The 144,179-nt window shown below is 42.2% G+C and overlaps 2 protein-coding genes across 5 annotated transcripts; both read left to right on the top strand.

Annotated features, from left to right (window-relative positions):
• Positions 1 to 21,645: 21,645 nt before the first annotated feature.
• On the top strand, positions 21,646 to 22,560 carry LOC116466707 (small ubiquitin-related modifier 2-like). Of its 2 annotated transcripts, XM_032753883.2 has the most exons (3): positions 21,646 to 21,820; positions 22,159 to 22,213; positions 22,277 to 22,560. In XM_032753883.2, the coding sequence occupies exons 1-3, from the start codon at positions 21,714 to 21,716 to the stop codon at positions 22,337 to 22,339; spliced, it is 225 nt and encodes a 74-aa protein (XP_032609774.1). In that variant the 5' UTR covers positions 21,646 to 21,713; the 3' UTR covers positions 22,340 to 22,560. The 2 variants fall into 2 exon arrangements, with proteins under 2 accessions (XP_032609774.1, XP_032005511.1); XM_032149620.3 differs by having other exon boundaries at positions 22,159 to 22,560.
• A 20,606-nt stretch (positions 22,561 to 43,166) lies between these two features.
• SHROOM3 (shroom family member 3) lies at positions 43,167 to 135,124 on the top strand. Of its 3 annotated transcripts, XM_032149584.2 has the most exons (10): positions 43,167 to 43,597; positions 63,989 to 64,120; positions 85,056 to 85,187; positions 94,268 to 97,433; positions 104,524 to 104,597; positions 109,692 to 110,573; positions 111,815 to 112,303; positions 114,921 to 115,071; positions 126,007 to 126,279; positions 134,143 to 135,124. In XM_032149584.2, the coding sequence occupies exons 3-10, from the start codon at positions 85,129 to 85,131 to the stop codon at positions 134,509 to 134,511; spliced, it is 5,463 nt and encodes a 1,820-aa protein (XP_032005475.1). In that variant the 5' UTR covers positions 43,167 to 43,597; positions 63,989 to 64,120; positions 85,056 to 85,128; the 3' UTR covers positions 134,512 to 135,124. The 3 variants fall into 3 exon arrangements, with proteins under 3 accessions (XP_032005475.1, XP_032005486.1, XP_032005469.1); XM_032149595.2 differs by lacking the exon at positions 63,989 to 64,120; XM_032149578.2 differs by lacking the exons at positions 43,167 to 43,597; positions 63,989 to 64,120 and adding an exon at positions 70,178 to 70,258.
• The last annotated feature ends 9,055 nt before the right edge of the window (positions 135,125 to 144,179 follow it).

Genomic DNA, 144,179 nt, shown 5'->3' with positions numbered 1-144,179 from the left:
CAATGTTCTTCTTTATGGTAACTCCATATCTGCTATCCCAAAACTTCAATTCTTTCATCCTTCTCAGACCAAACAGAAAACATCAAATAGTTTTTAGACTTTACCACCTTCCAATCTTTAAGAATAGTCTTCATTTCCTTGCTAAATTGTTTGTTTTCCCGGTTAAGGTCTTTGATTCCATCTTCACCTATTATTATCCCCATGTCATGATCCAGCATTTTGGACTGTTAAGGTCCCTCTTCTTTGATATGCCCTAAATTGTCCATGTTGCTCTCAGACTGTGACATTTATCACATAACACAGTACTTCAGGGAAGACTAGATAAGGACAACCATTTACCTTGCTCTTGATGGTCTACTTCTATTAGGTGGGCTAAGCTTAAGATTTCATCCAATTCTTTAAAAGCAGGGGAATTAAGGAACTTTATTCTGGAAAGTTTGTAAAGAAATCAACCGGTCATGGAATGGCAATTATGAAAAGCACAAAAAATAGCATATGTTGGTAAGCATGCAGAGAAAAGGCAACTCTTATACACTGTTGGTGGGAGCGTAAATTAGTCCAGCCACTATGGAAAATAGTATGGCAATTTCTCGAAAAACTGAAAATAGAACTACCCTTTGACCCAGCAATCCCACTACTGGGTATCTATCCAAAGGAAAAGAAATCATTATATCAAAGGGATACCTGCCCTCACATTTTGAGCACTATTCACAATAGCAAGATATGGAATCCTAAGTGTTCATCAGCAGACAAAAGGATAAAGAAAATGTGGTATATATACATAGTGGAATACTATTTGGCCGTGAAAAAGAATGAAATCATGTCATTCGCAGCAACATGGGTGGAACTAGAGGTTCTTAATATTAAGTGAAATAAGCCAGGTAGTGAAAGACAAATATCATCATATGTTTTCACTCATATGTGGGGGCTAAAAAAGTTGATCTCATGGAGGTAGAGAGTAGAGTGTTAGATATTAAAAGGCTGGGAAGGGTAAGTGAGTGAGCGGTGGTGATAAAGAGAGGTTGGTTAATGGATACAAACTTACAGTTAAAGGAATAAGCTCTAATGTTTGACAGCAGAGTGGGGTGACTATAGTTCAAAACAATGTATTGTGTATTTCACAGTAGCTAGAAAAGAAGACTTGGAAAGCTCCCAATATGTAGAAATGATGAATACTCCAGGTGACAGATACTGTAAATACTCCAACTTAATCATTACACATTCTATGCATGTAACAAAATATCACATGTACCCCGTAACTATGTACAGATATTATGTATTAATAAAAATAAATAGAAATCAACTGGTCAATTTATTTTTCTTCAAACAATAATACAGGAAGCCAGGTGGAGTGGATCATACCTGTAATCCCAGCATTTTGAGAGGCCAAGGCAGGCAGATCGCTTGAGCCTAGGAATTCAAGACCAGCCTAGGCAACATGGTGAAACCCCATCTCTACAGAAAAATACAAAACTTAGCTGAATGTGGTGATGTGCACCTGTAGTCCTAGCTGCTTGGAAGGCTGAGGTGGGAGGATTGCTTGAGCCCTCGAGGTTGAGGCTGTGGTGAGCAGTGATCATGTACCCCAGCCTGGGAGACACAGCTAGACTCTGTCTCAAATAATAATAATACAGAAAAAAACTATGGACCTAGATATTTTATTTTGTGTATCATAATGTCTTTCTTACATACCAGTTTTTATAATAATATTTATCCATGATACCATCTATAAGATAGGAATTGTGTAAAAATAACAATGCTAGCTATGCACAGTGACTCATACCTGTGGTCCCAGCAATTTGGGAGGTGAAGACATGAGGCTCACTTGAGACCAGGAGTTCAAGACCACCCTGAGCAACATAGTGAGACCCTGTCTCTACAAAAAATTTAAAAATTACCCAGGCATGGTGGTGCGTACCTGTGGTCCCAGCCACTGAGGAGGCTGGGATGGGAGGATTGCTTGAGTCCAGGAAGCTGAGGCTGCAGTGAACTATGAGTGCACCACTGCACTCTAGCCTTGGTGACAGAGTGATACCTTATCTTTCAAAAAAGAATGAAAGAAAAACAAAAAACCAATACTTAACTTTTCTTAAGTGTCTGAGTAACAATCCCTGTGGTACCAAATATTGTGGCCTGTTAAAAGTAAGAGATGAAATATTGTAGAGTATTTCTTTATGCCAGTGATTCTTTGAAATGGATGGCTAGGCTGTTAAAGACCTGCATTTTTTTTTTAGCAGCCACCTCCTCACCCCACCCTTTACTGCCATCTTGAAGGAGTCATGTTTATATGAATTTGTTCAGATCGCTTTGAAAGAGCTCACTACTTCCCTCCTCCACTGAGGATTTAGGTATCCACTCCAGATCCAGATTCGGTTTTGTATCACTAGAAAAAATGTAATAGAGTAGATCTATATGAAAAGGCTTTCCTTGATTGGAAACTGTGACCATGTAGATGTAAGATTTGATTATAACTTTAGACTTAACTGGAAAAGTTACTGCTAGAATATACAAGGCAACATGTGGTGGTGGATATATGAAGGTGGAAAAATACATTAGATGTCCTTATATCATTTTTTAAAAAGCATATGATTGGGGGTGCTGTATAGGAGAGTATCACGGAAAATTATCACATATAGGAAACTATCATCAAAATTAACAGTGCCCCTCAGCCATTGACCAAATAAAAAAAGGAGGACAAAATTTTTTAAGACAAATGAACTTTAAATAAAGGCCACTAATTATAGCAGGGAATGTGTTGGATAAGAGTAGGTATATGTAATTATATAGTAATTATGTTGAAAATGTAATCACATGCCACCGGCTAGCTAGTTAACCATTTTGCTGGGGGATGAATCCACCCCCAGCAACCATCTCCTTCTGATCTCAGAGACCCACATTGACTTTGTTAGAATGTGTGATATGGTTTCTTCTTAGAAGGGTGACCTTTTCCTGGCCAATTAAAAGGTGCTGCTTTGAGGATATTGGAACCCATACTCAAAGGGATAAAAGGAAATTGAAACTTCTATTAAAAGGAGCTAATGATGCCTGGAGCAGTGGGGATTAAAAAAGAACAAAGTCAGTCTTAAAAAGATCCCCCAAATCAAAGAGCTGCTTCTCTCATCAAATACCAGAAGAAAGCAAAATGATTTTTAATGAAAAGTGGGGCAATGGATTCAGCCTTTTCCCTGGATCCTGGGGCTTCAATCAAAACCAGTGAGTAGTTTTAAGCAAAATTCTTTGAACATTTGGGATAATTATGCTACATAAATTTGACATGGTGTTGTAAAAAGTAAAGTAGCTTTTCTCCCATATTAGATAAATAGTCAAGAAAAATATCAGAAGGATAACTCTAAAAAATCATACATATAAGACTGCTTTATAATTGATTCCCCATCTGACACAGAATAATTCCTGGGTTAAAATCTAGCATTTTGATGATAAAAGTATAGGAAATCACCATCAAAATTGTCCTCTGGTGGACAATTGTTAGGTGATTGCTGTGATTGTAATTAGCACAAACTTGGTATGTTATACATGCCTTAATACACTTTATCACCATCTGCATTAGTCTACTTGGGCAGCCATAACAAAATACCACAGACCATGTGGCTTAAACAACAGAAATGTATTTTTGACAGCTCTGGTGGCTGTAAAGTCCAAGATCAAGGTTCTTGCAGAATTCAATTTCTGGTGAGGGCATTCTTCCTGGCTCGCAGGTGGCTTCCTTCTCCTTATGTCCTTACATAGCTTTTCCTAGGTGGATGTGCTTGGGGAGAGTTAAAAAATGAGCTCTCCAATGTCTCTACTTATAAGGATACTAATCCTATCTGATCAGGGCCCTACCTTTAAGACCTTATCTCCAAATACGGCCACAGTAAAAGTTAGGGCTTCAACATGAGAATTTGGGGAGTATATAAACATTTAGTCCAGCAACTCAAAACTACAATGAGATATCTCACCCAAGTTAAAATGGCTTATATTCAAAAGACAGGCAATGACAAATGCTGGTGAGAGTGTAGAGAAAAGGGAACCCTCATACACTGTTAATGGGAATGTAAATTAGCACAACCACTGTGGAGAACAGTTTGGAGCTTTCTCAATAAACTAAAAAGAGGTCTACTATACCGTCTAGCAATCCCACTGCAGGGTATATACCTCAAAGAAAGGAAATCAGTATATCAAAGAGGTATCTGTACTTCTGTGTTTGTTGCAACATTCTTTTTTTTAAGTTTACTTATTTATTTATTTATTTATTTGATGGAGTCTTGCTCTGTCACCCAGGCTGGAGTGCAGTGGTATGATCTCAGCTCACTGCAACCTCTGCTGCCTGAGTTCAAGCGATTCTCCTGCCTCAGCCTCCCAAGTAGCTGGGATTACAGGCACATGCCACCACACCCGGCTAATTTTTGTGTTTTTAGTACAGATGGGGTTTCAGCAACTTGGCCAGGCTGATCTTGAACTCCTGATCTCGTGATCCACCCGTCTGGGTCTCCCAAAGTGCTGGGATCATAGGCATGAGCCACCGCGCCGGCCTCAACATTCTTTACAATAGCTAAGATTTGGAAGCAACTTAAATGTCTATCAACAGATGAATGGATAAAGAAAATGTGGTACTTATACACAATGGAGTACTATTTAGCCACAAAAAAGAATAGAACCAGTCATTTGCAACAACATGAATGGAACTGGAGATCACTATGTTAAGAAATAACCAGGCACAGAAAGCCAAACATTGCATGTTCTCACTTTTGTGGGATTTAAAAATCAAAACAATTGAGCTCATAGACATAGAGAGTAGAAGGATGTTACCATAGGCTGGGAAGGGTAGTGGTGGGCTGGGTGGGGAGGTAAGGATGGTTAATGGGTAAAAACAAAATGGAAAGAATAAATAAGACCTACTATTTGAAAGCACAACAGGGTGACTATAGTCAATAAAAACTTAATCGTATATTTTAAAATCACCTAAAGAGTATAATTGGGTTATTTGTAATTCAAAGGAAAGATGCTTGAGGGGGATGGATACTCCATTCTCCATGATGTGGTTATTTCACATTGCATGCCTGTATTAACACATCTCATGTACCCCATAAATATATATATAGTCCATACCACCATCCAACAATAAGCAAGAAGTCAGGGAATCTCTGGGCTTGTCAAGTAGCTGGGTTTCCTCCACACTTGGATATCAATGGCTAATGTCTTTGCCACTTAAATAATAATTGGGAGGGTGGCTGGCAAGCAGTCAGGAAACCTAAAAGCCAGCTAGTGCTGCATTTTCTATTTGTTTGAATTATAAATGAATTAGTTGTCCAAGCCAAAGAGCATAACCAGTAGAAGCCTTCCCCTTACAAATTTGCTTGAACTCCCAAAAGATATATTTAATGGCATTGTAACCAATGGGGAAATTCTCTGTCATAAACCATCAGTTTTGCACATGGGTCATCTATACAGCAAATCGGGGTATTTGCAAAGGAAGCTTCACAGTGTCCAGCTTTACTGCCCCTGCACTTCAGCCTGCCATGGTTTTAATGGTAGCTAAAATCATTATTTTAGAATTGAAAATATTTTCTAGAAAGCTGGTCATTCCTACTTATACTGGGACCCAAAGCTACCTAAGGGGCCCAGGATGCCTCATCTCAGCTTGGAAATTCTAGAATTAATTATGTGTTCTAGGATGAATTAAGTGGTGTTAAATTCAATTCCAAAAAAGGACACAACCATTTCTGTCCTCATATGTATTAGGCTGAGGCAAACTTACCCAGTGTTGGTAGTTGGTTTTGGCAGTTTAATAATTTGAGCTAGATAAAGAAAAAGGGGGTTGTTGAGACAAGAAAGATGGCTCTTCTCAAAAGTAAAAGACATCTGGACTGATAAGAGGGCAACTGAGAGAGGAGCTAAAGATAACCAAGAGAAACTGATCATAAATTTGCCTCAAGGTTCAGACAGGGGGTCATGCATTTGAATTATATGGGGTCATGGTGGCAGCTTTAGAACTTGTGTCCTAATTCTGATGCCTCTAGGCAGCCTCTGTCATCGTGCACCCATCTCCAAACATTGGGAGGTTGAATATGCATGTATGAAAATAATTGCTCAGTATAAACATGTATTATAGGTTACACATAGTTGATGGGACTATGAAGTCCCTGAGAAGTAGCTCAGCCTGTGTCCCATATCACAGGCTCCTGCCTTAACTGTGCTATGTCAAATAGCCAATAAAACTCATGCAACAGCATAAAAGTTTTAATTTTTACATTTCCTTATGATCCCAGGGAGACCAGGCCTTCCTGGAGAGGGTATTCCAGGATATGAGTTCATGCAAAGTAAGAGATGTAAGAGATACACTTGAGTCTCCCTCTCTCTCTCTCTCTCTCTCTCTCTCTCTCTCTCTCTCTCTGTGTGTATGTACGTGTGTGGTGTGTATAAGTGTGTGTGTGTATATATATACATATACACACATATATAAAACATATATATATATAACTCAAAAAACGCTAGCTGGTGAGCTAGTATATGTTTACCCTTATGATCCAGGCATTCTAGTTTGTTGTCAAGGGATGTAGACCTGGAGCAGATATATCACGGTGTGGTGAGACAAGAGATAGGAGGAGAGGGCCATGCATCATATTCCATTGATTCTGAGTAGGACTTTTGCTATATTTACAGTCTGACTTCAAAGCTAGAACTGATCTCCCTTAAGTCTGAGGCTGTGAAATGAGCTCATATTATGCAGAATTGCTCAATAAACTTAAAGAAATATACCATACAATGATATGGTTTATATCAAGTATGATGATCATTTCCGCCACTTGTACCACTAAGCGGTCAGGGTTAAGAATCCTATATTGAGTTCTTCCATGTGCCAGACCTTGTTCTAGATCAGGATTTTTTAGCCTTGGTGCTGTTACTGTTTGGGGTTGGATAGTTCTTTGTTGTTGGGGTCTGCCCTGGCCCTTGAAAGATGCTTAGTAGCATCCCTGGCCTTTATCCACTAAATGGTAGAAGCATAGCCCCCTCCCCCAGTTGTGACAACCCAGGTGTCTCCAGACATTGCAGGATGTCCTCTGGGAGTAAAATTGCCCCTGGTTGAGAACCAGCATTCCAGATACATGACATGTGGCATGACATGTGGTGTATGCAAAAAGCATGAAATGCAGAGTCACATTCTTGTCTTCATTTCTTTATTCATTTTATTTAATTAATTTTTTTGAGACAGTCTCACTTTGTCACTCAGGCTGGAGTACAGTGGCACCATCTCAGCTCACTGCAAGCTCCGCCTCCTGGGCTCAAAGGATCCCCCCACCTCAGCCTTCCGAGTAGCTGGGACTACAGGGCCATGCCACCACATCTGGCTAATTTTTGTATTTTCAGTAGAGACAGGGTTTCTTCATGTTGCACAGGCTGGTCTCAGACTCCCAGACTCAAGTGATCTGCCCACCTCAGCCTCCCAAAGTGCTGGGCCTATGGCTCAGCTGAGCCACCATGCTCAGCTCGTTCATTTTATTTATTGAGCCTTTGCAACATGCCAGAACTGTGCTAGGTGATGGGGATACAAAGATGAGTAAGGCATGGTTTTTGCCTTAAGTAGAAGACTCTAGTAATGGAGAAAAACTCATATATAGATAAATTACCAATCAGTGTGGTAAATGTAACAAAATAGACATGATAACAGGCTTGGGTAGAGAGTTCCTAACCCAGCTGGGCAGTAGAAGCTGGAGGCATCAAGAAAAGCTTTCTCGAGTTGCCTGGCCTGAACTGAGTCTTAGATAAGTGGGTGGAGGAGGTGAGGACACTGAAGCAGAGGCATAATTCAGTGTTGCAGAGTTAACGTTGAAGCGTAAGATAAGACACAGGTGAAAAAGACTGGTGTGTGTTGAGTGTTGGGAAGGGAACGTTAAAAGTCTGCAGAGGTAGACAGGTGACCTTTTCTGGCGTTCTGAGAGTTTATACTTTATTCTAAGAGGTGGGCAGCCATTGAGAGGCTTCAACTAAGGAAGTGACATGTTTTTGTTTAAACCGGTTGTTTTGGCAACCTCTACCTGCTGGACTCAAGGGATCCTCCCACCTCAGCCTCCCAAGTAGCTAGGAATACAGGTGTGTGCCACCATGCCCAGCTAATTTTTGGATTTTTTTGTAGAGATGGGGTTTCACCATGTTGCCCAAGCTGCCATGCAGAGAATGGATTAAAGGAGCACAAGAGTGAAAGCAGGGAGACAATTTAGAAGGCCAAGAGGTAATAAGGGCTTGAATTAGGGTGATGGGAAATAGGGGACAGGATTTGGGAAATATTTTGGAGATAAAACAGTATGATTTAGTGACTCTTTTGATGAGGAAGAGGGGGAGGGTTCAAGGATGATTGCCTCTCACAGTTGGGGTGCCACCACCATTGCCTATCCTATAGGGAATATATAGTGATGGTAATTATTGTATTATGCTATTATATTAACTTATTATCCCCACTTTGCAAATGATAAAATTAAGGCTCAAAGGAGAAAGTTGCTTGGCCCAAAGTCACACAGCTATTGACTTGAGATCTATTTGACTATCTGACTTCCAGCCTATCATACTATGTGGCTTTGGCTAAGTACGGATTAAAGTGGTGAAAATGAATCATTCAGAAAGTGTCAGCTTGGTTACTGTTGGCCTTTGTGCTTGGCCAGTGCTCAGTATTTGTTGAAGAAGGGAATGATTTTAATGAAAATTATACTAATATATTTACATATCATTTTCATGTATTTCAAATTAGAATGCATGAGGGGAAAAATAAATAGCTTATCCAATATTACATGCAAATATCCCCCACCCAAGCTGCAGCTTTAGTCTCTTCTCAGGTTCCTGCAGCTACAAGTGAAGTCTTGAGGTCGCCTAGTCCTTTGTTCTGCCTCTTTGTTTAATCACTCACCATGTTCTCTTTAGACACAGAGCTAAGGACACAGGTATAGCAAATACTTGTTAAATGATTCAGTCATCTATATATTTTTAGCATCACCATTACATTCTGGACCAATAAGAGGACCTTCAGTCCTATTGTCATTTCTATCCAAAAATATTAAATGTGACCAGGACCAAGAAAGACTGTTAGGCAGGAAAAAATGGAAAAATGTCATTGGGCTAAAAGTGGAAAGTTATGGATATTGTTAAGATAAACACAAAGAAATTCCTGTGTTACTTTTCTCTAGGGTTGCTCCCTTAACCTTTCCATCTCCAAGTCCAGACTTCAAAGCTACAAGAAAAAACAAGATACAACAGTGTAGGATTAGCTGCCCAATTTACTTATATTTTAAGAAAGTGTCCAAAAAGGCCAGTTAAGCCTGTCTGACAGCAGTGACAGGTCTCATCGTCAGAAATTTCAAGAATGATTATAGCCTGTGACCTGTGATGGCTCCAAAGGCCATAGGAATTGCCAGGGGATGTCACTGGTATTTATCTCTCAGGATCACCTTCCTTCTCACTGCTGGGGGCGTCAGTTCTGGACCTGGATGGAAAAGGATTCCCAGTACCCCAGTTATATAGCTGCTTACATCTGTTATCTGTGCATGTGAGGTTTTATACTAGACCAGAAAATGGAGAGACAGTCACGATTTTGTATTCATGAAATTAGAGACTCATGGAGACCATTCTGCTGTGGCCCGTTCTTACCCTGCTGTATCAGAGATTCCTTGGTCTGGAGTCAGGGACTCAGGCATGGTGAGGGCACCAGGAGAGCCAGCAGGGAGTTCATTTCTTATTCCTGCTACTCCTGCTTCAGTTCCAACTATAAGGAAACTCATGGAAGTATTTTTAGTGCATTTGTGGTACCAGAGCCCCTTACCATTCCCAAGACAAGGCTTGACTTTCCATCCCATAGTATAAGCAGAATCTTGTACTGTGGTTCCTCTTAGGAATTACTGCTGGGCAGTAGGTTATTAATAGTAATAGTTCACACCCAGTCCAATTTAAAAGAAACAGATTGTTCCTTTAAAAAATCTTCTCTGAATTTAAATTACAGGTATTTATAATATTTCTCCACTTCTTACCTAGACACTGGATATTCCTCCAGGTTAAATGCCCTTGGACTATATTTTTCTTTGCCTGCTGGATTTTATTCACTCTTTATATCTCAGTGTCATAGGCCCTTTCTAACCCTCACTGAGTTGCATAGCACCCGGAAAAAGCCCTTCTTACTTGATTGTAATATAATTGTCTGTGAAAGACCTTAACATTTCTTTGGGAGCAGAGATGGTTTGCATTTATTGTAGTATCTCCAATAAGGCACATGCAGTGGGATGTCAAAGAAGGCTTGAACTGAATAGGAGCACATCCTAACTTGCAGGGGTTTTGCAGGCCATTAGACGTGGATCTGTACCAATGTCTGTCTCTTACCAGCTGCATAATGGAAACATTACTTACTCTTGCTGAACCCACATGAAAAATGGAAATAATCATCTTACCTTCAAGAGCTGTGAAAAGTCAAACATAGTTCCTGGCACAAAGTAGGTGCTGAATAAATACACATATTCGCCAGGCACGGTTGTGCATGCCTGTAATCCCAGCACTTTGGGAGGCTGAGGCAGGTGGATTACCTGAGGTCAGGATTTCGAGACCAGCCTGGCCAACATAGTGAAACCACTGTCTCTACTAAAAATACAAAAAATTAGATGGGCGTGGTGGCAGGTGCCTGTAATCCCAGCTACTCAGAAGGCTGAGGCAGGAGAATTGCTTGAACCCGAGAGACGAAGGTTGCAGTGAGCCGAGATCATGCCATTGCACTCCAGCCTGGGCAACAAGAGCGAAACTCTGTCTCTCTCTCTCTCTCTATATATATATATATATGTGTGTGTGTGTGTGTGTGTGTGTGTGTGTGTGTGTGTATATGTACGTGTATATATATGTATGTGTATATATGTATATATGTATATGTACACATACATATTCATTTGATCATTATACTAGGTTGAGGATTAAGTTCTTTCCAAAACATTTATGCAAGGCCGTTGATAGATGGTGAGAAGTCTTAATCTAAGTATCAACGTATTTTCTAAAATAATTTTGAACATTGTGAGAGGCAGAGTGAAACAAACACAGTATTTGAAGTCAAAAGACTTGGTTTGATTCATTTTGTGACTTTTCCTCCTGGTAAGTGACATATACACTCATTTATAGCCATTCATGATGTTCAAAGCTATTTGCTTTAACTTGTTCCTGAATATGCCTGCTCATTGCTAGTGCTAACATTTTTAAATGGAATATCAGTTACTCATTTATAATTGCTTTCTTTTGGTTCAAAGTGTGCTCTGCTCTCCTAAAGTTCGCAAATAGTGAGAGTGCTGCTGTTTGGGGGTGGGGGGTCCCCTTGGAGTTTAGGTTCTGTTTCTGTGGTACAACAGTGACATCCATTGGCCTGTTATGCTAATTATAGAAGAAACCTGCTTTGCTCTGTGACTGTTGGATTTTCTGATATAAAGATACAAAGAGAACAAACTGTCTCTGGGCCCAAGTAAGACAAGCTAGTGGTCAACACCTGGTCCCCTGCAGACTGGGCTGGTTTCAGGACCCTTCCCAAGGATACATGTTCTAAGATCAGTGCCAGCTGGGTGTTCCCTTCTGGTCAAGTGGAGACACTCCTGGAACTGGTCCTCTCCATGGAGTTCAGTACATTCATTGGGCTGTCGGGAAACCATTGGTTTGGGCTCCAGCATAAGCCAGGGCAAATCACTTTGCCTCTGGACTTTTCCACATTGATAAAGTGAAGTTGATAGCAATACCTGCTTTGTAGTTACCAAAGTGCTCTTCCATGCATTTTATAATAACTTCCCAGAATCCCACAACAATTGTGAAAATTAGGAAAGCACAGATCAGATCTGCTTAGCATCCACCGACTGTGAGGATGTGAAGCTGAACACCAAATGACAGGGTTTCAAACCTCAAGCCTTGGTGACTTATGTTTGCTGCCTTAGTTGGAATTAACAAAATCATTACAGAAACTCCTGCTTCATTTCTGGAAGAGCCCTCAGGGGAGGTTCTAAAAATGGAAAATCAAAGGAAAGGCTATGTGGCTGGATGTGAGAGATTGGGCAATGAGTCAGTATCTTTAAGTAGAAAAAGACTTACATCGCTGGTTTCCATCTCCAGAAAGAACATAACAGGAAATAGCAAGACTAAAAATATTTATTTTTGCCTAGTATGTGTCAGATACTCTGTTAAGCATTAAGAATGGAGGATAAACTAGACAAACTGTTTCATACCATCCAGAACCTCACTGTCAAGTGAGTGATACAGAGCAGGAACAGTGAACTATATGTAATAGCGTGGTAAATGTTACATCAAGCATTCCTGCAGGATGCTACCCTTCCAAACCCCCTCCCATGTGTGTATGTGTGTGTGTGTGTTTGTGTGTGTGTGCACATGCCCGCATGTGTGCTTGGTAGGATCCAACTAGTGACTAACGTAAGTACCTTTGGATGCATAAACAGATGAATAGTGTCAATTCAACTGGAAGCCAAAACATCAAACATTTTTCAATATCAAAACCAAGCAGACTGCAAAACTGACACATCAGATACATACCACACACAAAAACAAAACCCAAGGATTCAATTGCACTTTGTGTCATTTCATAGTAAATCTTTTTTTGGAAACAATTAGGGAATTTGTAACTAATTTGTGGTGGATGTAGCGAAACCCGCCACTGACTCACTGGTAAAGCCTTTTCAAAACACTTTTATGATTAAACAAACCAAAAAAAAAAAAATGGCCCGTCTAAAAATGGACCTCATTCAGATCCCATTCTTCCTTCTCGGTTGGTCCCCTAGCATGAAAAGCTTGGTTCTGGTGTCCCCTCTGATTAAATTGTCTCATTGGAACCCTCATTGTGAATACTCAAGGCCCATCCTTCAGCCACCTCTCCACTCCCTCAAAGCACTTCCCAATGTGAACTGACTCTTCCTCACTAGAGAGCCTCAAGTGGATGGATCACTCCCCCCTTACAGGTGGAACTTTCTGAGGACAGAAGCCAACAGCAGACCCCAGGCACCTTGCCAAGAGGCCAGGCCCCATGACTGAGTTCTTTACTCCCCCACCATCTAGCCATCTGGGCTCCTTTGGAAAAAGTACAGCCCACAGTTTAAAACATCACTTCTCATATTGGTCATTTGAGTTTAGAGCCATATGTTAGACAAACTGAGATTTTAGCCTACAGTTGTTGGCTCTCTTTGAATTCTTACGTATATGTAACAAGCACCAAAGTATATGTCAGGAATCCAGTGAAGTTGCTGTGGGCTTTGAGAAGCCTTTATTTATTTATTTATGAGATAGAGTCTCGCTCTGTTACCCAGGCTGAAGTGCTGTGGCATGATCTTGGCTCACTGCAACCTCTGCTTCCCAGGTTCAAGCGATTCTCCTGCCTCAGTCTCCAAAGTAGCTGGGACTATAGGTGTGTACCACCACACCCAGCTAATTTTTGTATTTTTAGTAGAGATGGGGTTTCACCATGTTGGCCAGGCTGGTCTCGAATTCCTGACCTCAGGTGATCCACCCTTCTTGGCCTCCCAAAGTGCTGGGATTACAGGCGTGAGCCACCGCGCCCAGCCTGAGAAGCCCTTTTTTACAAAACAAGAAAAGATGGGTTCGTTTTGACTGAAGCAACCCATCTAAAACATGCATATCCTAAATAAACCAAGACTGAAGCTGCGCAGGGGTATTCCCAGAGGCTGTGCTCAGATGCTGGGTATCACACGGAGGCCACCAGCCTCGAGAGTGTGAAGCTCACTACCCCTCCCCACCTCACACGCACCTCTCTCACACACGTCAGGGCACTGCCACCCACCTCTGTGCACCCCAGCCCCCTCCAGAGCCCTTCTTGCGTGGGAAGCTCCAGCACCATCAGCATCTTCACCATTCATCTTTTAGCAATTTGTACTTGGGCATAGAATAAACCCACAGGGAGCCCTTTGCAGGACTATCTGATTAAGTGCATAGAGTGATTTGAGGTCCTCTGTAGAGGTCTCACTGCCCAAAAATCTTTCACCCAACTGCTTAGGGTCCCATATCCCTCTATGAGGGGCTCATCCATTTGAGTTAACTCTTACCCTGTCTGTTTTTAAATAGCTACCCCTAGGAGAGAGTCATCAACACCTCAGTGATAACTAGTCTATCACATACTGGTTGAATTATTTTTTTAATTTATTTTAATTACTTTTTTTTTGAGATGGAGTCTTGCTCTGTTGCCTGGGCTGGAGTGCAGTGGAGCAATCTCGGCTCACTGCAACCTCCGCCTCCCAAATTCAAGTGATTCTTCTGCCTCAGCCTCCTGAGTAGCTGAGATTACAGGCGCCTGCTACCACACCCAGCTAATTTTTGTATTTTTAGTAGAGACAGCATTTCACCATGTTGGTCAGGCTGGTCTCGAACTCCTGACCTCAGGTAATCCATCTGCCTTGGCCTCCCAAAGTGCTGGGATTATAGGCGTGAGCCACTGTGCCTGGCCTGACGAATCATTTTTTTTCATTTGTGGGTGGTTGTTTTGTTTTTTGAGACAGAGTCCCACTCTGTCACCCAGGCTGAAGTGCAGGAGCACGACCATAGCTCACTGCAGCCCTGAACTCCTGGTCTCAAGTAATCCTCCCACCCCAGCTTCCTGAATAACTGGGACTAACAGCATGTACCACCATGCCTGCTTAATTTTTTTGTTTTTTGTAAAGACAGGGTCTCACTATTACCCAAGCTTGTCTTAAACTCCTGGCCTCAAGTGATCCTCCTGCCTCAGCTTCCCAAAGTGCTGGGATTACAGGTGTGAGCCACTGTATCTGGCTTAATTTGGTTTTAAAGATATTTTTATTGAGAGATAATTTATATAAAATATGTGAACCTTAAGTATTCCAGTTCCATGAATCCTGACAAATGTATTCACTTGTGTAATCTACATCCCTATCAAACTATAATCCATTTTCATCACCAGATAAAGTTTCTTTGTGCCCCTTTCCAGTCCACTCTGCATCTCCAGGCACCTACTGTTCTGATTTACTTCACCACAGATTATTTTTTTCTATCCCAGAAATTTGTTAAATGAAATAACACAATATATACTCTTTTTTGTTGGTATTTGTCACTCAATGTAAGGTTTCTGAAATTTATCTGTGTTGTTGCTTGTATTAATAGTTCATTGTTTATCCATTCTCCTACTGATGGACATTTGGACTGTGTCTAGTTTGGGGCTATTATGAATAAAGCAGCTATAGATATTAGTGTACAAGTATTTTTGTAGACATATGTTTTCATTTTTCTTGGGTAAATACCTAAGAGTAAAATGCTACCTCATAGGGTGGATGTGTGTTTGATTTTCCATACCATTTTCCAAAGTGTGGTACCATTTTGTTCCATAACCTTCCCAACATGTGGTGCTGGCAGTTGTGTTAGTTTTCTATTGCTGCATAACAAATTATCACAAATGAAGTGTCTTGAAGCAGCATTGATTTATTAGCTCACAATACTCTAGGTCACGGTAGTGCATGGCACCATTGGGTTCTCTACCTAAGACCTCACAAAGCTGAAATCAAGGTGTAGACTGAGCTGGGCTCTTATCTGGAGGCTCTAGGGGATTCTACTTCGAAGCTCCTTCTTGTTGTTGTTTGAATTCAGTTCCTTCTTGTTGTTTGAATTCAGTTTCTTGTGGTTGTAGGATGAAGTCCCCATTTCCTTATTGGCTTTCACCCAGAACTGCTCTCTCTGCTCCCAGAGGCAACCTGCATTTCTCCTCACATGGAACCCCAGACACCCATCTTCAAGCCTGCAAGACGCATTGAATCCCCCTCGTGCTTTGAATCTCTCTGCCTTCCTCTTCTACTGCCAGGCAGAGAATAAAAACTGCTTTTTAAAAGACTCACCTGCCTGGGCCAAACCTACCCGAATAATCTCCTGTATCTTAAGATTCATTGACTTGGGACTTTAACTGCATCTGCAATTTCCCTTCACAATCAATGTTTGAATGACTAGGGGACAGGAATCTTGGGCCATCTTCAGAATTCTGCCTACCATAGCAGTCCATGATGAAGCCCTAAAATCAGGATCACTTTTCATTATCCAGTTGCCTAAGAATCCACGTATATTTTCCTTCCTTCTAAAGAAGCATACCTACTGTAGGTTCAATAATTGCAATCCTGTGGTTCAAGCTACTTGAGAGGCTGAGGAAGGAGGATTGCTTGAGCCAAGGAGTTCGAGGCTGCAGTAGGCTGTGATTGCAACGCTGCGCTCCAGCCTGGGCAACAAAGCAAGACCCTATTTGAGGGAGAGGGAGAGAGAGAGAGAGAGGGAGAGAGGGAGAGAGAGAGATTCACAGAGTTGGTTACTGACAGCCATGTCTCTAGGTTCCTAGCCTAGTGCATTGTCTACTACACTCTAATCACTTCTTGCTTCTAGAGAGTATCTGATCCTATAAGGGGACTTCGCGGTTTGGTAATTTAAATCACCATAAAAGTCTCTGGAAATCTAGAAAACATTTATTGAAAATCATGCATAGATAGCTCCAAATCAAAATTTTTAAACTGGCTAAATCTATTCCAAGAAAAGTTATGTTTTGTCAGCTTAAAACCAACTGGGTAGGGAAGGAGTCATTGGGTCTGGCATGTTCAAACCTAGATATGAAGATCTTAGGATTTCTCGGTTGTGTGTTTGAAATCTCACTCAACCTGCATTTCTCCCTAATAGAGAATAAGTAATCATAGGCCTGACATTCAAGATACTCTCATAAGCCTTTTATTTTTCAAGATGGATTCCAGAGAAGTTGGTTGTGAAGCTACACAACTTGCTAAGTCAAGACTAGAATCCAGGTCTCCTTGTTGCTATACACCAGAGGTAATAACCAGCAGCAAAGAAGCCCAATCTCTCGTGAAGCTGTGCTTTGTTTGGCCCATAGATTGTTGTTGTTCTTGTTGATTTAGAGATAGGGCCTCACTATGTTGCTCAGGCTGAACTCCTGGTCTAAAGTGATCCTCCTCCCTCAGCCTCCTGGGTAGCTGGGATTATAGGTGCACACTGCTGTGCATAGCTTTGGTTTTTAATTGGATTGATTTCTAATATTTAAAAATTGGAAAACTTTACATAAACATCCAGATGTCCAGGATTTTTCTGAAAAGTTGGGAACTCAGTAACAGTGGTCCCACTTTCTGCAGTGTAACAGTTGGGTTAGAGTGGTCCTTTAAACAGGACACAAGGCCTTCAGTGGCCACAGTTCCAACTGGTTCACTTTCCCCATTTACCCTCTTGGTCTCTGTAGGAACTTGAGTCATGACACCTGCCTCACCCCAAGCTGCGGTTCTGAGATACCTTGTCTGACTGTTCAAACAATTTCTTATCTGGCCTATACATACCAAGTATGTTTGGCTCTCATTTCCTGGCAGTTGAAAATAATAAACCAGATTTTCAAAGTGGGTGAACTACTTGCTGGCTGTAAGTCTGGCTTCATTGAAAGAATACTTTCTCTGTAGGCCCATAGTCAGTTACCACATGGGATCCTCCTGGCTGTCAGCATTCATGTAATTTCAAAAAGTGTCCCTTTCCTTATGTGCTAGCTGACTCCTCAGAAAGTTCTGACTTTCGGTGAATAAAACATCTGATATTTGTGAAGTCAAAGAGTTTGCCTAGAAAAGCCACTTTCTCATCTAAAGGGCTTACTGAACCTAACTTCTTTGGAGAACATCTGTGTAGCCATATGAAATTAATGCAGGCAATTGTTAATTGATCATTCTTCTTGAGTTTATGCAGCCAGAATCTTTCATTGATTAATAGTTGTGATTCTCAATCTCAGCTGCACATGACAATGATCTTGAAAGCTTTTAAAAATAATGATGTGTGTGCTACAATTAAAATAGTCGTGATGATGATGATGCCTGCCATTCATCCCCAGAAATTCTAATTCAGTTGGTTTGAGGTTGGTCCCGGGCCTCGGGGTCTTTATGCTTTTGTTACTGTTGTTTGGTTTTATTGTGGCAAACACACACACACGCATACATGCATACACACATACATTAAATTTGTCATCTTAACCAGTTTTAAGTGTATAGGTCAATAATGTTAAGTGTATAGTTCAATAATGTTAAGTATATCAAAGTTATTGTGCAATGGAGCTTGATAACTTTTTTATCCTGCAAAACTGAAACTCTATACACACCAAAAACTCCCCATTTCCCTCTTCCACAGCCTCTGGTTGCGCCTTGGTTTTAAAGTCTTCCAGGTGGTCGAGCCCGGTGGCTTTTGCCTGTAATCCTAGCACTTTGGTAGGCCAAGGTGGGCAGATCACTTGAGCCCAGGAGTTTGAGACCAGCCTGGGCAACACAGTGAGACCACGTCTCAAAAATATATATATTAAAAAAATAAAGGCTTCCAGATAATTCAGATGTGCCTCCAACCTTGACTTGGAGGGAAGGATTCCCACCTCAAAGGGGTTCTAAGGATTTTACAGTTCTTACCAGGGTTTCCACAGCTGCCAATACCATCTACAAACAGGTGGGATGGGTTTTTTGTGTACACAGTAGTACCAGGACTTCTGATGAACTTGAGTGCAGTTAGCTTCTGCCTCAGGCCTCGAACTCTGGAACCACCTCAACTTGGCTGCAGCTTTGCCTATGAAGTACTCATTCATGCCATGTGGCCTGGCTGGGATCCATGGGTTTTTTTATCTCCTATCTCTCTGCCATTTATAGCTTGTGTTTGATTTCTTGACCCACCCTTAATACCAGTTGAGGGTGGGGCACCTGGGAAGGTGTACCAGGAAGCTGTGGCATTCCAAGAGTTCTTTGGACTTAGACTGTCAGAAGAACCAGTCATCTGGAAGAGAGCCCAGATCCATATGGACTTCCTGCACCAGCAGTGGTGAAATTCAAGGCTTTGCCTGGAGTGCTGGACTGTTCTATGGATTTGGCTGCTTTTTATCACATCTACAATAATTAAAATGGTATTTTGTGATGTTTGTGGCTGTTTAAGCTTACTTATTTTATTAACTTGATTCCTGGCACTTTCATCTGTCTCTCATGATCCCAATAGAATAGAAACATTGCCCTGTTCTGGTATTTTCCATGACCTGCCTGTTGTGTTCATCTGTGGAAAACAGTTGTTTTTAGAAACAGATTCAAGTTGATGGAGCTAGGACCTGGCTTGCATCCTTTTTTTGTAGCATAAAATTCAAAACCTCTCTCTCCTCTTTGCTGGTGTATGTCTAATCTTTCTCTCTGCCATCAGGCGTGACATCCTGACCCCACGCCATACCTTCATTCCCTGATAAGTGCTGCCCTGGTAAGTTCCACTGCATCAGTGCTGACCTACCTGACCTGGCATACTACAGAAATCTTTAAGTGCATTAGGACGTCCCAGCTGAACACTTTTATCACAAAAGCAAACAAGACTGAGTCACCTTTAGGACCCCTATGGATTACTGGGAAAAAAAGAAAATTTTATGAGGAAAATTTGGGGCTGAAGTGTTGTTGACTTACGGTGGTACCTCTAAAGTCCTTTAAAAAAGAGTAATTTTCTGCATTGTCAGTCTAGTGTTTAAGAAAAGTCCAGTGATACCCCAGTGTCAAAGCTGCAGAAAGTTCTGGCCTCACTCATTGCAGCTGGAGCTTTGTAGTTTTAATCTTGGACTTGTTCATGTGATTACTTCTATTCAGATTCATCAATGGATTACAGCCCGCCTGGTGTAATCATGGCTCACTGCAGCCTCTACCTCCAGGTCTCAAATGATCCTCCCACCTCAGCCCCCTGAGTAGGTGGGACTACAGGCATACACCATTATGCCCAACTAAGTTTTAAATTATTTTTTGTAGAAACAAAGTCTCACTCTCTTGCCTTAGCTAATCTTGAACTCGTGGGCTCAAATGATCCTCCCTCCTCAGCCTCCCAAAGTGCTGGGATTACAGGCATAAGCCATCATGCCCGGTCTGTTATGTATTCTTCACAACGTTTTTTTAAAAAGAGGAAATGCTAAGCAAATAGATGTTATTAAAATTGTAGTACAAACCAAAAGGAGAATGTGGGATGATGTTATAAGAAGTATGATAAAGATCTTTCAATTCTTATATCTTAATTTCTTAAAAAGAAATACAGAGCAAGCAGGGACTCAGAGATATCTGCATACCCATGTTCATAGCAGCATCATTGATGATAGACAAAGGGTGGAAGCAACCCAAGTGTCCATGGAAGGATGAATAAATACACAAACTGTGGTATAAACATTCAATGGCCTATTATTCGGCCTTAAAAAGGAATGAAATCCTGTTATAGAATATGGCATAGGTGAACTTTGGGGATGTTATGCTAAGTGAAATAAGCCAGTCACAAAAGGAAAAATACGGTGTAATTCCACTTATACAAGTTACCTAGAATAGTCAAATTCATAGAAACGGAAAGTAGAATGGTGGTCGGCAGTGGCTGGGGAGTGGGAGGATTGGACAATTGTTCAGTGAGTACAAAGTTTCAGTTTTACACGAGGAAAAGAGTTCTGTGGATGAATGCTGGTGATGGTTGTGTATGTACTTAATGTCCCTGGACTGTACACTTACATGTGGTTCAGATGGTTCACTTTAGGTTACGTAGGCTGTTTTTTGTTTTGTTTTGTTTTGTTTTAGACAGCTTCTCGGTCTGTCACCCATGCTGGATGCAGTGATGTGATCATGGCTTACTGCAGCCTCAACCTCCAGGGCTCAGGTGATCCTCCCACCTCAGCCCCGAGTAGGTGGGACTACAGGCATATGCCATCATACCCAGCTAATTTTTAAATTATTTTTTGTAGAAACAAGACCTCACTCTGTTGCTGGTCTTCAACTCATGGGCTCAAGTAATCCTTCCTCCTCGGCCTCCCAAAGTACTGGGATTACAGGCATGAGCCATCATGCCTAGCCTGTTATGTATTCTTTTTTTTTTTTTTTTTTGAGACGGAGTCTCGCTCTGTCGCCCAGGCTGGAGTGCAGTGGCGCAATCTGGGCTCACTGCAAGCTCCGCCTCCCGGGTTCACGCCATTCTCCTGCCTCAGCCTCTCGGAGTAGCTGGGACTACAGGCGCCCGCCACCACGCCCGGCTAATTTTTTGTATTTTTAGTAGAGTTGGGGTTTCACCGTGGTCTCGATCTCCTGACCTCGTGGTCCGCCCGCCTCGGCCTCCCAAAGTGCTGGGATTACAAGCGTGAGCCACCGCGCCCGGCCGCCTGTTATGTATTCTTTACAATAATTTGTTTAAAGGGGAAATGCTAAGCAAATAGAAGATGTTATTAAAATTATTGGCCGGGCCCAGTGGCTCACGCCTGTAATCCCAGCACTTTGGGAGGCCGAGGCGGGCGGATCACGAGGTCAGGAGATCGAGACCATCCTGGCCAACATGCTGAAACCCCGTCTCTACTAAAAATACAAAAAAATTAGCTTGGCGTGGTGGCGCCCGCCTGTAGTCCTAGCTACTCAGGAGGCTGAGGCAGGAAAATCGCTTGAACCCGGGAGGCAGAGGTTGCAGTGAGCCAAGATCGCACCACTGCACTCCAGCATGGGCAACAGAAGGAGGCTCCGTCTCAAAAAAAAAAAAAAAGTTTTTGTGCAGGTGCACACAGGGTGGGGGGAGGGAGCACATAATGCCACGCACCCTCTCCCTCGTCCAGCACTGCAGCCTCCTTCTGCAGTTCCTGGTGCTGCTTGTGTGCTCGTTTGGTGAGGACCTGGTACCTCTTTTGTGAAGTGGCAGCTGAGGAGACTCCGGAGCTCGCCATGGCCGGCGAAAAGCCCAAGGAAGGAGTCAAGACTGAGAACAACGATCATATTAATTTGAAGGTGGTGGGGCAGGATGGTTCTGTGGTGCAGTTTAAGATGAAAAGGCATAGGCTGGGCGCGGTGGCTCACGCCTGTAATCCTAGCACTTTGGGAGGCCGAGGCAGGCAGATCACCTGAGGTCAGGGGTTCGAGACAAGACTGGCCAAAATGGTGAAATCCCGTCTCTACTAAAAATACAAAAAAAAAAAAAAAAGCCGAATGTAGTGGCACACGCCTGTAGTCCTAGCTACTCAGGAGGCTGAGGTAGGAGAATTGCTTGAACCCAGGAGGTGGAGGTTGCAGTGGGCTGAGATCACGCCATTGCACTCCAGCCGGGGTGACAAGAGTGAAACTCTGTCTCAAAAAAAAAAAAAAACAACACAACAAAAAAAAAAACTAAGAGGCATACGTCACTTAGTAAACTAATGAAAGCGTATTGTGAACAACAGGGATTGTCAGTGAGGCAGATCAGATTCCGATTTGACAGGCAACAAATCAATGAAACAGACTTACCTGCACAGTTTGAAATAGAGGATGAAGATACAATTGATGTGTTCCAACAGCAGATGGGAGGTGTCTACTGAGAAGGGAACCTGCTTCGTTACTCCAGAACTCTTTTCTTTTCAGACCAACATGACATTCTCAGTTAGAGAACTGCAATTTGATTCCACCACATCCTGACTACTACAGTATAGTTTTCTCTATTATTTAATTTCCCCCTTCCCCATTCCTTTATTGTACATAAAGTAACTGGTATATGTGCACAAGCATATTGCATTTTTTTAACTAACCAGCCAATGGTATGTTTTGATTGACATCACATGGAGACGGGATAGGGAAAAATACTGATTCTGTGAAAATGCCCCTTTCTCCTTTAGTGGCGTGCTCATCCAGCTCTTATCTTTCTATTCCAGTAAGTTATTTTGCTTTTACTGTTTTAACAAAAAAAAACCAACCGAAAAATCCTTGTATACCTTGTTCAATTGGAGAATTTTAACGTTTTTCATGTATCCTTGTTAAACTAAGGACGGTTTTGTAACTCTTTTGTATGTAGCTGTTACATGTAGGGGAATCTGTCTTTAAGTAGGGATAAATTACTCTAAAACAAACAAAAAAAAGTAATCTTATGGCTTGGCTCAGTGGCTCACACCTGTAATCCTCGCAGTTTGTGAGGCCAAGGCAGGCAGATCACTTGAGGTCAGGAGTTCGAAACCAGCCTGGCCAACATGGTAAAACCCTGTCTCTACTAAAAATACAAAAAAAAATTAGCTGAGTGTGCCTGTAATCTCAGCTACTCGGGAGGCTGAGATGGGAGAATCACTTGAACCCGGGAGGCAGAGGTTGCAGTGAGCCAAGATTGGGCCACTGCACTGCTACAGAGCAAAACTCTGTCTCAAAAAAAAAAAAAAAAAAGAATCCTAGATACTTTTCCCTTCACATGTCTTGTTTAAATAAACTTTTTGCTTAAAATTAAAAAAAAAATAATTGTTGTGCAAAGCAAAACGAGTATGTGGGATGTTACATGAATTTCTCTTTGGTCAGATTTATATAGAGGTGAGCCTAAGTCACAGAGAATTGCTTTTATTATGCCTGAGGCATGTATCTTAAACATGGGACATGCTGCTCAAAAATGGGCCTAACTTTGTTAGATGTTTTAAGGAAACTAAGGTTCCACATCCATGTGCCTACCTGCCAACTGGGCACACCCACACCATATCTCATAGGCACTTGCCCCAGACTGAGGTAATCTTTCTCATTAAAACTGCTCTCTTTCTAGTCTTCCCCATTTCTGTGAATTAGGTATCATCAGTTGCCAAGCTTGAAATCTGGGCATCTTCCTTGCCCCCTTTGTTTTTCTCACAACCTCCCACATCTAATAAAAATTAACAAGGCCTCTGTCTGTCCACTCCAAGACTTTTACACAAATGTTCAAAGCAGATTCATTCATCATAGGCCAAATGTAGGAATAATCCAAGTGTTCATCAACTTGTAAATGGATAAATGAAATGTTGTATTTCTATACAATAGAATACTATTCTACAATAAACAGGAATTAACTATTGAAACATGCTACAACACAGATGGACCTCAGAAACATTATGCTAAGTAAAGGAAGCCAAACACAAAAGATTACATATTGTGATTCAAGTTATTTGAAATATCTAGAAAAGGAAAATCTATAGAGACAAAAAGGAGATCAGTGATGCCTGGGTTAGGGGTGGGAGCAGGGACTGGGCATGAGGGAATTTCGGGGATGATAAAAATGTCCTAAACCTGGATTATAGTGACGGTTGCAAAACTCTATCCATTTACTAAAAATCATTGAATTGTATACTTTTTTTAAAAAAGGCATTTTATTTGAAAAATAACTTAGATATTTTATATTGAATCAAACAGATTTATTATAGAAAGAAAAGCAAAGGGCATAACTGTATAAATCAAGAAAGAGATTTTGGTTAGGTGCAGTGGCACATGCCTGTAATCCTAGCACTTGGAGAGGCCAAGGCGGGTGGATCACTTGAGCTCAGGAACTTGAGACCACCCTGGGCAATATGGCAAAACCCTCTCTCTACTAAAAATACAAAAATTAACCGGGCATGGTGGTGCATGCCTGTGGTCTCAGATACTTGGGAGATTGAAGTGGGAGGATCACTTGAGCCTAGGAGGTCACAGTGAGCTGAGATCATGCCACTGCACCCCAGGCTGGGTGGCAGAGTAAGACCCTGTTTCATAAATAAATAAATAATAAATAAATACAAAAGAGTTTCAAGAAAGATTAACAAGACCTATCCACTCCACCTTCTAATTTGTCTCCCTATCCTCACCTCCCTTTTAATCCCCTCTGCTATTACCCTAGTTTAGCCTATTTATTGTTCAACAAACATTTGGCCACCTACTATGTGCCAGCCACTTTCCTAGATGCTTGAGGTATAGTAAACAAACCAAGCAGACCCCTGGCCTCATGGAGCTTACATGCTGGCAATAGAGGGGCCAGCATCACCTCCAGGTGTACTCCCATGACTGTGCCCTAACTGTTCTCCCTACCTCTGGCCTTGTCCCACTCCATCAGTGTCCAATACAACCATAGTGATCCTTCAAGAATGCAGATCTGATCCTGTCCCTCTGCTTAAAAACTTCCAATGGCTTCCAGTTGCCTTTTGGATAAACTTCAAACTCTTAACCAGGACTTGACTGTAGCTGTGTATCTGGAGCCGGCCCGGCCTTTGTGCCCAGGCTGGGTGTGCCAACCATAGCCACTTCCTCCTTTGTGCTCTCCTCCATCCATACTGGTATCTTCCCTTTCCTGGGTCTGCCAGCCCTCTTCATTCTCTTTGCTAACCCTAGAATCCTTTTGCAATCCCTCAGTTCCAGTTTAGGGGGCCTTCCTATAGTTCCCCAGCCTACCAGACAGATTTCATCACACAGTTCCCATGGAAAAGAGATGCACAATAAAACATGTTAATAAAACACGTTAGGTGAATGAACACCCGGAAAGAAACATCGAGAGAGAGAGACAGGTTGAGCCAATACAGGTTGAGTATCTCTTATCCTACATGCTTGGGACCAGAAGTGTTTTGGATTTCAGATTTTTTTTTTTATTTTGATATTTTTGCATTACACGTTTACCAGCTGATCATCCCTAATCCAAAAATCCAAAATCTACAGTGCTCCAGTGAAAATTTCCTTTGAGCATCACATCAGTGTTCAAAAAGTTTCAGATTTTGGAGCAGTTTGGATTTCAGATTTTTGGACTAGGGATACTCAACCTATATTGACTTTTGTTACTTGTATGATAGCATGGCCCCCACATTTAAGGGAAAGGGTGTTTATCAGAGTTAGGAAACAGGAGCTTTATATACAATTTCCATGAAGGACACAGTGAGAAACAAAGTCAAGACGATTTACCCCTCTAAAAAAAAATGAACATAGCAAGATTTTCCGGTCTAATTCTATAAATGAGATTAACAATGAAATGATATACATACAAAGTGCTAAGGTCATTTGGCTAAAAGAAACTAAGGTAATATTTTCAGAGAGAAAAGAAAACCAGAGAATACCTCTATCCCTATTGTTGGCATTGAGGATATTGCTTCAGTAGGCATATATCTTAAATGTTTTAATTAAATTCTTTTTACTGGAACTTACTCTGTTACTTCAAATTAGGGACCAAAAAAAAAAAAAAAAAAAAGAATACCCTGTTTCTCTCTGCTTACCAGCTTCTTTTGATAGGGACAGTAAGCTCAAACTGTGTGGCAAGTTGACTTGAAACTTAGTTATTCCCCAAAGAAAAGCTACTGATATTTCACCATTTTGTAAAGGATACAGGCATTTTTTTTTTTTTGGACATGGAGTCTCGCTCTGCCACCCAGGCTAGAGTGCAGTGGCGCGATCTCAGCTCACTGCCAGCTCTACCTCCTGGGTTCAAGCGATTCTCCTGCCTCAACCTCCCGAGTAGTTGGGACTACAGGCGCCTGCCACCACGCCAGGCTAATTTTTTGTATTTTTAGTAGAGACGGGGTTTCACCTTGTTAGCCAGGATGGCCTCAATCTCCTGACCTCATGATCCGCCTGCCTTGGCCTCCCAAAGTGCTGGGATTACAGGGTACGGTGGCTCATGCCCAGCCGGATACATGCATTTTAATTTGGTGAAAAAATATTACTTGCATTAAGGGGATTCTGCTTCATTGCCTTAAAAAAGTTCTCTTCCCCACAAATTTCCAAACTAAAGGGAGCATACATCAAAACAACATTTGCTGTTTGTCGCTTTGATCAAGAAACACCCATTTCAAAAACAAACTCAAAACTAGGCCAGATTTTTTGAAAAGTCCCTTCCCAAATTAAATCAGTCAATATAAACAGCTTAGCCTCCCCACTGGATATGAAAGAAAAAGTGGGATGGGGGTGAGGGTGGGTAGGTAGCCCAGGTAATAAGTAATTGAGCTGGGTTCCTTAAGCTTCTCATTTTGCCTGTTGCCATGACTGTCTTCAACTGTTAGCTCTCTGAATCTCTATCAGACTTGAGTTGGAATCACACTGGGTGATTAGGGACTTAATATAGTCTTATTTGGGTCTTCAAAAGCTTCTTTTGCCATTATATATTATACCAAGGTAATTTAAAAAATAATCATATTGGCCAATGGTTTAGAAAGAAAGATTTTTTTTTTCTGAAGAAGATCCACAGTTTTCCTCTCTGTTTCTGTAAAGTCTTATATTTTTCTATTTTTTGTCCTTTTTGTCTATATAAAGAGAAAGGATATTTAAGATTAACTGCTAGGCAGCTTGCTGAGAGAAAAAAGCCAAGGGTGGAGGAGTGGGGTGGGGTTTAAATAGCAGCCAAATTGAGCAATAGTGTATTTTCCTCTTCAGAATGAATTAGGCTATTTTCTTCTTTTTCATAATCGTTCTTTACTGTGTTTTTGTTAAAAAAAATTTTTAATTGTGATGAAAACCACATAACATAAAATTTACCACCTTCACCACTTATAAGCGTGCAATTCAGTAGTGTTAAGTATATTCACATTGTGGTACAACAGATCTCCTGAACTTTTTCATCTTGCAAAACTGAAACTCTATATCCATTAAACAACCCCCGTGTCCCCACTTTACTGTTGTTTTTTAAAAATATTTATTTATTTATTTTGAGACAGGGTTTCACTTTGTTGCCTAAGCTAGAGTGCAGTGGTGCAATCGTAGCTCACTGTAACATTGAACTCTTGGGGTCAAGTGATCCTCCTGCCTCAGACTTCCAAGTAGCTAGGATTACAGGTATGTGCCAGCACACCCAGCTACTTTTTTTTTCTTTTGTAGAGGCAGGGGTCTTGCTATGTTGACCAGGCTGGTCTGGAACTCCTGGCCTGAAGCGATCCTCCCACCTCCACTTCCCAAAGTGCTAGGATTACAGGCATGAGCCACCATACCCAGCCTTACTGTTGTTTTTAAATTAGAGTTAAAAAGTTGGACTTTTCTGGCCGGGTGCGGTGGCTCACGCTTGTAATTCCAGCACTTTGGGAGGCCGAGGTGGGCGGATCACAAGGTCAGGAGATCGAGACCACAGTGAAACCCCGTCTCTACTAAAAATACAAAAAATTAGCCGGGCGTGCTGGCGGGCGCCTGTAGTCCCAGCTACTCGGAGAGGCTGAGGCAGGAGAATGGTGTGAACCTGGGAGGCGGAGCTTGCAGTGAGCCCAGATTGCGCCACTGCACTCCAGCCTGGGCGATAGAGCGAGACTCCGTCTAAAAAAAAAAAAAAAAAAAAAGTTGGACTTTTCTGATTCTGTATAATGTTTTCATCAATTCATATGTCAAGAAGTCAAAATCTTAAAGTATTTTTAATATAAGAGATACCTGTTTTCTATGAACAGTGATCTTATATTTCTGCAGGTTATTTATCTTGTCTTCTCTCCTACACATTTTCAAGTAGGTGAGAGAGGAACTCGTTTACATCCTTGAACCTTTAGCCACCTCTCTGACTCCTCATAACGTGAGGATCGAGGCTGAGTTGTCCTCTAATAGCAGGAAGCAGAATAATCCTTTTTTCCTAGATCATATGTCAAATTTATTTTCTTCTCTCTCTTTCTTTCTTTTTCTTTCTTTTTCTTTCTTTCTTTCTTTCTTTCTTTCTTTCTTTCTTTCTTTCTTTCTTTCTTTCTTTCTTTCTTTCTTTTTTTCCTTCCTTCCTTCCCTCCTTCCTTCCTTCCTTCTTTCTCTTTCTTTCTTTCCTTCCTTCCTTCCCTCCTTCCTTCCTTCTTTCTCTTTCTTTCTTTCCTTCCTTCCTTTTTTTTTTTGTTTTTTGTTTTTGTTTTAACACAAGGTCTTGCTCTATTGCCCAGGCTTCCACAATCTCAGCTCACTGCAACCTCCGCCTCCCCAGGCTCAAGTGATCCTCCCACCTCAGCCTCCCAAGTAGCTGGGACTACAGGCACACATCACCATGCCCAGCTAATTTTTGCATTTTTTGTAGAGCCAGGGTTTCTCCATGTTGCCCAGGCTGGTCTTGAACTTCTGGGCTCAAGTGATCCACCTGCCTCGGTCTCCCAAAGTGCTGGGATTACAGGCGTGAGCCACCACACCTGGCCATGTCAAGTTTCTAGAAGCCATTTCTTACCTTCTCCCCACTCATCCTCCCCATTACCCCCACTCTTCAGCAACTGTGGCATACTAGTCTCTGGTCTTAGGGTTCATACCGGCTGCCAGGGGCCCTTCGTGGGTTGGCTCCAGTTTTCTGAAGTCTGGCAGTTAGTTAATAAGAAAACGAGGGATATAAATCATGGGCTTAGACAGTTTCCTCTGGGTATGCTTTTAGGTTCTGTCAGATTTATTCGTTCCCTTCAGATATGAATATGAACATAGACCAGAGATAAACAAGGTGGGGTGAGTGTAGAGAGTGGGAGGGAAGCTCAAAGTCCAGATGCTTATTAGCACCGGTGAAAACACACCCATTTATGAAGAGCAGGGATCTCGTGCTGGATAAGGGGACAAAAAGCAGAATTCTTAACCTGGCAACTACCATACTGACAGAAGCAGGGTTCTCACCCATTAATTCATGATATTGAAGTACCATTGGTATTTCTAAAAACAGTTTTCAAAGCATTATTTGTTTTGTGATCTCAGTAGTTTGAAAACTCCAAAGGAATGTTTATTGGAGATCTATTATCTACCATGCCTTGTACTAGACACTGTAGGTACCCAGATGAGTAAGAAAGATGTAGCCCCTTCCCTCAAGAATCTTACTGTCTAGTTGTCAAAATCCTGGAGTATATTATAAGTAGAGGCCAGGCATGATGGCTGATGCTCATAATCCCAGCACTTTGGAAGGCCAAGATGGGAGGATCACTTGAGGCCAGGAGTTCAAGACCAGCCTAGGCAACATAGAGGCCCCATTTTTATAAAAAATTTAAAGATTATCTGGTCATGATGATGTGTGCCTGTAGTCTCACTTACTCAGGAGTCTGAGGCAGAAGAATCCCTTAAGCCCAGGGATCCCTTCGAGGCTGCAGTGAGCTGCGATCATGCCACTGTAATCCAGTCTGGGTGACAGAGTGAGACCCTGTCATCAATCAATCATTAGATACGTAGTTAGAGGATAGATAGATAGGTAGGTAAGTAGATAGATGATAGTAGAGAAGACTGAGAGCTGATACAGGCTGAGGAACAAAGTCAGGGGACCCTAAAGTTATTCAAGGGATTAAACAGGATAAGGAAAATAAAGCACTCAGCAGACTGCCTGAGACACTGGTCAATAAAGGGAAGTTGTTGTCAGTAGCAAGAATAATATTCAGATAAATTAGCTCCAGGAGTAGATCTCGTTGGGAATACAGGGCATACGCATATGCTTCTCAGCAGTTTTATGACAAGTACCAAAAATTTCGTTCATAAATTCAGGGAAAAAATGGCTGGAGCAACTGAGAAAAGATCTTGGAAGAATGGGACTTACAAAAACAAAGGGGCACAAGGAGGATAGCCTAGCCTTATAACAATGAGATGATGGACATGTGTCTAGTGTTCTAGGAACATGAATTCAACCATACCTGTATGTGCTATTCACCATGTGGCATCAGATGAATGAGGCAGAATCCCTGCTCCTAAAACACTTTTCATCTAGGAGGGAAGATTTTTGTTTTAATGGTATCAATAGCTTTATTAAAGTTAAAATGTGATAAAGTCCATAGTAGATAATTGAATGATGCAGTTTTGAACACTTAGAAGAGGGAGAAGTTGCTTTTAGATGAGGATCAGAGGCATTTCATTGAGAAAGGAATATATTTTGCAGGTCCTGGGAGATTGACTAGAATTTCCATAGCAGAGATTGGCATTAAGGAAAGGATCGAAACCCAGACAAAGGAAAATGGAGGAGGGAAGCCAGGGCATGCTTGTAAAATGGTAATTATTCGACTCATTAAAGGTCGTTAGAAAAACTCTGACCCTCAGAAATCCAGACCATCCTGGCTAACATGGTGAAACCCCGTCTCTACTAAAAATACGAAATATTAGCCGGGCGTGATGGCAGGCACCTGTAGTCCCAGCTACACGGGAGGCTGAGGCGGGAGAATGGCGTGAACCTGGGAGGCGGAGCTTGCAGTGAGCCGAGATGGCGCCACTGCACTCCCGCCTGGGCGACAGAGTGAGACTCTGTCTCAAAAAAAAGAAAAGAAAAAAGAAAAACTCTGACCATTATAGCTTAGCCAATTAGGATGAAATCAGGCAAAGTTATGTGAAAAGGTACAATTTTTAAGGAAAATTTGAATAAATTCCCATTTACTGAGGAAAAGTCATTCTGGAGACATCTGGGGCTTTGTCCATCCCCCATTAGACTTACGAGGTAAAAAGGATTTGTAAGTAGCTTGGTTTTTCTTAGTGCCCCGAATGGGAATAAAGTCTTTGCCTGCACAGAATGAATGTGTCCACTTTCCTTTACCTTCTAGGAGATAGCAAACTTTGTCCTCTTATTAAAACAGTTTAACCTACAGCACATCTTGGTTATCCAGGGTGGTGTGAGAGAAAAGCATGGGCTTTGGGGTTGGGCAGACTTCTCTGAGTCTTCATTCTCTCCGTTCTTTACTGTTGGACCTTGGGAAGTTACTTAAAAGCTGAGCTTCGTTTTCTCTTCTATAAAACAGGACTGATAATACCTACCTTAAGGTATTATTGTAAAACTTAGAAAAAAAGTATATAAATAACCAGGCGAGGTGAATGACCAGGCAGCACAAAATACATGGTGGCTGCTTCTCTTACCAATAGACAATGGTGCAGCTCTTTGTGGGCAAGTGTGTCTGTCTGTATTGCCATGATTTTTAGTCTACCATCAAGAAATGGCAGCCAAGAGCCTGCTAGAATTTGCTCAGGACTCTGTTATCTTCTTGCCTTTGGCCAATACAAGCACATGTTGGACACCGCCCAAATGTGCTGACTATAAGAATTTTAAAAATATATTTTTTCCCCCATCTTATCTTCTCGTTTCTAGGCAAGAGTGCTAAAGTATGTGGCATTAATACTCACATCCGGCTTGGAGTAGAACAGTTTCCTGAACACCTACGGGGAGAAAGTTGTGCTTAAAAGCAAATAAACTGGAAAGTCAAGAAAAATTTTCCTCTTGCTTGAATCTGCTTGTGAAAGTCTAAAATAAAATGTGTGATTTGAGGCAAATGAAAGAGATCCTAGAAAATTAAGTACTCTGAAGAGTTATCATGGTGGTTACTGGCTAGAATCCCTTTTAGAAGCACGTTGTTTATAGGTTTTTAAAGAATAAGAGAGGTGAATTAGCTTTTTTAAGTCAATAATTAAAGTGAGACTGCCAAAAAAAGTAAACAGGAGCTACATTTAATTTCTGTTTTTCCTTTGAGAGCCAAGGAGGCCAGCACTTCAAGTCCAATGAAACTGCCAACTAGCTAATGGAAAATTTTTCTTTTCAAACATAAATATTAAGGTTTACAAGTAAAGATAAGGGTTTTTTTGTTGACATAGAGCACTAAATAAGACTTAGCCCCTTTTAGAAAATTTGTGGACATTCAATATCATATTGTCTGGACCTCAGTAGGAGTAAATCATCAAAGGAAGTCATTTGCATTTCAGGAACCCCAATTAATTTTACCCTAGCAACTTTTCTTGCTTTTATCTCTTGAAGTTTCACTTTCATAGCACTTTGGGTTTTCTTAAAGCAGTGTATGGCAATGTTGATGACATTTAAATATTTATATGTAGTCAAGACTTCATATACCAAAGTAGTCTTAAGAAGACAAGTCAGTCGGATGGGTGTTTTGATGCTATGAATAAAAGTAATCACAGGTCCTTTTTGAAAGGCCCAAAATTCTGATAAGACGCAAAGACATGAAGTGCCAAATCAATAAGCAATTTTATTTTTTATTTTATTTTTTTTAAGACGAAATCTCGCTTTTGTTCCCCAGGCTGGAGTGCAATGGTGCGATCCTAGCTCACTGCAACCTCCACCTCCCAGGTTCAAGCAATTCTCCTGCCTCAGCCTCCCGAGTAGCTGGGATTACAGGTGCCTGCCACCATGCCCGGGTAATTTCTTGTATTTTCAGTAGAGACGGGGTTTCACCATGTTGGCCAGGCTGGTCTCAAACTCCTGACCTCAGGTGATCCGCCTGCCTTGGCCTCCCAAAGTGCTGGGATTACAGGCATGAGCCACCGCACCCGGCCTAGCAATTTTTTTTAAAAGTAATTTTAGTTTTGTTGTTGATGTTTTTTATTGTTATGAATAAATCATTGGTGTCTTTGATGATTCTCATGGTCAGCGAAGCTGCTCTTAGCAATAAATAAGTGATAAGTTTGTAGCAATGGAAAAACATGATTCTATCAGTCATTAAAACAGATTTCTACAAGTCACTTGTTCAACTTGCATGCCAATTTATGACAGTGTCACCCTTCTCTATTTCTAGTTCTCCTGTCTCCTTACTTATCACATAAGATTAGAGTCAGATACCTCAATCTAGTCTTAAAAGCCCCCACCCACTGCCCTCCAGGCATGCTAGTGTCTTCCATCCCAGGTCTACTCTTGGCCTAGTCTTTCTTCCTTTTCATCTCGTTATCTCCTACCCTGTTTCCCTGGCTCTTTTTCCCCACCCAGTCATCAGGCAGCTTCTCAGTCAGGGAAGCAGTATTTGTTAAAATACAAATTGCAGGCCAAGGATAGGAACTGTACCGAATTCCATGCCTAAATCTTCTATGCTTCCCCTTCCTCATAGCTCCCCCAAGCCTTTACTTATCTTCATCTATGTCGTTAAAACATGAATATTTTTCTAGAAAAAAAAAAAGCTTCCATTAGAACATATGGGATTATGCCCCAGAAAAGATTTCAGTCCTCAAGTCTTGTGCTTTTTGGACATCATCAATTAAAATACTCCCTTGTCTCAACGGAAAGTAATATTCTCACTTCTGCTCAGGCACAGGTTAGGTTCTGAATGCCATCCAGCTCAGCCTGTCCATCCTGCACATACCACCTCCTCGTGCTCCCCAGGCACATTCTCCTCGGTGACAAGGACATACCAGTATTTGAATGCACTCCAGTTGAACCCATGCTGTTAAGGACCTGTCACTTGTGGAGTTTTACCTTTCAGGATTCTGGGCCATCAGTACTCATTGTCACCTAGATCACATGTCTTTTTCAAAGAGTCAAATGCCCTTCACATACTAAGCACACTTCATCTTCTTCCAGAAGGTTGTTGCCACTAATAGGAGGTGGCAGCTGTTAGTAATTCACGTCAACCCTGTTGAGAGCTTCAAGGTTGAAAAGGAAAAACACTTTCTCCAGCGCAAACAACCAGAATCAGTTTTAAGCCGGTGAGGTTTTGTTGTTTGGATTGCAGCTTGACCTATACATTTTTTTTTTTTTTTGAGACGGAGTCTCGCTCTGTTGCCCAGACTGGAGTGCAGTGGCAAAATCTCGGCTCACTGCAAGCTCCGCCTCCCAGGTTCACGCCATTCTCCTGCCTCAACCTCCTGAGTGGCTGGGACTACAGGCGCCTGCCACCACGCCCGGCTAATTTTTTGTATTTTAGTAGAAACAGGGTTTCACCGTAATGGTCTTGATCTCCTGACCTCGCGATCCACCCGCCTTGGCCTCCCAAAGTGCTGGGATTACAGGCGTTAGCCACTGCGCCCAGCCAGACCTATCCCTTTTACGAGTGAATTTACAAAGTGGATTTTCTTCTCTGAAATTTTGCTTGGGGACCAAAATTTAAATAAATATCATAAGTGAAAGACATTACCCTATTTCTCCCACATAATCATCACTCACCCCCATACATGTTAAGTGTTGCCTGATTAATAAGAGCTAAAATTCAATAAGTACTTCCTTTATAGCAGGGACTGTCCTAAGTGCTTCATATAAAGTATTACGTCTAGAACTTCAGCAACTCTATGATTCAGATTCAATGTTTAGCTCCCATTTTATAGATGAGAAAGCTGCTTCATGGGTTAAGTGGTCAACACAAGGTCACATCATAAGCGCTGCAGCCAGGACTCAAATTTACCTATTCTGCTTCAGAGACTACACTTTCAACCATGATGCAATGCTCTCTCAACTGAAATGGGATTCCACCTTGGTAGCAAAGTCATTATGATCAAAATCAATGAGCCTGGCACCTCCCATTCAATATCCTCCCCATGCTGTCAGCATGACTTCTTGAGCAACGCAGATCTGATCACGACACTGGTATAAAAGTTTTAGTGACTTCTCTTTGCCTACAATATAAAGTATAGATCTTGAAGATGGCCTAAAGGGCCGTTATCTTCCATCATCTGCCTCTCCATCTATATCAACTGCCACCTGCCCATGCCCTAGTGATGTCAGTTGCAGTTCCACAACTGGCCTATGCTGTTTGATGCTCTGAGATCTTCAAACTTTCTGCCCTGAACTATTCCTCCCTCCTCTTAGTTAGCAAGTTCATGCACATCCTTCAGGACCTCTCCCAAACATGTCCTGTGCATCCTTCCCTGACATAAATATCCTCTCCTCTGTTTGCTACCAACACATAGAACTATTTATCAAAATTATCATAGCCACTATTTTCAGCTCTCATGTGCCAGGCATAGTATTGAACACTTGGCATGTTTGCTGGGTACAAATATTGAACCACAGACATAATTAAGGGGGAAATGTAACTGTTTCTTTAAAAAAAAAAAAAAACTGACCATAATTTCTATTTTGAGACCTCATTCAGCTGGGAGACAGAAACTTAGTATCAGCCAATTCAGGATCCCCTCTAGCTCCTGGGGTTGCAGCTAAATTGTAAGAAGCTTAGGCAGAGTCTAGGGTGTGTGTGTGTGTGTGTGTGTGTGTGTGTGTGTGTCTGGATGAGATTGAACCTTTGGTATCCTTGTCACCATTCCCCATGCTAGTGTCTGGTTGGTGTCTGGTGTCGGGTTGTTGGTATCTGTAGCCTTTTCAGATGGATTAGGAATCTGTGCCATCTTGGATTAGCAGAAACAGTTTGCCTCTCCTGAACCACTGTAGACTGGAAAGACTGGTGGAAGGCACGGCACTCTCTCCAGCCCAGGTGCGCCACACGGACCTTTCTTTCATTCCCACTCCATGCTGGGCTCCCAGGGACTCTGGGACTGAGTCAGTTCTCCGGAGTCTTGCCTGGGACCAGGGCCCACATCCTTTGTGCCCTCAACAATCTCCACCTCTCTGGAGCTTTCATCTTGCCCCACATAAGACTCCTAACTCCCCTCCACTTTCCCTCTGGCTCTCCTTGCCTTTCTTCGTCAGTCCTAGAAAGCTGTAATGTCTGCTGAGAAGAAAAACTGGCTCTAATTGAGTATTCTTGCACATCTTAAGTTGGGCGCATGGATTTCTTTGTTCTATGAGTTCTATTGTGTTCCCTTGTTTTTCTTTGGTCAGTGAATGACACTGACTGGGAAGAAAGATGAAGGTTACTGGAAAAGTCAATGTTATGAATAAGCAGTTAATATCTCACTGTTACCTTGGCCCCAAACACACACACTGAATTTTTATAAAAACCTTCTGTGGAAGATGTAATTACCATTTTCACAGAGGAAAAACTGAGGCTTAGTGAGATCAACTGACCTCACCCCCAGCAGGCAAGATCTTGAATTCAGTCCACACTTTTGACCACCACACTCCACCATCCTTAGCACATGGGACTGAAATAATTTCTTTAGATACCTGGGTTTTCCACTACACTGTGAGTTCCTTGAAGTTAGGGTTGGACCTCATCCATCTTGATATCCCTATCCCTGGCATATAACAGGTTCTCAGTAGGTGGCAGTTGAATTGAAATTGGTCAAGGAGAGAGAAAGGAAGATAAGAAGGAAAAAAAAAAAGGAGAATGAGAAAATTCCCTTATCTTAAGCTATTTTGAAACTTCCTAAATGATACTCTGCCAGCTAAAATAAAAGTGGAATGAAAAGTTTGATGATTATCTAAGTCACGTCTAGCACTGAGCTCTCCTTATATTATGCTGTCAAATTATTCTAGCCATAGAAATTAATTCCTTGTTTCCAGAAAAGAAAAGGGTATAATGTGGTTGGTGACATAGCAACGACAAGTGAGGAAAATGTGCATATGTGAGCAGTGACCAGTGTGGACAGTTTTTACCAGTCAATGCAGTAATAGCTGATTTTTATTTACTTTTCTAGACAGTGCTATCCAAGATGCTGGTGGCATATAAATCTGAAAACTTGTGGAATTTCAAGCTTTCCATTAAAATTTTATCTGAAAGCCCTTGTTTTACCACATTACATAAAAGCCTCTGATAACAAATATCATATTTATTTGCTCATGAATGTAGGTGAAGGGTAGAAGTTTTAGGCTGTGACATGCCCAAGTTACAGTCAACGTGGTTTTGCTGAATAGTTTTTTTTTCCATAATCATCTATATGCATGTGTTTTATTTTTTTTAAAAATTTTATTTGATGTTGTAACAGATAACTAGAACACAACATAAATGAAACCGTAAAGTTAATCATTTCCCTGCCCCACCTTTCCCAGGTAACTTATAGTAACAGCCTGGGGTGTGTTCTCCTTTGGTCATGTAATATTTGTGTTCTCGCACAAATTCTCATTCATAGAAGTTTGCTTTTTCTCCTTATAATGTTTCTCCTGACCTCCCTCCCTGCCTTTACCCTCCAGCGAATTTCCCTCATTCTTTCACCCTTTCTCTTCCCCATTCCTCCTCCATCTCTTTTCTCTCTCTTTCTTCCCCTTCTCTATTTTTCATTTTCTACCTTTTCTTCTTTCTCTGTTAGCCTTGGAGGACCCAGGCTCTTGGAAAATTGCATTTATCCTCAAGGTGAGACATTTCAGTTGGGTTTTGACTCTGAACATTTTTCTTGGGTTGTCTTATGCCTCAGCATAAGAAAGGAATAGAAAAGGGTAGGCAGAAAGTCAAATATTCAGTTAATCAAAATTAACTTATTTGATGGAACTACTTTAGAACCCAGGATGCTGTTTAAAGTTATTCAAATCTTTATTATACAAATGTAATTCAAAGAGTAAATCATGGTTCTTGTTTTAAAAAAATCCACAAAGTCTATAGAAGTGTTTAAAACAAATGATAAATTTTTATTTGTCCGCCAGAATTCTTCTCCCTGCAATGCCACTCTCCAAGAAGAGTTTAGCATTTCCTCCATGAAGTTTTTCTGGATATTTATAAAACATGTAACAAATATTGTATGTACTGGTGGATGTAGACAGCAAATGGGAAGCTTTTTCACTAGATAATGTGGACATCTCTCCATGTCAGCACATATAGGACCCCCTTCTTTCACTTTAAATGCTGCATAATATCCTTTGCAATTAATTTAACTATTTTCTACATGAACATTTAGGTTGCTTCCAATTTACAGGATGCATTTCTAATCTTTCAACCAAGACTTCCCAAAAAGAATGCTGTCAATTCTTGTCTGTTTAATGACTTGGGGCTGCTGACCTGAGTGACTGTTATTTAACCAGTGACCCCCATAGCCTTGACAGGGTCCTTTGTGTCCCGTGTTCTCTATAAGGACAAGAACTTGCTGGCTACCTTCACCCTCTGAGGCTATCCCTGTCTCATTCTGCTAGTATTGTTGCTCTGTTCTTTCCTAACCTTTTTGCCTCTGTTTAAACCTATACAGGTTTGATATAGGCTCCATGCGCATTGTAGTTGACTGCTGTGCTAACATACTTTGGTAGCATAGATAGTGAATAACTCTCACCTACCTAGCTCTCCTCTCTCTTTTCTTTGGGCTCTCACCTGTGCAAGATAGCTTTCGGGATAACAGCCAGGATGCATTAAGGCCTTTACTTGGGACCCTAGTCCTGGGGCTATAAAGAACAACAGAAAACCTGGAGGTGCTTTGGTCACTGTGAAACAGCTGGCAAACAAAGAGACCTTATCCAGAGAGAGGGTGAGGCTGGTATCAACTCAGATGATCTGGGGGCTCACAGGCCTATTTACGGGAAAAGACTGTGATAGAGATGTTAAAGGTACTCGAAAAGACAAAGTAACTCTGAGACGCTGAAAAAAATTATAGAGTTTTCCTCCTTCATGTTCACTACATGAAATAGATCGTTTCTAAGGGGTTGGCATGGCCTTAAATGCAGTTCCCTAAAGTTCCCATTTTAACATCTTCTTCTAGGACACCTAGGATGGTTGTTCACTTGTTTTTCATTTTGTTGTGAGTGGTTCCAAAAACGAAAATATTTATTAAAGTGAATATTATGCTAGAAGTTATGTATTGTTCACAGTAAACCCCAATACCCATTTGAGAAAGCAGCACATCATTTGTTCCTCCTAATATTTTCTCTCCTAAGCAAACAATCTATATTTCAAGTGTGTTCTTTCTTTGTAGTGTGTTGTTTATATTGGTCATTAAACAGTTCCTAAAACTGACTTTCAACTTACACATAGACATTGTTTCTCTAAGGTATCAACATTGAAAAGAACAGTATAGAGCAGGGGTGTCCAATCTTTTGGCTTCCCTGGGACGCACTGGAAGAAGAATAATTGTCTTGGGCCACGCATAAAGTACACTAACGCTAACGGTAGGTGATGAGCTAAAAAACACAAAAAAAATCACAAAAAAATCTCATAATATTTTAAGAAAGTTCATGAATTTGTGTTGGACCACATTCAAAGCTATCCTGGGCCACATGCGGCCTGTAAGCTGAGAGTTGGAAAAGCTTGGTATAGATGAACCAGGGAATTTATTGTATGACTGTGGCAAGAAAGAGTTAATAATTATTTAGCAAAGATTCTTACATTTCAAATAATTGTTTTTCACATCAAAGCTTTAGTTGGAATAATAGATGGAATGTCAAACTGAATTGGTAAGAAATAATGGTAGCCTATTTCTAAGTAAAATTTAATAATATTTTAAAGTATAGGCTGGGCACGGTGGCTCACGCCTGTAATCCCAGCACTTTGGGAGGCTGACAGAGGCAGATCACTTGAGGTCAGGAGTTCAAGACCAGTCTGGCCAACATGGTGAAACCCATCTCTATTAAAAGTACAAAAATTAGCCAGGCGTTGTGGTGTGCACCTGTAATCCCAGCTATTCAGGAAGCAGGAGAATCGCTTGAACAAGGGAGGCAGAGGTTGCAGTGAGCTGAGATTGCACCACTGCACTCCAGCCTGGGCAACAGAGCGAGACTCCATCTCAAAATAAAATAAAGTATAGAAGTAAGTAATGATAGACTTTTTTTTTTTTTAGAGGCAGGGTCTTGCTCTGTTGCTCACACTGGAGTGCAGTGACATGACCCTAGCTCAATGCAGCTTCAAACTCCTAGGCACAAATGATCCTCCTGCCTCAGCCTCCCTATTATTAATAGCTAGGACCACAGGTACATGCCACCACGCCTGGCTAATTATTTTATTTTTATTTTTTGTAGAGATCGTGTCTCCCTATGTTGCCCAGGCTAGTCTTGAGCAATCTTCCCACCTCAGCCTCCCAAAGTGCTGGGATTATAGGCATGAGCCCAGCCTCAGACAATTTCTAAGTGAAATTTAGTTGAATATTTTAAAGTATAACATATGTTACAAAACCAAATTGCCATAATATATTTTTAAAAAGCTAAACTTGTGAATAAATTCAGAACCCAAATAATGTATGATTTCTAGATGTAGTCTTTTTAAATATACAATTAATTAAATGTATTAGACTTAAATTGAAAATGTATTAGACTTTAAATTAAGATGAAGTAATTCAAAGTGCTGAATCTAGAATTTAGAGATGTATGACAATAATCTGAAATTTCTAGAGCTTTTTGTCTGAAAAAAGATACTAATTCTCACAGGTCCCTCCCAACTAATCAACTGTAGTAAAAAAACAAACTTCTAAATATCTATATGTATACAATATGAATCAGACCCTCTGAATATACTAGATCCTCAATAAGCATACTCTAATTTGATGTGATTTTAAATATTTTTTTACAGGTTATTATATTTATCTTACACTGACATTTGGATTTGTAGGTTGAAATGTTTAAGAGAGAAGGGAGGAAACTGACTTGGCATAAATGCACACAGTGCTGTTCTGGCTGCCAGTGCTGAGGGTTCTGTCACTAACTCTCTGTTTTTGACTCAGGAGCACCTGTGGGACCTTGCACACCTCAATCTGGTGTACGTCTGTGCAGGTGGGTGCTGTGCTGCTCTACCGTGTTGGGGACTTATTCCAGTCTCTCTGGTCTTTCCTTCCCACAACACACTCCAGCACCAGAGGTGGCTTTGGCGAAGGAAAGGGAGCAAAAAATGGTAACCTATTTAAAAATGTCTTTCGAAAAGTGTAAATTTTAATGGCACGTGAATCATCTGTCCATTAAAATGTTTAAAATAAAAACTTTTAAACAAAAGAAAAAATGTACAAATTACAAGTTCCAGACTGGCCATGCACACACTTTTTAAGACAGGCTGTGCACTTTTTTCCTATGTGTAACTTTCTCACAAAATATTTTAGCATTTTTAAAGCTTTATTTCTTCATTAATATATTTGATTTTAATAAAATTTAAAATGCTTTCGATTCTAATGTGATGCATTATTTCTGAAAGCAGTCTTAATACAGGAACTAAAGGGCAGTGTGATTTTACAGAGAACATTTTTGATAGTGGCTGGGAGTTTACACATACACACACTTGATATGTGTAACTATTTCAGGTCATTCTTTCATCTTGTGAAGGAAGGGACAGACCACTTTGCAGAAGGAGAAGTGAGGCACCAGTTGAGGAAACTAACCCCCAGCTCATGCAGAGAGACATTAGCATAATTTTGTATTGTTGCTGAAATTTCTTCATGTCTTACTTTTGATCCCATGAGACAAGTTGTTTGCTTCCATCTAAAAATATCAGATGATGCCTCTACATTGCAGATACAAGTTAAAAGTGTTTTTCCAGAATCTATGTTACGAAGGAAGCCCAGGGACCTCTGGTCATAGTGATGAAGTTCACTGGTGTAACATCCATGCTGTGTGGGAGGTGAGATTTGGACCCAAACTGTGTTTTTAATCACCAATTTACAGTGATGTTTCACAAAGAAGTAGAGGGATCTGTTCCACCGTTATGAGATTTCACCTGACCCAGAGCACTTAGAAAACAAGATAAAGCAGCAGCAGGAGAGGAGACCTTATCTGTTCTGCCCACAGAGCTCCTGGCTGTGTTCTCCAGCTAATACTTCTTACTCCCCCCCACACGCAGTGGCAGCGGCCATGTGCGTTATAAACTGCAAGGGCTGACCACTTCTTCAAAGCTTAAGTTCTGGACATCACCTCCCTCTCCCCCAAACAAGATTCCCACAGGACATGAGGACACAGAACAAACCATATTAACCTCTCTGCTTCCAATGCCTAGCAACAATGTTTGTGGTTACCCCATGACTGCGTGACAGGTGTGTATGTGTTGATACCTGCTTGTGATACCATAGGTAAAACAAAATACAATTTTAAGGAGGATAACACTTTATGGCAGGGAGGAGCCTGCCCATGAAGATTTCAATAAAGAGGTTTATTCAGTGGTTGCCGTGGCTGCTAATGCTCCTGCACTCTATCAGGATATAAGAACACAGACAAGTAAAGACAAATGTGGTATCAGCTGTTTGGTAAGGGAGGTTTCTATTTCCTACCTAGTGAGGTCTTCTCTGTGTCTATATGCATATTTATTACCTTAAATATAGAACCTGGACATTTTACAACAGGGATTATGCTTGAATTAGAATAAAGCCAATTTCAAACCTTACTGTTGCTTTCATCTCAGGAGATGACACGTGAGAGCAATTAAGAGAGGACTCTGAGGGGAAAAAATTCCTACCTCCGTTGAAAGAGGCTGGAAGAACCCTTGAAGAAAGATGAAACTTAAACTAGCACCATCCCTTCCTTTAGAATATTAACTGGACGCCTATATCATAAATGCAAAATAAATGCAAATGGATATATTTTCTAAAATTCCAAAGTTTGCAAAGCTGAATCCAAATCTCTCGAAATTACAGTCATGACGACCGAAAGAATCACATCTCTTGTCTAATCAGGGACAATGCTTATGGAAACAAAAACAGGCCCGGAAGGGAGGCTTCAGCCGCATTCACCACCACCTGCATCTCTGCTGTGACTTACACTGAGAAGGGAGCATGCTGAGAAAAAGGATGGTTATTTTCCTTGTAATGCGAGCTTTTTTTTTTTTTTTAGCTGTGAACTTTTTACCTTGCTTCATTCATGCTTCATTTGATCAATTACTAACTGTATAGCCTCTGAAAAGCGAGCGCGGGCTTCTTAAAGTTGATATTTTGCTTTTGGATTCCTCTGCATTTTACAACGGGAGGAGGGTAATTAAGGCACCTTTCTGATTGACTGGGCAGAGGGACTGAGGGTGTGTGCTTCGGTCCCCTTAATACCGCAAGGACCCGAGGACCGCAGAGGGGCGACGCTTCCACCCCAGAATCCGTTTTCAAACCTTAGGGAGCCTTCTTTGCCATTGAAATGCAAATCCGGTCCTGAGCTCCCGGGCCAATCCGGGAGGCTTCCTGTGGGATTACCTGGTGGCGAGCGAGCGCCGAGCCAGCACCGAGCCAGCGCGGCCCCTCGGGTGCGGCGGGCGCGGGGTGGACTGCGCGGGCCCGGGCGGGACGAGAGGTGGGCGAGCGCCCCGCACCCTCGGCGCCCCGCGCGGGATCAGCGTCCTCCAGCCGCGCTGTCCCGGCCCATCGTGCAGCTGTAGCCGGGGCGCGGTGGCGCGGTGGCTCAGGGCGCTGCTGGGCCGCCCATTGTTGAGCGCGTTGGGCCCCGCCGGCGATGCCCCGCGCCGCCTCCTCGGAGCGGCGGCGAAGTTTGAACTTGGCGTCGGCCTGGAGCCCCGAGCATTCCGGGGGCGGCGGCCGCGAGGCGAGCGGCGATGGTGAGTGTGGAGGGCGGCTGGGCACGGAGAGGGAGGCGGGGGCCGGCCGGCTGCTTTCTGGAGCGCGTCTATTTCGGGCTCTGCGGCGACTCTGGAAAGCCCTGTCTCGAGGATGGCTCCCAGGGGCTTTCACGGCCAGCACCCCGGCTGATGGGGGCAGGTGGCGTGCTCCGAGGGTCTCCTGACACTCCTAGGCCTTGGCTTTTTATTAGAGAGGCAGTAGCTGCCACTCCAAGAGGAAAATAATTGTTGATTATTGACAGCATGAAAACTTTTCGGAAGAAATGATCTGTGAAATATTTTAATTTTGATAAATTGCTTCCCACCAGGGCCCCTGCTGAGTTGAGAACTCCTTGCCTTTCTTAATTTTACTGGATTTGTTTCTGTAGGAAAGGCTCCTGAAGTGCGTTGAGGGGCACGCCTACCCCCAACCCCCACTTGCTCCAGATCTTAAGACAGTTACTTAAATAGTGTGTTCCTTGTTCTGCAGCAACACTTAAATCATGAAAATGAAATTATACCTGACGCTCGCTTTACTCCGAATTGCCAGAGGAATAAAAGTTTTGCTGGTGGGGCAGGGGAGTGATTGCAAAATTTCAACACCTGGAGCGCTCTCTGGGGGTGGGATATATTTCTCTTCCTCTAGGATGTATTTTGGCATTACCTTTTTGCCCTCTCCCTTTAAATTGTAGTGTTGTTGTGGCGCACTGTGTGCACGGGAGCTTCTGCACTGGGAGCAAATGGGTGCCCTGCATGCGGGTCATCTCCATGGAGAGATTGCTGTGATATCGGGGGTGCAACAGGAAGTCCTAGCACAGAGCCTTCTAGAGAGAGTTCTGTGCATTTTCTGTTTTTAATTAGTTGTTTTAAAGCCTAGTTAAATGTCCATTTCCAGTTAAAAGCACCCTGGTCAGATATATGGCTGGATCTTTCCCCCAAATAATTTCACCAGAAGTTGATTTGCATTTTAAATTTATTTTGATCGTTATCTTTTTTTCTGATTATAAAAATATTACACAATCATTGCAGAAAAGGTGTAATATACAGAGAAAGAAATAAACTCTTATAACAACATGTATGTTTTGTTTGCTAAGACCTAGTTTTTCACAGAATCCTAGTCATTTGAAAACTTTTAAGCTATGGACTTTTTTTTTCCCCATTGCTAACAATCCTGGTTTAGGAACTAAAGCTAGGAACTGACAAGGAAATAAACTTACTTAAAAAAATGTTATAACCAACAATAACTTATTCACATTGCCCATGAGTTGGAACAGAATTTATTGTGGCAATTTCTCTTGAATCAACTTCCCACATCTGCTCCTGGCAAATGGTTTCTGTTTGTACAGCCTATTTTGTAAATACATCTCTCTACCATTAAGGCGAGGTGCCCAAACACATACCCCTTTCCAGTGCTTGTGGCTTGGCTCATATAGTTAATATGTTTATTGGCTTCTGCATCAGAACTTCCCCACCATACATTTGATAAAACCCTGGAGAAGGTTACCAAGGGATGTTGTAGAGAATTCACTTCCCTGGAGATTTTAAGAATGGGATAAACATCCATCTGCCTAGGATGGCTTCAGTGCAGTACTGTCTGGATAAAGGAAGACTAGGTCACTACTCTGAACCTCAAAATTGAGGAATTCTAAAATTTGTTTAGAATTCCTCAATTTTGACCTGGGACCAGGTCCTCCGTGACCTGGGACCAAAGCAAATTAAGGTTGCCAAAAGTACCTGAGCCCAGTAGGAGGTGGAGCCCTGTTTTGATTTATGTGAAACAAAGGTCTTCCTTTGGTAACAGATATGTTAAATTATTCTTAGGAGTTACCAATCCTTTTCTATTATGGATAGAAAATCAACAATGATTTAACTGCTTTCTGGGAAGGTATAGGTGAATTACAGTATAAATTCTGTGATTTTAAAGTACATGAACTGATTCATGGGAATTAAAAGTTTTGCCTCAAAGGTGGGCAGGGTGTGTGTGAGGAGTGTGCCTGAGTTTTCTCCACTTTTAACCTAGTGTTATTTTTAGAATCCTGTCTTATATGTTAAATCCGGTTGCATTTTTAAAACATCAACATTCTACTGTCTCTTCAATGTTTATTCTTGCTTTCCCTTTTCATGCAGAACCCATACAGACCTTTGACCAAAATCAATTGTTCTTTTAAGTTCTGTTCGAGGTTGTTTTCCTGGAGTCCAGCAGTGCTGAGGTTTTGCTGGTGACTTCCAGAAGGTCAGGATTTCGTGGGTTGCCGCTTCTTCTGACTTTCTGTTTGACAGAAGTATCCTGTAATTCTAACCACTGTGTGACCTCAATTGCCTTGACACCTTCCTCCCCTTCTGTAGTATCACTTGAACAGGAGCTGTTTCCTCCTGCAGGATCACTGAGAGGGGTTCACTTTCTAGGGAAGGTCATGTCAGAAAGAAGATTGGGAGGTAGAGCCTGGTGGCTGGGCAGTCTTCACCTTGCCTGAATGAGCAATGCCTCCATTTCTTCATGCATGTCAGAAACTAGTTTTCTTATGCTGTTGTAACACCCAAAGAAGGAATAGGGGCATGAACAATGGTCATTCATTTATTCAGCAATCATTTACTGTGTGGGAGGCATCCCAGGAACTGGCGATGGGTTCCCTGCCCTCAGGAACTCGTCTTATAAGAGGCAAAATAAAACATGTTAATAAGCTAGTGCCATTCTGAAGGTGTAGAGTACAGGGGTTAAGAAATTAAGTTTGTTGTAAAGTTAAATATACACCAACCTATGACCCAACATTTCCACGCCTAGGTATTTACCCAAGATATGTGAAAACAAATGTCCACACATAGCTTGTACGGAATGTTCATAGCAACCTTATTTATAATGACCAATACCTGGAAACAACCCTACATCCATCAACAGGAAAATGGGTAAAGAAACAGTGGCACATCCATACAATGGAATACCACTCAGCAATCAACAGGAATGAACTCTTGATACAAAAACCTGGATGAGTCTCAAGAGCATGTTAACTGAAAGAAGCCAGATACAAAATAATAATAAGCAATTCTATTCATGAAGTGCTAGAATAGGCAAAATTAATCTATGACAGAAGTCAGTGGTTGCCGGTGGGTAGGGATTGACTAGAAAGAGATAAGAAGGGATTTTCTGGAATGATGGAAATGTTTTATGTTTTGTTTTTTGCGACGGTTTCATAGGTATACACAATTATCCACCCCCATCGAACTGAACACCTAAGACCTGTGCATTTTATTGTATGCAAAGCATTACCTGAATTAGAAGAAAAACTTAGGTTCTAGAGTTAGACAAGAGTACACACCCCACATCTGCCTCTAGGCATATATTACCCTGGACAAGATATTAAATAAATGCCTCTGAGCTGCAAGACATCGGACAATAATAGAACATCTTCATAGGGTTTTTGCAAAGATTGAGTTAATGACTGAAGATACTTAGCTTAGTAAGAACTCAATAAATGTCAACTACTATTTCCAGGCACTGTGATAAATATAATATGTGATTTTGGAGTTGATGAAAAAGTATTTACACTTTTGTGAAAGCCATATCATTTAAGATTATCAAGGATCTTATATTAACTGGTATCCTTACCATTATTACTATGCATACCTTCATTTTGATAAGTCTTTTTTTTTTTTTTTTTGAGACAGAGTCTTGCTCTGTTGCCCAGGCTGGAGTGCAGTGGCACAATCTTGGCTCACTGCAGCCTCCGCCTCCTGGGTTCAAGTGATTTTCCTGCCTCAGCCTCCCGAGTAGCTGGGACCACAGGCGCATGCTACTACACCCAGCTATTTTTTTTGTATTTTTAGTAGAGACGGGGTTTTACCATGTTGGCCAGGATGGTCTCGATCTCTTGACCTTCTGATCTGCCCGCCCCAGCCTCCCAAAGTGCTGGGATTACAGGCGTGAGCCACTGCACCTGGCCCTTGATGAGTCATTTTTTTAAGGTTGTGGGGATTTAGAATGTGAAGTTCTTGTGTACGTGATCAAATACTACTGGGGTTTGGTTTTGCCAGCAGAAGTAAACTCCAAAGAGAGGAACTACGCACTAGGCAAACTCCTTTTTTTTTTTTTTTTTTTTTTCCTCCTGAGGACTGATTTAATGATGATTGTCGAAGGTGAGCTCCCAGATGAGGCTCACAACATCTTCTGGGAATCCAAATGAAAGGTTAACATACTATATTCTCTTCCCAAAGATGTAGATAGAAAAAAAAAAAAACTCGATCTCTCTATCAAAATTAATGTCATGCTTTTCAGTAAAATGCTTTGGACAGAGTGGTAAATTTATAATAGTTTATTTAATCTATTAAGCTTCAATGATTTAATTTAAGTTCAACAAAGCATTTGGGAAAGATGTTATATATTTTGCCAACTCCAAGTGAGGCATTTTGTTGTTGGGTTGGTTTAATTCATTCAGTAAACATTTGTCAAACATTTACTGAGAACGCATTAGCCTCTGGGAATTCAATGATGAATAATAAGACATTGTACCCTCAAGGGTTCATAGACACTCCAGCCACAAGTGTGAATGTGTACACATTTCTTTTGGAATTTTTCTCAGAACAGAGAGGTCTGTCTCAGGCTAGTCTTTTTGTTTGTTTTTTTGTGTTTCGTTGTTTGTTTTAAAAGCTCCTGCTTACAGTGGAGGTTTAAAATCCTGCTTCTTTTAATTGATGTTATTTTCTTAAACATTGGCGTTTCTCATTAAGGCTTCCCTTGTTATTCCTTACTAAAAATAGCAAAAACAAAATGGTCTTATATAAAGGCAGTTGAGTACTGTGCAAGTAGAATGACCTACGTTTGAATCTGAGCTCTGCTACACTAGTAATTTGGAGAGTCCTTTAAGCTGCTGTTTCCTCATCTGCAAGATGGGGATAATGATACCTTAAGAGAGGTATTAATATTTATTAGGTTAAGGCTGTTATAAGGATTAAGTGGCAGAATACATGTAAATAGAACTAGGCTGGCACCTGATAGGTGTTAATTCCTAACATTTATTGAGTACTTACTAGGAGTCAAGCACTGTCTAATACTTTTTGTGTTGGCTGATTTTATCTTCCTCACACTCCTGTGAGGCAGGCACTGTTACTATCCCCTTTTAAAAGTGAGGAAACCAAAATCACAGGTTAAATAACTTGCTGAGGGCATGGAGGTGCCAGGGTTAGTACCCAATACCATCCTGTCAATTAATGGATGAGGTCCATAATAGATGTCAACTATCTTTCCCTTTTAGATATGATTGTTTTATACCAATAAGTGGAACTAACTAGTGCCCTGCTATGGCTGCATGCAGATTAATACTGGTCATGGGGGATGGTTGACTCCTTGAATATGTTCTTAAATGGTTAATGGCTCTACCACCTTTGGGGGTTTGTGGGATGCTTGTAGGAAAGGCTCTAAAGAACATGTCTTTTCTTTTCCCAGCCCCTCACAAGTCCACCTGGCAGGTGGCCCTCTCTGACATTGTCCTTTGCTCCTTACCCCCAGTGACTCCAATTAGGAAGTCAGTCGATTTATTTGTGAACAAAAAATTGGAGTATCATGGCTGCCCGTTAGAATTTGACTTATGCTTTGTGAGAGGTCTATGTAGGGATTGACATAGATGCAATATCTTCTTGGTCTCCAAAAAAATAGCAAGGTAAGAAATGTGCCCCAGAGCACTGTTACAGTAAGAAGAAAAGTCTACCATTGATCCTGGATAGTTCATATTTCCTATTTCCACTGGCATTTTCTCAACTCCCAGATTCTGGAGAACCTTGAGCTAAAACTTTAAATAAAAATAAGTTCCAAATGGTAGGTTGAAAACCCTACCGATTTAATGAAGACGAAGTCACCTTGACCAATTCATTAAAATAATGTATAGATGCCCAGGGGAAAATGTAATTAAATAAATATGGATCCTAGTATCTGTTCCTATATGAGCCTTTTCACTTAATTTGCCCCTCAAAGTCCTGAGTGTTGTGCAAGATACTCTGGATTATTGGTCCTGACATCAAAGCCTCTCCATTGCAGCGTGGGGTTAGCTAGGCAGCCAGAATCTCAGGACCATTTCCTCAACCCCTCAAGTGGTGCTATGGTGGTCTATTTCCAGACCCATCGAAGAAGCCCCTCAGCAAGCAGAGACCTTTGGAGACACTGGACTGAAACCAGATGGTGCAGAAAGAAGCCCCTAAGCAAAGTGTTGCTTGCAGCTCTCTATTTGAAGGAGTGCCACTGTGTACCAATTCTGTCCATCAAAATGAGCCGTATTATTTTGGGGCAAAATGACTGGGAAATGAAATTATTAGGACTCTGCTCTCTGATGGGGAAAAAATAAATCTGAAAGAAGAACCTACAAGGATCTTAGCTGTGTGCTTGTCCCTGACACTCTCGAGGCCTTGTGCCAGGCTGCTTTGCTGTGCAAAAGCTCCACTTCAGTCTTTTAGTCTGACTCACAATAGATGCACATGGTTGAAGTTAGGAGAATTGCAGGACTGTCACTTGAAGTCCCTCTCAGCCTCTTCACCATCGCCTCCAGCCTCTTTCCCTCTAACATTAAGCCCTTTGTGTCGGTTCCCATGGTTACCTCCTCACTACTGGCAGCTGGAATGTGATAGTGAGAGGAGGCTGCCTCCCCTACCGAGCCAGGTCTGGCTAGGGCGGAGGCCATTGATCCGCAGCTGGATTCGTGAAATGGGGTCACAGTCCAGTATCTTCTCTTTGTCATGGGTTCTGTACCTTTCCCAGGCTTGACATATCAGGGTTGCAGTGGGAGGGGACATGGTGGGTGATGGACTGCTCACAGGACATGTCCTGCCATAGGCTGGCCTGGCCTGGCTGTCCCTGACCTGCCAAACTCCTCCCTGAGGTCACCCTTCCATGTGTGAATGCCCATTGAGGGGGAAGGGGCTGCTCTGCTTGGTCAGATAAAAATGATCACTCACTTCCCCTACCTGCTTTCTGCTCAGATTCTGTTCCCAATACCATCTGTTCTTAAGTTAGCCAGCATTAACAAGGGTGGGCTCCAGTCTGGAAAGAATTTGCATCAAAGGCATGTTTTCACATCCAGCGTGGAAGACCAGGCAGGCTCTGGGAACTGGGGGATAGCATAGGGATTCAAGGTTCAAGATGAGAACAAAACTAGCTGAGAGGTTTTTGTTGTTGTTGTTTTTATAAGAGACAGGGTCTTGTTCTGTTGCCCAAGTGAGGTGCAGTGGTGCAATCATATCTCACTGCAACCTCGAACTCCTGGGCTCAAACAATCCTCCCACCTCAGCTTCCTGAGTAACTAGGACCACAGGCACATGCCACCGCACCCAGCTAATTAATTTTTTTTTTTTTGGTAAGAGATGAGGTCTCGCTGTGTTGCCCATGCTGGTCTCAAATTCCTGGCCTCAAGTGATCCTCCCACCTTGGCCTCCCAAAGCACTGGGATTAAGGTGTCAGCCACTGTACTCTGCCCCGAGAGTTTGTCTTGAAGCTATTTCCTGACATACTATTTGGAGGCTTCTTAAATTCCTTCTCATTTAGAGTCTGGTGGGCCCCAGAGTTGAGGCAGGACTTAGAATTACAGGTGGAAATTAAGCAGCCCTGGTGGTGAGGGTGAGGGGAGGTAGTTCCTAGTAGAAAGCACCAAAAATCAACACTCCTGAGGAATTCAATACTGGAAGAATTGTTATGCTCTTCTTGGGACAAGGCAAATCTGTTTTCAGAGATCTTTCAGCCCTGTAGGTATCTAACTAAGCACTTAAGTGATGCGATTGTGGGAGAAGGCAGTTAAGGGCACACTCTGGAGCCTTATAATAGGTTGGGTCCAAGCTTTACCACTTCCTTCGTGATCTTGAGCAGGTTATTTAAGTTACGTTTGCTTCAGTTTCTTTTTCTGTGAAATGAGGACAGCATTTCATGGAGTTGCTATAAAGATTAAATTTGTTATGTAAAAATACTTTGCATGTTGTACAGCCAGCACAGGCGCCAATTGTAATGTTTTTAAATGTTTTGAGAATGTCATGCTAAACTGAGGACATAGATTTGATCGGTCCTACTTTGTGGTATATATGTCGGTGGGTCCGGAATTCCCCTGGAGAGCACAGGAAAGTGCTGGGGTGAGCAGGAACATACAGGGTGAGGAAAAAAAGAATTCAAGCGTTTATGACACTACCCTATAGTAACTAAGAGAAAGGAAAAATGAAGGGGATAAGTAGAAAATCAGCCCATGGAACTATAGTCACAAACACCTTGAAAAGGTGTAAGCTGTAAACCATTACTTTTCCACAAATGGGCTGCAGTTTTGTACCTTTATGTCCATGTAAATTGTGCACCCAAAGAATATAAAGTAACCACTGGGAAAAGCTGATCCCCCTTTGGGTGATAGCAAAGGTTGGAAACATTTAGGTTTGATATTCGGAGGCATTTAAATAGCATGGAATGTCTATTATATACCCTAAAAAGCAGAACGAATCTTGGATATTATGGACACAAATGCATTTGGCACGAGCTTAAAAAAAGTGCATGTGAGCTTCTTTCTAAGACCCAATAATCCTCTTGGGCAAAGTAAGGATTAGGCCTCCCTCACAAACAAGGCAGCGAGTTCATTTTTGCTAAGATTCCTCAGCTGAGGCCAAATTTAGCAAGGGACCCATTTTTTCCCAATGAATGACAATCTTCATTTACATTTTTAATGTCCACTCCTTTAGAGAGCTCTAGGGCTGGACAACTTATTTGCATATAGATGGGAGACAGGACCCTGTCTCCTACAGACTACATTGGGACCCCCAGAGACCTTCCTGAGCCTGAGTCCCTTTACCTCACTCGCTCACAAAAGGGGAGGGGTCTCCCACCCCAGAACCTGAAGTAGGAAGGACTCCGGGGCTGAAAAAAGCTGGGCCCAAACTCATTCTGTGTTAAAGACAGCCTTGAAGATGCATTCACCAACGGCCATCCCTGCCTAGTGCCTGCGACTCCTGCCAGTGAGAGGCGGCCTCTAGGCAGCTCCTCTAGGTTAATTCTGTCATCCTTGACCTTGAGGAACCCTTTCTTTCACACCAATCACTGAGTCCTCTATATCTATTCCCAAGGAGCTCAGGTAATGCCCTATATTTCCTGTTCTTATCTGCAGAAAAACCCCTCCACTTTGGATTTAAATATTTATATTCCTCCCCAAATGTTTTGGACAATTTGTAGTTGCCCTTTTTAAGGAATTAACCCATCAAGACACCACCATCCTGTCACCCTCCCCATGGTGACTTTCCACATCCATCTCCCTTATGTAGACCATGTTGACTGAACAATGATAGCACCTGTCTTGTAGTGGTTATTAAGCCATAGGGTAGATAATACTTTGTCCCCTTTTTACAGATGAGGTCCTGAGGTTCAGAGAGAATAGTGGCCAGGAATGGCAGAGATCAGATTAGAACCCAGGTTGATCCAGCTACAAATCCTGTGTGTGCCTCCCCAACAAGACTGGAGGTCAGAAGCTTTTATTCTACACCGATTCCAACTTGGAGCCTGCGTGTAGAACATGCTCATCCCTTGTTGATGTAGGTATGCAGATCATGTTTTCTCACTTGGGATTTGCCATGTAGGCCCTCCCCCTGCTTTTTACCTTTGGTTCATCAACTGTTAAAGGTAAAGGGACCCCCAGGCTCATCTGTACTAACCTCCTCATTTTACACCTGAGAAAATAGGAGCCCAGAACATGAAAATGACTTGCTCATAGCAATACAGAGAGGGCCTAGTGCAGGTGTCCTGGCTGCAGGTCCAGTAATGTTTCCTGCTATAATAGGGTGTGTATATAGGGCCTTTTAGAGTGTCCACTTAACCATCCGTGCTCCCTTCCCTGGTGTTTTGTGGGAACAGGGAAGAAGGATTACCAAATCGACTTTCCTGCTTTACTTCCACCATGCTTGTTGCATGTTCTCTTTCTTGCTCCTTTCCACAAGTAGCTCCTTTCCAAAGTGCTTTTCTGGAGATGATTAATGGTACTACACCATGCAGCATAGTCTAGGAGAGGCATGTCAGAGGTATTTGGACTGGGATGTGTTCTATGTGACCCCAACTTTCCCCTTTCATGAGACTCCCCTGATGCAGGATGTTAGCCCTTTGTGGCTTCAGCTGAGGGTCTGAGCATTGGCTGAGTTATATTCACACTGATGTGGTCCAAGCAGAATATCAGCAACAGAGCTGTACTCTGGGAAGACAGTAATTCCCATTCGAATGAGACAGGATAGATAACTGCAGGGAACCCACCAGGAAGCCGGCCTCGTGTCCACTCGGCATATTTTTATTAACCAAATACTTATTGGGCATCATCCAAGGAAGAGAACCATATGGGGCCAAGGAAGAAAGGAGAATCTCAAATAAGATTAAGACTATTACATCATAGTTAAGAGCATAGACTTTGTCATCAGCCAGATCTGGAGTCAAATTCTTTTTTCACCAGCATTTGGACAAACTTCCTGCACTTCTCTGAGTCTGTTTCCTCATGAATAAAGTAGGGACTAATAGCAGAAAGTCACCTGCCTTCAAGGTTGGCTGTAAGGATGGTAAGAAGCTGTGCAGAAACAGTTTGGCCCCCAGCCTGGCTCAGAGCACTCCATAAGGTAATTGCAACTTTGAGGACTGATGCTTGGATACCTGCCCTCCCTGGGGCATGTGACTGGGGGAAGCAAGTGTCTACACAGATTGTGTAAAACTGAATGACAAGGAAAGGGAGGCATACTGAGTGTGGGCTGCTCTCGTGGTCTTTGCCCAGCACTTATGGTTTCTATGTATATATTTACTCAGTTAATTTTGCCTTTCTTCCCATTAATTTATAATTCCACAAAGGGAAGGATCGTGTCTGTTTTGCCACAAGTCCAGTGCCTAATCTGATGTGTGGCCTGTGGTTAGCCCTTAGTAATAGTTGATTGAATGAATGGATGATTGGGCTAGGTATAGATGTGACTAGGCTCTGGGTTTCGGCATGAAATATCTTTTTTTTCTTTCTTTCTTAATTTTATTTATTTATTTTTGAGACAGAGTCTCACTCTGTCACCCAGGCTGGAGTGCAGTGGCACGATCTCAGCTCGTTGCAACCTTCCTCCACCTCCTGGGTTCAAGCGGTTCTCATGCCTCAGCCTCCTGAGTAGCTGGGATTACAGGTGTGAGCCACCACACCCAGCTAGTTTTTGTATTTTTAATAGAGATAGTGTTTTACCATGTTGACCAGGCTGGTCTCAAACTCCTGACCTCAAGTGATCTGCCTGCTTCGGCCTCCCAAAGTGCTGGGATTAGAGGCGTGAGCCACTGCACCTGGCCTTGAAATATCTATCTTAATATATCCTGCATCATTTCAGCAGTGTGACCGGCACTAGAAAGTTCTTGTAGGGGCAGGAATGCTGTCTGGGGGTCAGGGGTAGGGACTTCGTCATTTCTCTAGATCTAGGGACAGTTGGACTTGAGAGAGGGGTCTCATCTGAATTTCAGTCAGTCTACTTTCTTCTTCTGAAACTTCCCCTTTAAAGAGGCTTTTGGTATTAAATGTTTACTACTGTGTCAATGGACTTTTAGCATTACAGAATCCAAAGGCAGTATGGAACAAGGGAGCTTAAAAATTAGAGTATGGAACCCTGCTGTGCCGGTCATGTAGCTTATAAGTCCTGACCTTGAGTGAATAACTGTCCCTCTATGAGGCTGTCTCTGCATCTGTTAAATGGGGATAAATAATACTTGCTTTACTTGCCTTTTAGGATTATTGAGGGCCAAATGAAATAATGTTTGGGAAAGTGCTTTATAAGCTATAATCTGGTATTAAAGTAATGAATAATGGTTCGCTGTAGAGATTTGCATGGTTCTCTGGGAACACTAGTCTGTTACTGTAGGCTAATGATAGAGGATAGGGAAAGAAAGGCCTAGATTGAATTTTTTCAGGAGGTATTTATCTCTCTCTACTGATACTAGTTTCACAGAAACCCTGCTTCTTCCTCCACTGACTATTTTCAGCAGTTATTGGAGCTCCCAAAGCTCACCTACTAGTGTGGAGTCTTTCTACTGCCCAGATATGCTCTCAGGACAGGCACTTCCATTTCCTAGAGAAGATTTTCCTTTAAAAATGTAGAAAATTTAGACCCCTAGACTCATTCTATTAAGAAAAAATAAGGCTAATTTTACTATTTCCTGATAATTAAAATAATAAACATTAATTGTAAGCAATTTGCAAGACATAGAAAAGAGAGAAGAAAAATAGTACCCGTAATCCTGTCACCCAGGAGTAACATTTTGGAATACTTGCTGGTGTTTTGTTTTTATGCATATGTTTTATCTCATATGAATAACAAAAGAGTGATGTGGAAAAATGACAGACATACATAGTTTGATATGTGGTTGATATCTATCAAAGTATACAAAGCCCAGTAATCCTAAAAGGAATCTAATGGGGTAGGTAGTGGAGAGGGTGAGGCCTTTAGCCATAGCTCTTTCTACTTTTAATTTAATTTTTCTTTTCTTCTGTACAATAAGGATGATTATTGCCTCAAATGATAAGAAGATTAACTGAATTACTGTTTTTAAAGCACAAATAATCTGGTACATACCATGTGCCCAGTAAATTAAGTTTCAGTTCTATGGGTAAAAATTTAATAATTACTGCCAGGCACTGTTCTGATTGCTTCATACATATTAATTCATTCAAGCCTCACATCTACCCTTTGATGAAGGTGCTATTAGTATTCTTATTTTATAGGGGAGGAAACAGGCATAAGAGGTAAGTGACCTGCTCAAAGTCAAACACCTTCCTAGGTGACAGAGCCAGAACAGGACCCCAAGCAACTGGTTCTGGAATCCACATCGTCCATATACATTACACAGCCTGCTGCTTGTTGGAGTTGTCTTAAGATCTAGGCTCTGAGTGCTTGTAGCTAGGGGCACACCGCTTCCATGAAGATATCATCTGTTCACTATAAAGCCCTTGTGAGAGCCCTTGGTTTTCTTATGCACTCGTCCTGGGCTACTAGCTGTGTCAAAGGGCTCAGTGGGTAGAGGGACTGATGTCAGCAGTAAACTGAAGCAGATTAATATTTATTAGGTAGGTTAAAAGATTTGGCAGGTCATTTGGCTTTTTCTCCTATCTGCCCTTTCCTCATCTTTCTGCAAGGTTGACATAGAGGTCATTGGCTAAGATCTAGAGATAGTTAAGCTTACGGTTTCAGAAAGAGTCAGAAATATGCTGAATGTTACTGGGGTATATCGTACACCTGGATTTGTTTGGCACGTTTCGGGGGGAAATCAAGTGAAAAAAAAAACAGCAGCCAGAGCAGGAGGTGCAAATGGACAGAGGTTTGAGACATACAAAGTGCATCTCTGCAGAGCTGAAGGGTTATGTATGGCCTTCCTGTAATAAAACAAGCTGCAGACCAGGGTAGGTAGGCTTTAAGTACAAATGAATGGCATGCCTATGACTAAAACACTAGATAGGATACAGGCCTGAGGGCATGCAGAGGGAGCTTCCTAGATGGTAAATAATGACTTAAAAAGCAAAAAAGATGAGTAATGAGAGGACAAGACCCAGAAGGTTAAGACTTAAATGTGTAAGTTACAAAAGGTCAGTAGCAGGAACAGGGGGGCCTTTAAAAGAAAGGGTAATTCATTGAGAATGTCTGTGAAACGGCTGATCAATGGTCAGTCATCAGAAAATGAAGAGCACCTATGTTTGGCTAAGAACAGAAATCTGTGCCTGAGGGCATCACTTCTTAATATCTTCAGACACTGAAAAAGCCTCTAATCTAAGGCCTTTTCAGCCTCCTGGAGACTCAAGAAAAAAGTGCTGAGAAACCTACAACTGTGGCATTAGAGACCTGCGAACCCAAGAGAAGGGGGATGACAGGATGGAGATGCAATAGTAAGGCTAACTTCATGGATGAAGGACACACAGAGTAGAAGAAAAACTTGAAAACCAAGAACATGGCTTTAAATAAGACAAATTGCCACATAAATGAGTGTACACACCCAGCATAAATCAAAAGGAATTTCTCCAAAGGATTCTGAGGACAAACTTAGCCCTGAATAAATGCATCTTGTCTACTTAATCACAAAAACCATTCTGACTGCCTCCAAACATAAGGCAACAAAATTGCACTGAGCCATACCGGCTGTTTGTCGAAGGGGCTCAGCCACAGTCTCCCAACTCCCAACTTTTCTTATCTGTCCCAAGAAAGCCTGCCACTAATGAGATGGATCAAAAGTTAGGGCCAGATTCTATTTTCAAGAAGAAATCAACTCAGAGCCTGATTTGATCAGTTACTTCTAGTTCCTTCTAGAAAGTAACTAGAAGAAAAGAAGATCCCACATTTCCCAAAATGGATATTATGAAGAGTTTAATACCCTTAAGGATTTAAGGACATAGAACTTTGTTTTGGATGCATTACAATTATTTCCTTTACCGATTCCTATGATTCATTCAGCAAATATGCATTGTGTGCCTACCATGAGCTACTCACTGTGCTAGGCCTTAGGTGTATAGAAGTTTCAAAAAACAAGGCTGAAGAAAAGCCAGAGGTGGACCCTGACCTGGCTGAGCTTATGTCTTGACGACAAAGCAGACAATGCACAAGTGAACAATTTCATGTGGTTGTAAGTGCAGTAAAGGGAAAGATCGGGTGCCAGGAAAGATCGGGTGCCAGGAAAGAGTATTTGCATTAGATAAGGCAGTCTCTGAGGAGGTGATGTTCCAGTTGGGAGCAGAAACTAAGGAGTGGTCAGCCAAGTAATGAATTGGGAAGAATATTCCAGGCTTAGAGAACAGCATGTGCAAGAAGCAAAGATCTTGGCAAGTTTGGGGAGCCTAAGGAAGGCCAGTGAGGTCACGATGCAGTAAGGGGAAAGCTTAAAGGAGGGGCAGGAGCCATGTCACCTGAGACCTCGCAGGCCAAGTAGGGGAACCTGGATTTTATCCAAAATGCATAGGGAAGCTACAGGATTTCATTAAGGAATGACATCATCCATTTACATTTTTTGAAAGGTGGTACTGGCTGCTGGGTAGACACTGGATTGGAGGGGACAGAAGTGGAAGCGGGAAGCCAGTGAGGAAGCATTCCCTCCTGGATGAAACATAACAAAAAAGGAGAAAATGGCTGATTGTAACAGACAAAACCAAGCACTTCCCTAAGGTTGTAACAGACCATGCCAAGGAGACACGATTCCTCCATCTCACCCTCCCCTTTAAGGATAAAATAGAAAAATGCAAACTCAATAGAAACCAGGAAGCAAAGGGACCTAGAGAGACCATGCCTGCTGGCTCAGTTCCTTGTCGTTTACTCCAGTTTCCTCAGCCTTCCCTAATTCGTACAGTGTTCAAGAGAGCCCTAAGGAACCGAATTATCTGGAACGCTTTCTTCTTGTATTGGCTGAAACTCAGTTCAGAAAGCAGTTAATGGGTACTATTAAAATACCAAATAGGTTGGGCATGGTGACTCATGCCTGTAATCCCAACACTTTGGGAGGCCAAGGTGGGTGGATCACTTGAGCCCAGGAATTTAAGACCAGCTCAGGCAATGTAGTGAGACTCCGTCTCTACAAGCAACAACAACAAAACATTAAAAATCAGCCTGACATGGTGGTGCATGCCTGTGATCCCAGATACTTGGGAGGCTGAGGTGGGAGGATCACTTGAGCCTGGGAGGTCAAGGCTGCAGTGAGCCAAGATTGTACCACTGCGCTCCAGCCTGGGTGACAGAGCAAGACCCTGTCTCAAAAACGAAATGAAACAAAAAACAAAAAGCAAATAAGAAAGCAGTCAGTATATATTCTGGTGGCAGGCAGAGCAAATATGAATGTCCTCATCATGTGAAGTAGAAGAAATATGTGGGTGGCTGGCCTGGCTTTCTTGTTTAACTGTCTGGAAGAAGAAAGATCATACTGCAGTATATTTTTTTAGCCTCTGCTAAACTTCCTCAGGTCAGCTTTGATTCCTAGCTCATTACTCGTCATGGTAATATTGAGATACAGATACTGGAGAACAGCAAGAAACATAAACATAAAACAGCTCCAAGAATTGTCTTGTTAGTTTTGCCAACAAGTTAACTTGTGAGTTAAAAGGAGATAGGAGGGAAGAAAGGCTGCAGATCTGTTGAACATTTAGCAGTACAGTCAACCCTTGAACAACACGGGGTGGGGGGTTGGGGATGCTAACCCCCTAGAGTCAAAAATCCATTTACAACTCTTGACTACCCTAAAACCTAACTACCAATAGCCTACCGTTGACTGGAAGAGTTACAGTTGATTAACATATTTTGTATGTCATATGCATTACGTACTGTATTCTTTCAACAAAGTATGCTAGAGAAAAGAATGGTTTTTTGTTTTGTTTTGTTTTGTTTTTTGTTTGTTTTTGAGATGGAGTCTCCCTCTGTCACCAGGCTAGAGTGCAGTAGTGCCAGCTCAGCTCACTGCAACCTCCACCTCCTGGGTTCAAGTGATTCTCCTACCTTAGCCTCTCGAGTAGCTGGGATTACAGGCGCATACCACCACGCCAGCTAATTTTTGTATTTTTAGTAGAGATGGGGTTTCACCATGTTGACCAGGCTGGTCTCAATCTCTTGACCTCGTGATCCACCCACCTTGAACTCCCAGAGTGCTAGGATTACAGGTGTGAGCCACCGCGCCCGGCGGAAAAGAATGTTATTATATTAAGAAAATCATAAGGAAGAGAAAATACATTTACTATCATTAATCAAAAGTGGATCATCACAAAGGTCTTCATTCTCATTGTCTTCGTGTTGACTAGGCTGAGAAGTAAGAGGATGGGTTGGTCTTGCTGTCTTGGGTGGCAGAGATGGAAGAAGAGGTGGAAGGGAAGACAGGAGAGGTGGATACAGTTGTTTGAAAAAAAATCTGCATGTAAGAGGACTCGCGTAGTTCAAACTTGTGTTGTTCAAGGGTCATCTGTACTTTATTCATTCAACAAATATTTATTGAGCAACTCTCTGTGCCAGGCACTAAGCTGAGCTGGTTTATGTTTGTTGACCTGTGGAAGAGAGGGACCAGCAAGCAGGCAACCAGCAGCCAGTGTGAATTGCACTTTGAGGTGCACATCTATAGCCAGTGTGCCGCACTGCTAGCACACAAGGGGCCACCTCACCCCGACTTCCACAGTTCCTCTGGGTAGCTAGCAGAGGAAATGATGTCGAAATTGAAACCTGAAGGATGAGTGCGGGTAAGCCAGGAGAGGATGGTACCTTTAGGGATCTGGAAGTAGCCCAATAGGCCTGGAGAGTGTATAGTTTATCCCAATATGTTTCACTTGAACTGGATTCATTGATTTCCAGGCTTCTACAATTTATCATTGGTTATCTTTAAGTGAGACATTGTAGCTTTTAGTATCTTTTAAGTAAAAATGAGCTCATTTGGTAATATGTTTAGTTAATGGCTCTACGATCACCATTCCCTACCAAATCCGGGTTAGTAATGGTAAAGCCTACAAAATCTGTGGCATAAATTGAACATTTTTGAAACCTGCCAAACTGAAAGGAAGGAGAGTGAGTGGTTGACAGTCCCAAGGGAGTATGATTCCATGTGTGGTTTGAGCAAATTTACATAACTTTTCTGAATCTCAGGTTGTCAATCTGTAAAATGGGACTTAAACCCTCATTCATTCTCTCCTTCATAACAAAGTTGTGGGAATAATATCTGGCACAAGGGAAAGCACACTTTTTTTTTTTTTTTAAGAAAGACTTGGCATAATCTGCCTGAGTCATGTATAACCATTGGTGCACCAGTGGGGCACCATTCCCCGATGAGATCAAAGCACATTGCAGACTTTGTCTATGGCAGTCTGTTTTGAGGCTAAGTAGTAACTTGAGGTGGGTAAGAAAATGTGCATTCTAGAGACAGCATGAGTTCAATGTACAGGTAAGGTGTTCAATGTACAGGTAAGGCAGAAGGAAGGAAGGGCAAAGAAACAATTCCAGGGCCCTGGTTTCTGGGATGACAGGCTTCCCAGCACTCATGCCAGGACTATTTTCCAACTAGGTTCACTATGGGTTTTTTTTCTTTTTTTTTTGAATATAATGAATTTTTAAAATGTGTGTTTGTTGCCCAGATTATTCCAGAAAGAGTTGAAGGGAGGAAAGGAGTGCTTGGTGTGCTGGTGATTCTAGCACTCTCTCAAGCCTGATTTCTAGTTTGTGTGGTGCATCCAGACAGCTCACCCAGGTGCCCAGGCTCTTTCTGGCATCCAGAGCCAACCCATCCAGGGCAGGAGGGCGAAGATTAGGAGGGGCAAAGATTAGCCTGGAGGTTGCAATTAACAAGAATCAAAATGGGTTTCAGGATTCTCACACCCAGTTGCTAATTTCAGCTGGTCCTCTAGAGGTGACAAGCAGTAGGACAACATGGTTTGGGGGCAGTGCTGGGGTGCTGGTCTCTGCTTTTCTAGGATAGAAAGGAATCATGCATTGAAAATGCTTAAATCGATGGAATGATTTTATGTTCCTCATGCTTCCATCTCTTTCTGTTCTGCCTGCTCTTCCTGCCAGCCCTTCACTGTGACAGCCACCACTCCTAGACCTCTATCTCTAGGCATCTCCCAGGAAGGAGAAGTGGAAAGGAAAGAGAAAAGAGCTCAGTCTCTGGTGCCCAAGACATTGTGCAAAAAAAAAAAAAAAAAAAAAAATGGAGTCAAAAACTTTGGTTTACACAAAAAATGAGGAAGTTATTAAATATTTCAAAGGTTTTATGAAAGCTCAGGCCTGTTCTTGATTGTTTTCCCCCAACAAACAAAGTTTGGGTCTAAAGGGGTCCTGGAAAGGAAAAGTCCCTCCCCTGGTTGTACCAGTGGGTGGTCTTGGAGTGTGCTGTTTACACTCATAGAATCTTTACAGTCAGGTATTAGATGGCGAGGTATCTTTCAATCTACTTTGTAGTCACTGATTGTTCCTATGCATGCATTATATAGATGACAGAACTGAAGTACAGAGAAGACAAAGTCACAGAGCTGCTCAGTGGGTAGAGCCAGGACTCAGACTCCAGAGCTATGCTCCTAACCATTGTACGCTGCCTCATGGTTTCACTTTACAGTGGATGAGGAGCCTGAGACTCAGAATTTACTTGACCAATTTATTCGGCTCATTATTGATATAACCTCAACCAATTTTCAAACTTCAAGTCTAGCACTGTATTGAATATATCCAAAGGCAAGAACCCTAAATTCGGTGAGGAAAGTAATGTACAGAAGGAGGTGGTGGTGCTTAGACATAACTAAGGTAAACATGAAAACTTGAGCTTAGAAATGGAAACTCCCTGTTGGACTCCTGGCCATCTCCCCCATGCTGTAGAATAAAAAGAGATCCTTTCATTTGCCTTAGGATTTAGGAAAGAAAGCTCTTTCACTTCCGTTCTGTGTTCCAGGAAATAGAAGGCCAGATGGACGGGGCTTATTCTTAACAGCTGTTCAGTAATCCCTTCCCCTCTCAGCCATGGCCTGTGCAGAGGAGGCACGGCCTCATTTGTACCTTCTCCAGATTCTGTTTATGGGCCCACCAGTCAGATCTCAGAGGCTTAGAAAAATCCTTGAAGACAGAAATTGAAAATAAACCACTGGTTCCCCACAAACAGAGATGATGACAAAACTTCAAAGCCTGATGCAGGGGACAGTCTGATGAGACATCAAGAGTACAGTCAGGATGCTTAGAAATTCATGACCTGTCACTGTCCTAAGGTGAAGAAATGTTCCTGTTCCCATGGCAGAACACATTGGCCATGTAGGGCTTAAAATTTTTCTCTGACTCCCTGGGAGTATGGAGGAAGAGAGTTATGGGAATGGTGTTAGGGACTGGGGGTGGGAGGGTGGATTTAAATGGACACACAAAAGGCTTGCCTCCCAGTGCAGTGGAATCTAAACAATCTGAAATAGCTCAAGCTCAAGAGTTGGCATGTGCTTCTGAGCTGCCACCCACTGAACAGAGCAAGGCCTGTTACACTTGGAGATCCCGCTCCTTAAAGTGAACTTGAGAAGCAAGGTGGCAGAGGCTTGGTTTCAAACCACCTCGTTTGACAGTTTGCTTCAGTGAATCCAGTTTTTCCCTTATTACCAAAACCAAATTACAGGGGAGTTTGTCTTTGTAACAGTTATTATAACTTTCTTCCTTTTTGCTTAGAAAATCTGGGTTTTCTGAGACTGGGAAATGATGCTTTATTGCTTCACAGGAACATAGATAAAAAAGGAAGACGTGACACTCAGTAGTGGATTCGCCTTCATAGGGCAGAGGACTTTGTTAGGTGCAGGCTTAGAACCCTGCACTTAGCTGTGCTGCTTTGCTCTGGCTCCAGGGTTCATTTTCATGTGTTTTTTCGGTTTTTAAGATTCATTTGTGCTCCTGTCCATGAACACCATCATGCTCAGCTTCTTATTTTCCTATTGTTGACAGAGATGTGTGCGCAGACCCAGGCCATGCAGATACTAGTGTCTCTAACTTCGTCAGCCCAGAACACCTCACCTCTGGCCCCCAGCACAGGAAAGCAGCGTGGTCAGGAGGGGTTAAACTTCGGCTGAAGCACAGGTAAGAGGCACGGAAGTCGGTGCTGGCAGTTCAGAAAAAGAACTCAGTCCGAAAAGCCACTCAGCTGCTGGGAGAGGAGTTGGGGGCAAGGATGGTCAGGATACAGGCTGTTGAGAGAGAGGTAAGAGGCAGAACAAGGAGGCGAGATAGAAGCTCAGAGTTTAGAAGGTTACTGATCTTATTAATGGTAGTTTACGCACAAGGTTCTAAAGAACTGTAAAGTTCCTGGGAGGTCATTCCAGGGTCCCACAAATAGTTTGATTCAAATATCATTTCAAAAATACATTTATAATTATTTTTAAAACTATAATTTAAAACATTAAAAGTGATACACTGATGTTTAATACTTTGGAAATGATCGGTGTGCCAAATTGTACAGCAAGACTAATTCATCTTTGAACTAATCTTCATTTAAAATTTCTCAGAGGAATGTCCCAAGATTCCAATGTAAGCCTAACAAAGATTTGTAGCTACTTACCCATGTGGGTCAGATTTTGAGAGTGAATGAACCTGAGTGCTTCCCATGTGCTAGGTGTCCTGGCTTTGCATGGGATATCTCATTAAATTCTCACACCAGCCCTGTGAGGTTTGCTCTTGTAGAATAGCATTCAGCTAGGAGGCAGTGGATTCAAATTCAGCCACTACACCAATGCCTCAGCATCAGCACAACAGTGCCTACCTCATATGACAACTATAGGATTCAATGAGATATGGTATTCAAAGCACTCAGCACAAAGCCCACTCAGAGAGAACAAAAAATAAATGTTAGGTGGTGGTATAATGCTGTGTGGATATAATTATCCTCATCATTCTCATCATTATCACAGAAGTCTGTATGATATCATGAAAGGTAGTATGATAACGGGGAGTAAGATGGGGTTTGTGCAGTGTCAGACTACGTAAAATTCAAGCCTAGATTCTGCCACTTACCATAGACCCTCAGGCATGTTATAGAAGCTCTCTCTACTTCCAACTGTAAAATAAGTTTAATAACTGATCCACCTCCTAGGGATGCTGAAAGGACTGAAAGAGCCGATACATGTCAAGCACTAGGGCTGTGCCTACTATGTCATGAGTGCAACAAATGTTATCATAGCAACCAATTATCCTGATTTCAGTTTGGGAAGTTCTTTCATATAGACATGTCGACTTGCATTATAAATAAGTAGGCTGGGCTCAGTGGCTCATGCCTGTAAGCCCAGAGGTTCAAGACCAGCCTGGGCAAAATGGCAAAACCCTGTCTCTACAAAAAATATAAAAATTAGCTGGGCATAGTGGCACACACCTGTGGTCCCAAGTACTCTGGAGGCTGAGGTGGGAGGATTGCTTGAACCTGGGAGGTCGAGGTTACAGTGAGCCATGACTGAGTCACTGTGCTCTAGCCTGGGAGACAGAGCTTCAAACAAACAATATAATTTGGATTTATGCAAATCCATATTGGCATCTTTAGACTATCCATGTTCAATAATACACAAATATACATAAAAGAATTTCTTAATGTTATATAATAAAACAACACTTGTATTGGGGTGTTTAAGGTTCTTTGTTAGACTTTATTTGAAAAAAAAAATTTAAAAGAAGTTTAAACATACCAAAGGTCTAGGGAGGCCAACTGGCTGTTGTCTGAGAGTCAGGCCAACAACAGGGTGAGATTTGCCAAGACCTCTGACTCAAGAGATCCAGCCAGCAAGGATGCTCCCAGAGACATCCTAAGAAGCAGAAGCTCCGAGGTTATCACTGTTTCCTTTAGCCTCCTAGGATCTTTAAAATATAGAGAATCAAAATTTTCTCTTTAACAAGGAGGTGTCCATAGGGCCCAATAGGCTAATCTAATGTCAGTGCTAAAGTCCTCAAGGCCAGAAAATACTAGTTAGGGAGTTTCTGCTCCAGCCTGGAAAGAAAATGATCAAGACCTGAACTAAATCAATGGTGATGGGACAAGAGATGAGACAGATTTGAGATAAATTTAGGGAGGCAGAATAAATAGCAGATGAGGGTAGGATAAGGGAGAGAAAAACTAAAGAGTGACTGCTGAGTTGCTGGTATGAGGCACTTGGGGATATCTGCAGGGCCATTAGGACAGGGAAGGCGGGAATCACAGAAACTGACTGGGGGTTAACAATACCAGCAATAGAATCACATAGACATGGGTTTGAGCTAGAAACAATTAAAATATTTTATCAAACAATCCCTGAAAGTTGAGTGGAACAAACAAATGTATATCTACTTAGTATCCTAAACATAAATAAATCATCTTTATAACAAGCTGGGATTGTTCTCATCGGTGTGGTCAAAGCTGGCCGATGGCGCCATGTCTGTATGGAGAACATAAGCGACAAGCAATTTCCTTTGTAAAAAGTCATGAGCTAGATGGTGCAGACATCACTCCTGCCCTCGGCTGGAATTTTTACTCTTCATACACTAAGAATTTTACATGTATGTGTCATATCTCCACAAATACAGTCACGTATTGCTTAATGACAGGGATACATTCTGAGCAATGTGTCATTAGGCGATTTTATTGTTGCTGAACATACTATACTAGAGTGCACTTACACAAACCTAGATGGTGTGACCTACACACCTGGGCCATATGGTATAGCCTAGACTGTGGTGTAGCTCTTAGACTATGCACCTGGACAGCGTGTTGCTGCACTGAATTCTGTAGGCAATTGTCACACAATGGTAAGGATTTGCATGTCTACACAGACAGAAATACAATGTAAAAGATAAAAAGGATACACCTACATAGGGCACTCACCATGAAGGAAGCCTGCAGGAATGGCAGTTGCTCTGGGCGAGTCAGCCAGTGAGTGGTGAGTGAACATGAAGGCCGGTACTGTGCACTGCTTACTGTACACTGAGGCTACTCCAAATTTATTGAAAATTTTTTCTTCAGTAATTAACATTAGCTTACTGTAACTTTATAAACTTTTAGACTTCTAAAAATATTTCACTCTTTTGTATTAACACTTAGTTTAGAACACAGACACATTGTATAGCTACACAAATATTTTCTTTTTTATATCCTTATCCTAAAAGCTTTTTTTCATTGAATTTTTTTTCCTTTTAAACATTTTTGTTAAAAACTGAGACACAAACACACACCCTAGCCTAGGCCGAACAGAGCAGGATCATCAATACCACTGGCTTCTACCTTTATGTCTTGTCCCTCTGGAAGGTCTGCAGGGGCAGTGCATGGAGCTGAACTCTCCTGGGATAACACTGCCTTATTCAGGAACACCTCCTGTAGAACCTGCCTGAGGCTATTTCACAGTTAGCTTCTTTTTTTTAATAAGTGGGAATACAGACTAAAATAATGATTAAAAGTATAATATAGTAAATACATAAGCCAGTAACACACATTTATTATAAAGTATTATGTACTGTACATGATTGTATGTTCTGTACTTTTAGAGGACTGGCAGTGCAGTAGGTTTGTTTATGCCAGCATCAAAACCACGTGAGTGATAGCTACAGCTTCACCAGGCAATAGGAATTTTTCAGCTCCATTATAATCTTATGGAACCACCGTCATAATGTGCACTCCATTGTTGGCTGAAATGTCATTATGTGGCACATGACTGTAAATTGTAAGCCCTATGTTAGTGTACCTCCTAATTTTCCTGTCCCCCAGAAGTCTCTCTGCAACCCAACTGTTACTGATATGGGACTAACCTAGGAAATTGGAGTCATTCTCATCTAGTTACACTCAGATCCTACATCCTGTTTGTTTTGCTTTTTACTTTTTTGTTTTGAAATCATTGTAGACTCACAGAAAAGTTGTAAAAATAGTACAGAGATTTCCTGTATACCTGTCACCCAGCTTTCTCTAATGTTAACGCCCTTTATAACCGTGGTACAAATACCAAAACTAAGAAATCAGCACTGGTGTAATACTATTAGCTAACAGACTTAACTTTATATAAATTATAAACTTTACTCAGATCTCACCATTCTTTCAAACTAATGTCCTGTTTCTGTTCTAGGATCCCACATTGTGTTCCCTTATTCTCCTCTGATCTGTGATATTTCCTCAGTCTTTCCTTGGCTTTTATGACCTTGACACTTTTGAAGAGCTCTGGCCAGATATTTTGTAGAATGCTTACTATTTGGGTGTGTCTGATGTGTTCTCATGGTTACTTTGAGGTGATGGCTTTTGACAATACCACAGAAGTGATGTTTTCTTCTGTCTCATGTAAGGGTTACATGATGTCAATATGTCTCATTACTGGTGATGATTAACCTTGATTATTTGGTTATGGTGAAGTCCGCCAGGTTTTTCTATTTTAAAGTTACTATTTGTCCCTTTGTAATTAATAAATAACCTTGGAAAGATAATTTTCAGGCTATGGAAATATCCTGTTTCTCCTCAAACTTTCTTCACTGATCTTGGCATCTATCAGTGTTGTCTGTGACAACTATTACTATAATGTTCTAAATTTGATTCTTTATTTCATTTTTTCTACATTTATTAATTAGAATTCTTTAAAAAAAAGCCTATTTCTCTCCTCTACTTATTTATTCATTATTCATTCATGTCAGTAAGGACTCTTTCATATTTATTTTATCCTGTGGGTTATAATTCAGTACTACTGTTATTTATTTTGTTGCTTAAATGGATCTAGTTGTGGCCATCAAGAGCTCTTTTGAGCTGGCTCTGGTCTAAGTCCTGTTTGGAAATGTGGAAAAGGATGAGGTAGTGATGCCTTGTCCTTACACAAAAGACTGCAGACCATGATGTGCTGTCATCTTCTTAGGAGTCTTATAAATGTTGAAGTGGGAGGTTGGTGGTGGGCATTGAGCAGTTCTAATTTGTGACATGTCACAGAGGCCTATACTGATTTTGGAATTGGAAAGTGCTGGGGTCACCTCATGAGCTAGTTCCAAGTCCATGAGTAACAGGTATATATATATATATATATTCATAGCTCATTCATTGTGGGGAAAATAGCCAGGAAGGATCTTCTCACTTATCTGTAAGAAAAAAGAAAAGGCAGAAGCTCAATTCCCAGGTATATATAGGAGCCAGTGAAACAACCAAGTTAAACAGAGAGAGACACTTTTAGCGGTCCAGGGCTTAATATTCTCACAGATCCAATCCCACCCTTCCTTTCCTGCTTAGATCCCTGCATTCTCTCTTATCTATCAATAGGAATTCTTATGATCTAACTTATCTTGGCAGAAACTTCTCTCTAAAATCTATAAAGCCTTGGGCTAGGGTAATGAGTCGGTAAGGGAGACAAAATGTTCTAGCTTGAAACTGAAGATTTTCCAAGCCGATGCTTTTCTCCATAAACTTCTCATTCCTTCCTCACCTTCTCCCACAAGTCATTATAAAAATAGTCTGATGTAATTGTTAAGCATTTACCCTTATATGGGGATCTCAGATCACCATGCTTCATAAAGTAAATCAAGATGAATGGATAATAGGAGCTCAGAATCTGACTCCTCTAATTCATTCTCAATTGAACAGCAAGGTTAGTTCTGTGGTGCTGTCCCTCGGCAGGGAGTTCTGTCCCTGTGCTGCTGGCTTAGTGTTTTCATGACAGTACACCTTAGGAAGATGCAGTGAGATGTTGTTATAGAACCACTGCTTCAGTTGACTCCCTAACTATGGGAGGCTTAAAGCAATTAGCACTTTTGTAGACAGTGGCATTTTTGCATATGGAGGAGGGCATGTGTTTAGCAGAGAAGATCATTTAAGGGGACTCCCTGATTTCAGTTTGATGCATTCTATCATCAGATGATTTTCCTTGCTTCCCTCCTCCTCTTGCCCACAAAAATAGAATTCCAGCATTTCTAAGCTATAGGCTATTGTTCAAGATGCCAGCTCTTCTCAGGGAGTCATTAAGGGTCACCTTCTCTTCTTCCCTCTTACAGAGCAGGAATTGAATTTTAATTGGCCAATTTACAGAGGGGACTGGCATTGAAAGTCCCTCCCACTTGCGCTGAGCTGGGCAAGTTCAAGGCGATTCAGGCCGTCCAACTGGAGGCACATGTACTTGTGAGGCTTATACCACGCTGTGGGGAGCAGAAAGAGCAGTAGCAGGGCAGAATGGCTTTTTATTCCACGCCTGAATATGACATCCAGTTGGCCAGAGGGCTGCTATCTGGGATGTTTCTGTTTGCCACAAGGTAAGTTCAGTATTATGTTAGAATGCGATTCAGAATCTTTCATTGCAGGATCGTCCACTGACAAGCCTTTAACAGCTGTCTTTTTGATGTTGTGCTATATCTGTTTATAAATAAAAATAACCAACTGCCTGTTAAGTTTAAGCCTGTTTCTCCAAATTGTTATGAATATTCTCATTATTTGAATATCTCACATGATTTGGTGTACTATTAATATTTCTGTTCGGGAATTCTCGTTCTCCTATGTATAAATACAGTCGCCCTATTTTTTATGATGTGTGTATCTTGACTGGGTTTTTATCCCATTCAAATTAACAAGTGCTTTGTGCTGTGTACTTCACGGTTTTGCTTCCTCATTTCCCTGGGGAATTTCAGAGTAACCATTGCTGTTTCTTATGGGAATGGTTATATACCTATGTACTAGTAGCCAGGTTCTCTATTCTCATTGCCAACACTTGTATAAAGAAAGGGAAGTTTTTATTTTATTTGACTTTCACTTATTCCTTCTTTGATGCTCTTCCTTTTTTTACGTAGATCTAAGTTTCTGATCTAGATCATTTTCCTTTTCTCTAAAGAACTTTTAATATTTCTTACAAGGCAAGTCTATTGGCAACAAATTCCCTCAATTTTTGTTTACCTGAGAAAGACTTTACTTCTTTCAACACTTTTGAAGAATAATTTCACAGGATCTAGAATCTATGTTGGTGTTTTTTGTTTGTTTGTTTTTCCTTTCAACACTTTCAATCTTTTACTCCACTCTCTTCCTGCTTGCATGGTTTCTGAGGAGAAGTCAGATGTAATTCTCGTCTCTGCTCCCCTATAGGTGAGGTGTTTTTCCCATCTGGCTTCTTTCAGGCTGTTTGGCGTTATCTTTGGTTTTCTGTAGTTTGAAACTGACATACCTAGGTGTAGTTTTCCTGGTATTTATCTTGCTTCATGTTCTTGGAGCTTCCTGGATCTGTGGTTTGGTGTCTGACATTAATCTGGGGAGATTCTCAGTCATTATTGTTTCAAGAATTTCTTTTCTTCCTTTCCCTCTTTCTTTTCATTCTGGTATTTCCATTACGTGTATGTTACACCTTTTGTAGTTGTCTCTCAGTTCTTGGATATTCTGTTCTGGAATTTTCTGTCTTTTTTTCTCCTTGCCTTTCAGTTTTAAAGGTTTTTTATTCAGATATCCTCAGGCACAAAGATTCTTTCCTCGGCCCTGTCCAGCATGCATGTGTGGGGCGGGGGTGTGGGAAAGGAAATCTCTGTACCTTCCACTCAGCTTTGATGTGAACATAAAACTGCTCTAAAAAAAAATTTTTTTTAAGTCTATTTTTTAAAAAAAGAAGACAAAAGGAACCTATGTGTATATTCTAACTTTCAAAGAAAAGGTACAGTCTTCTCATTCAACTTTGAGATTATAGTCATATATGAAAAGAAGTATTGATTGAGATTGCCAATTGTACATTATTTAACTCCATCACAATTGAAGATTTAAATACTTCATTATATTTTCTCTTATAATTCAAATTCAACTTTTATCCATACATAATCTTGATTTGAAATTTTCCTGCAGAATTATGCTAAATGCCAGCTCTTGCTTCTAGAGATGCCTTTACTTAAAATAGGACATGGAAAAAAAACAGGTGGATGCAACAGTCATGGTAATGTTCTAGCTCTCTAGCTGACTTGAGTATTTATTTTATTATTATAGTCATTCATTTTATTATTACACCATGTAAAAGATAAAAAAGACAATATAAACTGCTTATATTATAAAATTTGCCCATCTATATATAGAGAGATTACAGGGCTGGTTTTTCCAGTTTTATTTGGCATTCTTTCATCTGAAAGTGAGTAACAGAGAACGTTCTTCTGATTTTTATTCTCCCCAAGTGTCAGCTTCTGTGTGAGTGGTGGTAGTTAAATTCTTCTCTATTATAAAATTTATTGTGGAAATATTGGTAGGTAGGAATTGAGCTGGAGCAAGTGTTAAAGTCTTTTACATTTTCAGCTGCTCTGCCTTCAAACCTTCACTATTCTTTTTATTTCAGTTCCAGTAACATTTGGAAACTTTATTTGAATGAAGTTTCTTTGCCAGTATGAGTTGAACATATAGATTCTTTTGAGCATTATTTAACATTTTTAACTAAAATTAATGCCTTCTGTCTTTTTCTTTGTTTTCTTATTGCCTTTAATTTCTTACTTGTGGCCTTTTCCTTTAAATGAAGAGGAAGACAGTGAAATCGAGAAGTGAAAAACATAACACAAGGCATCAGACTTACTCCAAAAGAGAATTCAGTTTGTTTGGTGTTAGAGGTTTGGGAGGGATTTGTTTTTGTTTAATGGAGTGGTGTTTAGAATAAATCACCACCAAAAGGTAAGGCTTCTGCCTCACAGACACAAATGCAAAAAACACAACCCTTTCTTCATTTGTTTTGACAAGTGCAATTTAATTTATTCTTTGGCCTTGTATAAAAATTAGCTTAATTTTGAAATATGTTGGTTGGTATTTGGACTCCTTTAAACTCTCGAAGGCAATCTTTTATGGGTTTCTTATTAAGGAGGAAGGTTTCCTGCTTAGGGGTAGCCTTCTCCGGGCACTCAGCCTCACCATCTGCTGGATAGAGGGGAGAAGCTGTACACCTTTTACTGCACCCTGCTGAGCTGCTCCTCATTTGTCTGCCAGCAGGAGTCCTCTGGGAAAGCTCCCAGACATCTTCTCCCTAAAAAGCAATAGTAATTGAGGGGCACACACAATATTTCTAGCCCTCTGCAGCTATCTGAGCCTCTCTGAGATCCATGACAGTCTTGGGGGTGTTTGCATGTGCCTGTCTGTGGAAAATAACACACCACCATGGAAGTGATTTCTCCTAAGTTTTAGCAACATGTGCTATGGCACAGAGAAACAGTATGGAAGAAAATTCTAAAATCATAATATCTGATATCTGGAGAAATTTGTAGAAACCATCCTTCCTTCCTCCAACAAATAAAATGCCCAGTACCAAATGAGAGTTGAGAAACAAGAATTATTTATTGGTAATTAGAAGTTGTGCTATTCTATTTATGCTATGCTATTCTTTTGTAATTGAGTTTGTAAGTTAATAAAATGCAAAGACAGATGCTATTACACATCATAGATATTACAATGTTTGCATCAAATTCTGCTTGATTTTTATGCAGCTGTTGACATGTAGGAAGGAGAGTTGACTATTCTGATTCTCTGTGTGTGTCATTGCTGACAAAGGGAATATAAAGAGGGGAATATTGGGAAAAAGAACATTTCAACTTATTACCCCCCTGCAATTGAATGAAAAACACCCACCCCTATTGCTAGTCCCTCTCTTTTATAGTAGTGTTTTCATGCAGTAATCAATGAAATTTAATCTTCAAAAACTGTTTCAGAATGGAGGATGGGGAGGAGATGACTAGTAGCGAAGGGGATATTGGGACAGGCATGGTAGAATGGAGTAAAGTAGGATACAAGAAAAAGGGCTATATCTTTTATGCCAGTTTTGGTGTTACAGTGTTATGTCTGCATATTTGCAGACTTCACATTTACTGGTGATTCAGCTGTCAAAGTCAAAAGTCCCCAGGACATATTATCAGGATGTGACATTTAAAAAGAACTTTTCTTTCCAGAAGGGACTGTGTGTTGCCATGAGATGGTATTACCTAATGCATACCTTTCTACCTACTGAACCACTTTTTAAAGACACAGATATTAATAAGGCAATTATGAAAAGCCTTGGAAAAGTGTTTCTTAGTTTTTTTGTTTTTGTTTTTGTTTTTTTTGTGAATTCAAAAGGTCTGAGGGATAGCCTTGAGGAACCTGGAAGTAGTTATAGAAACAAGGAGTTGGCCGGGTGCGGTGGCTCAGGTCTGTAATCCCAGCACTTTGGGAGGTCAAGGCGGGCAGATCATGAAGTCAGAGTTCAAGACCAGCCTGACCAACATGGTGAAACCCCATCTCTACTAAAAATACAAAAATTAGCTGAGCGTGGTGGCGCACGCCTGTAATCCCAGCTACTCAGGAGGTTGAGGCAGGAGAATCGCTTGAACCCGGGAGGCAGAGGTTGCAGTGAGCCGAGATCGCACCATTGCACTCCAGCCTCGGTGACAGAGCAAGACTCTGTCTCAAAAACAAAAAAAAAAAAAAAGAAAAGAAATGAAACAAGGGGTTAGGGATGCTGTCGAGGGCTAAAGAATTTCTCAAAAATAATGTCTTTGCTAATGGAGTGTTGAAGGACAATGGCCACCTTTTTTCGTGTTTTGAAAGATTCTTGTTTGTTTCAACTCTTAAAAATTCTTGAGACCTTTTCTGTCTTCTGTGAACATATTATAAACATCTCGACACCATCTGGATCTATGAATGAAACAATGTTATGAGTGCAGCTCAGTGTTGTTTGACTTGGTCCCAGTTTTCCATTGCTATATGTTTTTATCATTAGTATTTGGGGCCTATCATTTTCCTATAAACAGGAAATGCTTCAAATATATATCATCTATTATACTATACTAAAGAAGATATAATCTCTCCCTGAATTCTTTCTTTCTTTCTTTTTTTTTTTTTTTTTTTTTTTTTGAGATGGAGTCTCACCCTGTTGCCCAGGCTGGAGTGCAGTGGCGCAATTTCGGCTCACCGTAACCTCTGCCTCCCGGAGTCAAGCGATTCTCCTGCCTCAGCCTTCTGAGTAGCTGGGATTACAGGCATGTGCCACCACACCCCGCTAATTTTTGTATTTTTACTAGAGACGGGGTTTCACCATGTTGGTCAGGCTGGTCTCGAACTCCTGACCTCGTGATCCGCCCACCTCGGCCGCCCAAAAGTGCTGAGATTACAGGCCTGAGTCACCACACCCGGCCTCCCCCCGAATTATTTCTACAGTGACATTTAATTGTTCATATTGAGTTTATTTCCTTTTTAAAATGTGAAAGGGGGCAATTTAGCAGTAATTATCAGAATTGTAAGTGCATTTACCCTTTGAGCCAGCAATTCCACTTTTAAGAATTTCTGCGGACATTTCAACATACATAGAAAACATTATAGGCCGGGCGCGGTGACTCACGCCTGTAATCTCAGCACTTTGGGAGGCCGAGGCAGGCGGATCACAAGGTCAGGAGATCGAGACCATCCTGTCTAACGCGGTGAAACCCCGTCTCTACTAAAAATACAAAAAAATTAGCCGGGCGTAGTGGCGGGCACCTGTAGTCCCAGCTACTCGGGAGGCTGAGGCAGGAGAATGGCGTGAACCTGGGAGGCGGAGCTTGCAGTGAGCAGATGTCGCGCCACTGCACTCCAGCCTGGGCAACAGAGCAAGACTCCGTCTCAAAAAAAAAAAAAAAAAAGAAAAAGAAAAAAAGAAAACATATGGACACGGTTATTCATTGCAGCATTATTTGTAATAGCAAAAGACTAGACATGAAAAAGTGTCTACAAAAGGGGTCTGGTTAAACAAATACATGCATACAGTGGAGTACTAGGTAGCTGAAAGGAAATAAAGGTATAAGGAAGCTCTGTAAATACTGATATAGAATGATCTTCAATATGTTTGAGGGCTTTTATCTGAGAAGGGGGGTCTCAGTTTTGCCCTGGCTGATGACAAACTCCTGAGCTCAAGCAATTCTACCACCTCAGACTTTCAAGTAGCTGGGACTACAGGTGTGAGCCACCATGCCCAGCTGAATATGTATTGTTGAGTACCAAAAGCAAGGGATAGAACAGGCCATGAAGTTTCTTTTGGGAAAGGAGTGAAATGAGATTATATGTTCATGTTTGCCTGTATTTGCATAACAGAACACTGGAAAAGATACATGAGAAATTCATTACAGTGGTTAGCTTGTAGGGGCAAGAGAAATGGGTGTGGTGGAGGAGGAATACCAGAAGTAAATATGGGGAAAATATGAAGACTTTATAAATTTCGATGATGCATACGTGGTTATTTATATTAATCCAGATACATTTATATATGTTTAAAATGTTTCATAAGCTAGGCACAGGGGTACGTGCTATAGTCCTAGCTACTTAGGAGGCTGTGGTGGGAGGATTGTTTGAGCCCAGGAGTTCAAGGCTGCAGTAAGCTATGATCATGCCACTGCACTCCAGCTTGGGTGACAGAGTGAGACCCTGTCTCAAAAAAAGGTTTCATAATTTTAAAAATACATGAGGAAAAAGGGGAAAAACAGCAGTGGCATGTAAAAAGAATCTTTAAAAACAATGCTTTACTATTCACAACAGCAAAGACATGGAATCATCCTAAAGAGCCATCAATGACAGATTGGATAAAGAAAATGTGCTACCTATACACCATGGAATACTATGCAGCCATAAAAAAGAATGAGATCATGTGTTTTGCAGGAACAAGGATGGAGCTGGAGGCCATTATCCTTAGCAAACTGATGCAGGAACAGAAGACCAAATTCTGCATGTTCTCATAAGTGGGAGCTAAATGATGAGAACACATGGACACATAGAAGGGAACAACACACACTGGGGCCTACTTGAGGGTGAAGGGTGGGAGGAGAGAGAAGATCAGAAAACATAACTATTGGGTACTAGGCTTAGTGCCTGGGTGATGGAATAATCTATACAACACCCGCAGTCCATGACACAAGCTTACCTATATAACAAACCTGCACATGTACCCCTGAACCTAAAATAAAAGCTAAAAAAACCCAATGCTTTATCCCCAGCTAAGCAGTGTTCAATAAGAATATGATAAAGATCTACAATTCAAATATTTGAAATTGTAATTTAATAGACCTAATTTGCAGAATATATTGATGTATTTTGTTTCTTTTTTGGAGGGTATGGGGGTGTTCGATTAGAACTTTGTTATGATGGACTTTGTCTCATAGTATTGCGCACTAAACAATAATGGATGGACAGATTGATGGGTTAGTAAGGGGTATAAGAAATATGGTAACTTTTATTTTGTGGTGCTGGTAGTCTGAGTATATTTTGTATTCTTATACACTTGACTTAGGTCCAGTTGATAACTGGCAGAGTTTTATAACACTGAGCCAAAAAAGAGCCCATGCAACATCTGTCATGACAGTTCATTAAAGGACAGCATCAACAAAAAAATTAGTTTTTAGAATTTTTTACTTTCCAATTTATAGTCGTCACTTTCTCCATTTATCCAAAGCATACCAATCTTTCAAGGTCGTCTGAAGCCCCACTGTACTACTAAGCCTTCTGGCTGACTTCAGACCCCATTCATGTGAGCTTTTAGGTGCTTGTATCCAAAATGCCTCTACAGCCTTGGTGGCCCAATATGATCTGAATTTTATACCATCTGCTCTTCACTCACAAGGCTCTGGCTATACTCTGTTGTATTCTTTAAAAACCCAAACTCATTCCTCCTCTCAAGGATTTTGCATTCATTTTTCCTTTGGAGCTATATATTCTTCTCCCAGCTCTTTGCATGGTTAATTATTTCTTATCATTTAGGTCTTGGTTTGAATGTCACTCGCTCATAGAGGCTGTCTCTGACTTAAACGGGGACTTTCCATCACACTCTCACATTACCCAGTTTTATTTCCTTCAGAACCCTTATAACTATATGAGAATATCTTGTTTGATTTGCTTACTCCGTCTCCCTCCTCTGCCTCTCCCACCTCATTGCACAGTGCTCCTTACTTGCAAATTAAAAGCACAGGCTCTGGAGACAGATGCCTGGGTTTAGTAGCTGTGCTGCTCACTACATTTGTGACAGTGAACACATTGTTTATTCTGTATTTACCTCACTTTCGTCATTAATAGTCCTGTATCATAAAGATAATATAAAGGCTAAGTGAGAAAATACTCGTCAAGTACCTAGAATGGTGGTTGGCATTCAGTAGGCACTCAAATATTTTTTGAGTGAATGAATGATGCTCTGACTTTAATAGTTTTTCTTGCATCTGAGCCTCCCCAGCAAGATTATAAACTCTTAGGCCTTCCTTGACGTTGCAGAGCTCCAACTATAATTTAACAAGGTCGAAGGCACATAGGTGATGAGTGAATACTGCTTAAAATACTGAACTTACTGTAGATTTCTCAGAAACTTGTTTTGCATTCTCGAATCTCTCTGTGTTAGGGCAAAATCATCTAAGAAGGACATCATGTCACTTGCGAATTCCAGTTTCATCAGCCTACCCATCCCACGCAGTTAAGCTTCCTTGTTTGTGGTTAGGAATGCAACAAAAGGGCTTTGTTTGAATTACACCCACACACAAAACTTAGTTTGCTAAATTTTAAAATTAAACCATCTTCTGACTTACTGATATGCTCATGATGTGATGTACTTTAGGAAAATATTTCTTTATGTTCTTAAATATTAAAGTGATCCCAAAATGTAAAATTAGTATGCCATGCTCTTTAGGAATGCTTATTAAATGCTTCACATCATTGAAAAAGTCAGTAAATAGCTGTTTAATTTTTTTTAACTCTCAAGCTACAGCGAATTATATTTTCAAAATGAGAGACTATTTTAAAAATACTTTGCTTTTCAATAGGTAATACATGCGTATAGTATAAAATTTGAAAAGTTACAAAATGAAATACAGTGAAAATAAGTTTTCCTTCCCAGAGGCAGTCATTGTATCTAGTTTCTTAAGTGTCCTTCCAAAAATACTCTTTACATTAATATACATACATGTGATTATGTTTTTCCCCACATACTGTAGCAGACTGTACATGTAATTCTGCATCTTACTAGTGTAACAATATATTTGGAGATATTTCCATATCAGTATGTATAGAGATACTTCATCCTGTTTAACAGCCATTATATGGATATACCACACTGAGTTAACTAGTCTGCTGCTAATGGGCATTTAGGTTGTCTTCCAATCTTTTGATGGTATGTTTTAATGTTTTAAAATAATATTATTTTAAAAATCATTTGCTAGATGTTGTCAAACTGGCCTTCATTCAGGTTGTACTGATACACTGGTGGGCTATTTTTGGTCATCGTTTTCAATTCTTCCCTTATTTCATCACTTAACTCCTATCTGTATGGTATGGAAGAATCTTATAAAACAAAGATTTATCTCAGAAGCCCTCTCCCAACATATGTTCTGCATCTAAAAGAAAAGTATTTTTTTTTTTCTCGTGTTTTTGTTTTTTTCAGGGCCTTTTGATTTGCCTTCCCCTCCCCCCTCACCGCCAAAATCATCTTGTCATCTTGTTCTTAATCTATTAGAACTGTGATGAAACCTGATACTCTACCCAGGGCACATAAAGTTACCTCTCCAACCTCCTCCAAAGAAAAAGCTCCAAAGTTGACTTTGCTGTCTTTGTATTGCAGGTATTGGGCCTACTTTCTAAAGCACTTATTTTATCTGTACTGTAGGAATTATTTCATTTGGTCTTTCCTGCAGAATGTAAGCTGCTTAAAGGCAGAGACAATATCTTAGTCATTATTTCTTTAAAATATCTCTTTAAAATTTGCTTAATTTTTTATTTTCTTAAATTGACATTTAATTGTACATATTTATGGGGTACATAACGATGTTTCAATACAAATGATGTATAGTGATGAGATAAGGACAATTAAATATTTTTAACTATCAGTTTCAATTCTTCTAGTCCTCATGCACCACGTCCCTGGAGCCCGATCCCGTGTGTCACCTCCCTCACTTCTCCCTCTTCCAGGTTAGGTTCATCATGAAAACAGAGGACATTGGGTACGAGGTCCCCTCAACTTTTTGTGCCACCTACTTGCTTTCACATTTGCCAGCATCCGCCTTTCTTCTATCTCAACAGCACTGGCTTTCCTCCTCCATAAGCTCATACCCATCACCTGAGCGTTTGAATCCCATCCCTTCCTACCTCCTCCTGAGTCTTTAAGGAGTCCTCCTCCTGTGTCCTGTGTCTTCAGATGGGCCTGTGCACGCTCTCTGCCTTATAGACACTTGCTTGAACTTCTCCTTTAAAATAAAAACAGCAGGAACAAAACCTTTTCACTCCCTGGATCCCTCCAGTCTTCTAGCTACCACCCTCTTCTCCCCTTTAGAAACAGGTTTTTGAAGGAATCATCTGCCCATACTGCCTCTGTCTTATCCCTTGTTCACCTTTAGCCCCATCCTAAATCATGCCATTGCAAGGACTTGCTAGGTGCGAAATCCAGTGGCCATGCATCTACCCTCATCACACTAACCTCTTTATAGCATTGCAGTGGTTGACAGTTTCCTCCTCTTCCTCACTCTCCCCACTAGAAATCTGTGAGACTCCCATACTTAACCTGTTTTCCTCCTCCTTCTGTGGTAGCTCCTCTTGGGCTTTTTCGCAGGCTCCCTCTCCCCTAAATTTTGATCATTCTCAGAGACTCATCCTTAAACCATTTCCTTTGTCTCCCTGTTCATTCTCCCCAAGTCACTTATCTTCTCTCAAAGGCCCTGTGTTTTGTGACTGGTAAATTTCTATATGCAGCCCAGCCCTCAGTCCTCTAGTCCCTCTCCCTGCCACACCTCTCCACTGAAAGTCCCATGAGCACTCATTCGCATGCCCCAGAATGAGCCATCAGCATCCTGCTCATTTCCTCTTCTCTCCCTCCACTCCCATCCCCTCCATCTAAAAAAAAAAAAAAAAAAAAATTTAAGAGACTGTCTCTCTGGAAGCTGGAGTGCAGTGGCACACAGTCATTGCTCACTACAGCTTCAAACTCCTGAGTTCAAGTGATTCTCCTGCTTCAGCCTCTGAGCAGTGGGGACTACAGGTGGATGCCACCACACCCAGCTAATTAAAAAAAAAAAAAAATTGAGCCCCCTGCCTCAGCCTCCCAAGTAACTCAGCTTATAGGCACAAGCAAACTGGAGGGCCTATCTGGAACCCCTGAAGTTATCAGTAAACATTGTCTCACACCTCATCTCCTTGACAGGAAGACATCTTTTTTCCTGTGGAGCCTGTGGAATTTACCACTTTCTATTTCTCTTGGGTGGGAAAATCTTCTCGGCTTCTAGCTAGGCATGGACAGATACTGTTGGGTGATGAAGCCACTGAAGAGCCATTCTTAGTGTCACGTGGTGCTGGTCTGAGGTCACGGTCCGTTGGTGTCCATTGGCTTCTCAAGGCCAATACCTAGTCCCGGGGCTAGTTTCTACTACTGAGGGTGATTCTGCCAACTCCCTTCACTAAGTAGTGGGAATGAGCAGTAGGAAGATGACAGTTTGTTCTTTCTCTTCTCTCTCCGAATGTATTTTGGGCCACTGGGGTCTAAAATGATACATACATGAAATGCCTCTAGGTATCTCATGCAAAAGAGACTTTATTTTTTCATCAAGGCTGGGCTTTTGCTATGTGATTAAGCAGTGGCATTTGTTGAGTACCTGAAGTCATATATAACTGGGTTTAAACTCTTACTCCCAGACTTACTAGCTGTGTGATTTGAGCCAGCCCCTGATGGGTTTAGAGCACTAGGAAGGATTTCTAATAATTGGATGGAACAAGGTGATAAACCAGGAATCTAAGTCAGTGAGGCAGCCTACCTTCAAGGAACTGGTTGAAGATGCAGCAGCCTAGTTTCTGGGGACTTTGGTGTCCAAAATTAGAGAAGGACTAGCAGCAAGAATGCTGAACTGCTAAGATGCTGAGCCATGAACCCTCAGGCTCCCTGCCTACCTGCGCTGAGAAAAAGGTTGATTCGGCCGGGCACAGTGGCTCATGCCTGTAATTCCAGCACCTTGGGAGGCCAAGGTGGGCAGATCACAAGGTCAGGAGTTCAAGACCAGCCTGCCCAATATGGTGAAACCCCGTCTCTACTAAAAATACAAAAAATTAGCCAGGTGTGGTGGCACAGCCTGTAATCCCAGCTACTCGGGAGGCTGAGGCAGAACTGCTTGAACCCAGGAGGTGGAGGTTGCAGTGAGCCAAGATCGTGCCACTGCACTCCAGCCTGGGCAATAGAGCAAGACTCCATCTAAAAAAAAAAAAGGTTGATTCAACTTTAGAAGGCCAAGGCAGGCGGATCACTTGAGGCCAGGAGTTTGAGACCAGGCTGGCCAACATGGTGAAACCCTGTCTCTACCAAAAAAAATACAAAAAAAAAAATTAGCCAGTCATGGTGGCATGTCCCTGTAGTCCCAGCCTCCTACTCAGGATGCTGAGGTATGAGAATCACTTGAACCCGGGAGGCAGAGGTTGCAGTGAGCCAAGATTGCGCCACTGCACTCCAATCTGGGCAGCAGTGCTGAACTTCAAGGTTTAGTGGTTACATGGGACCTGTTATTGAAGATTAGAGAGGTATGGTGATATGGTTTGGCTGTGTCCCCAGCAAAGTCTCATCTTTAATTCCCACGTGTTGTGGGAGGGACCCGGTGGGAGGTAATTCAATGATGAAGGCAAGTCTTTCCCATGCTGTTCTCATGATAGTGAATAAGTGTCATGAGATCTAGGTTTAAAAAAGAGGAGTTCCCCCTGCAAATGCTCTCTCTCTGCCTGCTTCCTTCCATGTAAGATGTGACTTGCTGCTCCTTGCCTTCTGCCATGATTATGAGGCCTCTCCCCAGCCATGTGGAAGTGCGAGTCCATTAAACCTCTTTCTTTTGTAAATTGCCCAGTCTCAGGTATGTCTTTATCAGCAGCGTGAGAATGAACTAATACATATGGGGACAAGGAGGCAAACAAATTGTCATATATTGGCTTCTGCTGTTCATGTCTTGATTTTGCATCTACTTCATCTCCTTAGCCCAAGCTGTGCACCTGCTCCCTTTTGTTCCTTTATAGTTTCCAGGTGGGTGAGGTCTGTTTCTTTTTGGCCTATGTTTACCCCTGTGATTTCAGGTCACAGCCACTGCTCTGATGGCTCCCTTCCTCACCACCATGGCCAGGGTCCGAAAGGCTGTGACCATGGTAAGTCTCAGGCCAGGCTCTGCCATAATTATTGACTCAATACCTCACTGGGGAGCTCGGGGCTGGGTGCCTCATCAGCACCAGCAGTTCCTGCCCATTCCTGTCTCCCTCATCATTTACCATCCTTCCTTTTAAAGATCTCTGAAGGCTTGTCTCCCTACCCTGTCTACTATTCATCAACTTATTAGTAATGAATGATGATAATAAGACTTAACATTTATTGAGCTCTTACTATGGGCCAGGTGTGTTTTCTCATTTTTAATCTCACAAAACCCCGGTGAATAGGTTCTACTATAATCTGCCTTTTATAGATAAGGAAACTCAGGGTGATTACAAAATTTACCTGAGATCTAAAAGCTAAAACCAGTGGTATTCAGTTTAAATCTGGATTAGAACCCAGGTTTGTCTTATCTCAGAGCTGATACCTTTAGCTACATTCCAGCCTCTCTCCCTCTCTTGAGAGGGAGTTGAATTTTTCTCACTTTTCCTGACCTATTTGGCAAGTCAAGCATTAGTCCACCTGACTACAGGCTCCTTCAATTCAGTAAATCTTTGTGGACTGACTGTTTGAAAAAAAAAAATTGTGTATTTGTTTCCCTTGCTTCACACAAGAACATTTTCCTATCACCCTCATCTCTCTTTAAGGAGTTGAAAAATATGTGTGTGTGTGTGTGTGTGTGTGTGTGTGTGTGTGTTTAAGTCATCATCTGTTTTGGGAAGCTCTTCAGTGTCTGCTGTATTTTTAAAGTTATTTTAGATTAAGATGCAGTTAATCCAGACTCTGATTAATCTTCTCACTTTGTAGATGAGCAAAGGCTTAGCTAAGAAGGGGAAGTAACTCACATAAGGTCAGAGAGCAAGTTAATAACGAAGTCAGGGCAAGAGCCCAGGTCTCCTGACACCTGGTCTAGTATTTTTCTGATGTCCTAATACATCAAATTTTATTGGCTTCAGGGGAATTATTTTTCATTTATATTACAAAAACATTTATTTTTTCATAGAAAAGGGATAGGTGCATTTTTAGCTACAAGGCCAAGTACAATGAGTTGGAATAATTTACACCTATTATTTTTGCCATATCCAAATGGATTCCTGGATGCCATAAAAGTGTTTCTAAACTGCAGAAAAATCCCCCTACAGTCTTACAGTTCAAGAATTTTCAGCATGAAATGCCTGATAGATTACCTGACTTTTTTGCCAAAAATAAGGCACAGCAACTCTCTCCTGACTCTGACTTTCTATAGTCCTTACTGAATTATAGTCCTTACTGAATTCATTCTTCAGTGTTGCAGTCTGAAGGACACCCACATTTTCCCTTTGTCTTTGTCAATTCTTTGTGTTGTAAGGGCAGGATGTTTAAAAGTTGAAGTCATTGACTTGCAAAATGAGAAATCTTAGAGAGCATTTTGTTCTCTAGACCATGTAGCTTAGAGCAGTGTTCACACTGAGGTTGCTGCTAATGTTTCTGCAGTTCTTACCAAGAAATTAATAGTATCATTTATCCAGCAACAGGATGTGATAGAGGACTTCAAAATCCCCAGAAAATGTTTTGCCATATATCCAAAGCCCTTTGGGAAATGGAAAGGAATTGCAGGCTCCCATTTTTATATATGGATAGATAGAGACCGAGAAAGACCAAGGCAACTCCATGTGCTTTACATTAATAAAGTATAAAATGTTAACATGTAGGAAGTCTAGGCGAAGTTTATGTGAGAATTCTTTACACTAATTTTGCAATATTTTAATGCAAGTCTGAAATTATGTCAAAATAAGTAAAAATTTTTACAAGTTAAGCAGAGAATAACAATGATTAGTCAGAGAAATAAGTAGCAAAATCTTCTTCTCAGTATTGACTTGGTTGCTTTTCAATCTCTGAGGACACAACAGTCTTTGCTTCCAAATCCACAAGTCACATCGGTGAGGAGACTCAGCTGAGACTTTGGCTAATGTTGGGGGGTCCCTCCTGTGTCTCCCCAGGCGCAGTGAGCCTGCAGGCCGACCTCACTCGTGGCACACAACTAAATCTGGGGAGAAGCAACCCGATGCCAGCATGATGCAGATATCTCAGGGTATGATCGGCCCTCCTTGGCACCAAAGCTACCATTCCAGGTAAGTGGCTATAGCTGAGACTGAAGGGTTTCTTTCTTTCTAATGTCATGTTCCCAGAAAAGAATGTTTTCTTCTCTGTTTTGAGAACGTTTTTTCTTATACTCACACTAAATATTAAATCTCTATCCGCTGCTTTTCTCATCCTCTTACAGTGCTTGACGTGTATATGAGTTACCTTTATATGCTGGGCTAGATCAACTTGAAGATTAGAATTATTTGAAGCACTGGCTGGCTGGCCATTTGAGATATTTATGGGGTCCATCAATTCTCAGACACTTCTCCACTGATAGCACTATATTAGAAAAATTGAGATTTTTCTTCCTTCAGTGCTTAATGTGCTTTCTGCTTTAGTCAAAACCGTATCCATTTTTATTCATGTGTTTGAACTCCCCATTTGGTTCTGCTCTTTCAATTAAGGTAATTTGTCCATCTTAGCTCCAACGGCACAACAACTAATGTACTGAGGACCACTCAGTATATACATTATCTCACACAGTGACTCATAGACTACTTTAAAACAGATATAGTAGTATTAACCCCATTTTGCAGAATAGGAAATTGAAGCTTGAGGCTGGGTGCAGTGGCTCATGCCTGTAATCCCAGCACTTTGGGAGGCAGAGGAGGGTGGATCACCTGAGGTCAGGAGTTCAAGACCAGCCTGGCCAACAAGGTGAAACCCTGTCTCTACTAAAAATACAAAAATTAGCCAGGTGTGGTGTCATGAGCCTGTAATCCCAGCTACTCGGGAGGCTGAGGCAGGAGAATCACTTGAACCTGGGAGGTGGAGGTTGCAGTGAGCTCAGATCACGCCACTGCACTCCAACCTGGGTGACAGAGTGAGACTCCATCTCAAAAAAAAAAAAAAAAAAAGGAAATTCAAGCTTGGAAAGATTAGTTTGTCCAAGTTCAAACAACTGATCAGTACCCAAGTCAAGACAAATCCAAGCCAGGTTTCAAAGCTGCTGCATGTAATCAGTATGGTTATACTTCCTCTGCTTTTCTAGCTACTGTTTGTTGTATGGGTCAAGGTTTGGTCAGGAAGAAAGAGAGCCCTCACAAGTGGTTTAGGAGAGGGGTTATAGAACGAGGGAGCACAGCCTGACCACCATCACACGTTAGAGAGAGAACTAAGCCAGGACTCCCCTCCACTTCAGACTTGGAACCCATACAAACCAGAATCTATCTTCTGATCCCAGAGAGTTAGACTTCGTAGCTTATCACTTTTTGCAAATGCTTAGATAAAGCTAATGTAGCGAGGTAAGGAAAATAAGGGTCACTTAGTCCTTACATACAAAGGAGATGCAAGTGTTGGTATGTGTGTACATGTGTGTTGGGAGGAGGAGGGGAGGCTGGAAGCTTCTGGAAGGATTACTTAATGAACAGATGGTAGCTATGCATTTGGCAAGGCCAGAACTCAATCACAGCCCTTAATACTCACGTCTGGTCAAGTCAAGGGCCAAATCCTAGACCTCTCACTGATGAACAGTAGCTCATGGAATTGAACAGGACAAACCTCTCTCAGCATATCAGGGTAGGCTTCAGGCCACAGGAAGAGATAATGTCCTGGTTCCTTCCTGGTTACAGATGCTCCTCTCCCTTGCCGGTGTCCTTCCCAATCACCCTGAAAGAAATTATTCTCACTGTCTGAGCCATCTGTTCTCAGAGAGCAGGTTTCCTGGCAGTGTCTCCTGACCCTTCACAAAGCCAGACTGCTTTTGCTTTACAGGCATGGAGGTGTTGAGGGCCTTTAGAAGGTAAGGTGTGTGGAGCCTAACAATGAAGGAAGAATAGCGTAGTGGTAAGAGACTGGGCCTTTAAGTCAGACCTAGGTTTAAATCTCCCCTTACCCTTACGGTGTAAGCTTGAGCAAATCATTTAACCTTTGATCTTGGCTTCCTTTTCTGTAAAATAACTAGTACCTACGTCGTTGGATTGTTGTGAGGATTATATAAAATAGCATATGTGCAATTCTTAGTACATAGTAAGCACTCAATGAATGATGACTGATTATAATAATTAAGCTGAAGACTTCAGGACACCATGAAACCTGGTACTGAACTTGAGGGTGAATGGCCAGCACACACTTATAAATGCAGGTGGGTATGTATTAACAGAGTGCCCTTCAACAGTGGGGTCCTTTGAGCGTCCTTACTCCTAACCTTCTTATGAAGCCCTAAATCCAAAGCCATACTGTCACTTAAAAAATGTGCTGGCCCTTCAGCAGAAATAAGCACTGCAATCAGTACTTAGAATGACTGCTTACAGTAACTATGGCGAGCTCCAGTAGGCCTCAGGGGAATGGGGCCGTCAGCACCAGAAGTACAGTATTTTCAAGGCTGTGCTTCTGCACCTCCTCCTTCCTCCTCTGCATCCCAGCCTCCAGAGGGGCTTACGCAGGTGGATCTGCCCTTGTGCTGTATCTACCACTCTGTCTCTCTGATTGAAGCTTCAGAACTGTTCCTCCTGACACAAGGACCATCAGCACAACAGCACTGCTTGGGGACAAAAGGAGAAAGGAAAGTTCAAATAACCAAAAACGTTACAGACGTGTACATTCTCTCCTGCTGCAGCACAAACCACCCTGTGATGCAGCACAAACAAACCATGCCTGAGGCTTGCAGCTTTGGCAGAGGGCTTGACCCCCATGCCGAGTTCCGCCTGTGGGGTCTGATCTTGGCAGCTGCAGGTGGAGAAGTGCCCCAGGTGTGTTTCTGAGGAGCACAGTGGCATCTAGTGGTCCAGTGTGCCACATCAGTTGGCTGGTATCTCTCTGACAGCCTTAGTTTAAGTTCCAGAAACCAATCTCAGTCCTAAATTTATGGATCTATTTCTTGTTAAGAAGCAGGCGTATGAGGGGGTAAGAGTGTGTCCGGAATTGGTGGGTTCTTGGTCTCACTGACTTCAAGAATGAAGCCGCGGACCCTTGCGGTGAGTGTTACAGTTCTAAAGGCGGCGTGTCCGGAGTTTGTTCCTTCTGATGTTCGGATGTGTTCGGAGTTTCTTCCTTCTGGTGGGTTCGTGGTCTTGCTGGCTCAGGAGTGAAGCTGCAGACCTTCGCGGTGAGTGTTACAGCTCGTAAAAGCAGTGTGGACCCAAAGAGTGAGCAGTAGCAAGATATATTGCAAAAAGCAAAAGAACAAAGCTTCCACAGTGTGGAAGGGGACCCAAGCGGGTTGCCGCGGCTAGCTCGGGCAGCCTGCTTTTATTCTCTTACCTGGCCCCACCCACGTCCTGCTGATTGGTAGAGCCGAGTGGTCTGTTTTGACAGGGCGCTGATTGGTGCGTTTACCATCCCTGAGCTAGACATAAAAGTTCTCTACGTCCCCATCAGATCAGTTAGATACAGAGTATGGACACAAAGGTTCTCCAAGGCCCCACCAGAGCAGCTAGATACAGAGTGTTGATTGGTGCATTCACAGACCCTGAGCTAGAGACAGGGTGCCGATTGGTGTATTTACAATCCCTGAGCTAGACATAAAGGTTCTCCACATCTCCACCAGACTCAGGAGCCCAGCTGGCTTTACCCAGTGGATCCTGCACCGGGGCTGTGGGTGGAGCTGCCTGCCAGTCCCGTGCCATGTGCTCGCACTCCTCAGCCCTTGGGTGGTCGATGGGACTGGGCACTGTGGAGCAGGGAGTGGCGCTCGTCAGGGAGGCCCCGGCCGCACAGGAGCCCATGGAGGGGGTGGGAGGCTCAGGCATGGCGGGCTGCAGGTCTTGAGCCCTGCGCCGCGGGAAGGCAGCTAAGGCCCGGTGAGAAAGCGGGCGCAGCGCCGGTGGGCTGGCACTGCTGGGGGACCCAGTACACCCTCCGCAGCTGCTGGCCCGGGTGCTAAGTCCCTCATTTCCCCCGGGGCCAGCAGGGCTGGCCGGCTGCTCTGAGGGTGTGGGGGGGGTGCCTGCCAAGCCCACGCCCACCCAGAACTCCAGCTGGCCTGCAAGCACCGCACGCAGCCCCGGTTCCCGCTTGCACCTCTCCCTCCACACCTCCCTGCAAGCTGAGGGAGTGGGCTCCGGCCTTGGCCAGCCCAGAAAGGGGCTCCCACAGTGCAGCGGTGGGCTGAAGGGCTCCTCAAGTGCTGCCAAAGTGGGAGCCCAGGCAGAGGAGGCACCGAGAGCAAGCGAGGGCTTTGAGGACTGCCAGCACGCTGTCACCTCTCAAGAGGATGAGGGAGAGACAGGTGTGAGGTGAGAGAGAGAGAGAGAAAGAGAAGTATGGAGAGACTGAAGATGTGTAATTTAACTGTGAGCTAGGTTGGATTTGGAATTTCACTGAAATTGTATTTCAGCTGCTTTCTATCAGACCCTTGACACTCTGTTTTTTGCTGCCCTACGGAAATCTCACCCAATGGTTCTGAAGTACTAAAGTACTTTAGAAGAGACTTTGAAGTTATGTAGTCCAGCCCCCTGACAAGAGGCTGAAATAGCAGTATCAAATCAGTGATTCATTCATTCAGCAAATCTGTATGAGCATCCACTATGTCTCAGATGCTTTGTAGGTATTGGGAGTACAATGGCGAACAAGACATAAAAAGCCCCCTGCACCACACTATTTGTTTCCCAAAATGTGTTCCGTGGAATAACAATCCACTAGATACTTCTTAGAAAAAAAAGGTTTCTGGGGTCAAGTTAGTTTAGAAAACATCTCTTAGTATTATATATTTCTCTTTTAGAACAACACATGAAAAATGGTTTGGGAGAACAATAGTTTATAAAAGACTCAGAAATCTTGCAGTAAATAAAATTGTTTAGCTTATTTAGCTCAATATTTTCCAAACATATTTAATCATCTAAGGAATTAGTGTTCTGTGAGCACACTTTAGGAAATGTTTTCATACACTTATTTTGTGCTCCATGTTTTAAATATTTTAAAAATACTTTTTTTTTTTTTTGAGATGGGTCTCACTGTGTTGCCCAGGCTGGGGTGCAGTGATGCGATCAAGGCTCACTCCAGCATTGACATTCTGGGCTCAAGCGATCCTCCCGCCTCAGCCTCCCAAAGTGCTGGGATTACAGGCATGAGCCACCGTACCTGGTAGATACCTGTGTTTAAAATACTTTTAAACACACAAAATAGAATGATGTTATAAAAATACATATATCTACCACAGAATTAAAAAGCATTTTATGTGCACTTCAGTTCTTTAAATAGTATAGATACAGTCAAAGTCTCTTTCACATAACCAAAGGGATATGATATAATGTCAAGTAGTGGTAGGTGCTGTGAAGAAAATAAAGCAGGGTAACAGGCATAAAGGAGAGAAGAGATACTCTTTAGTTAGCTCCAGGAGGTCCTCTCTGAATGAAACGAGGGAGTAAGCCAGGTGAAGAGCACTCCGGGTGGTGGGAGCAGCAAGTACAAAGACTCTGAGACCCTGAGATGGGAATAAATTTCCTGGGTTTGAGTTTTAACAGGGAAACTATTGTGCTGGAGTGCAGGGAGCAAGAAGAAGAGCAATAGAAAATGAGGCGGCAGAAGTAGCCAGACCATGGTAAGAACTTTGATCCACTCAAGATGCACCCCTCTTGAGAGTAAGGCTGGCTTTATGTGAGTTGGAATTGTTGCAGGATTGAAAACCTTCATTCCAAGTTTTCTTACCCATCATTAAAAGTGCCATTTTGGTGGCATCAATGGCAAAGGTAATAAAAATGAATATTTCCAGACAGCAGTGGAAGAACTCGTCCTAGTGAGTGATATCAGTGCCTGTATTCCCCAGGCAGCTTGGGAATGGTAATTCTGAAGGGACAGAACCCTCTCTGGGCAGGAGGGAAAGCACCTGACAGAGGCCTCCCATGACCTTTCTACCTTAGGTTTGCTACAGGAAGGAACCCACTATACCCTTGCACTGGTCTGATTAGAGATATGTGTAACAGAGATTTCATATTTATAGACACTATCTGTATTTTAAGATATGTTAGGCTGGGCATGGTGGCTCATGCCTGTAATCCCAGCACTTTGGGAGGCCAAGGAGGGTGGATCATTTGAGGTCAGGAGTTCGAGACCTGCCTAGCCAACATGGTGAAACCCCGTCTCTACTAAAAATACAAAAATTAGCTGGGCATGGTGGTACATGCCTGTAATCCCAGCTACTCGGGAGGCTGAGGCAGAAGAATTGCTTGAACCCAGGAGGCGGCAGTTGCAGTGAGCTGAGATTGCGCCACTGCACTCCAGCCTGGGCGACAGACCGAGACTCTATCTTAAAAAAATATATATGTTAGTGATAGTATTTTCCCCACTCGACAGTGTTTCAGTTAACCATCAGTTTATTTACTTTGATTTGTTGTGTGCGTTCCTATGTTAGATTTGAATTATCCTTTCAATGAAAGACTGCTAAAATTGTCAGCAGTTGGGAGGAGGATTACCTAATGTCTCCTACCTTCATAGAAATGGTGAATGAAACGGCCCTTATGGGGTTCCATTTCCCCTGGAAGTATTAGCTCTAAAAAGGAAGCAGACTGGGTCACACAGGATTATCCACAAGGCTGTCTAGTGCTTCTTTAGTAGGACCTCTTTATTTAGAGGGGAATGAAGAAATTCAGGGTAGGGGGTAAAATCTTTGACATATGCCATGCCATTGAGTGCCGGGTCTGATTTCCCTGATCTGGCTGGCTTGGGAGCTATTTCCTTCCTTTCTCCCTTGAATTTATACCTATCCATCCCAAAGTAGGATGCTCCATTCAGTAAACTGACTTTCTCTGATAGAGAAAAATTGCATTCTTGAGGAGAGCTGCTGAAAGTGTAGTCTCCTTTTCCTTATATTCTAGCACAAGATTTGACTCCGAATATGGTTCTTCTAGTCTCAACATATTATCTGGAGATATTCCAGCCATAAAGCATTATCACATACTTGACCAATAAGACACTACATTTATTTACATGTGATCTAGAAATATAAGAATACATCATGAATTTTAATAGTGTTCAAACGCCTATCCATTTAAAAATAGAAAATCTTGGGCAAGAACTTCTAGTGATTTACCCTCCTTTAGAGAACAGTGAGTCACAAACATTTGAACCACTTATTCCTTTGTATATGCCCTCCCCATGTGTGTATATATACAGAGACAGAGACAGTCATTTTTTAGAGCAGTTATAGTTTCATAGTGAAATTGAACAGAAAGTCCAGAGATTTCCCATATAGTCCCTGTCCCCATACATGCACAGCCTCCTCCATTTTCAGCAACCCCCACCAGAGTAGTACATTTGTTACAACTGATCAACCTACATTGACACATCATAATCACCCAAAGTCCATACTTTATATTAGGGTTCACTGTTGCTGTTGTGCATTTTGTAGGTTTGGACAAATGTATAATGACATGTATCCACCATTATAGTATCATACAGAATAGTTTCACTGTCCTAAAAATCCTCTGTGCTCACCCATTCCTCCTTGCATCACCCCTAAGACCTGGCAACCACTGACCTTTTTATTGTGTCCATTATTTTGCCTTTTCCAGAATGTCAGTCATGTAGTTGGAATCATACGGTTTGTAGCCTTTTCAGACTGGCTTTTTTCATCTAGTAAAATGCATTTTAGTTTCTTTCATATTTTTTCATGGCTTGACAGCTCTTTTTTTTTTTTTTTTTTAGTAATGAATAACATTCCATTGTGTAGATATGCCACAGTTTATTCACCTACTGCAAAACAGCCTTGTTGCTTCCATGTTTTGGCAATTATGAATAAAACTGCTGTAAACATCCATGTGTGGGTTTTTGTGTGGACATGAGTTTTCAGCTCCTTTAGATAAATGCCAAGGAATGTGATCACGGGATCTTATGGTAAGAGTATGTTTAATTTTGTAAGAAACTGCCAAACTTCTTTTAAAAGTGGCTGTGCCATTTTGCATTACCACCCGCAATGAATGAGAGTTTCTCTTGCTCTACATCCTCACCAGCATTTGGTATTGTCAGTGTTCTGCATTTTGGCCATTCTAATAGGTGTGTAGTGGTGTCTTGGTTTTGTTTGGTTGTTTTTTGTTTTTGCCTATGACAGAGCCCTCAGGAGGTCCTGAGAACATGTTCCCTAGTATCTTGTTGTTTTAATTTGTAATTTCCTAGTGACTTATGATGACAGCCTTTTCATTTGCTTATTCACCATCTGTATATCTTCTTAGGATGTCTTTGGCCAGTTTTTAAATCAGGTTGTTTTCTTATTGTTGAGTTTTAAGTGATTTTTTAAAAATACATATATTTTGAGTTTATAAGTAATTTTATTTTGAGACAGCTTTCTGGAGTTTACAATGCCATGATTGATAGTCTTTTTCCGCTTCTCCAGATGGGCTCTGAAAACCATCTGGAGGAGCTTGTAAATGAGAAAGTCTTGCCCTCCTAAATGTATGAGGAGGCTTTGCTTTGGCTTTTGGAAGTCATCCACAGGTGATGGAATCCCAGCACCCAAGAGCCCCTGTGATTAAGCATTCTCATAAAGCTTCCCTCTCCTTCCCTCTTTCCCCTTCGCTCTGCCTCTCATGAGCTTTTTCTGACTCTAATTTCTCTCATTCAGCTTTGTGTTTAGCTTTCCTACCACAAACAAATTGTTTCTAGTGCAGTTAAGATTCCAGGAAGATTGCCAGGGTGTATCCTTCAATTCCATAAAAAGGAAAGATATTAACTAAAAACATATACATGTGCACACAAAGTCTTCTTCACCCGAGCCTCTTCTCTTACTAAGCTTTTCCCCTCTTCCCACAAACAACCCCAGTAGACACACAGTTTCAGTCTCAATCACTCTTCTACCTCTCTCATTTCTTGGCACATGCAAAATGTCATTTCCAGCATGCAGCAAATCACATCAAAGTGCTGCCTGTGCCCAAAGGCCACGTGGCTTCCTCTGAGCTCCTCATTCCTCTCCTTGCTAGCCTGGGTGATTAGAGGCAGATAGGTTAGAGTGTTGGGCAGTTACTCCTAGCGATGACACACAAGGAGGCTGAGCAAGGCCCAAATATGGCCCTTTTTACCCACCCTTCCAAACACCAAACCTCTTGCACAAGAGAACATTTATAAGCTGGGTCCTCTGCCTGTAAGCCTACTAAATGATAACAGCTCGGTGGTACTGACTGCTTTGTCTTTCTTCCAGCTCTTCTACTAGTGACCTCTCCAACTATGACCATGCCTATCTAAGGCGGAGCCCTGACCAGTGCAGCTCCCAGGGGAGCATGGAGAGCCTGGAGCCCAGTGGGGCATACCCACTCTGTCATCTTTCCCCTGCCAAGTCCACCGGCAGCATTGACCAGCTCAGCCACTTCCATAACAAGAGAGACTCGGCTTACAGCTCTTTCTCCACCAGTTCCAGCATCCTAGAGTATCCACACCCTGGCGTCTCTGCCCGGGAGCGTTCAGGCTCCATGGACAATACTTCTGCTCGAGGTGGCCTCCTCGAAGGGATGAGGCAGGCAGATATTCGCTATGTAAAGACAGTCTATGACACCCGGAGGGGAGTCTCAGCAGAGTATGAGGTGAACTCTTCAGCCCTGCTGCTTCAAGGTAGGGAGGCCCGAGCCTCAGCAGATGGTCAGGGCTATGATAAATGGTCTAATATTCCTCGGGGCAAGGGAGTGCCACCCCCATCCTGGAGCCAGCAGTGCCCCAGTTCCTTGGAGACTGCCACGGACAACCTTCCTCCTAAGGTGGGTGCACCCCTGCCTCCAGCTCGGAGTGACAGTTACGCAGCATTTCGGCACCGTGAGCGGCCCAGCTCCTGGTCTAGCCTTGATCAGAAACGGCTCTGCCGGCCTCAGGCAAACTCTTTAGGCTCCCTGAAGTCTCCGTTCATAGAGGAGCAGCTGCATACTGTGCTGGAGAAGAGTCCAGAGAACAGCCCCCCAGTGAAGCCCAAGCAAAACTATACCCAGAAGGCCCAACCTGGCCAACCTCTGCTGCCGACCAGCATCTACCCCGTACCTTCCCTGGAGCCACACTTTGCCCAGGTGCCTCAGCCTTCTGTGAGTAGCAACGGTATGCTCTACCCTGCACTGGCCAAGGAGAGTGGATACATAGCCCCTCAGGGAGCATGCAACAAGATGGCTACCATTGATGAGAATGGGAACCAGAATGGATCTAGCAGGCCTGGGTTTGCCTTCTGCCAGCCCTTAGAACATGACTTGCTGTCCCCGGTGGAGAAGAAACCAGAAGCTACAGCCAAGTATGTCCCCTCCAAAGTCCATTTCTCTTCAGTGCCTGAAAATGAGGAGGATGCCTCCCTGAAGAGACATCTCACACCTCTCCAAGGCAACAGCCCACATTCCAATGAGAGAAAGAGCACCCACAGCAACAAACCATCTTCTCATCCCCACAGCCTCAAATGCCCTCAGGCTCAGGCCTGGCAAGCGGGTGAAGACAAGAGGTCTTCCAGGCTCTCAGAGCCCTGGGAGGGCGATTTCCAGGAAGACCACAATGCCAACCTCTGGAGGAGGCTGGAGAGAGAAGGCCTAGGCCAGAGCCTGTCAGGCAACTTTGGCAAGACCAAGTCAGCCTTCTCATCTCTCCAGAACATTCCTGAGAGTCTGAGAAGACACAGCAGCCTGGAACTAGGCCGGGGAGCCCAGGAGGGTTACCCCGGGGGCAGGCCCACCTGTGCAGTCAACACCAAGGCAGAAGACCCTGGGAGGAAAGCAGCTCCTGACCTCGCGAGCCATCTGGACCGGCAGGTTTCCTACCCGCGGCCCGAGGGGAGGACCGGTGCCTCGGCTTCTTTCAACAGCACAGACCCAAGGCCCGAAGAGCCGCCTGCCCCCTCTCACCCACACACATCCAGTCTGGGCCGGAGGGGGCCCGGCCCAGGCAGCGCCTTGGCTCTTCAGGGCTTTCAGTATGGGAAGCCCCACTGCTCGGTGCTGGAGAAGGTCTCCAAATTCGAGCAGCGAGAGCAAGGGAGCCAGAGACCGAGTGTGGGCAGCTCCGGTTTTGGCCATAACTATAGGCCCCACAGGACCGTCTCAACTTCCAGTACTTCTGGGAATGACTTCGAGGAGACAAAAGCACACATCCGTTTCTCTGAGTCAGCTGAACCCCTAGGCAACGGGGAGCAGCACTTCAAAAACGGGGAGCTGAAGTTGGAAGAGGCTTCCCGGCAGCTCTGCGGTCAGCAGCTGAGCGGAGGAGCGTCGGACATCGGCCGTGGCCCCCAGAGGCCGGACGCTCGGCTCCTTCGTAGCCAGAGCACCTTCCAGCTCTCCAGCGAGCCAGAGAGGGAGCCCGAGTGGCGGGACAGGCCGGGTTCGCCCGAGTCACCCCTGCTAGATGCCCCCTTCAGCCGCGCCTACCGGAACAGCATCAAGGACGCACAGTCCCGTGTCTTGGGGGCCACCTCCTTTCGACGTCGGGACCTGGAGCTGGGGGCGCCCGTGGCGTCGAGGTCCTGGCGGCCTCGACCTTCCTCGGCCCACGTGGGGCTGCGGAGTCCCGAGGCGCCGACCTCCGCCTCCCCGCACACGCCCCGGGAGCGGCACAGCGTGACCCCCTCCGAGGGCGACCTGGCCAGGCCCGTGGCCCCTGCCTCCCGGAGAGGGGCTCGCCGGCGCCTGACTCCCGAGCAGAAGAAGCGCTCCTACTCGGAGCCCGAGAAGATGAACGAGGTGGGGGTCGTGGAGGAGGCCGAACCAGCACCCCTGGGCCCGCAGAGAAATGGAATGCGTTTCCCAGAAAGCAGCGTGGCCGACCGGCGCCGTCTCTTTGAGCGCGATGGCAAGGCCTGCTCCACGCTCAGCCTGTCAGGGCCCGAGCTGAAGCAGTTCCAGCAGAGCGCCCTGGCCGACTACATCCAGCGCAAGACCGGCAAGCGGCCTACCTCCGCCGCCGGCTGCAGCCTCCAGGAGCCCGGGCCACTGCGCGAGCGCGCCCAGAGTGCCTACCTCCAGCCCGGCCCCGCGGCGCTCGAGGGCTCCGGACTCGCCTCGGCCTCCAGCTTGAGCTCGCTGCGGGAGCCCAGCCTGCAGCCCCGCAGGGAGGCCACGCTCCTGCCGGCCACAGTTGCAGAAACCCCGCAGGCTCCTCGAGATCGTAGCAGCTCCTTCGCCGGTGGCCGCCGCCTCGGGGAACGGCGACGCGGGGACCTGCTTAGCGGAGCAAACGGTGGAACAAGGGGCACCCAGAGAGTGGATGAGACCCCCAGGGAGCCATCCTCCTGGGGGGCCAGGGCCGGGAAGTCCATGTCGGCCGAGGACCTGCTGGAACGTTCGGACGTCCTCGCGGGCCCTGTCCACGTGAGGTCCAGATCATCTCCCGCCACCGCAGACAAGCGCCAGGTACGTGCAACCAGCAAGTCCTGGCCTCGGACTGTCCCTTCCTCCCTAGAAGCTTTAGTGGGGCTCCCCAACCCCCCACACTCTCACCCCCTCTCCCAGTTCAGTTTTCCTTGTGATTACAGAAAAGTAGCATTTGTTTTCATGAGTTGAGTTTCTCAAGTGTCCCTTACCTGGTTTCCTTACAAAGATATAGGTGTCTAGATTACCTATATTGTTATACAGATTCTCTATCTATCTGTCTATCTCTCTGCATTTTAGGAAATCACCACCTCTCAATGGAAAAATGCAAGATTAGGAAAAATTAGGGATTATCTTTTTTGTTTTTTGCTTTTTTTTTTTTTTAATGGATTAGAGTCTGGGTCTGAGTATTTTAAAAGTTTTCGCTTTGCACCCTTTCTGTTTCTACTGGACTTTGCATCTACAAAATAGCTAGAATGATTGACATTGATAGTCATTGGTTATTGAATTCCTGGCCCTCAGCTAAGTGTGTGGCAGGTCCTGAGCTAAGTGTAATCTACATTTATTATTTCATTTAACCCTCATGATAATCCTGTGCAGCAGAGTATATTATACAGGTCAGACCCCTGTCTCTCGGACTCCCACCTCAGCTCTTTCTGTGCATTATCCTGGTGAGGAGAGAAAATAAGAAACTCAAAATCTCACATAAAAGGATTTTCTAATAAAGGCACCAAATGCTGCAAGGATTATAAAGTACTTTGCCCTGAAAATTTTAAGCAGTGCTAGGAATAGAAGCTGAGCATTCTGACTCCTAGGAGCCTGTTAATTTCCCTAATTCTTAGCCTATCCTCAGGCTTCACTTCCACTGTAGATCAGTGGCCTGCCTCATGCTTCCCTTCCCACCAAAGAAAATAATAGGAATCACATACCTGTTAGCACGGGAGAGGAAGAACTCCGCTCCACTGCCCCCTCTCAGATTCTGCTGTTTTCCCTTTCAGAGAAGTCAGCCATTCAGCAAGCATCTGTAGAGCATGTGTTTATGAAAAATGCTGTGGTACAGCATCAAAGGATACACAAAAGAAAAAAAATAAGGCTCATGCCTTTCTGCGGTTCACAATTAAGCAAGGAATACGACCTTATATATATAAATCTAATATGACTAGTGAATGCTTTGGGAATGGTGATCAATAATATGCTATGGAAAGGAAAGTGATTAATTCTGAGGTGACCTGAAAGTGCTTCTCCTGAAGGGAAATGGGATTTTGGGCCAGGATGTAAAAGATGGGCATGATGACAAGAGATTAGGGGAGAGGGGATGCATTGATGGGAAGAAACCAGTTCAGACAAAGAAAGATTCAGCAGTTCTGGCTGAGAAGTTTGCTGCACTCTATCACACACATACAACAACAAATGCTACTTGCTCTTACCAGTCAGATGCTTATAGGGCAGGATTTTACAAGTTTTTGATAAGGATTTAGCTCTTTTTCAACACTCTCATTAGGGAGGCCTTTCTGCCTCCAAAAACAAAGTCGTCATGGAAATCAGTTCCTCTGTATGTGACAATTGATCCATCTCTGGCCTGAAATAATGACTGCAGGAGGCTACCATTTTGAACTACTTGTAGCCTGAGACCTTCTCATATATTTGGCAGGTCTGGCCTCTCCTCAGCCAGCTTGAAATCCTCTCTGAAACACGCAACGCTCTATTTTCTTCTCCTTTAATTCCTTTTCATTGCAGAACAATAGATACTAGTGATGGGGCTTAAGTGCACATCAGACTCTTGCTTGTTTCCTTCTGAGAGAAAATACTGTCCCCTCCCAGATGATTTCTGTTTAGAATTGTACAGAAATACTTTCTCCCAGTATAAACCCCCGACAAATGTAGACGCAACTTCCCATAAGCCTTCAGTAGCCTTTTCCTTCCTTCAGAATGAACAGAGCTAATTCCCACTCCCTATCCTACCACTAACATACATTTAAAATCCATATATGTAACATACAATTTCATTTAGCTTGACGGATTTTAGCACTTAACTGCATAGCAGTCTAGACACCTTCCTTTCTCTCCCCGTGTTTTAAAGAAAATAAAAACGCTTAGGTGAAAACCAAATCATTATTGTTTATTCCCCATTAGATATTGTTATTTTGTCTTAGAGGTTGGTTGGATGGCTATGAATGTTATTTTATCTTTTCCCCCAAATATTTCTTAAGCCTGGTTGATTAAGAAATGAAGCTAAAACATGGGTGTTGGGAGAAGTGAGGAGATTCCTCCAAATCCCAATGAAATACTTTGTATTATTTGGAAAACTTTTTAGAAAGACAAGTGAATACAAAACAGTACTTGGGCATCCTTTTCATAAACGGAATGCCATATTTAGATGTTATTTAATTTGGGGAATATGCAGGCAGAGGGGGAATATTTCCAAATGAAATACTTCTTTTGTACTGCTTTGCTCCAACAAATTCTGAAATTTCTGAAGAATGCATCGTCTCTTATACTGTCACTGTGCCAGGACTGCATTCTTGAGCTTCCTCCCTCTCCTGGTCTCCTGCACAGCAGCCAGACCTTAGCTGACTGGAGAAGCATCTCGTGGCAAGGCAGTCTGCTCCTTGCATCCTCTTCATCATCTGCCTTATTTGTAGTTATGATGAGTAAAAAATAAAACAAAGTTACTCTCACCACATAACTATTGTAGTTATTATATATATATTTTTCTTATTGAATAAATTTCAAGAACATTATCAGTAAGCTTTTGGGAAGGTTTGTTAATCAATCATTTTTCTTATCCTTGCTTTAGAGAATTCTGACAAGTTAAGTGAACTTGTAAAGACTGTCTGCCTGAGTTAAAACCAAAATGTGGAGTGTGTTTCTGCTGCTGGCTTAGTTGATGCTATCTCCAACAAATGCTGCTTGCTCTTACCAGTCAGATGCTGACAAGGCAGGATTTTACAAGTTTTTGATAAGGATTTAGCTCTTTTTCAAAATTCTCATTAGTGAGGCCTTTCTGCCTCCAAAAACAAAGTCATCATGGAAATCAGTTCCTCTGTATGTGACAATTGATCCATCTCTGGCCTGAAATAACGACTGCAGGAGGCTACCATTTTGAACTACTTGTAGCCTGAGACCTTCTCATATATTTGGCAGGTCTGGCCTCTCCTCAGCCAGCTTGAAATCCTCTCTGAAACATGCAACCTTCTCTTTTCCTCTCCTTTAATTCCTCTTCATTGCAGAACAAATAGATATTAGTGATGGAGCTTAAGTGCACATCAGGCTCTGGCCTGTTTCCACTTTCTTTCTCTGAGACCTTGGAAAAGTTAACTTGTTAAAAGTGGGTAGGACCTGCAAAGCTACAGAAAGATATCCAACATTCCTGCCTTAGAGACAGAAATGTATATCTGTTCATTGCATAGATTTAAAATATAGTAGAGCCTATAAAGAGAAATCCTTGGAGAAATAAGATTACTGGTGGGGCTATTTCCCCCGGATGCTAAGTTAGAGACTTCTCTGGTTCTCACAGTATTTTCAGGGACCTTCATGTCTGATGTGTAACATAATCGCTATGAGATGGTGTGACAAACATTACTGAATTGCTGAGGAAATTGCTCAATGCGTGGAACCACAGTATTGGATATAGGCTTGATTCTGTGGAATGCAACTCGTAAGTCTTTTTTAGCACCTTTCCACAAGCACGCATTTAAGCTTATACAAAATAGAATTGACTTTCCACAAAATGTGAAGATACAAATAGCTAACAATAATCAAATTTTTGCTGTGTGCCAGTCATTGTACTGTGTTTTATAAGTATAAAATTAGTCTTGGCTGGGTGCAGTGGTGCACACCTGTAATCCCAGCACTTTGGGAGGCCGAGGTGGCTAGATTGCTTGAGACCAGGAGTTCGAGATCAGCCTGGCCAAACAGGCAAAAACCCATCTCTACTAAAAATACAAAAATTAGCTAGGCATGGTGATGTGCATCTGTAGTCCCAGCTACTTGGGAGACTGAGGCACAAGAATCACTTAAACTCAGGAGGCAGAGGTTGCAGTGAGCTGAGATGGCGCCACTGCCCTCCAGCCTGGGCAACAGAGCAAGACTCTGTCTCAAAAAATAAAATAAAATAAAATTAGTCCTCACATCTGTGCAATGAGGTAAATACTATTATTATCTCTAAGTTACAGAAGAATGAACCAAGTCACCAAGAGGGTACAAAATTTGCCCAAGGTAGTAGAGTGAGGTTTTCACCCCATACTGTCCGACTGCAGAGTCTGTAAGTCACTATACCATGCCATCTCCTTGAATAAAGAGAGGCTGGGAATGGGGAAACAGAGCCAAGAGTTAAATGTTCTGTATCTGAAAATATCAGCCAATGAATATAAATTCATTTTAACATTTATTGATTACTATTTCAGTCATGCATCCTATAATGGTCAAGAATGGACCACATATGCGACAGTGGTCCCATAAGATTATAATACCATACTTTTACTATACCTTCTCCATGTTTAGATACTAAAATACATATCATTGTGTTGCAACTGCCTACAGTATTCAGTACAGTAACATGCTGTACAGGTTTGTAGCCTAGGAGCAATAGGCCTATACCATGTAGCCTAGGGATGTAGTAGTCTATGTCATCTAGTTTCTGTAAGCACACTCTATAACGTTTGCACAAGGACAAAATTGCCTAATGTTGCATTTCTCAGAACATATCCCCGTTGTTAAGTGACACATGACTGTATTTTTCACATCAGATTTTTCATAAGGATTTCTAGTTATTTTTAGTAGTTACTTGAGATATTCTAAACTAGGCGAATATTGTTGTCTTCATATTTCATCAGTGACAGAGATATTGAGATAACTAACTTGGAACCCAAAACAGGAGGACTTGAGATTCAGTAGACTTTAGATTTACATTATTATTTTTATTATTATTATTATTATTTTGAGACGGAGTCTCGCTCAGTCACCCAGGCTGGAGTGCAGTGGCGCCATCTTGGCTCACTGCAAGCTTCGCCTCCTGGGTTCATGCCATTCTCCTGCCTCAGCCTCCCGAGTAGCTGGGACTACAGGCGCCCGCCACCATGCCCAGGTAATTTTTTTTGTACTTTTGGTAGAGACGGGGTTTCACCACGATAGCCAGGATGATCTCGATCTCCTGACCTCGTGATCCACCTGTCTCGGCCTCCCAAAGTGCTGGGATCACAGGCGTGAGCCACCACGCCCAACCAATTTACATTATTAAGTATGCTAAGAACTGGTGTATTTTTAAGTCAATTTTGAGATAATTAACAAAAATAAATTAGACACTTAACAAGTTGGTATAATTCTATGCCTAGTATTTCTCCCGTAGCCACTGTTTTTTTTTCCTGTAATTGCCATAATAAGTACTTTGTACTTCTTACCAATTTATAGAAAATTAAGTTTTGATAGTGAATATATGCTCAAATTAAAGCAAGAAATACAACAGGAATTTATCTTCCTTGGGCTTGTATCAGATTGGGAAGATATTTTCCTTTGTCAAGTGGTATTTTGATTGATAGAAGATTCAGAGAATTCTCTCAATAGTTTATTACTGGGTCTAATTCCTTTATTTTATCCACATCCACATAAATAGTTTAAGCTTGATATTCTAGGAGCCAAATCAGGTGAATACAGAAGTTGTATTCATTGTCAAGCTGAAATGCAAAGGAATGTAATAGGATATGAATATATATTTATACTTTACTGGCTTAGGCGCTCACATGGGACCTAGGCTTTTCCAATTAATTATTGGCAAAGTGGCACATTCTTGTCAACATAGGGAAAAGTGGTGGGAAAAGACTTTAAAGGACCATAAATTTCATGGAGAGCAGGAATTCTCATTCCCTACAATGATATTTGAGTGAATCAGAACACATGGAATTCATTTTTCTCAAGCCGTTCAAGTCTGATTACATCCAGCCCAGCTGCCATTCAACCTATAAAGATTCCGTGGCAAGACCTTGGGCTTTGAAGAGATCATGGCTTGAATCATAGTTTCTCCACTTACTTAACTGTGGGCAAGATATGTCACCTCGCTGAGCTGCAATTACATACCCTGCTTCCAATTGTTATAAAGATTAAGTTACAAAAAAAAAAGTCAAGTGCCTAATATTCCAGGCATATAATTTGTTGGTGCAAGGTACTTAGCAGAGTGTCTGGCACACAGTAAATACCCAGTACTGGTAGCTGCAATTATTAATAATGTTCAGGGATTTGTTTCTTCTGCCTGCTCCCACCTTTGACCTTTTCCATTGCTTATTAGTTTCTCAACCACTAAACAAAAACAATGAGGAACGGAGTGAAGAGCAGTTAACCCACTGGGCAGGGTTAAATGGCAAAATAAATTACTGAAATTAAGTTAGAGATTATACATGGATTTAATTTTTCTGGTTTTTGCCTGTCTCCTGTCATAAATAATTGGGAGTTGAATATATTATCATCAATGGCAACATCATCATCTTCATCATGGACCTGATCACAGGGACCAAATTGTATACTATCAAAAACTGACAACCCTTTCAGGACTCCAGTATATACCCTCATTAAAACAAAAACAACTACCCCTGAAAGGGCCCCAGAGTTATTGATCTCACATGTGAGTGAACTTTTTCCTAGAATTTATTGCAACCTGATTACAATCCAAATTCATATCTTCACTAATTGTAACTAAGAACATTTGAGATTTTTGCAAAATGTAATAGACTATCCTTTCCCGTCATCTCTCATATTTCCCTGTTGCCATTTGAAAAGTTTGGCCCATTGAATTCATTGTCTTCGTTATCCTATTTCAAGTTTAGCAGTTGTTTTGAACTCCAGAGATAATCATTAGGAGACTTCTCTTAGTTAGGACACATCCTTGTTAGAGGAGGCACCTGGTGAGAGACTGAAGTTCAAATTCTGACTCTGCCTTTTTTTTTTTTTTTTTTTTTTTTTTTAAATCTTCAGCTTATCTCCTGCATTGATGCCATGGGATTATGTAAGAGTGCCACCACGTGGCCTGACAATAGTAGGTTGCCAGTAAATAGGTGTTCCTTCTCCTTTTTACCTCCACCTCCTTGGTAAATTTAAACACCTGTTTATTGGCAGTAATGCTGTGCCTTTCTTGTGTTTCAAGGATGTGCTTTTGGGGCAAGACAATGGCTTTGGTCTTGTGAAGGATCCATGTTATTTGGCTGGTCCTGGATCTAGGTATGTACATGTACTTATGATGCTCTCCGCATATGAATGCTGCTGGTTTTAAACTACTCTTGTTCCTTTCTACAAGAAATTGAAATGTGATGTCATATAGTGTCACATGCTTTTTTGATTTGTCTAGGCCATGGAGAACTTTTTATTTTCCATTTAGAAATGATTTTCTTTAAGAATGACACTTGTTCAAAATAGGTTTTGAACATGTGCTATTGAGGACAAGGTTGATTTGGCTAACCAGTTTGACAACAGAATAATTAATGGAGGTGCTTTTCTTGAGCGTGCCCCATGGCTCTCACAAATGGGGCCTCCTATGTGGCTGATCTCATCCAGCTCTGTGTGCAGAGCATCACATCTGGTGACCACAGTGCTAGGGAAGAATGGGCATTTCATGAACAGCTTCACAGAGGAAGGCAAACTGTAAGCGTCGGAGGTGAAAAATAAAGCTCAAAATCATAATTTTATACATGTGGGGATGGAAAACAGAGGAAAGTCATTTTTTAAAAATGCCATCAAAATCATATATCCTAGGTAGAAAAGTACAATGAGCACTTTTTTAGAATTTAAAATTTTGAACTGTTCACATGGGACTTAATAAGTAGAAATTTTCAGAAAGGGTATTCTCTGAACCATGTACTCTGTATATAGTTTTAATGCAGCATTACAGAGTTATCTACTATAATCTATTATTACTAATGATAATACACCTACACCCTACCTACTCCTTTCTATGTTTTTAAGCCCATTTCCTTAATTTTTCTTATATTTCATTCAATCATTGTTTCTACATTCACCTTCTTAATAACACAACCTAATTCTGTCAAGTAGAAGCAGCCAACGTGGTCAGGAAGTAGGTATTAATTACGTGCTTTCTAGCCAAGATCAGCCTTCTACATTTATATGCTCTTGCTCCTATAGCTGTGTTGACAAGGAAGAAAGTATTCAAGGTGAGGCTGATGACTTTGGTTAGTTTGGGTGCATTAATTAAAAGCTACAGACAAGGGAAAACTAACAATAAACTAGAGTACTGCTAAAGAAAATTGGTCTGAAATCAAAGGCGGGACTAAACAACAAACAATCAAATAACCCTATTTAAAAATGGGCAAAGGTAAAAAAAAGAACAAGATCATGTCCTTTGCAGCAACATGGATGGAGCTGAAGGCCATTATCCTAAGCAAATGAACACAGGAACAAAAAAAAAATACTGCATGTTCTCACTTACAAGTGGAAGCTAAACATTAAGTACACATGGACACAAAGAAGGGAACAATAGACACTGGTGCCTATTTGAGGGCGGAGGGTGGGAGGAAGGTGAGGATTGAAAAAACTACCTATCAGGTACTATGCTTACCTGGGTGACAAAATTATCTTTACATCAAACCCCTGCGACATGCAATTTACCCATGTAACAAACCTGTACATATATTCCTTGAATCTAAAATAAAAGTTGGAAAGGAAAAAAATAACTGAAGGTGACAGGTGAGGGGGCTGCTGGTTGGCTCAGTGGCAATATCGACAATCTGAGAAACACAGGTAGCAATTTTGTGGGGAGGGGGAAATCTTCCTCAACAAAATTAGTTCTGTGTTAAAAAAACAAAACAAAACAACTTTCTGAGCTGTAAAATGCCAAAAGAATAAATATGACAAGCATCGCATACCACTGAATAACTGAAATGCTTGTCCTGTTCTTCAGCAATTGACATTAGCATAGGTGCAGCTGCATGCCTAGTGCTTGCTGAAAAGGATATTGATAATTTCAGGACATGTAATTCTCAGCTGTCCTGGGGAAAAGCATAGGCATGGAAAGTGCAGACGACAGGAAAACATGGGAGGGACTTGATCACAGATCCTGTGCTATGAATTTTGAGTACTAAAAATTCTGCTTGCAGTATATTTTTCTGACCATCACAACCAAGAAGACACAAAAAAGTATAACACTCTTTTTTTTCTAAAGACTTGCATGGTCTTTTATCATAGTCACTCTGTTAATCATAGTACGAAGACAACAGTCACATCAACTGGACAATACTGAAATGTCAAAATAATTTGGAAGGTGGAATTTGGAGGAATGTGCCCTCTGTTCTCCATGGATGCTTATTAGGATCAGTCAGTTTTCCTCCATGCTGGCATAATTCTCCCTGAATACATGAAATTCAGACTTTACATTAGTGCTTTTTAAAAAACATAAAATGTTCTAATTTATAGAAAAATAGAGATTTTGCACTGTTTAAGTTTTATGAGAGTTTGATGCTTTCATGGGTCACAAAGAGACAATAGTTGTCATTATTATATACTTCTTTCCTGTTTTCAAACATTCTCCACTCTTTTTATCTCCATTTTAAAGAAAAACACTAGAGGATACCAATCCAACTAAATTCAGACATTCACTTGTTAATTTCAAACATAAAAACTTACTTGTCTATATAAAAATGGGCAAAAGACTTAAATAGACATTTCTCCAAAGATGGCAGACACATGGCCAACAAGCATTGAAAAGATGCTCAACACCACTAATCATCAGAGAACTCAAAACCACAATGAGATGTTTACCTCACACACATTAGAATGGCTGCAATTAAAAAAAACAAAAAACAACAAGTGTTGGTGAGGATATGGGGAAATTAGAAACCTTGCACACTGTTAGCGGGAAGGTGAAATGGTGCAGCCGTATGAAAAACAGCATGGAGTTCTCAGAACATTAAAAATAGAACTACCATATGATCTGGCAATACCACTTCTGAGTATATGTCCAAAAAAATTGATAGCAGGGTCTCCAAGAAATGTATTGCACACCCATGTTCATAGCAGCAGTATTTACTATTCACAATAGCCAAGAGGTGGAAACAACCCAAATATCTACTCATGACAGATGATTGGATAAACAAAATGTGGTATAGCCATACAATGGAATATTACTCAGCCTTAAAAAGGAAATTCTGCCACATGCTTCAACATGACATTACGTGAAGTGAAATATAAGCCAGTCACAAGAAGACATACTGTACAATTTCACTTGTATGAAGGACTTAAAGTAGTCAAATTCACATAAAACACAAAGTAAAATAGTGATTTCCAGGGGTTAGTAGGAGGGGGAAATGGGGAGTTATTATTTAGTGGGTACATAGTTTTAGGTTTGAAAGTTGTGAAAGTTCTGGAGATCTGTTTCACAACAGTGTGAACATACTAACACTACTGAACTTAAAAATGGTTAAGATGAAATTTTATGTTTTTTTAACCACAATTTTTTAAAAGTGCTGTTTTTTTTTTTAAAGCAAAACAAAACAAAGGTGAGACTAATTGCTCTCAAAATCCATTCTTGAATAGTAGCATTCCTGGATACATATGAGCAGACTCTGGGTGAGCCTCTCACACTCTATTATAAAAGGGACTTGGACAAAGTCTTTTTTTATCCCAAACTTCACTCCTAAAAACACAAAATAATCACCATGGAGAAGCATTCTCAACCAAGCTAAGCATTTACCACTGATATTATCTTCAGAAAGAAAATGCCACTTTAGTATAGTTTGTGTAAACTGAGGTCACACAAACTAAAAGCATCATATAAAAGTCCATTGGGCTGGATCTTTAAAGGATAAGTGCTATATTATTCTATGTTTTAGTGATGTCTCCCCCTTTAGAAAAGCCTCAAGATATAATAAATAAAATAAAGGCATCTGAATTAGTCATTAAAACATCAGATTTCAGCTGACTCCACGTCCTTTTAAAGGATGCTGGGTTTAAAAACAGTTTGTATGCTACAGTCTGGAGAGCAGCCGGGCAAAGGAGACGTCACTGTTCAACAGACACTTGCTGAGGGGGTACTTGATGGCAGGTATTGGGGATGCCAGGATGGATGAGACAGAAGTGAAGAGCATCCCCAGCGGGAAGCCACCAGGAAGTGCAGAGTGGCTACACTTCTCTATGGAGAGGTTCCTGGTAAAGAAACCATGTCTGAATGCAAGGGACCGGTCATGGGAAGGGAGGGGTTGCATCAGAGAGAGAGGTGGGCCCTTTATTCCATCATCTGCATCTATGTATCATAAAGGAAAAATAAAGGCATGAGAAGAGCTAATTTGGTTCTTTGCCATCTTCTTCCACCACATGCTGCATTCTGCTTGCCTGGCACTTGGATGATCTTGTGGCAAGCCCTGTATTATTGCTCTGATGTGGGACTGAGTCACCACTCCCTCAGAGGAGTCAGATCTGTGAGATGAAACGTGCCATCTGCACTCCAGATTCACTCGCATAGCCAGTCAGGGAACTGCAGACAGGGAATGTACAAATCCCGGTGGGTTTGCTGGAGAGCTTTTTATCCTCACATTAACTCTTGCATAGCAGGCGGTGCCACAGACTCTTTTTTCTTTGTTTTGTTTTGTGGATTTTTCTCCTTTAGAACACAATAACAAAAGTTTTGCGAATTGTTGGGTTTTTCCTCGGAGTCTAGAGTACAGTTGTTTAAATCACCATGTACTATATTTGCTTATTATTGCCAGCCTCTTTCTCCAGAGGTAACTGCTCATTAGCTCCTTAGGTAAGACTCTCCCCTTCTTTTTTATTTTTCATCAGATGAAATGAAAACACTAGGAGAGTAAGCAAAAGTTGTAAACAAAACCTTCAAATTCAGCAGCCCATGCAAATGCTTTCAAAACAGACCTCCCCCGTGGGGATCGCACTGGGAGAGCAGAAGGCAGCATTACTTTTCCCCAGAGCTGGGAGCTATTTCCTGAAATAGTCCTAAAAGGGGCTGAAGAAATGTACTGTTTGTTTTTATATCCTGAAGCCTGTCCTCAAAAGCTGCCTTATGTTGCATGGTGTGTACAGGATGTGGGGGTGGTGAGAGGGTTAATAAAAGAAAATGCCTTGTGAACCCAGTCATTCCATGTGACATTTTCCTGTAGGAATTTATGCCTGCCTAGTACTGGTTTAACTTGGGTCTTCCTGTGAGCAGCCAGGGAAGACAGTGTACAGTTTCTGGGGGAAGGAAAGGAGGTCTTCCTTCCTCTTAAATGCTTTTCTCATCTATGTAAGGAGCATTGGGCTGCATGTTTGCCCTTTCTTCAGAGCTGTAACCCTCCTGTGTGTGTGCCGTTCCAGGTCACTCAGTTGTTCAGAAAGAGGCCAAGAAGAGATGCCACAGCTCTTCCACCATCTCACCCCTCATTGGGGTGGTTCAGGCTGCCAAGCCATTGGTGATTCCTCCGTTCCTAGTGAATGTCCTGGAACCCCGGACCATCACAGGCAAGCCAGCAGGACACCTTGCCCCAGGCCACCACTGGCAGGAACGCAAGGGCAGCTCACAGACACCAGGGCTGCACCCCTGACCCCACTTGGCACCCCTCTGCCTTCAGCTGTTCCCTCTGGCTACTGCTCACAGGACGGTCAGACGGGGCGACAGCCTCTCTCGCCCTACACCCCTGCCATGACCCACAGAAGCAATGCTCACACCCTGACCCAGCCTCCCGGTCCAAGAGGCTGTGAGAGCGATGGCCCAGAGCATGGGGTAGAAGAGGGAATGAGGAAGAGGGTCTCGCTGCCTCAGTGGCCACCTCCTTCTCGAGCAAAGTGGGCCCACGCAGCCAGAGAGGACAGCCTTCCTGAGGAATCCTCAGCCCCTGATTTTGCAAACCTGAAGCACTATCAAAAACAGCAGAGTCTTCCAAGTTTATGCAGCACTTCTGACCCAGACACACCTCCTGGGGCCCCGAGCACTCCAGGGAGGATCTCCCTCCGAATATCTGAGTCCGTCCTGCGGGACTCCCCGCCACCTCGCGAGGATTATGAAGATGAAGTGTTTGTGAGGGATCCGCACCCCAAGGCCACGTCCAGCCCCACATTTGAACCTCCTCCCCCACCCCCACCTCCTCCACCGAGTCAGGAAACCTCGGTGTATAGCATGGATAACTTCCCTCCACCGCCTCCCCACACTGTGTGTGAGGCGCAGCTGGACAGTGAGGATCCCGAGGGGCCGCACTCCAGGTAAGTGAGCAGACTGGGCAGGTTTCCCTCACTAACAGGAGAGTGTCATGCCCCAGGTGGCCCAGGTCCTTCTGCTGGCCACAGAAGAGCCCTGGCATGGAGATGTTTCTATACAGCTCAGCTCAGGACACTGTTCATCTGTTTGCCTCAGGAGGTAGTTGGACCAGTGTCATTGGGTACTGAGGAGTCAGGGTGGCAGAAATGAAAGCTGGAACCCAAGGGGCACATTTCACTTCTGGGGACAGGATAGGCTCAGGCGGTGCAAGTAAATCCCTCCTCCCTGGCTGAGTTCTGAATCAGGAAATAAGACAAAAGAGGAGGGCATATAGAAGACAAAAACATCACTTTTATTACTGACAGAGCTAACATTAAAGAATATGGCTTCAGATTGTAAGTGGGTCTCTTGATACTGAACCCCCAAGTAAAACAGGTTTACCTACCTCATCAAAGGTCATGCTAGACACACAAATACACATAGATATTAATATATACAGCCTTGAGGCAGCCTCAGTCTCGAAAGAGAAGAGACTGGGATGTGAATGCTCAGCTTCTCTTTCCAAAATCACTCCATGTCCATAGGGAGGAATAAAGAGTAGGGCTCAAGGTCAGTAATGTTTAGGGAAAACCTCTTGGAAGCTAGGAGAATGAGAAAGAAGCATTCCCCAACACATAGTCCCTAGAACAAGTAATCTCTCAAAACACCAAAAAAACACATTGCCTCACAGCACCTTTAGAGTGGCTTTCTTTAAACACCACAAGAGTGACTTACTACTACTACCCCCTGTTAACCTAGACCTTTCAGAAATCTCTGGAATCTAACAGCAACATTCACCAGAACTGAGTTCCTAGTCCATCTTCCTCAGGAGATGACAACCTCCTGACCAGTTGCTGGGCTCAGGAGCCCCTTTAGAGTGCTGTTGTTTTCTAAAGAAGGGGTTGATCTCAGAAATGTGACTATCTCACCCTACTCCTATGTATATATCTATGTATGTTTGTGTGTCTAGCATGACCTGTGACTAGGTAGGTAAATGTTTTTAGTTTCGGGTTCAGTATCAGGAGACCCACTTATAATCAGAAGCCATATTCTTTAACATTAGCTCTGTCAGTAACATGTGGAAGATGTGGAAAGCTACAGCCCTGATGTGGAAAGCTTCTCCTTCAGTCTTCCTCCACCCTCTTATCCTCACCCTTCTCTTATCACTCTTTCTCTCTTTTTTTTTTTTTTTTAATATCCCTGGCAGCTCCAACAAACTTTCTAAAGTGACAATTGCAAGGGAAAGGCACATGCCTGGTGCAGCCCATGTGGTAGGTAGTCAGACACTGGCTTCCAGACTCCAAACTTCTATCAAGGGTTCAGAGGCTGAGTCCACACCACCCTCCTTCATGAGCGTTCACCCCCAACTTGCTGGGTCTCTTGGTGGGCAGCCAGCACACATCCAAACTCAAAGCCTCACCCATGATCCAGTCAATGGAACTCAGGGTTTAGAAAAGAAAGTCAGTTCTGATCCTCAGAAGAGTTCAGAAGACATTAGAACCGAGGCTTTGGCCAAGGAAATTGTCCACCAAGACAAATCTCTAGCAGACATTTTGGATCCAGACTCCAGGCTGAAGACAACAATGGACCTGATGGAAGGTTTGTTTCCCCGAGATGTGAACTTGCTGAAGGAAAACAGTGTAAAGAGGAAGGCCATACAGAGAACTGTCAGCTCTTCAGGATGTCAAGGCAAGAGGTAAGTCCCTGGCGATGTCCTCAGAGAGACTTACAATCAAACTCCTTTCATGGGGATGATGATAAGTCTAGGACTAATTGCCTGATGTTTTCCTACTGCCACAGCTCCTGAACCAAGAGTGACATTTTATCTCAGTCTTGGAGGAATGGCTCTAGGAGTAAGGATGTGGGACAGATATGCAACAACAAAGAAATAGTAATAATGATAATAATTGCCATTAGTACCCATTGTTAACGTTGTGTGTCAAACATTGTATTAATTTATTTATATAGACATTATTTAATTTTCACAAGAACTTTCTGAGGTGGCTACCAATTTTATCTCTATTTACAAATGAGGAAACTGAAGTACAGAGGAATTAAGACCATGCTCACCAAGGTCATTGAACATGTGAACGATGGCACCTGGATTTGATCACAGCCCCATGACCGTGCCTGTCTCCAGCAATTACACAGTGCCCCCCAGCTCAGCAAAGGTGTACTTGCCCGTTCTGTATCAGAGCTGCTCTGGCAGAGAGGCCCCCAGAGCTCGATGCTGGGAAAGGAGCAAGTGGAAGTGGTGAGCGTGGCCAACGTCTTGCCAAGACTGAGAGGGGAAGGGCTTTGTAAGGAGGAGAGCCTAGAGAAACAGATTCAAGTACTACTCTGACCCTTACCTCTGAGGCATTAAGGTGGGTGTTGGTGCAAATCCTGAAAATCAGGAAAGGTCTGAGTAGGGGCGCACTGTCTGGTTTGGCCCAGTCCGTGAGCCTCTGCTTCTGAAGCTCCTTGAGCCAGCCATGTAACATGTGTCCCAGTGTGCAGTCTGTGTTTTTGATGCTTTTCATTTCTCCTGGGTTACTGCAGTATCTTCTTGCATGTTTTATTTCCTTAAAAGACTACTATGAGAAAGACTGAGTAGCTTTCATTTTCCTTTAATTTTCAGTGAAATCTTTGTGGATTGACAGTCTGGGACTCAGCAGTTAGTGGCTTCCAGACTAAATAAAAACAGAACATTTTATCCAAATTTGGGATTGCATTTTAAAAATTTCCAACTGATCCTAACTAAATTACTAACAGGAACACCACGTTTCATTTTGTGGGGGAGAGAGAAAGGAAAGAGCTATGTGATACTTACAAGCTATTTGTCACGTTGTCAGAGGCTCTTCTGATTCAAGGCCTTAACTGTCACCTTGTCCATTCCCCCGCTTTTATTTTCAGATTTGGGAAACAGACTAATTGAGGTGAAGTGATTTATCCAGGGTCACATCTTTAGCAAACACATACTGAGCACCTACAATGTGCAAGGCAATCCACAGGGTACTATGGGGACCCCAAAGATAAGATTTTTGTGGGTGTGCCAGTCAGTTCACCATGGGTGGTTGCAGTATGGTCATTCTGTTCTCTGACTACTGGCTGAAGGACCAAAGTAACTTCCTTAGCAAAGTATTTCCTAGCATTACCACTGGAAATATACCTTTGCTCCGTCAGTTGAGAAGCAGAATGGTCATGTAGCTTTTGCAGCACTGAGACCTTCCTGGGGATTAAAAAAAAAAAAAAAAAAAAGGTATGCGCCATCTCCTGGTGGAAATAAACATTGTCCTGTTGGGCATGAGACGGCCAGTAGCCATTGCGAGCGTTGGTCAGATGCCGGAGAATCCCATTTGTAATGCGGTGGACATATCTGAAAACAAAAACAAACAAAAATGTATCAGAAAATCTTTTCCCTGTCTTTCAATTAACTGGACTAAATGTGGTCATTGTTGCTTACTGGGACAGTTATCAAGCAGGAAACTAGTAAAGATGATTTTTTTTGTGTGTGGTTCCTTATTTCATAGTAAAATGATGGGCTAGATGTTAAATAATATCACAAGATTGAATAAAGTTCCTCTCCAAGAGAATCGTACTTCCATAGAGTCATTTATTCAGTGGGTAGGATGTGAATTATAGGCTGAAAGGCAACTCAAATGTGGTAAAACAGAGAACACTAGATAGCAGGTTTCTCAATTCTGAGTTTTTTCTTCAGCCTTAAAACATCCCTATTATATTATCAATGAGTAGGTTTTATATCTTGTATTAGTTCACTGCGGACCAGCAAACTGCAGATTTCCCAGGATTTTATGGGATAGCAAGCACACTTGAGAAGGAAACTCTTTGTGTGTTCAAGCAACAATGCATAGTAGGCACTGGAAAGATTACATGTAACCAAAGGAGTGTAGGAAATAATTGACCTAAAACCTGAGGTTTGTGCAGCACCTTGAAAATACTTTCACATTGATTGAGTCATGGTTCCACACTACCTTTCTCTGAAATAAGGAGTCAGTATCGTTTTTATATGAATCACAAAAGCAGAGAGGTTAAATGTCTTCTCCAGACTCAGCTGGTGAGGCCATAGCCTTGACTCCCGCTGTCATCCCTAATGCTGCCTTTCTTTGGTGGTTTTCCATCCCAAGTTTGCCTGGCTTCAACAGCCCTGTACATAGTAATCACTCATTAGTTAACAGTTACTAGTTTATCCTAATTTCTGGGAAATAAATTAAATAGAATTGTTATGCGCCTATGAATGGATTGACGTCTGCAGTGAAACAAAGCCTCTGGCGTGCTCTGTGTGGCTGTACTTTGTGCTCTTTTTGGCCCAGCAATGAAGACAAGGAAGCAGTGAGCATGCTGGTTAACTGCCCTGCCTACTACAGTGTGTCTGCTCCCAAGGCTGAGCTACTGAACAAAATCAAAGAGATGCCGGCAGAAGTGAATGAGGAAGAGGAACAGGCAGATGTCAATGAAAAGAAGGTAAATAAAGAATGGGATGCCCTTGTTCTGCTTTCTTCAGAAAAATCGACAAGGTCCGTGTAATCAGCATGGTGACTGGGCCTCTTGAGGCAGGTGGGGAAAGGACCTGTCGCATTACCAGACTGCACCAAAATCATTAGACTTTGGATTTACAGGGCACTTTAACTAATTTCCTCTTAGCTTTTCTGTGAGTAGGCAGGGCAGGTAAGCTACTGTCCTTTTCGTTTTTACAAATAACAGAAGTGAAGCTTAGAGGGATTATTAGAAGTCTCATAGCCAGGACTTGAACCCAAGTCCCTAGCCTCCTAATCCAGCACCAGGACCCTGACTCTGTTCTCAGCTGCTGGTTGGCCAGTGCCAATGGTGTGTGTAATTTTCTTGTTTCATGGTCAAAAGGAAAATTTAAAAATCTAGAAATTTTTTTTAGGGAAGGAGGCCAATTGTTAAATGACACTTCTCAGAAAAAGTAATAATAACCTTTATATCTTCCCCAGCCCTCTTTGCGGGACTTCCGTGAATAGCTTGAAAGTGCAGTGCTGGAATCTAGTTGTTAGCATTTGATACTCCTACAGAGAATTCAAATGTTAAGACACTTAAAAAATGACCGTGATGCTGCTGCTGTCTTCCCACATGCCATGGAGATCTAAACTGGGCTGTGTCTGCAGGGGAGAAAGTTCTCACCTTCCACTTTCTCTATAGCACCAGAGGGGCTGCCTTCTGCTGTGCTTGCAGCTCTCTATGCAGCTCAGGCATGCGTGCTGCAAAGGAAAGCTTGCTTGCTTCTTGCTGAGCCTGGAATGTAAGTGGTTTTCAGTGATCCTGATTCCAAGAGAAACTTTGGTGATTTTATTTCATTTGCTCTACAATGTGTCCCAAGCTGTCTTGTCTGTTGGAATGAAACCACAGGATATAGACCCTAGGAGCAGTGGGTAATTGGACGGGAGGGATCTTTGCAGCACCTCTGGGTCATGGCTAACATGCTGATGCAACCATTGTAGTAGCAAGCTCCCTGCTAGCCCAAAGTTCTCCTATTTACATACTTGTCATTGTATACCCCGATATATACCTACCCCAGCACTGCTGAGCACTTCATTTAACGGGTCCCCTGATTGCAAATAAGACCACTTGGCTTTTGGTCTGTCTATATTTATCCCAAAGACAGAGCTGTGTATACACCCTTACATGTACCACGTTGCCATGGCATCTTTAACTGAATGTTTTACACAATTTCTTGTTACTTTGTTTTCTGCCTGTGGGCATACCTGCTTTACAGTTGCAGTGTGGCAAATACTCATTGCTTTTCCTCCCTATCTTAATTTTTAAGTGTTTTTTTTTTTTCTTTTATTTTAGAATCAGGGCATAGGCAGGTTTGTTGCAAAGGTATATTGCATGATCCTGAGGCTTGCTGTATGATTGTATGCATCACCCAGGTAGTGAGTATAGTACCCAATAGGTAGTTTTTTAACCTTTGTCCCCTTTCCTTCCAACCCCCTCTTTTATTCCCCAGTGTCTGTTGTTCCCAATATTTATGTCCATGTGTACCCAATTAACTGTTTTCCCATCACTTTCAATTATCACCCTCTCACTCTAAGCATTATGTGGCAAAAAGTATTTTTAGACTGGGAATATGAAGAAATAGAGAATTAATTCATCCTCACGGGAAACAACATTAGGTAGCATGTATTTCATTCCAAGTGTGGCCCATGTGTTTGGTTTTCTTTTCAACACAATGCTGTACTATCTTACTTGAACAAAACTCCTCTGACACTTGTACTGCCACATTTTATGCTAACCAGAATTAGAGAATTTAAGGGCTGGGGTCACACAGTTAATAGATGCTAAAGTCAGATTTAACCTTATGTCTTTCTGACCCCAAAGCCTGCTAAAAATTGCTCCCAGGTCAGCTGCCTTCAAACCTTGCTGCCCTGAGAACTGAGCTAAACTGGAGGTTCTCTGGGTATAACTAACCAGAGCTGAAGTTTGAGATTAAAACCAGTTAAAACCCATTTTAAACCAAAAATATGAGAACAGCAGTGTCCGTGACTTGAGGACTGAGGAGTTTCCCGTCTTTTGGAGTGCCTTTTGGGGGAGTCACGGGCTTAGGAAGACAAAACCCCACTCAGGGTGAAAGGGATCCTAGGGAGAGGAAATGTCACAGCCACATAAGCAGGGCCTGGCACCTAGCACGTGCTCAATAAACATTTGTTTCATGAAGTTATAAAGTGCAAAACTCCCAAGTTGGATTTTACCATTTAACTGAAGAAAAATATCCAGAAGGCCACTGTGGAAAGGTTATAGGATTAGAGTCTATGGCCGTGCTATCCTGAACACATCTGATCTCAGAAGCTGACCAGGGTCGGGTCTGGTTAGTACTTGGATGGGAGATCATGGGATTAGAATTCAGAAGAAAAAAAAATCTGGAAGCAACTAGTTTGACCTTTCTTGACCCTTTTTTCTTTATAAAATGGAAGTGGTAATGATCTCTCACATAACTGTTGTGGGGTCAAATTAACTGATGTATATTAATGTGCTTTTTAAGCTGCAGGATGTAAGAGCATATAACCTTAACAGAGAAGTGTTTAAGGCGATGTCATGTAAGTATGCAAATGTTGATGGCATCTGGTATCTTTCATGTTAAGATGTTCAGTGAGAAGGTGCCTTATTGCCAACAAGGCTAGGCACTTTCCTAAATCAGACTCTTACAAGGAAGAACAGCTCACATTTGTTTTCTCTCTTCACTGTGGAAAATGTTGCCCACAGCACCAGGGGGATGATACCCACTTGCCCTGTGGGCTTATCTGGCTCTTCAGGGATAAAGAAAGATGAGAAAAGCCTATTTAGTTAGTGAGGCCTCCACATCCAGTTAGAATTTCCGTTGGTTCCTTCTTCTCTCAATCCTTTCTTCTAGGGCTGTAAGTGGCCTGAGGGTTCGTATCACTTTGTGAGTGTAAAATGTTAGGCTCATAAACGCTTAGTGAGAACACGCCTTCTCTGTTTCAGACACTGTGCTCTGCCTTGGGCATACAAACATGAATAAGACACTGTGTCTTGCTTTCCTGGAACTTCAGACTGGCAAGGGAGGTGGATTATTTTAGTACTACCTTATTGGTCTTCTGACAGACACATGGACTGTACTGGGGGAGCCCAAAAGAGCAGTTCCTAACTCAAGAGAGTAGAGTCAGATTTTACCTCCTCCAGGAAGATAAAACGTGAGATCAGCATTGAAGAATGTATCGGTGGGAGTCAGGAGCATTTGAGACAAGAGGAAAAGCATAAGGAGAAACCGAAAGATAAGAAAAAGCATAGAATGTGTATGGTAAAGAAGGGTGCTTCAAGTAGTTTGATATTTTGGAATGTAACAAAGGCTCATGATTAAATAAAAAATCACCAAGCTTAAGCCAGGCACAGTGGCTCACACCTGTAATCCCAGCACTTTGGGAGGCCAAGGCAGGAGGATTGCTGGAGCCCAGGAGTTCGAGACCAGCCTCAGCAATATAGTGAAACCCTGTCTCTACCAAAAATATAAAAAATTAGCCAGGTGTGTTGGCACACAACTGTAATCCCAGCTACTCGGAAGGCTGAGGCAGGAAAATTGCTTGAACCCAGGAGGCAGAGGTTGCAGTGAGCTGAGATCGTGCCACTACACTCCAGCCTGGGCGACAGAGTGAGACTCCATCTCAAAAAAAAAAATTAAAAAACTAAAAAATTAGCATGGTGGCACACACCTGTGGTCTGAGCTACTTGGGAGGCTGAGGTGGGAGGATTGCTTGAGCCCGACAGGCAGAGGCTGCAGTGAACCAAGATCGTGCCACTCCAATCCAGCCTGAGTGACAGAGTGAGACCCTGTCTCAGAAAAGAAAAAAAAATTACCAAATTTAGAAAATAACAAAGGAAGTCCACCAACAGTGGGAGATGAGGCTGGAAGGGTTCACAAGAGCCAGTAGGTCATAAGGTCACGTAGGGCTTTGTGCGAAATGCTGAAGTTCAGATTTTATCATATGACAATGGAGAACCCTTTGAGATTTTAGTTTGTTGTAATGAACTATGTTTATAAATGTGTAATCGAATTTTCATTGGTATCACTTATATTTACATATCTGATTTGGAAACACAAAGTTTTCAATAAGTGATGTTGTTGAAAACATCTGTTAATGTATTTAGCAAAATGCAGTTTTCTTCCTGAAATACAACAAGCTTTTCTAATGATGGTTTAGAAAAATGATACTTGGTCAATATCCATTCTCCAATATTGTTTTGAGGTAGGATGTAGCCTTTGACCAACTTTTGCAAAGTAATAATTTGTTATTTAATATTTAAAGTTATTAATAACCTAAGATATATATCTAGGCTAGGAACTAGAGTCTTGGTTTACTAATAACTATTTTATAAATTAAAAATAACACTTTAGTTTCACTTTGATATTTCTATTTATATATCCTAGATGATGAATAATACTCCAAGTAAATGTAAGTATCAGTTAAAATATGAAACTTTCATTGTCTGAACTTTTGATATACATAAAACTAAAGACAGTGTAAATAATCAGAGCTGTCAATTTTTTGGCTAACGCCTGCCTTTTTATTAAGCACAATTCTACTTAAACCAATCACATAATTCCCTATTCTGAAGGCAAACAGGCTTTGGCTTCAGAAACTTAGAGGAATATTTCAAAAGGCAAAAGGAATCTATTGTTCTCTGAGTCAGCTTTTCTCAGGAGATCACTGGTTCTCAGCTGCCCATTCCTGCTGCTCTTCCTTCATTCCTGAAGTTCCAGCTCTCCCTCTGGTCTTACTTCCTTTCAGTATTTATTTTAGAATAGGTCTGCTGATAACACATTCTTTTAGTTTTCTCCATCTAGGAATGTCTTTATTCCACTGTCACCCTTGAAGGGCATTTTCACTGGATATGGAATTCTAGGTTGACTCTTTTCTTTCAGTACTTAACAAATGTTCACTTTCCTCTTGCTTCCATGGTTTGTAATGAGAAATGCACAGTCCTTTAAATATTGGTTCCTCCTATATGCAATGTGTTGTTTTCCTCTGGCCACTCTCTTTAGTCTTTAGCATTTTGATTATGATTTGGATGGACTTAGTTTTCTTTGAGTTGATCGTATTTGGGGTTTGCTGAGCCTCTTGATTCTGTAAATTTATGTCTTTCACCAAATTCTGGAAGTTTTCAGCCATTCTGTCTTCAAATATTCTTAATGCATTAATCTCTTTCCCTTCTCCCTCCAGGACTTTAGTGACTAGTGATACAGTATTTCAATGACGGTTCATATTGTCCCACAAGCTCCATTCTTTTTTTTTTAATGTTTTCTTTCAGTCCTTCAGATTGGTAATTTCTATTGGTCTGTTTTCAAGTTCACTGACTTTCCTATCTCCATTCTGCCAGTGATTTTTTTTTTTAAATTTCAAATATAACAGTTTTCAGTTCTAAAATTTACATTTAAAAAACAGTTTCTATTTCTTTGCTGAGAAGGTCTCTCTTTTTAAAGTTATTTTAAAGACTCTTGTAGAGTCTGGGCACAGTGGCTCATGTCTGTAACCCACACTTAGGGAGGCCGAGGCAGGCGGATCTCTTGAGTCTAAGAGTTCAAGACCAGCCTGGCCAACATGGTGAAACCCCATCTCTACAAAAAAAAAAAAAAAAAAAAAAAATTAGCCAGTTGTGGTAGTGCATGCCTGTAATCCCAGCTACCCGGGACGCTGAGGTGGGAGGATCACCTGAGCCTGGGGGCTCAAGGCTGCAGTGAGCTGTGATTACGCCAGCAAAGCCTATATGGTAGAAATGTCTTTATCTAGTCCTAGTTTTTACAAGCTAAGCTGAATTCCGCTCTATTCCTAAATCCCAACCACTTGGCTAGTAGTCCCGAATTACTCTTAAGACGGAGACACATAGAGGCCAACTGTGTGTGTAGAGTGACATTATTGGCGATGTGGTCTTGTCAGGGGAAGAAGTATTCCCCCTACAGACATCTATCTAATGAGTGGTGTGTCATCTTCAAATTGTTGTTTAATCTTACGACTGCACAAAAAAAAAATTAGAATGTGTATAATACTTTCATATTTTCCAAAGTGATTGCACCAGCCTTCAACTCTTCAAATTTCTGGCCTCCATTTCAACATTCATGTCTTGAGAAGTCGAATTTCTAGAAAATGCTTTTGAAAAACTCAACAGTGGAAAGAAACAAGGCTTTTCTTTTCATCCTCATGGTTTTCATTATTTCGATTATGACTTCTTTTGAAACTAATATCATATGTTGTGATTTCCGCCAGCCTCATTTGAGCCTCATAGTATTCTTATGAGCTATTTTAATAAAGTGATGAAAGTCTGAAGCCAGATGATCTGCATTTAAGCCTGGCTCTGTCACGTACCAGCTGCATGGCCTTGAACAAGTTAACCTCTATCCTCCTCACTTTCCTTATCAGTAAATGGGGATAATAATAATACCTCTCTCACCAGGTTGTTGCAAGTAGTAATTGAATAGTAAAACACTTAAATGGTGTCTGGCACAGAGAAAGCTGAATAATTAGATATTATTATGAGTTTTCAGCAGGTGTTATTGTCTTCTCGCTGTGGATAACTGAGAAACAGAAGGTCAAGTGACTTGCCTGATGCTGAACGTTATGTCAGAGCCTCCTGCCTCCTTGTCCAGTGTTCATCCTGCTGTTGGCAGGAAGTGGGGAAGGGTCCAGAAGGACATTTCTGCAGAGGATGAGGTGGGAGGGAGGGTCTGTGAAGCTATGTTTGGAGGAAGAACTCTTATAAATAGCATCTCACACAGGGTGAGCTAACAGTTTATGCCAGATGAGAAGTGGATAAATGATTTTACAAATTAAGTAGCTCCTGAGAAACTAGTATGTTATTTAAAACAAAACACACCTCTTCTCCCTCCCCCGGTGAGTTATTCTGGTAGAAATTGGTAGGTTTTTTGGAAGAGATCTGCCTGGCAAAGAAATGGCTATTTAGTATAGCCAGCTTTCCCTTGCTGCTGTCAGTTTCTCAAATCCCTCTTAACTGCATTTTTAAATTCAAATTCTCATATTTTAAGGAGCTTGTTAGGGCTTTTAAAAAATTCAAATGCCACCAAACTGAGGAACATTCAGCCAGGAGTGACTGATGTGACCACTCAGTAATTCTGGCCTTAGCATCTACCGCTGAGCCGTGAGATATCACATTAGAGCCCAGCAAATATTAATAACTTTCCAAAATCAGAATGCCACAAAATGTATATTGGTTCTTTCCACAGAAGCCTCCCTGCATCACTTCTATACATTTTCATCTCATTCTGTTCTTTCTTGTACCGTGAAGCCTGGGGTACACACATGCTCCTGTGACGGATTTATTTATGGTTCTGCCTAGCACTGATGTCTCTGAAAACCAAAACAGGGTCTGGGAAGGAAAGATGGGGTGGATTGGATGGTTGTGTCTGAACCCTGATTGCAGTTTGGCTGGGTCAAGTTATTTTGACCCTTCCAGTCCACTGAACCATGCTCACCTCAGGGCCACCCCTGCAGTGTTGCTGATCTGCTTAGGTGCCGGAGAGAGCTGTTGAGCTGAGTTCAGCAGAAAATTTGAAAGGATGAGTTATCTCCTCTCATCACTCACCCCCACATGTGAGAGCAAACTACTTATCCTTGGTTTCTGCCTATTTGCAAATTGATAAGCATCACACATGTCCTTTAAAATACCAGCCTCTGGCTGGGCGCGGTGGCTCACACCTGTAATCCCAGCATTTTGGGAGGCCAAGGCAGGTGAATAACTGAGGTCAGGAGTTCGAGACCAGCCTGACCAACATGGTGAAACCCCATCTCTACTAAAAATACAAAATTAGCTGGGCGTGGTGGCGGGTGCCAGTAATCCCAGCTACTTGGGAAGCTGAGGCAGGAGAATCATTTGAACCCAGAAGGCAGAGTTTGCAGTGAGCCGAGATCACGCCATTGCACTCCAGCAACAAGAGCAAAACTCCATCTCAAAAAAACAAAACAACAACAAAAAAAGGAGCCTCTAAGAGCCACAGGATTTTTAAATACAATGAGGCCACATGAAATAATAGTTTAATAAGTGTTTTAGTTCCTTCCAGAAATGACAACACACCATACTAGTTTCAAAAAAAGTCATTAATAGAAATAATGAAAAACAGGCTGAAAAAAACCACCTTGTTTCTTTCCACTATTTAGTTTTTAAAAAGCATTTTCTAGACATTCTAGAAATTCTGCTTCTCAGGACATGAGGTTGAAATGGACGCCTGAAATTTGAATGAGCCGAAGGCCTTTTCCTGAGGGTGGAGTGATAAGAATGTTTTGCCCCAGTAACTATCTCTTTCAATTTGGTATAACCCAGTTGTCTTTAAGTGTCTTCCAGTAACATCTAGAGCAACAAGCCTAGGAAATGTACCTTACGAGTTTAAAAATTCTTGGGCTGACTTCACATAGATGACATTCTCTCTCATTATCTGTCTGAAAAACAGGAATGACGATATTTGACTTGTCTTAACCCAGTCCAGCAGGAATGCTGGGAGACACAACAGCATGCAGTATTTATTTTTCCTGCTGCTTTGCATTCCAGTGTCCTTGCCATTTTCTCCTTATGCGCTGATATCACAGTGAAAGATCATCACACCCTGCCAGGCATTTTGCTGGAGGTATATAACATGTTATCTTGCAGGTAAATTTCATAGCTTCCAGCCAATTAATTGCTTTTTTGGAAAATGAAATTTTTCCAGGAGAAGATAAGAAAACTTAAATAATAAGCAATTTTAACAGCTTGAGGAAAACCAAAGATTATAACCTGCGATGAGATGGTGCAGCACATGTGATTTTTTTTGAGACAGAGTCTCATTCTGTTGCCCAGGCTGGAGTGCAGTGGTGCAATCTAGGCTCACTGCAAACTCCACCTCGGGTTCAAGCGATTCTCCTGCCTCAGCCTCCTAGTAGCTGGGATTACAGACGCCCACCATCACGCCTGGCTAATTTTTGTATTTTTTTCAGTAGAGACGGGGTTTCACCATTTTGGCCAGGTTGGTCTTGAACTCCTGACCACAGGTGATCTGCCCACCTCAGCCTCCCAAAGTGCTGGGATTACAGGCATGAGCCACTGTGCCCAGCCTGGATGTGAATTTTTTAGCCACCTGCAGCCTCTAGGATTAGGCAGATTGAGAAAACAAGATGTCACCATTAAAGCCAGAACTTAGACATTTCAAGGACATTATGAACCTCACTCACTTGTGAAGTACCTCTGATGGTCCAACTCCAAGATAGGCAGATTGTAGAGAAATAAATATTTCCCTAGTCATTGTGATTACATTCCTAATGGACCTTCTCTGGTGCTGATACTGAACTAGTACAAAAAGTTGTCAGTACCCTTCAATTCTGTTGGTCAAAAATATGTTTTTCCTGTTTTTGTTTTTTTGTTTTCCTATAAAATGAACATATACTTCCAACATAGAAGTTGTAACCTTTATGTTTAACCAAGTTTCCAGTTGAAGCCAGTTTGGGGTATGCATGTGTGTGCGTGTGTCTGTATATGCATGTGTGTGTGTATATACACACATTTTATACATATATATATATAGATAGATATATGGTATGCATGTGTGTATGTACATACAGAGAATTTTTGAGCTGGGACCTTTTTAGCAGTAAAAAAAAAAAGTAAGTTTTAACTAAAAAAGATTGTCTTCTTTCCATTTAGCTATTTTAGGCTAAGAGAAAAATGAAAGACTAATTTAAAAAACCGTGGAGTTTAATTTCTGTTGTGCAAAAGAAGCAGTAGACACTTAATATAAATAAATTCAAACTAGAAGCCACTAAGACATTTACTTCCTTCCTTCAGTTAAATATATTGGGTATTTGCTTCACTGTTTTATAAGTATGGAAATATGTGATTAAGGTGTCACATTGCACAGCTCTGGTAACTGGAGACGGGAGGTAGAACAAGGGGCTGACTTTCTGATAAAGGTCTTGGTGTCAATTTCTAATGATTGTACAAGGGTGGCCCCTAAAGTGAGGCTGACTTGAGTTCACTTCACCTCACAATGTCTTAGTTTCCTCCCTTATTATAGGTAGATAAAACAGTATCTACTATAAGATTGCTGGGAAGACTAAGTAGCATAATCAATGTAGAGTTTCTCCATATGTATGGCACATATCAACTGCTCTACAAATGGTAGCTACAATTAATATTCAACTCAGCTCTAAGACCTTGGGCCAATCCCTTAATTCCTCTGATTCTTGGCCTATTTGTAAAATAAGAATACTGTTTACTCTACCTGCCTACTTACCCATAGTATTGTCATGAGGATCAAATGAGAACATGTCTTAAAAGGACTTTCAAAAATGAGTAATTGGCCAGGCACAGTGGCTTATGCCTATAATCCCAGCACTTTGAGAAGCTGAGGCTGGTGGATCACTTGAGGTTAGGAGTTCGAGACCAGCCTGGCCAACATGATGAAACCCCACCTGTACTAAAAATACAAAAATTAGCCAGGCGTGGTGGCGGGCACCTGTAATCCCAGCTACTCGGGAGGCTGAGGCAGGAGAATCGCTTGAACCCAGGAGGCGGAGGGTTGCAGTGAGCCAAGATTGAACCATTGTACTCCAGCCTGGGTGACAACAGCAAAACTCCGTCTCAAAAAAAATAAAATAAAATAACAAACCAGTTAGAAGACAAAGCTGTACATAGCATGACACAATGGAAAACATTACAAGGTTGTGTGTAATCAAGTGTTGGCATGTGAGGTTTAGAGAAAGGCAATGGTAGACCCTTAGGGAAAGAAGGCTATTATGGCATAATATTGGGGGACACTGCACATAGAGAAGGGGGAAGGTATTCAGCTGAGCCTTGAAGATGACAGAAGGTGGCTGGGGGAGGTGACTTCTGCTTCCACTGGCACCTCCTGTTGGCTGATCTTTGCGGTCTTATCTGTCATTTCAGGCTGAGCTCATTGGAAGCCTCACTCACAAGCTGGAGACCCTCCAGGAGGCGAAGGGGAGCCTGCTCATGGACATCAAGCTCAACAACGCCCTGGGAGAAGAGGTGGAGGCTCTGATCAGTGAGCTGTGCAAGCCTAATGAGTTTGACAAGTATAGGATGTTCATAGGGGATTTGGACAAGGTGGTCAACCTGCTGCTCTCCCTCTCTGGGCGTCTAGCCCGTGTTGAGAATGTCCTTAGCGGCCTTGGTGAAGATGCCAGTAATGAAGAAAGGGTAGGTGGCCTAGTGATGCAGTTCAACAAGTTCTCCCTCAGAGCCCACATACATAGAGAGGCGCCATTAGACGCCATCCTTTCTCTCAGGAAGATTTGTGGCAGTCTCTTTGGGGCAGGGAGAGAATACACGTATAGGTAACCAAGAAACAGAGAAGGCATTTTCTGTGTCAAGATGTAATGCTGGCCAGGCGTGGTGGCTCATACCTGTAATTCCAGCATTTTGGGAGCCCAAGGCAGGCGGATCACCTGAGGTCAGGAGTTCAAGACCAGCCTGGCCAACATGGTGAACCAACATGGTGAAACCCCATCTCTACTAAAAATACAAAAATTAGCCGGGCACCATGGTGTGTACTTGTAATCCCAGCTACTCGGGAGGCTGAGGCAGGAGAATCGCTTGAACCCGGGAGGCAGAGGTTGCAGTGAGCCGAGATCACGCCACTGCACTCCAGCCTGGGCGACCACATCAAAAAAAAAAAAAAAAAAGATGTACTGCTGTACTGCTGACACTTAAGGCTCATGGAATTCTTGAGAAAGTAAGAACCACAGGCACCAGAGTTTCTTTCCTCTCAACTGTCTTCCCTCCTTTCTTTCCCAAAAAGATAAAAACATGATGAATACATTAAAACAGGGAGGGGGCAGGAACATAGGCTTAAGGCTCCAGGGCATCTCACATGAGGGGCCACAGGCACTCAGTGAGAACGCACCAGCATGTCTCCACTGCACCCCCTCCTCGAAGGGAGGGTACAGGGGGACAGGTAACAGTGCTGACCCTGCTAGAGACAATTCACCAAGAGCTTCCACCTGTCAGGCACTGTGAGCTTATGCGCAGTCTCATGGAATCCTCACAACAGCCCAGTGAGGGAGCTAGGATAGGAGGAGTCCTACTGCAGACTCCAAGTCGTATCACTACATTGAACAGAATTCCAGAGCTATAGAGCATTCTTCATCTACTCATCTGTACAGCAACTAGTCACTGGGGGTCTAGTGTGTGTCACTTAGTAGTCTAGGCACATGGGATACATTTGTGAGCAAAGCAGACAGATCCTACCCTCCTGATACTGAACAACAAACAGTAGACACAGTTATTTTATATATATGTGCACACAGTGTGTGTGTGTGTGTGTGTGTGTATACATGCTAGAAGATGGAAGCTACTCCAGCCATGAAGAGGGGCTCCTTTTCTTGTCAGTGCTACCATCTTTCTTTTTCTTTTTTTTTTTTTTTTTGAGACAGAGTCTCACTCTGTCACCCAGGCTTGAGTGCAGTGGCGCAGTCTAAGCTCACTACAACCTCTGGCTCCCACATTCATGCCATTCTCATGCCTTGGCCTCCCAAGTAGCTGGGATTACAGGTGCGCACCACCATGCCCAGCTAATTTTTGTATTTTTAATAGAGACGGGGTTTTGCCATATTGGCCAGGCTGGTCTCGAACTCCTGACCTCAGGTGATCCACCTGCCTTGGCCTTGCAAAGTGCTGGGATTACACGCGTGAGCCGCCATGCCCAGCCTACCATACCATCTTTCTTTTTCATTGCTCTCATGAATTCGCCAATAATTTCTAATATATTGCATCCTAAACATTTAGGAAAGTGACTCAGCATTTAGGAACTGCAGCGCCACTCAGCATCTTCCTTGTGTAAATGTGCTGAGTCGGCTTCCTTATCTAGAAATAGTCTGATACTACCTAACTCAGAAGTGTGTCCTGTCCTCCTTTCTTCCACTCGACAAACAGCTAACAGTAGCCTGTCAAATATGAGGTGCTGTGTCTGCTGGGGACAAATGCTGACTAAAACACAAGCCCTGCTCTCCAGGAACTCACAACTCATGGAGGAAAGCAGTATGCAGAAGCAATTGTGTGCTGGTGCTGAACATAATGAGAAATTCAGCCACCAAACACTTCTCAGGTTGGGGAGCATAAGGCAGGAAGGACTTCACGCAGTGGCACATGAATGCAGTTTAGAAGAACCTCTTAATTCTAAGAGGACTGAGAGGGGAAGGGCCTCACCATTTAGAAGAAATACTATGGACAAAAGAAAGAGATGCCATGTTTAAGAATTGATTTGCATGTAGTTTGGTATGTCTAGAACATACAGTGATTGCTTGGTTTTGTTTTTAAAAATAGTGAGCTAAGGCTGGGCGTGGTGGCTCACGCCTGTAATCCCAGCACTTTGGGAGGCCGAGGTGGGCAGATCATGAGGTCAGGAGTTCGAGACCAGCCTGGCCAACATGGAAAAACCTCCTACTAAAAATATAAAAATTAACCGGGTGTGTGGTGGGTGCCTGTAATCCCAGCTACTCAGGAGGCTGAGGCAGGAGAATTGCTTGAACCCAGGAAGCAGAGGTTGCAGTGAGCCAAGATCGCACCACTGCACTCCAGCCCGGGTGATAGAGCAAGACTGTCTCGGGGGCAGGGGGATAAAAAGAGCTATAGGAATATTAGAAACTGACAGAAAGTAAATGGCCCCATCAAAAGAGATAAAGAAGAAAGTCCAAAGAAGGTGTGGGAAGGATTAAGGGGGAAACCAGGAAGGGGTAATGAGGGCTCTCCCATTGTCCCTCACCCAGAGCTATAGCCTCAGCAGCAAAGCCATTATGGGCCTCTTTCTGAAGGGGCAAGGAGAAGGGACCCCTGATCAGAACCATAGCTGCAGCTGCCCTACAGCACTGAGGCCCTGGTAAAAGAATGCAACTGTCACCAACTCGAAGCCTGGCACAGAGGCAGCCAAGGATACATGCCACAATTTCTTTTCACACTCTCCAGTCTCTTTTCCATCACTCCCCTTGGTCAAACCCAGACAGCAAGGGAGCCCAGTGGATGCAACTCCTAGAGTTCGGCTTCCTTCAGCACAGGGCAGAGGAGAGCGGACCTGGAGAGGCAGACACAATATCCAGCACAGAAAATCATCACAAAGACCTTACCGCAGTCATACACTAGACTTTAGACTTCAGCCTGTAGGTAGGGAAGAGTCATGAACTAACTTCGTGACTTACTCAGCCTGGGGAGGGGCAAGATTGATGTTAAAATAACAGTTGGGAGGCTCGTTTTAATAGTCTAGACAAGGAGGGTTTATGCTGTTGACTTAGGCAATTGTCCTGGAGGTAGAGAAGAGGGAATAAATTAGAGAATGAATTTGTATTAGCAAGGGGCATGTTAGATCAGGGGAAGGGTAGAGCAGAAAATAATTCCAAGTTTCCTATTGGGCCACCTGGATGAATCCTCTAGATATCTGAGACAAGAAAGACTGGAGCAGTTTCTAGTTAGGGCAAGATAAATTGTTCTAGAACTGAATTAAATTCAACACTTACATGCATGCCTGCACTCTTAAATACAAGTAAGTTTGCTCACCCAAAAAATACTACAGCAGTATTGTTTTTTTTTTACCATGATTGGTCTTTGTTAAGAAACTAAAACTATAAGTAGAAATGAGAAAAGGAAGAAAAATAGTTACCCAATGGGGAGTAGTGAAGACCAGGATTGGCTATAAGGCTTTAACTGAATCTCTAAAAAAAAATTTTTAATCTGAAGCCAATATGAAAAAAGTGTTCATATTAAGATTTGGCACCATTAATGATAGGTACACAGAGTAATGGGCATTCTCTATACATTACTGATGTCTAAAATATATATTTTTTAAGGTAGGCGATGAAAAAATTCTCAATTTTTTAACTTATATCTCAATGATACTTTGAAAGGCATCTTCATTCAAATTCAGTCCCTCAGGGGTTTTTTTTTTTTAAGTTATGTTTTTCTGCTTAGGGAAAGGAAACTTATGCCAATAAGCATGTAATTCTTCACTTTTCCCCCAGGCATTATTATGTAAGATGTGATAGGCTAGTTTAGGGGGATTTAGGGCAAAGACACATGAGCCTTTGATAACCCTACATAAGCTATTTGTATTGAGGTATACTTAAGTGATCTTATTTCTTGATTGATTTTCATTTTAATTTTCTGCACTTTTTTTTTAATTTCAATAGGTTTTTGGGGAACAGGTGGTGTTTTGTTACATTAATAAATTCTTAGTGGTGATTTCTGCGATTTTGGTGCCTCCATCACCCGAGCAGTGTACACTGTACCCAGTGTGTAGTCTTTTATCCCTCACCCACCTCCCACCCTTCCTGCTGAGTCCCCCAAGTCCTTTTATCCTTCTTATGCCTTTGCATCCTCAATAGCTTAGCACCCACTTAAAACTGAGAACATACAACGTTTGGTTTTCCATTCCTGAGTCACTTCACTTAGAATAATGGTCTCCAACTCCATCCAGGTTGCTGCAAATGCCATTATTTTGTTCCTTTTTATGGCTGAGTAGTAGTCCATGGGGTGTGTGTGTGTGTGTGTGTGTGTGTGTGTGTGTGTGTATAAACCACAATGCAGTACCACCTTACTCCTGCAAGAATGGCAATAAAAAAAAATACATGTTGGCACGGATGTGGTGAAAAGGGAACACTTTTACACTGCTGGTGGGAATGTAAACTAGTACAACCACTATGGAAAACAGGATGGAGATTCCTTAAAGAACTAAAAGTACATCTATCATTTGATCCAGCAATCCCACTACTGGGTATCTATCCAGAGGAAAGAAGTAATTATATGGAAAAGACACTTGCACACCCATATTTATAGCAGTACAATTTGCAACTGCAAAAAAGGGAACCAGCCCAAATGCCCATCAATTAACAAGTGAATAAAGAAAACGTGTGTGTATATGTACATACCATATATATATGTGTGTATACACATACTCTATATATACACACACCATATATATGTGTATATACATATATACACATACTATATATACACACACCATATATATGTGTATATATACATACTATATATATATATATATATATACACACACACACACATATATACACACATACCACATTTTCTTTATCCACTTGTTAACTGATGGGCATTTCGGCTGGTTCCCTTTTTTGCAGTTGCAAATTGTGCTGCTATAAACATGGGTGTGCAAGTGTCTTTTCCATATAATTACTTCTTTCCTCTGGATAGATACCCAGTAGTGGGATTGCAGGATCAAATGATAGATGTACTTTTTGTTCTTTAAGGAATCTCCATACTATTTTCCACAGTGGTTGTGCTAGTTTACATTCCCACCAGCAGTGTAAAAGTGTTCACTTTTCACCACATCCATGCCAACATGTATTAATTTTTGATTATGGCCACTCTTGCAGGAGTAAGGTGGTATCGCATTGTGGTTTTGATTTGCATTTCCCTGATAGAGATGTTGAGCAGTTTTTCACGTTTGTGGACCATTTGTCCATCTTCTTTTGAGAATTGTCTATTAATGTCCTTTGCCCACTTTTTGACGGGATTTTTTCTTGCTGATTTATTTGTAGATTCTGGATATTAGTTCTTTGTTGGATACATAGTTTGCAAAGATTTTCTCCCACTCTGTGGGTTGTCTGTTTACTCTGCTGTTTTTATTTTGCTGTGCAAAAGCTCTTTAGTTTAATTAAGTCCCATCTATTTATCTTTGTTTTTGTTGCATTCCCTTTTGGATTCTTACTCATGAACTCTTTTTCCGAAGCCAATGTCTAGAAGATTGTCTTCTTTCCATCTAGCTATTTTAGGCTAAGAGAAAAATGAAAGACTAATTACAAAAACTGTGGAGTTTAATTTCTGTTGTGCAAAAGAAGCGGTAGACACTTAATATAAATGAATTTAAACTAGAAGCCACTAAGACATTTACTTCCTTCCTTCAGTTGAATAATCTTCTAGAATTTTTATGGTTTTAGGTCTTAGATTTAAGTCCTTGATCCATCTTGAGTAAATTTGTGTATAAGGTGAAAGATGAGGATCTACTTTCATTCTTCTGCATGTGGCTTACCAATTATTCCAGCACCATTTGTTGAATAGGGTGTCCTTTCTTCACTTTGTTTTTGTTTGCTTTCTCGAAGATCAGTTGGCTGTAAGTATTTGGCTTTATTTCTGGGTTCTCTATTCTGTTCCATTGGTCTATATGCCTGTTTTTACACTAATACCATGCTGTTTTGGTGACTTATAGCCTTGTAGTATAGTTTGAAGTTGGGTAACGTGATGCCTCCACATTTGTTCTTTTTGCTTAGTCTTGCTTTGGCTATGCGGGCTCTTTTTTTGGTTCCATATGAATTTTAGGATTGTTTTTTCTAGTTCTGTGAAGAATGATGGTGGTATTTTGACAGGAATTGCATTGAATTTTAGATTGCTTTTGACAGTATGGTCATTTTCACAATATTGACTCTACCCATCCATGAGCACAGAATATGTTTCCATTTGTGTGTCTCATCTATGATTTATTTCAGCAGTGTTTTATAGTTTTCCTTGCAGAGGTCTTTAACCTCCTTGATTAGGTATATCCCTAAGTATTTTATTTTTTGGCAGCTATTGTGAAAGTGGTTGAGTTCTTGATTTTATTCTCAGCTTGGTCGCTGTTGGTGTATAGCAGTGCTACTTATTTGTGTACGTTGATTTTGTATCCTGAGACTTTACTGAATTCATTTATTAGATCTAGGAGCTTTTGATATGGTCTTCAGGGTTTTCTAGATATAGGATCATATCATCGGCAAAGAGCAACAGTTTGGCTTCCTCATTACCAATTTGGATGCTCTTTCTTTCTTTCTCTTGTCTGTCTGCTCTGGCTAGAACTTATAGTACAATGTTGAATAGCAGTGGTGAAAGTGAGCATCCTTGTCTTGTTCCAGTTCTCAGGGGGAATGCTTTCAACTTTTCCCTGTTCAGTATAATGTTGGTTGTGGGTTTGTCTCCTCAATTACTTTGCCTAAAATGTCTGAATGGTTAAATATAATTTTTTTAATTTAAAAATGATATTATGTGTCAACATGTTGGACAGAAAACCACATTAAAGATAACATATGCTACAATATCATAGAAAAGCGTAAGAAACTCTTAGAATATGACATTGCTATCATTGTTGAACAGAATTTCTCTCATTTTGGATCAGAGGCCTGCAAAAGAGAACTGAAAAAAATGGAAACTGACTTCTTTAGAGATGGAAATATGATGATCTCATTGTTATTATGGATTAGGGAGAGGTTCTCAAACTTTAGCCCCAAAAGAATCAACTGGAAGGCTTGTTAAAACAGGTTGCTCGGCCTCACCTCCAGAGTTTTTTTATTCAGGAGGTGGAAGAGGGCCTGAACCCTTGCATTTCTAACAATTTCCCAGGTGATACCACTGCTGCTGGTCCAGCAACCACACCTTGAGAACCACCGTATTTGTGTATATACTCAAGGTACCTTGACGATTTTTTTTTTTTTTTTTTTTTTTGAGACAAGAGTCTCACTCTGTCACCCAGGCTGGAGTGCAGTGGCACATCTCGGCTCACTGCAACCTCCGCCTCCTGGGTTCAAGCAATTCTCATGCCTCAGCCTCTCGAGTAGCTGGTATTACAGGCATGCACCACCATGCCTGGCTGATTTTTGTATTTTTAGTAGAGACAGGGTTTCACCATGTTGGCCAGGCTGGGTTTGAACTCCTGGCCTCAAGTGATCCATCCATCCCGGCCTCCCAAAGTGCTGGAATTATACGCATGAGCCACCAAGCCCAGCTGATGATTGGTTTTTAAAGTCAAGAATCTGAAAGCAATTTTATCCCCAGCCAATTTAATGTAACACCTTTCAAACTGAAGCTATCCTATGATGTTACAAGTTAGAGAATGCTGTAATACGTAATATAAGGATAATAAGCTGATTTTCAAAAAGAGCCTCCTTACTTAGGAGTGACAATAGGAATAGAGCTTAGATATTTCCCAGTCCTGTCAGAGGTGTCCTTGCAGGGAGTCTGGCTGTTTTCTCCCTTTCCCTGGCCTTCATTGATCTGTCCGATTTTCCCTGGCAGAGCTCTCTGTACGAGAAAAGGAAGATCCTGGCTGGTCAGCATGAGGACGCCCGGGAGCTGAAGGAGAACCTGGATCGCAGGGAGCGGGTAGTGCTGGGCATCTTGGCCAATTACCTTTCAGAGGAGCAGCTCCAGGACTACCAGCACTTCGTGAAAATGAAGTCCACGCTCCTCATTGAGCAGCGGAAGCTGGATGACAAGATCAAGCTGGGCCAGGAGCAGGTCAAGTGTCTGCTGGAGAGCCTGCCCTCAGATTTCATTCCCAAGGCTGGGGCCCTGGCTCTGCCCCCAGACCTCACGAGTGAGCCCACTCCTGCTGGGGGCTGTACTTTCAGTGGTATTTTCCCAACATTAACCTCTCCACTTTAACCTCTTCTAAAATACCCAACCAAAAGATCACTGTTTCTCTCAACACTATTTAATCTGAAAAATGTTTCAGTACAAACCACTGTTTGAACTGTCTGGGTTATTGGTGTTCTTGATGAAAGGAAAAAAATTCTCTCCAGGAGGAAGCCTTTTTCCTTCTTGCCCTTCCTGATTGATCTTCTGAGAGCTCGAATGCTGCTGGACACGTACTCCTTTCTATTATTACTTTGTAGTAGAAAGAAAGTTAATGAAACTGAGAACTGATTGGAGGGTGTTTGATCATTGAGTTTTTAACAGGCTGAGGCAACATGGATCAGTGTGTGTCCCCCTCAGGAATGTATCCACGGTGGCCTTCCTTGCTGGTGGGCAGTGTATCCTGATGGCAGGGTACAAGTACCATTAATGAAGGGTCTGCAACATAAAGCCTTAAAAAGACACACACTAAGAAAACTGTAAAACCTTGAACATTGTTATTTATATTTTTTAAAATGGAAAAGATCATTATGTTTGTTGTGCTAACCACTTATTTGATTCTGTTTTGTGGTGGACGTAGACGATTACGTTTCAGCTTTGTATTTTGTGAAAACCTTAATGAAATGAATTCCAAAGATAGTCACGTTGAGCGTGAAGACTTTTTTTCTTATATTCCTGTCTTATTTTTACAAACACGAGCAGGCATTCTGCACTTCCACTGGACTGAGTATGGGGGAGTCCTGCTCCCCTGCTCTTCTCCTGTCTCACACCTTCCCCAGGAAGAAGGCCTCATGCACTGCAGTTATTGCATCATTTCCTAGTGCTTCATGTCATTATCACTGGTGGGGAAACAAAGCTAAATTTTAACAAAGACAACTCTCAGACCTATATAATAGGAGGAGGACGTCCAGAATCCAACAAAATTCAAAACGGAGCCCATGCTGTTCTCCTGAACAAGATTTGGGCTAAATACGGCCTGTTTATTGAGGCTGTTTTAATGATGCTTTAAAAAAAAATGTTTTCTAAAATGTCAAACCTGTTGACCACACTTTGATTAAAAACTCCCTCCTTAACCTCTGAAGACTGATTTTGCTTTATCGTGTTTCAATAATAACATTTCAGAGGTTACTCTGTGGCCCCAGTTGTAAGCTTATAAAAACAAACTGGAAGGCTGAGGAGGTTATGGGCTGGCAGCCAGGCTATGTTTACAGCTGCTGGAGATGGCAGTAGCCTAATACTTTGAGCAGGTGGTACATCCCAGGCTGTGCTATAGGTAGATTTGTTTTTTCACATTTGATCTGTGGCTGGTGGCCACCTTTGTTGATTTGGGCTTACGAGTTTCATAGTAGCCAGTCTTAGAAAATTGGGGGAGTAAAATTTTGAAGTAAAAAAAAAACATGACAAGGGAACCAAATGCTCCATCTCCCCTTAGTACACTTTAATTACTTAATGAAGTTTTATCTCCTATGTAAGAATATCAAAATTGTAGTTTGGGTCTCCAGTAGAGATGTCTTTTGATTAACTTATGAACAACTGGCCACCCAGAAGTTTCCTTTGCATAGTCAACCAAAGCTATGGCTTTGTTCTTTGGAGCTTATGTACTGCATGACTCCATTGATACAAATAAGACAGCACCTTGGTTTCCCAGGGATGTTTTCATTCAGAGGTCCTGTCTCCCAGGGAAGCAGTAGAACCAGTGACAGCATTCAATAGCCACACTGCATGGTCATCAGTCTTAGGCCAACATGGGAGCCTGAAATTAACTCCATCAGTAACTACCTGTGTGTCTTGCTGATAGTGAATGAGCCCTCACGAGCCAAGCCAGGTGGAAGCCAGCCAGCAAACGTCTACAGCTATTCTTAGTGAAATTCCTCAGAGGAATCCAGGGGGCTCCCAGTTCCCCACACTCTTCGAGATGACTATTTTTCAGGATTTGACTGGGGAACATTTTACATATTCAGTCTTTCTCAAAAACTTTTATTTATTTTCTTGAGAAAGGGTCTTACTATGTTGCCCAGGCTGGAGTGCAGTGGTGCAATCACAGCTCATTGCAGTCTCAACCTCTGAGGCTCAAGCCATCCTCCCATCTCAGCCTCCCGAGTAGCTGGGACCACAGGTGTGCACCACTATGCTTGGCTAATTTTTTGATTTTTTGTAGAGACGGGGGGTCTCGCTATGTTGCCCAGGCTGGTTTCAAACTCCTGGGCTCAAGGGATCCTCCCACTTTGGCCCCAGAAGTGCTAGGATTACAGGCATGAGCCACTTCACCCAGCCACTTCTAATTTATAGACATAAAAGTAATTGACTCCCACAGCACAGTAACAGGCAATGCTGCTTGGCATGCCACAAACATCCGAAAGCTTATGACACTCCTAGGATTGTGTCCATTCTTTCATTACATGGAAACTTTGTTCTGTTATGTGAAATGGGTAAGGCACCAAGTGAGACTTTGAAATCTAATTTTTAGGTGGATGTGATATTTATTGTAATAGGATTTGACCTCTGTACTTTAAAGAGATCACTAACCAAATTTTCAGTTTCCTTTTAAATGCATTTAGCTAGAAGTCTATGTATTTATCCCTTTCCTATTTTGCATTCTTCTCCCACTATTTTTAAAAACTCATTTACAGTAGAAACCATCCTTCTTTCCCCCAACAGTATCCTTTGCCAAGACCATGAGAACAGTCAGGAGCATGTTGTTGGTCAGGGTTTCAGAACACGTGTGATGTCGCTGAGAATGTTTGCTCACAGTCAATAATTGTCTCTGTGGATGTGATAATTTTGGAGATACACTTCTGGTCAGAAGTCAGGTGAGATAATCTTGCAATACTCCAAATGCAGATACTCCAGCCACCTGCAAGCTTCCAGGACAGGACAATGTCCTGTAAGAAAATCAGGAGGCCTCCACTTCCTGGGCCACTTGAGAAGTTCCTGGGCATGTCACTACATGTTGGTTGACTCAGCCATTTCTCATGCTGTTTCGTTTCTTGCAGTGGCCACTTAACCCCAAAGAATGAAGGGAGGATCCACAGTGAAAGTGCCTGAGTTTCTCTACGAGATGAGACGCTGTCGAAACCAAGCATCTTTTCCTTTGCTCTAGGGGAACATTTTAGGGTTTGTTTTGCACAGCTGGTTTCCAGACTAGAAGATTAACAAGTTTGGGTCCACCCCTAAGAATCAGTGGCTGTCTTTTAAGGTGAGGAGTGTGGGCTTAACTGAGGTCCTTTGAGGGAGCTATAAAGGAGAAACAGCCTGGGACATCCCAGTTTTCCTATTCCTCCACTGTTAATATCTCATCTAAAATAATTCATGAGTTTAAATGGTAAATATATGCTTTAAGCTCTACCTTTAAACTTGTATGTTATTCAGGCATCTCTTATTAAGATACTGGGTCTCTGGATACCCAAGGAAATGTTGGCTTTTTATTCTTATGTGGTTCCAAATTTACTTCTCTTCAGTCTGTCCATGGTAGTGCTGGCTTCATTGTTAGGTTGGAGTTATTACTTTCCTTTTAGAACAACATGAGTTTTATTCACCTTACTATTAGAAAAAGGAAGAACTACAGCCAAAAATAACTTCATTTCCTATAAGGTATAAAAAGTGGTCAGGTGAATGTGAAGGGGCTCTTCTACACAGGAATAGATTATTGGGAACAAAGTATTTCCTGCTGCCTTAACTCTTTGGGGTGCATAGGATAAAATTATAAAGACCATTTTAATATCACAAAGGGTTGTCTTATTAATTTTTAAACAAAACTTCACATTTCTTAATGGGGAGATCATTCAGAAACTAAATCATGGTTTCTCAAAGTGTGGTCAGGATACGATCTGCATCAGAATCCTTGGAATGCTTGTTAAAAATACCAATTGCTATGACATAACCAAGTCTGCTGGAATCTGCATTTCAGCAAGTTTCCCATGTTATTCTGATGTATTTTAACATTTGAGAGCCACTGCTAATCATCTGTACAGTTCCTACTCTTATGATCACAATAAGACTAACATGAATTTAATAATCTGAATAATTTTTAAAATTTAAATAAAAACAAATTGAAGTTAAATTTAAAAATAAAAATAACCTCAGAATTTGAAAGTCCTGTCATATTTATTCTGTTAGCTATATAAGTTTATACTGTCTCCACTACTTATATAATTCCCAAGGTTGTGATACAGATTTTGTTCCCTGTTCACTCTTTTTTAGATCTGTTTTAAACAAGTTATGCACTTATTCAGATTTAATTGCACTAATTATTTTTCCTCAAAAGGAATCAGTTTTATCACACGTTGCCAGTAATTTTAAGTTCTGCCCTGACTGAAATTAATCAACTGGCCTTTTCAGTGGGAACTTTACTGATTCAGTGGGAATCAGATTCCTGTTGCTTCATCACAAATGTTATCCTACATGAGTTAGAACCTCTCCTGGTGTGGATTTGACAATTTAGTTAATGAAACAAGACTGTGTTCATTTCCTTTGAGAAATGAAAGCAGCTGTTACCCAATTTTGAAACTCTAAAATCAAAATTAGGCAAGAAGAAAGTTGTGAATGAAAAAACTGGCTCATTGATTCCTACTTCATTCTATAAATTATTCTCTAGGTGGAAAGGCAGCTGTATTTCTTGCTTAAACATCGGTATTGCTATTGCTTTACAGTAGGTTGAACAGGGGAAATATTTATATAAAGAGTTATTAAATTCTGATAAACGAGTGACTATAGGACATAAGGAAATTCTCTCTGGTACCCTAGAGCTAAGGAAGAGTACTCAAGGAAAGATAAACTGGGAAAGAGTCCCAAGCCTGAGGTTCAGACCTCCTTGGAGAACTGAACTCGACCCACATAGCAGGGAAGTTAGCTGGTTTGCCCAGGCTGGAACTGGTCTGCAGTCCCTGAGCACATAGGAAGCAACCCTCCAGAGTGCAGGCTGGGTCAGTCCACCAACAACCAACAGCCTGGCTGTGCACAGAGTGGGGGCCTGCAGCAGGCATGGCTGCTCCGTGGAAACCCTGCAGGTCACAGGTGATCCACACAGGATCTTCAGAGAGTGAGGAGCCAGTGTTGACAGAAGGCCTTCCGGGCACTGATGCAGCAGGAATCTTTCAGGGCTCAAGTTTGTAATCCACAGGCCCAGGAGAAGGTTATGGCCAGAATGAGGCTTCAAGGTCCCAAGGCACCACCAATTGTAGGCAGTGGTTGGAAGAGAACTCCATCAGATGTCCTCACACCCATACCACTGACCCACCAGGCAGCAGCCACAAAGGGCCCCAACAGTGCCCCCTATGGAGAGAGCTTAACATCGTGCTGACTGTAAAGGAGAGATGCTTAAAAGGACCCTGCCCATTACCACAGACACTTGATTGAAGGGTTATTCCGGAGCTGAGAGCCAATAAATTGATAGCCGTCACAGACACATTGTTCTACATATATACCCTGGCCTTATCTTCTGATATCACATATAATTTTATAGTTGCTGATTCTGTAAGAACCATTTCTCAGATAATAAAACAACGCCTATAAAATGGACAACATAGCTCTTGAAGGAGGTGTCAAAAGGAAAGCAGTTTCTCATTTATGTTTTCTTTAAATGTGCTCCATACACCTAATATTACTCAAAGTATCTAAATCAATAGATTTAGATTCAGGCTGATTTAAGAGCATGTCTAAGGTTTGTTTCTGTTGAGGTCTCTCTCTGCCTAGCTCTGCCTCTGTATACCTCTGTATGTGTCTATGTCTCTCTTGGTGTGTCTCCACATATGTTTTTCTCTATCTCAACATCTGCAACTGTCATACTTTCCTGTTCATTTATTCCCAAAATGATTCCTATTTATACATTAAGTTCAGTGGCACAATCATAGCTCACCACAGCCTCGAACTCCCGGGCTTAGGCGATCCTCCTGCTTCAGCCTCCCAAGTAGCGGGGACCACAGGCATGAGCCACCACACCTGGCTAATTTTTAAAAATATTTTTGGCAGAGATGGGGTCTCCCTATGTTGCCCAGGCTGGTCTCAAACTCCTGGGCTGAAGCAATCCTCCTGCCTCAGCCTCCCAAAGTGCTGGGATTACAGGCATGAGCCACCATGCCGAGGTGTTTTGTTTGTTTTAATTTGAAAGAAAAATTAAGAATCTCACCTCATTTTAAATTTTAATAAATATAAAGAAGATGTTGCAATATTGTTTAAATATATGTAAGAGTGAATGAGAGCTATTCTTCATCTCTAATTAGGACAGAATATAGGAATTGGCTTTATTTTATAGTAATAATAATTGATTTGATAAAAAGGAACAATTCAAAGGCAGCTCATGGACACCGAAATGAGAATTTTAAAAGGCCATCTTCCCTCAAAGATTAAAAGAAAAAAAAATAGAATACCTAACCTTGTATGCAGTGGTTTAGAGCAGATTTATTAAAAGGCAGGGAGGTAGTCTGATGTCTCCTTCCTGTGAAAGTAGATAGGCAGAAAAGGAATTTAAGCTTAGGATATAAAGAACAAACAACATCTTCCAAATTGCCTCAGAAGGTCAACCTCAGTTTGATAATGTATCACTGAATGTGTTTTTTGTTTTTTTGTTTTGGTTTTTTGAGACAGAATGAGCCCATAATCCCAGCCCTTTGGGAGGCCGAGGTGAGTGGATTATTTGAGGTCAGGAGAATGAGACCAGCCTGGCCAACATGCTGAAACCCCGTCTCTACTGAGAAAACAAAACAAAACAAAACAAAAATTAGCCAGGTGTGGTGGTGCATGCCTGTGGTCCCAGCTACTCTGGAGGCCGAGGCAGGAGAATTGCCTGAATCCAGCAGGCAGAGGGTGCAGTGAGATGAGACTGCACCACTGCACTCCAGCCTGGGCAACAGAGTGAGACTCTGTCTCAAACAAACAAACAAACAAACAAAACAAATTGTAAGTCCTTCTTGCAAATGTTGGTTAAAAGCTAACTAAGGAGTAATGTGCTTAGGAAGAAGAAACTAAGAAAATCAATTTATGGTGTGGTTAAGTAATGTGCCTCTACAGGTAGATGAAAGAGACGCATGTGTAGGAAGGGAGGTACAGCAGGAAAACTGCGTGTTCATCATGACTCTGGATGATTAAATATGTGCGTTCACATAGCTAGATTGAGAAGATATATGATATGTCTGCTAACAAAAGTAGAACTACAGCTCTTCAGATCATATTGATCAGAAATCAGTAGAAAGTACCAAATAAAGACTTCTATCTACAGGGGATTCATGGCATTGAGCAAGATGGCCAACTGGAAGCACCTGGTGCTCGTCTCTCTCACAATGACAACTAGAACAATGAATAAACAACTACATTTTAACAAAAATAAGTGAGGGATGGTGCCACAGTGCATCAGAGAAGTAACAGAAACCCCAGTGAGCAGAGAAATTCAGGATGGCCAAAGAGAATGGAAGGAAATCCTGGGCCTCTATTGCCCTCTCCCCAAACTGGGACTAGCTGGGAACCAGGAAGAACTTCTCCTTATGGTGAGGAGGTAAGAGGATTCCATAAATCGCCATCAGCACCTTGGATATCTACAAACCTCACCACTGGGGTCCCCTGCAGTCCTCACAGGTACTCAGCCCAGCTCAGGGAGCGGCCTGGAGTCCACATAGCGTGCTCCTCCCAGAGAAGGAGCCAACACCATGCTGTGCCCCATGGCCCACGTGGCTACTGTGCTATACCATCTTGGAACTGAAACTACAGCTGGAGTGTGTCTTGCTCCAGGGGTGCATAGCCACGGCTCCCTTTCATCCCTGAGGCTAAGCTGCCACTAAACCACCCCATCCCAGTGGCCTGACATCCCCAAGCTGAGCTGCAAGTAGCTGTTACAGCCTTCCCATAGGGCCAAGCAGAGGTGGAGCCACTCCACCTACCCCTACCCCTGCCCTTTCAGGCCAGAGCTGAAGTGGCACCCTGCCTCCCGGCAACAGTACCTAAGCCATTCAGAGCAGTCACTCTTCCCCTGTGCCTAAGTTGAAGCAGCACTCTGCATCCCAAGAAATGATGCCTTGGCTGCCACTCAGAGCAGCCATGCACCCTAGGACTTAGGCTGATGCAGGGCCCTGCAACTGAGGGAAATGATCCCTGAGCCACCCAGAACAGTCATGCCTCCCAGTCCTGAAGCAGCACAGCCCCTGGGGAATCGGTGCCTTGGCCAAGCTGAACAGCTGTGATCCCAGGGCTGAGCTGATGTAGTACCCCATATATCCCAGGGAAATAGAGCAGTGGTTGAGGTGAGACACCCTGCCCTACAGGCCAAACAACTCCAGTACCCTGCGCTTCCTTGGGGCTGGACTAGCTCCCTCAAGTACGAACTGCTGAGATGCCCCTCTTCTTGGGAAGTGAAGATATCACTTGCTGTTCCCTGCTCCCCCAAGGCCCAAACGACAGATGTGCGCCATCATTCTGGGATACTTGCTGCCACCGCACCTGGCCTCTCACTCTGGGACACTGCCGAGTCCTACCATCCCACGGTCTAGAGGAGGGTTATCCAATCTTTTGGCTTCCCTGGGCCACAGTGGAAGAAAAATCGTCTTCGGCCACACGTAAAATACACTAACACTAATGAAAGGTGATAATAGCTGACAAGCTTAAAAACAAAAAACTCAATGTTTTAAGAAAGTTTATGAATTTGTGTTGGGCCACATACAAAGTCATCTGGACCACATGTGGCCACACACCATAAGTTGGACAAGCTTAGTTTAGAGTCACTACTACATAGTCACTTTATGGGACCCGAGTTGCCACTGAGCCCTATTGGCTCAAGTTCCCAGATTGCAGGGATCTCCTGCTCCCCAGGCCCAAACCTCCAGAGCACCCTTGTTCTTCCTGAGTCTGGCCAGTGGTGTGCCCTGCATCCAGTGGAAGAACCATCACCACAACCCTGCCTGAGCTACAAGGGATGACTCAGAGCTACCGATTCTGGCGGTGTGGGCAACCTACATCCAACCCTGCCACAGAGAGCAAATCTACACCCCAAGATCCAAGTGCCACAATGAGTTTGTAAGACTCTGAGCCCTACAGCTGCTCTGAGCACCTGCACCTCAAACCCAGTGCTGATGCAGCTGCTTGTAGGCCATGTCATACCTGACACCAAGAGGAATCCCTTTAACTCCCCCCATCGACTTGAATACAATAATAGAAGAAGACTTCAACACCCCACTGTCAGCACTGGACAAATTATCAAGACAGAAAATTAACAAAGAAACATTGGATTTAAACTGCCCTTTAGATCAAATGAACCTAACAGACATTTACAAAACATTTCATCCAACAGCTGCACAACACATATTCTTTTTATCAGCACATGGGATACTCTCCAGGATAAACCCCATGTCAGGCCACAAAACAAGTCTTGAAAACTTTTAAATAATTAAAATTATGTCATGTATCTTTTCTGACCACAATAGAATAAAAATAGAAATCAATAAGAAGAACTTTACAAATATGGAAATTAAACAACATGTTCCTGAATGACCAATGGGTCAATGAAGAAGTCAAGAAGGAAATTAGCCAGGCACAGTGGCTCATGTTTATAATCCCATCCGTTGGGAAGGCTGAGGCAGGAGGATTGCTTGAGCCCAGGAGTTTGAGACAAGCCTCAATAACATAACAAGAGTCTATATCTACAAAATATTTTTTTAAAAAATTAGCCAGGCATAGTGGCAGTCTCCTATAGTCCTTGCTACTCAGGAGGCTAGGGC

This window comes from Hylobates moloch, unplaced genomic scaffold (assembly GCF_009828535.3).
Source record: "Hylobates moloch isolate HMO894 unplaced genomic scaffold, HMol_V3 SCAFFOLD_2, whole genome shotgun sequence".
Lineage (NCBI taxonomy): Eukaryota > Metazoa > Chordata > Mammalia > Primates > Hylobatidae > Hylobates > Hylobates moloch.
Note: the sequence above shows the minus strand (reverse complement) of the source record. Positions and strands in the feature narration are given on the sequence as shown.

Coding starts and splice junctions, on each gene's coding strand:
- LOC116466707 (XM_032149620.3), top strand. CDS start 21,714: ATGGCCGGCGAAAAGCCCAAGGAAGGAGTCAAGACTGAGAACAACGAT. Junction 21,821..22,158: donor GTGCAGTTTAAGATGAAAAG/GCATAGGCTGGG, acceptor AAAAACTAAGAG/GCATACGTCACTTAGTAAAC.
- SHROOM3 (XM_032149578.2), top strand. CDS start 70,179: ATGGCTTTTTATTCCACGCCTGAATATGACATCCAGTTGGCCAGAGGG. Junction 70,259..85,055: donor ATGTTTCTGTTTGCCACAAG/GTAAGTTCAGTA, acceptor GTGTCTCCCCAG/GCGCAGTGAGCCTGCAGGCC. Junction 115,072..126,006: donor CAGATGTCAATGAAAAGAAG/GTAAATAAAGAA, acceptor CTGTCATTTCAG/GCTGAGCTCATTGGAAGCCT.